The 144,179-nt window shown below is 36.6% G+C and overlaps 11 protein-coding genes, 3 long non-coding RNA genes and 1 pseudogene across 19 annotated transcripts; 8 read left to right on the plus strand and 7 right to left on the minus strand.

Annotated features, from left to right (window-relative positions):
- Nucleotides 1-8,771: 8,771 nt before the first annotated feature.
- LOC147490617 (uncharacterized) lies at nucleotides 8,772-12,288 on the minus strand. The gene is given in 5 exon segments (XM_086566868.1): nucleotides 8,772-10,598; nucleotides 11,117-11,135; nucleotides 11,137-11,326; nucleotides 11,461-11,566; nucleotides 11,668-12,288. Coding segments are annotated over 5 exon segments (1,998 nt in total). The 5' UTR covers nucleotides 11,869-12,288; the 3' UTR covers nucleotides 8,772-9,116.
- Nucleotides 12,289-16,789: 4,501 nt separating this feature from the next.
- LOC147490618 (uncharacterized) lies at nucleotides 16,790-19,311 on the minus strand. Its single transcript, XR_015199281.1, has 2 exons — nucleotides 17,951-19,311; nucleotides 16,790-17,484 (listed from the first exon to the last, which is right to left on the minus strand). It is a non-coding gene; the product is annotated as an uncharacterized LOC147490618 (long non-coding RNA).
- Nucleotides 19,312-24,963: 5,652 nt separating this feature from the next.
- Nucleotides 24,964-25,715, plus strand: LOC147490619 (uncharacterized). Its single transcript, XR_015199282.1, has 3 exons — nucleotides 24,964-25,162; nucleotides 25,241-25,377; nucleotides 25,598-25,715. It is a non-coding gene; the product is annotated as an uncharacterized LOC147490619 (long non-coding RNA).
- A 166-nt stretch (nucleotides 25,716-25,881) lies between these two features.
- Nucleotides 25,882-26,673, plus strand: LOC147490620 (uncharacterized). The gene is made up of 3 exons (XR_015199283.1): nucleotides 25,882-25,947; nucleotides 26,182-26,262; nucleotides 26,576-26,673. It is a non-coding gene; the product is annotated as an uncharacterized LOC147490620 (long non-coding RNA).
- A 5,522-nt stretch (nucleotides 26,674-32,195) lies between these two features.
- Nucleotides 32,196-33,907, minus strand: LOC147490621 (putative serine/threonine-protein kinase SIS8). 2 transcript variants are annotated; one of them, XR_015199279.1, is made up of 2 exons: nucleotides 33,330-33,907; nucleotides 32,196-32,881 (listed from the first exon to the last, which is right to left on the minus strand). XR_015199279.1 is itself a non-coding variant. In XM_086566867.1 (2 exons), the coding sequence occupies exons 1-2, from the start codon at nucleotides 33,519-33,521 to the stop codon at nucleotides 32,588-32,590; spliced, it is 420 nt and encodes a 139-aa protein (XP_086422993.1). In that variant the 5' UTR covers nucleotides 33,522-33,824; the 3' UTR covers nucleotides 32,196-32,587. The 2 variants fall into 2 exon arrangements, 1 of the variants encoding a protein (XP_086422993.1); XM_086566867.1 differs by having other exon boundaries at nucleotides 32,196-32,815; nucleotides 33,330-33,824.
- A 16,185-nt stretch (nucleotides 33,908-50,092) lies between these two features.
- LOC147490622 (rust resistance kinase Lr10-like) lies at nucleotides 50,093-52,886 on the plus strand. The gene is made up of 3 exons (XM_086566862.1): nucleotides 50,093-50,993; nucleotides 51,086-51,166; nucleotides 51,420-52,886. The coding sequence occupies exons 1-3, from the start codon at nucleotides 50,141-50,143 to the stop codon at nucleotides 52,676-52,678; spliced, it is 2,193 nt and encodes a 730-aa protein (XP_086422988.1). The 5' UTR covers nucleotides 50,093-50,140; the 3' UTR covers nucleotides 52,679-52,886.
- A 24,363-nt stretch (nucleotides 52,887-77,249) lies between these two features.
- On the plus strand, nucleotides 77,250-81,335 carry LOC147490623 (rust resistance kinase Lr10-like). The gene is made up of 3 exons (XM_086566863.1): nucleotides 77,250-78,201; nucleotides 78,283-78,366; nucleotides 78,627-81,335. The coding sequence occupies exons 1-3, from the start codon at nucleotides 77,799-77,801 to the stop codon at nucleotides 79,799-79,801; spliced, it is 1,662 nt and encodes a 553-aa protein (XP_086422989.1). The 5' UTR covers nucleotides 77,250-77,798; the 3' UTR covers nucleotides 79,802-81,335.
- LOC147490624 (putative wall-associated receptor kinase-like 16) lies at nucleotides 80,051-81,146 on the plus strand. The gene is made up of 2 exons (XM_086565403.1): nucleotides 80,051-80,072; nucleotides 80,752-81,146. The coding sequence occupies exons 1-2, from the start codon at nucleotides 80,051-80,053 to the stop codon at nucleotides 81,144-81,146; spliced, it is 417 nt and encodes a 138-aa protein (XP_086421529.1).
- A 2,227-nt stretch (nucleotides 81,336-83,562) lies between the features above and the next one.
- Nucleotides 83,563-85,600, minus strand: ATRZ-1A (RNA-binding (RRM/RBD/RNP motifs) family protein with retrovirus zinc finger-like domain-containing protein). The gene is made up of 4 exons (XM_086566866.1): nucleotides 85,440-85,600; nucleotides 84,802-84,919; nucleotides 83,911-84,454; nucleotides 83,563-83,824 (listed from the first exon to the last, which is right to left on the minus strand). The coding sequence occupies exons 2-3, from the start codon at nucleotides 84,910-84,912 to the stop codon at nucleotides 83,930-83,932; spliced, it is 636 nt and encodes a 211-aa protein (XP_086422992.1). The 5' UTR covers nucleotides 84,913-84,919; nucleotides 85,440-85,600; the 3' UTR covers nucleotides 83,563-83,824; nucleotides 83,911-83,929.
- Nucleotides 85,601-97,626: 12,026 nt separating this feature from the next.
- Nucleotides 97,627-105,009, minus strand: LOC147490626 (protein BCCIP homolog). The gene is made up of 10 exons (XM_086565751.1): nucleotides 104,956-105,009; nucleotides 102,731-102,812; nucleotides 101,090-101,237; nucleotides 100,926-101,011; nucleotides 100,627-100,848; nucleotides 100,351-100,557; nucleotides 100,158-100,223; nucleotides 99,953-100,042; nucleotides 99,819-99,875; nucleotides 97,627-98,056 (listed from the first exon to the last, which is right to left on the minus strand). Exons 2-10 carry the CDS (start codon nucleotides 102,752-102,754, stop codon nucleotides 97,958-97,960), a joined length of 999 nt encoding a protein of 332 aa, XP_086421877.1. The 5' UTR covers nucleotides 102,755-102,812; nucleotides 104,956-105,009; the 3' UTR covers nucleotides 97,627-97,957.
- LOC147490627 (protein SENSITIVITY TO RED LIGHT REDUCED 1 pseudogene) lies at nucleotides 102,656-103,942 on the minus strand (annotated as a pseudogene). 2 transcript variants are annotated; one of them, XR_015198483.1, is made up of 2 exons: nucleotides 102,967-103,942; nucleotides 102,656-102,886 (listed from the first exon to the last, which is right to left on the minus strand). The product of XR_015198483.1 is annotated as a protein SENSITIVITY TO RED LIGHT REDUCED 1 pseudogene, transcript variant X2 (transcript). The 2 variants fall into 2 exon arrangements; XR_015198482.1 differs by having other exon boundaries at nucleotides 102,656-102,918; nucleotides 102,961-103,942.
- An 11,968-nt stretch (nucleotides 105,010-116,977) lies between the features above and the next one.
- LOC147490628 (uncharacterized) lies at nucleotides 116,978-121,525 on the plus strand. Of its 3 annotated transcripts, none has more exons than XM_086566113.1 (8): nucleotides 116,978-117,287; nucleotides 117,446-118,563; nucleotides 118,652-118,742; nucleotides 118,863-119,020; nucleotides 119,126-119,180; nucleotides 119,660-119,739; nucleotides 119,823-119,916; nucleotides 120,479-121,525. In XM_086566113.1, exons 2-8 carry the CDS (start codon nucleotides 117,607-117,609, stop codon nucleotides 121,081-121,083), a joined length of 2,040 nt encoding a protein of 679 aa, XP_086422239.1. In that variant the 5' UTR covers nucleotides 116,978-117,287; nucleotides 117,446-117,606; the 3' UTR covers nucleotides 121,084-121,525. The 3 variants fall into 3 exon arrangements, with proteins under 3 accessions (XP_086422239.1, XP_086422240.1, XP_086422238.1); XM_086566114.1 differs by having other exon boundaries at nucleotides 119,129-119,180; XM_086566112.1 differs by having other exon boundaries at nucleotides 116,984-118,563.
- Nucleotides 121,526-123,129: 1,604 nt separating this feature from the next.
- On the minus strand, nucleotides 123,130-126,125 carry LOC147490629 (alcohol dehydrogenase 1-like). The gene is given in 11 exon segments (XM_086565697.1): nucleotides 123,130-123,381; nucleotides 123,510-123,671; nucleotides 123,795-123,890; nucleotides 124,008-124,069; nucleotides 124,173-124,248; nucleotides 124,343-124,391; nucleotides 124,393-124,423; nucleotides 124,540-124,865; nucleotides 124,972-125,018; nucleotides 125,394-125,530; nucleotides 125,962-126,125. Coding segments are annotated over 11 exon segments (1,140 nt in total). The 5' UTR covers nucleotides 125,999-126,125; the 3' UTR covers nucleotides 123,130-123,264.
- A 9,475-nt stretch (nucleotides 126,126-135,600) lies between these two features.
- LOC147490630 (alcohol dehydrogenase-like) lies at nucleotides 135,601-139,956 on the plus strand. The gene is made up of 10 exons (XM_086565957.1): nucleotides 135,601-135,956; nucleotides 137,411-137,547; nucleotides 137,685-137,731; nucleotides 137,877-138,202; nucleotides 138,276-138,358; nucleotides 138,448-138,523; nucleotides 138,687-138,748; nucleotides 138,876-138,971; nucleotides 139,072-139,233; nucleotides 139,661-139,956. The coding sequence occupies exons 1-10, from the start codon at nucleotides 135,674-135,676 to the stop codon at nucleotides 139,781-139,783; spliced, it is 1,395 nt and encodes a 464-aa protein (XP_086422083.1). The 5' UTR covers nucleotides 135,601-135,673; the 3' UTR covers nucleotides 139,784-139,956.
- A 1,060-nt stretch (nucleotides 139,957-141,016) lies between these two features.
- Nucleotides 141,017-141,559, plus strand: C/VIF2 (cell wall / vacuolar inhibitor of fructosidase 2). Its single transcript, XM_086565433.1, has one exon. It carries the CDS (start codon nucleotides 141,017-141,019, stop codon nucleotides 141,557-141,559), a length of 543 nt encoding a protein of 180 aa, XP_086421559.1.
- Nucleotides 141,560-144,179: the final 2,620 nt, after the last annotated feature.

Here is a 144,179-nt window from a genome sequence, read left to right on the forward strand (position 1 = left end):
ATATATATATATATATATATATATATATATATATATATATATATATATATATATACGGTTTGTCTAGGGTGCCACTCTTATAGTGACACTCTTATCTCACTCTTCTCCTCAGCCGTCCGATCTCGCCCTCAAGATCTGAAGATCTAATTCACTATAAAAAACGAAATTTCGGAATTGAACCCATAAAATACGAAATTTCAGTTCTCACAAAATACGAAATTTTGAAATTTCCCACCATCAGACAAAAAAACTCACGATCACGAGGGTTTTGAATTCTCCAAATTCATACAAACTCAACAAAGGTGGGTTTCCTGTTCATTTTGTGATTATGCTTGGGTTTGTTGTTTTCATTTACTTGCCCTAGATAATCTTCAAATGTTGTTTGTACTTCTATCTTAATTCAATGAAGATTTTTTAAAAAAAAATTGTTAGCTTCCCTGACTACCTACAAATTAGTTTCTTTGTGGTGAATGGTGCAAAGTTTGCTGATGAATTACATTAAGTAACATACTGCCCCTAGAATTTTTTCTATGGCCAACTCATTCTTGCAACTAATGTATCTCAGTTTTTTTTATCTGTATTAGTAAGAGACTTTGGCTGGTTAGGAAACATGTTGTGTTTGGGGAAGTTGTTTATAATATGGATGTTGTTATGGCAATTAAAAAGGTTGGTTCTCCATCCGGTAGATATGCTAAGCCTGTTGGTTGGTTTTTTCTTGATTGTGGAACTTTCTTAAAGTGGTTTTTAGCAAAAAAAAAAAAAAAAGGTTTCATGAGATATATGTTCATTGAATGAATTTGGTTGATCTGGTTTTTAGTGATCTAGGTTATCGTTGTCTCCTGTGGTTTTAGTCCTTAACTTTGTGGATTTGGTGGTGTTGTCTTGGTTCTGGTGTGATAAACATGAGATTCTACTACTAAATAAGGTAGGATTGGCAACTGGTGCTATTTTGGGCTTCAAATTCCATCTTGGCTTGGAGGTTAGCGAAACAGACTGATAACTATTTTTTTTTAAAAGTCGGGTGTTTTGAACTCTGTCGTATTCTTCATGCCGTATTCTGTCAGAGTTTTGAACTCTGTCAGAGTTTTAACTAGCATATTCGGTGAACTCGCCGAGTTTTGAATTCTGTCGAGTTATTGAACTCTATCGAGTTCGTTGAACTAGCATATTCGGTGAACTCTGTCGAGTTTAGAACTTCATTAAAGTTTTGAACTAGCATATTCTGTTTAACTTTTGTTTGTTCATTTGTTTTTTAATGTTATTGGTTTAGGGTTCCATAGTTATTACATATTCAGGTGATTTTACATTTGCATATTTTGATATTTTTTAATTTTTTAATTTTTTCCTTCTACAGTGAAATTCGATCTATAAATGAGGTGCCCTTATTGTGGAAGCTCAGTTCTTAATAGAGTCTCGAATACCCAAATGAATCCTGGACGATCTTTCTGTGTTTGCGAAAAAAAAATGACAAACGTTTGCCTAAGGATAAGAAATGTAGGTATTTTAAGTGGGTGGATGAAGAAAATAATTGTGGAAGCTTCGTCGTCGTTGAATATAAATGAGTCGAGCTCCCACATTTTTCCCTAACCGAGAGTCGAGCTTTATTTGCACAAGGAGGATAACGACCGATTCGGAAATTCACTCAATCGAATGTTAATATTTAAGTTGTTGTTGGTGCATCTTCTCTTAGCGGTTTTGTGTATTATCAAGTGGCTGGTTAAGGTGTTATTGGCTTAAGTTGCTTTGGATGTCGTGTGGCGTTGTCAATGATGAGTTATCCTAAGTTGCTTTGGATGTAGCTTCACAATAATTGCTTTGGATTACAGTTATGTGCAAAAATTTACAGTTATGTTTCGTAGGAAGGTCTTCTTGCATTGGTACAATGGCGAAGGAATGAATGAGATGGAATTTACTGAGGCTAAAGTATCAACAATATCAAGATGCGATTGTTGAAGAAGAAGTAGATTATGAAGACGATGCGCTAAAGTTTTTCATGAAAAAATTGTGCTCAAATTCCAATTGTGCTTGATTATAAATAAGGTTGATGAGCTGAAGTTTTTCATGTATTTGTCTTGTGGCTGTACTTATTTATACTCAGGAGTGAGAAATAGAAATTTCATATATTATGAATTTCATGTATCAACTGTGCCTTTCAGTATAAAACTATAAGCGGTACCGAACTATAAGTGGCTTATTTAGTTATTTTCACTCTTTTGGCTTGTCTTCAGGTATTTGTGAGGCAACTCAATTTTCTGGGCAAAGTTGTGAGGCAAAAGGAATCAAAGAGTGTATAAATTGGTTCTAGCTATTGCTATCGCACCTTGAATCCTACCCTCGCTATTAATTACACTCCCTTCCACAAGACTTGGCATCCCCTGGGAATAAATCGTTCAACATGATCAGAAAACAAAGTTCTCTTAACTATTTTAACTAACAAAATGCAAATAACAATCACAACTAAGTCAAATATTTTGCAAAATGGAAGAAACCGAAAAACTAATCGACCTTGGGGATAACTTATTTTCCCCTTGGAATGGATTCCAATAATTTGATTGCTCAATGTATGTTACAAAACTATCAAACACCTAACAATCAAATGTGTCTGTTTGGACTTTGTCCCAAACGGTGTGGCCATGCCGTTTGGCCTTAGTACCAAACGGTGTGGCCATGCAGTTTGGGACTAAGTCCAAACGGTGTGGCCATGCCGTTTGGCCTTAGTACCAAACGGTGTGGCCATGCAGTTTGGGACTAAGTCCAAACGGTGTGGCCATGCCGTTTGGGACAAAGTCCAAACAGACACGCCATTTTTTTTGCAAGTTCAAAGTCCAAACGGCATGGCCACACCGTTTGGACTTAGTTCCAACGGCATGGCCACACGTTTTGCGACTAAAGGCCAAACGGTGTGGCCATGCCGCTTTGGACTTTGAACTTGCAAAAATATGGCGGGGTCTGTTTGGACTTTGTCCCAAACGGCATGGCCACACCGTTTGACTTAGTCCCAAACGGCATGGCCATACCGTTTTATACTAAGGCCAAACGGTGTGGCCATATCGCTTGGATTTGAACTTGCAAAAAAAAAAAAATGCGGCGTGTTTGAATTTGTCCCAAACGGCATGGCCACACCGTTTGGACTTAGTCCCAAACTGCATGGCCACACCGTTTGGTACTAAGGCCAAACGGCATGGCCACACCGCTTGGACTTAGTCCCAAACTGCATGGCCACACCGTTTGGTACTAAGGCCAAACGGTATGGCCACACCGTTTGGGACAAAGTCCAAACGCACATTTGATTGTTAGGTGTTTGATAGTTTTGTAACATACATTGAGCAATCAAATTATTGAATCCATTCCAAGGGAAAATAAATTATCCCAAAGGTCGATTAGTTTTTCGGTTTCTTCCATTTTGCAAAATATTTGACTTAGCTGCGGATTGTTATTTGCATTTTGTTAGTTAAAATAGTTAAGAGAACTTTGTTTTCTCGATCATGTTGAACGATTTATTCCCGTGGGATGCCAAGTCTTGTGGAAGGGAGTGTAATTAATAGCGAGGGTAGGATTCAAGGTGCGATAGCAATAGCTAGAACCAATTTATACACTCTTTGATTCCTTTTGCCTCACAACTTTGCCAGAAAATTGAGTTGCCTCACAAATACCAAGACAAGCCAAAAGAGTGAAAATAACTAAATAAGCCACTTATAGTTCGGGTACCGCTTTATAGTTTTATAATGAAAAGGCACGATTGATACATGAAATTCATAATATATGAAATTTCTATTTCTCACTCCCGAAAGTATAAATAAGTACGACCACAAGACAAATACATGAAAAACTTCACTCATCAACCTTATTTATAATCAAGCACAATTGAATTTGAGCACAATTTTTCATGAAAAACTTTAGCGATCGCCTTCATAATCTACTTCTTCTTCAACAATCGTGATCTTGATATTGTTGATACTTCAGCCTCGAGAAATTCCATCTCATTCATTCCTTCGCCATTGTACCAATGCAAGAAGACCTTCCTACTTAAACATGAATTTTGCACATAATGTAATCCAAAGCAATTATTGTGAAGCTACATCCAAAGCAACTTAGGATAACTCATCATCGACAACGCCACACGACATCCAAAGCAACTTAAGCCAATAACACCTTAACCAGCCACTTGATAATACACAAAACCGCTTAAGAGAAGATGACCAACAACAACTTAAATATTAACATTCCGATTGAGTGAATTTCGAATCGTCGTTATCCTCCTTGTGCAAATAGAAGCTCGACTCTCGGTTGGGAAAATGTGGAGCTCGACTCTCATTTATATTCAACGACGACGAGCTTCCACAATTATTTTCTTCATCCACCCACTTAAAATACCTACATTTCTTATCCTTAGGCAAACGTTTGTCATTTTTTTTCGCAAACACAGAAAGATCGTCCAGGATTCATTTGGGTATTCGAGACTCTATTAAGAACTGAGCTTCCACAATAAGGGCACCTCATTTATAGATCGAATTTCACTGTAGAAGGAAAAAATTAAAAAATTAAAAAATATCAAAATATGCAAATGTAAAATCACCTGAATATGTAATAACTATGGAACCCTAAACCAATAACATTAAAAAACAAATGAACAAACAAAAGTTAAACAGAATATGCTAGTTCAAAACTTTAACAGAGTTCTAAACTCTGACAGAGTTCACCGAATATGCTAGTTCAACGAACTCTGACAGAGTTCACCGAATATGCTAGTTAAAACTCTGACAGAGTTCAAAACTCGATGTATCACGCATGAAGAATACGGCGAGTTCAAAACACCCACTTTTAAAAAAATAGTTATCGATGCTTTTCGCTAACCTCCAAGCCAAGATGGAATTTGAAGCCCAAAATAGCACCAGTTGCCAATCCCACGAGGTAATAGCACCCAATATTTACGCCAATCCTACCTTATTTAGTAGTAGAATCTCATGTTTATCACACCAGAACCAAGACAACACCACCAAATCCACAAAGTTAAGGACTAAAACCACAGGAGACAACGATAACCTAGATCACTAAAAACCAGATCAACCAAATTCATTCAATGAACATATATCTCATGAAACCTTTTTTTTTTTCTTTTGCTTGAAAAACCACTTTAAGAAAGTCGGCCACAATCAAGAAAAACCAACAAAGCTTAGCATATCTACCGGATGGAGAACCAACCTTTTAATTGCCATAACAACATCCATATTATAAACAACTTCCCCAAACACAACATGTTTCCTAACCACCAAAGTCTCTTACTAATACGATAAAAAACTCGAGATACATTAGTTGCAAGAAACGAGAGTTGGCCATAGAAAAAATTCTAGGGCAAGATGTTACTTAATGTAATTCATCGACAAACTTTGCACCATTCACCACAAAGAAACTAATTTGTAGGTAGTCAGGAAGCTAACAATTTTTTTAAAAAAATCTTCATTGAATTAAGATAGAAGTACAAACAACATTTGAAGATTATCTAAGGCAAGTAAATGAAAACAACAAACCCAAGCATAATCACAAAATGAACAGAAACCCACCTTTGTTGAGTTTGTATGAATTTGGAGAATTCAAAACCCCTGATCGTGAGTTTTTTGTCCGATGGTGGGGAAATTTCAAAATTTCAGATTTTAGAGAACTGAAATTTCGTGATTTTATGGGTTCAATTCGAAATTTCGCTTTTTTATAGTGAATTAGATCTTTCAGATCTTGAGGGCTTAGATCGGACGGCCGAGGAGAAGAGTGAGATAAGAGTGTCACTATAAGAGTGGCACCCTAGACAAATATATATATATATATATATATATATATATATATATATATATATATATATATATATATATATATATATATATATCGGATATATCGGATATTTTGGATATATCTATTTTTTTTGGTAATCACCCAAACTATTTAAAATATCAGAAATATCGGATATATCGGAAATATTGGATATATATTAGAAATATATTAAAAAATGGTCAAAAAGTCAATCGATATATATCATAAATATCGGATATATCAATTATATCGGCGATATAAAGTTTTATATCAGAAATTGCGATATATATCTGGAAAAAAAGGATTCTATATTCGGTGGATATATGTCGGAAATATCGATGTCGGTGTACCAAAATACTGATATATATCAGATATATCGGCGATATTTTGGTCCTTGAGATTAACTACCTCTTCTTAATGATTGTGTAAATCAAGAGTCCATTTTAGAGGAGTTGTATCCTTCAAAAATGACACTTCTCATAAATAGACAACATCTTTATAGGTTAATGAATCTTCCTTAAAAAAATATGTAAACGTCATCACCATAAACGGTGGATGTACTCACTGATAGTCTTTCAAATTTCTTGTTCATAAATTATGGGATTTTTTTTTGTAGTTCATTATGAACATTCAACCACTCGATGCCAATTTCACAGAAAAACACAATCTCAATTAAATTAGCATATAATATATTCAATAATAGTGTGGTATCTGCAAGATCACTATTATGAGTTTAACCAATGAACATCTACTAGCTGATAGTTCTAGGTCTCAAAAATATTTCTTTTAGATTCATTTACAATAGCCTTGGCAAGGCACCCCCCACATTTTGAAGCATTTTTGGATAGGCCCAAGACTTTTCCATACTTTGTAGGTCAGTGTCTTTTTAGTTATTTTGTGAGGTAAACTATGGTAAAACAATGTCATGCATATAGGTCACAACCCCCCACAGTTTAATGGTTACTCAACTTAATCAAACTTACATGCAAAATACATTATACCGTAAACACTAAAAGAAACTACAACAATAATATACATTCTTATGACAAGAATATACATTACTCAAGTCTATAATTATGGATCATATTAAACATAATCATATTATGTTCATGCTATCTATATGAAAGGAAATTCACAAATGATTCTAATGAATTTTAAGGAATAGAAGAATTAGATGAAAATGTTTTCTCCAAGATAATACTATTATCAATTTTCTTTTCATCGTTCAGCATTCCAATTTTCATAGTGAGACAATCCACGCACTTGTACATCACTTTGACTATTTATCTATAGTCAAAGGAGGATAATGCCTAATAAGAAAATCCACAAACGTTACATCTCATTGCCTAAAATAGTTACTTTACATCTCCTTGACTAAATTAGGTTTATGAGGATATTGATTGTTCCACATATTGTTTCCTCTTGTAGACAACGATGTTCATTACTTATAAATTATATGACATGGTTAAGCTTCATGCCAAAAGTAAAGAATGAATTCATGCCAAATATACTTAATATCATACAATTGGTCCAGGAAAAATAAACTTTAACTCAGATGGAGTAAAGGCTTCACAGACGTTTCTACGACTAAGGCTTGAATGAAAGTGAATATCTCTTATCTCGTCTCTACGACTAAGGCTCGAATGAAAGAGATGGGTTTCTGTAATTGAATATCTCTTATCTCTGGTTGGTGACTACAAGCTTTTATATAGAGGTTCAAATCACTCACAAAGAGTTAACTAACCAATGTAAGACTAAAACAATAATATAGACTACAAAATTAGTTTCCAAGAGTTTACCAACCAATGTGGGACTATCACACAAAATACAAGGAGAGAAAGAACACTTGTTTATCTTCTCAACCAAGCTCACATAAGTAATTTGAAATACCAAAAGGAAAATTCCAACAATAGCCGACACCTGACAAAATTGTTTTGAGCTCCACAAGGGAAAGTTTTGCAATACAAGGACACGTTTAAGGACCAATTATCCACAGGAGAAACTTTTTTCCACGATTGAACCGAACAGGATGACAGAACCAGAAACCACGTGCACGTAATGGAACAAAACAATCCGACCATCTCCACAACAAAGAACAACAGAGGACAAGGAACCAGGTCAGAAACAAGGAACGACATCTACATTTCATGCAAACTGCAACTAGTCACGAAAAATGGGAGCTTATTCCAGCAAAATGGCAATGCAAGGGATCAATGTGACTTATATCATAAGTTATATGTTGTTCATATTGCAGATATCTTGTTGCTACTGCTTAAAGGGCTCACAATTTCAATGTGTAAAAACCAGGTCTCAGGTGCATGATTAGCGCAAAAGAAACCCAAACATGCATCCAAAAAGACCAAAGAAGGTCAAATTGTAGCCTGCCAAAAAGTTAACATCATTAAAAATGTTTCAAATAATAAGAAACTGGGTACAACATTCTAGCAGTAGAGGATAAAAAAATACCATGCTTCCTTTGTTAAAACCCAAATTTCCAAGAACAGAAACACAAAAATGGGCACTAAATAAAATGTAGGGTTAACTAGTATTACCCCCACTAGATGAGCCAATTAGGATTTCCCCCCACTAGATGGCCAATTAGGGTCTCCCCCCTAAACACACTGTCAAATTGGATTGACTGTTTAATTTCAAGTCAAGCAACTGGAAATGACAAAAATGTCTTCATTGTTTTTTAAAAAAAAATGTTCAATTTTAATTAGGTGGGGGCAATTGTGTCATTTTCAGCTATTTGACTTAAAAGTTAACAGTCAAACCAAGTGTGTTTGGAGGAGACCCTAATTTCCCATCTAAGAGGAAATCCTAATTGGCTCATCTAGTGGGGGGTAATACTACTTAACCCTAAAATGTACTACTGTTTCTATTTCCCAAGAGACAAGCACAGCTCACAATGAACACCCTCAAAATCACTTCGTAGAAACAAGCATGGGTACAAGTACAAGTGTACAACAGAGCTGTAAACACCCTAAATCCTCCAAGTATCCAAATAAATACCAGGACCGAGAACCCACAAATGTAAAAAAGTATGCAAGCAAATCGTCCAGAAACCAATAGCAACATTACATTCAAAGAGTATAAGTCCAAATTTGAGCACGCAAAAGACAGATTAACTACAATGATCACTGCTGATATGTTGAGAAGAAAATGCCCTGCAAACTCCCCAAGAAGATTACTAAAAGCTCCACCAGGACCAGAAATAGACACAAAAGTCAAATCCAAAACTTCCCAGTTAATCTCGGTGACTTCAAACAAGATACTAAACAATACAACAACATTCCTCAAAAGTGATCAAGCTATCAAGACCTATAACCACGACGTTCATATGGACCAACACGATCACGGTTGTTTCGGTCACTTCCCGACGCCCCACGACTGCCAGAATCCTTACTGCGTCCACGACTATAAGGATCTCCATTACGATAAGGTCCACCACTATAGCGACCTCTACCGCCCCCACCACTACCATCATCCCTTCCTCCATACCTCCCCCCTCTTCCACCATCATCACCAGAGGGACACTCCCGAGCAAAATGGCCAGGTTTTCCACATTTAAAACACTCACCCCCTCCACCTCCACGAGAGCTTCCATAGTCACGGTCACGACCATGATCGCGGTCATCATCACGGTCACGACTACCAAAATCCTTTCTGCGTCCACCATTATAACGATCTCCATTACGGTCAGGTCCACCACTATAGCGACCTCCACCATCCCCACCACCACCATACTTATCATCCTTTCTTCCATACCTCCCCCCTCTTCCACCATCATCACCAGAGGGGCACTCCCGAGCAAAATGGCCAGGTTTTCCACATTTAAAACACTCGCCCCCTCCACCTCCACGAGAGCTTCCATAGTCACGATCACGACCATGATCGCGGTCATCATCACGGTCACGACTGCCAAAATCCTTTCTGCGTCCACCATTATAACGATCTCCATTACGGTCAGGTCCACCACTATAGCGACCTCCACCATCCCCACCACCACCATACTTATCATCCTTTCTTCCATACCTCCCCCCTCTTCCACCATCATTGCCAGGACACTCCCCGGCAAAATGCCCAGGTTTTCTACATTCAAAACACTCTCCTCCTCCGCCTCCACCTCTACCTCCACGAGAGCTTCCATAGTCACGGTCACGACCATGATTGCGGTCATCATCACGATCTCGACCAGAGCCTTGATGAGGCTGAGCTTTATCAACAGTAATAGCTTGACCATCTGAACTCACTTGACTGTTGAGACAATGCTTCTTAACATAATTAAGCTCCATAGCCGAACAGCTAGGAGTTGTTGAAACAACCTTCTTCGGCTGCAGAAGTTGTAAAGCCCGCTCCAATTCTTCCCGAGATGAGTGTGAGGAGTAACATATGTGCCAAACGCCAAAAGAATCCTTCTTTGCCCCAGTGGGCATCTCTTTTCTTTGTGAACCAGTTTCCGGGTCCTCTTCAAATACATACCACTGTACTGAGGGGCGGATAAAAAGAGGTTCAGGCTGAAAGTTAAGCCTTGCTGCTTCCAGTTTTGCTCTTGCTTTTTCATAAAACTTATAAAAAACTTCAAATATTTGGAAGCGGGAAGATTCATCTTCAGTCAAGACTTCAGGAGCTGTGATTGTTAAAGCTTGAAAACATTCTGCATTGTTAATCCTATCAACGTATACTTTTGACCCAAATGTTCTGGATACTTCTACCAGAAGCTTATCTTGCGCAAGAAGATTGCATGTGAGATACACCACAGGGGCATTAGGATGCTCCCATATGCAATTGATCACCTGCTCCATCACAAAACGTTTTAGAATTTTTGTGCGAATACTTTACACTTATTCAGAAGGATACGCCAAAATGAAAACTGTCAGATGAATGTTAGAGAGATTTTGGTACTACTGTACATTTACTGAAAAAAATATTTAAAGTCTCTATGAATAAAATATAAAATCCAAAAATATTTTTTGTTTTTGATAAAAAACTTTTTTTTAAGAAAAAAGGTTAAACATGTTTATACAAAAACTGTTTTTAGAATAAATATTTGAGTATTGTTAAAAAAATGATTTTTTAAAAAAAAATGAAAAAAACCATGCTCAAGTCCTTGAAATTTTAAGCCAATAATCTATTTTTTAAAATAAAGTAAAGTGAATAAACTTCTAAATCTTTGAAATTGTTGGACAAAACTTAACATCCATTGAATTCCATTTACTGTCTTCATGTATGTGTGAAATGAAATAGTCTTTCTCAATCGATTATCCAAATAAAATCCATAACAAGCCATGGTTTAAGCAAAAGCATATCATACCTGTATGATTGCAGAATATGCTCGGAAACTTAATAAAAGTATTCCCGAAAGTACAATCTAGGAACAAGTTATCAAGGCAACACTTGGGCTCTCTTTCCTTTTCCCCAACATATTTCTCCGGTAAATTTTGCAAACACTCTGGGGTCAATCTACAATCTCCAGTGTGCAAAATATTACCAAAATTTCCTTCAAATAAAAACATAATTGCTCCTGAATACACACCAAAAAAAATACAGCTAAAAATCGCATGATACAATCACATAAAACATAAATTGTCAATACCAAACAAGCCTTAAAAGCATAAAAACAGAGAAGCCAAATATCAAAATTAAATTAACAATTACCAGGGCAATGATTCGCATCAAAAGCCGAAACAGAGAAAGTCCCGTCAGGATCTTCAATAACAACTTTTCCCCCAATCTCAATTTCAACAAATAATGATGCATCAAGCTGAAAAACAATCAAATTAGACTTAAATTCAAGTTGGGCATCTCTCCAAACTGAGAAAAACACCAAAACTTAACCAAAAAAAAAACAAAAAGGGGCCAGACCTGGGGATATTGTTGGAGGACTATGGTTTTGGTGACATGAGTAGAGTAGATTGGGTAAGAAGCGTGTGCAGTTATTCCAGAAGAGTGATCTTTGTGGGCATGAGTCAGGAAATGGTGTCGTTTTCTGTCTGAAGAAGGTGACCATGTATCTACCGAAAAGGGCAGTTCTATAGGCATCTCTATTGGCAAATTTTTTTTCATTTTTTTGCTGTTTGCAGAGAGAGAGGGAGAGATGAAATGTGGGGAAGGTTTTTTATAGTGGTTTGTTACTTTGTTTGAAGCTTCTAAGAGAAGAAATGGAGGGAAGACGTCCCCACCTCCCACTAAACCTCACTGCTTTTTCAAAACCCAATTGTAATGACGAAAATGACCCTGGATGTATCTTTTCCTCTTTTCAGAAATGAAACACTTTCCCTCCTTATTTCCCTCTTTCCAATATTAACAAAACACAAAAAAAATGAAGAAACAAATTCAAGAATGAGCTCAATTTGGATGTGACGACGTTGAATAGATGAAGATGAAAAAAGAAACTCGAAAAAGTGGGGAAATGAACCAATATTCAAGTTCTACAAAATAAGGAAGAAGAAGATGAGGGTCGATAGTGAGAAATCAGAAGCAAGTAATAATTGTTTCTAATCCCAATTATGTTTTTCTACCATGTATCTACCGAAAAGGGTAGTCCTTTTGGAATTTCTATTGCCATTATAAAAAAATTCTTTTGCAAATTTTTCAGTTGTTTGCCAGAGAGAGAGAGATGAACTGTGGGGAAGTTTTTTTTTTTTTGGCGGTTTGTTTGAAGCGTCTAAGAGAAGAATTGGAGGGAAAACGGTTTGTAGAACCGGGTTTTTGGACAAACCCGGATCGGTTCATCTGATATTTTAGTTTCGGGCAACCTCTGAAAATTAAAAAGATTGGTAAAAGGCGAAAATTACAAATGACGTCAGTGTGCATAAATTTGGGTGGAAATTTTCTTAGAATGGCTCAATTATGATGTGAATAACAGAGACTAGATTATAATGATACAGATTTACAGAACATATGTGACATTGTAATTATACAACTGTTCATACAGATGTAAATACAGTAAAATCAGCAAGTGTCGATTGAAAAAATCACCAACACCACCAGAGCACCTTCTTTCTATTAGGAGCCATGAAGAAGATAGGGTATGTAAAGGTGCGTTTTAGTTCACCTTTACATATAATACTAGAAAGAGAATGGAATTGAATGTGGGAAAAACCAAATTCGTTGATGGCTTGTCCGCCTTGATCTTATTCTCGATTCGGGGAAGAAAAAAGAATCGGTGCCCGTGAAGTTTATATGGAAGGTATTTATAGGTGGTGACAGTAAATCTTTACCTAACACATGTAAAAATCAACACAAGTATAAGGTAGAGATTGTGAAAAGAACGTGTTTGTAGGTCCTTGTAATGATGAAGATTAGTAGCGACGAGTTAGTAGCTTGCGGTAGTGATTAGTAGTTTGCCGTAGTGATTTGTGTAAGTGCAGCTTTAGTAATGATTGTTTCTAGAAGGAGGGCTGAGCCATGGTATAGAACGATTTGCGTGGTGATGCGTGAGTCGATCTGTCTTAGAGCGATATCGCAGCTCGTGAACTTGAGCTAATGATGTAGGTCGTTCTGAAGGTAGTTCGGATAACTAAATCAGAGGTTGGTGCGGTATTTCCATCATGCTGAGCACGTGTTTGATATTCCTGAAAGAGAATATCACTCCCTCACAGGGCATTACCAACTGATGCATGAACTCAGGTTTCAGAGCCACCACAAATTGGCGGGGGGCCTGAATTACGGCTCACCAAAATTTCTCAAAAAAAAAACAAAAATATAATTAACATGACAAAACAAAACCGACCGGACGTACAAAAAAAAAAGAAACCCAAAAATCCCTCACGTTCTCTCTACTCTCAACCTTCTTGACTTCTCCTTCCTCCCTTGCCTATTTGAAAAAAATTGTATCTAAAATTTAAATGTTGCATTACCTTTCTCATGTAGTTGTTTTAGTAGTCATGGAAGTAGGTATAACTCACTCACGTGGGTTGGTTTAATAGTGTGTATTAGGAATTTAGGATCATAGGATGCACTCTTCCTCATTATGAAGAGTATATCACCTCTAATTTAGTATATATGTGTTTAGTATAAAATAATATCTTGTTTTGATTGGAGAAAGTTTGCACCTAGCCCTAAGATCCGTTAGAAGTTACGGGAAGCTTTGTGTGCAAACAAAAATGTCGATCAATACTTTTAGGCAGTTCTTCAAGACATATAGGGTTTAATAACGAAAACTGTACAAAGAACCCATGAATTTTGACTTATTGGATACTGTGATTGCCAAATTTGTGCCTCAATCGACAAATTCCATTGTAGCTTTTTGTATATAGCAAAGCTTGATAAGTTGTTTCCTCTCAAAGGTTTATACTTCTTTTTTGGTGTTTTAATTTCTAGGGTAATTTTGACTTAACCCCCCTACGGAAGTAAGCGGTTTGACTAAACCCCCATTTTTAAAATCATTTGAGTTTGCCCCCAAGGTCAATTTTGTGTGTAACAGGACGTTGGTATTTTAGCTATTGACCATTTTACCCTTATGAAATATTAAATTACATTAACACGTTAAACCTAGCTTTGCTAAAACCCCCAAACGTTGCCATTATTTAATTCTTGCACTCTCTCTCATAATTATTTTACATAATGGTCATTTTGCCTTTATGTTGGGTTTCCGCCACATTAAAACGTAATACCCATTTGGGAAAACCACCCAAATATTGCCCTAATATATATATATATATCTCTCTCTCTCTCTCTCTCTCGTATGTGGAGATTGTTGGTAAGTCTCGTTCTCGTTTATATACATTTAATTTAGTTTTGTTTAAACAGATTACATTTATTCCTTCATTGATCGGACGGACCAACCGCATGAAAAGATGATGGAATGTTCCTATCTATTGACTTGATGTCTAAACTCTAGTCCTCTTATGCCTCCATAGACCATGATAAACAGATCAATTTGTGATTTATTCTTTGTTTTAATTAGGTTAAGCCAAATCAACTTAGTGAGTAAAAAACTAACGAAAAGGGGACAAATAAAAAAAATAATAATACTGGGGACAAAATATTATATTGTCTAAATGCAAGTTAAAATGATGGAAAATCAGAGAGCTCAAGATTGGCATTATACTGGTTTTGGTGAACGAAGTGTGCCCAACTATCTTTTTTCCACGACCGCCAAATGGTGCACATATATGGTTTTCTGCATGTATGAGTTGATCTATCCTAAAATGTATGTGATGGTTAACTTGCAAGTTCAGGCCACTTCCATCTACCCTTTGGTCCGTGTTTCCAATCGTGCAATTAGGCATCTTCAGTCACATTGCACACACACATGAATCTTATCAAATCGCATGCATGTATTGCCAAAGCTAGCATGTTAACAATTTAAATATCTTCTCTAGAAATAGCAAATAATATGAATAATTATGAAACAAGAGTAAACCAATCCATTCCTGAATGAGGATATATATCTTTAATGACTTAGTACGTACTGACACTCAATTAATCTTTTGTACAATGAATTAATGAAATGGCTATAGATGTTCAACAATAATGACAAACGAAGGCAACGATATACCAAATTGCCTTACCACCACCCCGTCAACTTAGATCACCACCACCCCTCCTCTCTTTCTTAGACCACCACCGCCACCCCTGGGTGCTTCAACTATACCGATATTCACGATCTACAAACTGGCTTTGGAATGGCCAATGTCCGTTGTTCTGACAGAAAGTAAACTTGTGACTAATATCACTATGCTCCCTCTAAAATTTACCATACATGGCCTTTGGCCTAATACAAATCTTACAAATGATAAGGCAGAAGAATTCGATGTAACTAAGGTAACTCGTGTTTTTCTGCATGATATCCTAACCGTTTAAAACAGGAAAGAGTAGCTAGATCCTAGATCAAACGTTTAGATTGAAAGACACGTGGGAACTAAGAGTATGGGGACAACGAGTACCATTGACCAATTTCCTTTAGTTGACTTTTGCAATAATATTCTTTTCCCCACGATTAAATTTATCTAACAGAGGACAAGTTCAGTTCTCTCCTAAGTAATTCTAGTTTTGGGTTGGCAGAGTCATCCACCCCAAACAACGCAACAGTTGCCGATGATGTTTGCCTTCTAGGGCTAATGAGGTTTTGCGTGCTGGGGCTATCAAAACTTTTCCTTCTAAAGTTATCGCGTGAAGGGGACTCAAGACCAAAGCGAGAGTTCCCAAGTACAGGTGGCAGCTTTTCAAAAACTGAAGTTATCGTCTCATTCACCCATAACCTTGGCGAACCAAGTATAAGTGGTATGTGACTTGAGTGGCTTCTCAATGCAAATAAAAATCGCCCAATGAACAGAGATCTTTCAACAATTGTTACCAGGTATGTAGAGTTCATGTCCTCTTTACCGTTGCCAAGGGAAGTAGAAAGGTGTCCAAGCTCCTCTTCAAGTTCCCCCAATATGGCTGATACGCTTTCATAGCATTTTTCTTGCAGATACGGCGCTAGCTCTTTTAACCTTGAAGCAGATTTCTGAGACTCTAGAAAACACAAAAGATCCTCTAGAGTAAACTTGTATCTACTGTCCACAACATCTCTAATTCGAGCAACTTCTGGCCCAAAATAAGCATTAAGGCAAGTATGAAAATCCTTTTCGTCTGGTGTGGCTTTCAGTCCATTATGAAAAATACGAGAGAGAGAGAGTGCAAGAATTAAATAATGGCAACGTTTGGGGGGTTTTATGGAAAAATTTAGGTTTAACGATGTTAATGTGGGGGTCAATATTTTATAAGGGTAAAATGGTCAATAGCTAAAATACCAACGTCTGTTACACACAAAATTGTAGGGTGGGGGGCAAACTCAAATGATTTTAAAATGGGGTTTTAGTCAAACCGGTACTCATTGTGGTAGTTAAGTCAAAATTACCCTAATTTCTAAGTTGGATCAATTTATATTATATTCATAAAAAACCACGTAAACTCATAGTAGCTCCTTTCCCTATGGACCAACCATCTAAATATTGAGGAAATATCTTCTGTACGCATTGAGTCCATCCATCAAAACTGTTACAACATATCTTTTGTAAGAATTGAAATCGATATCTCTTTGGTGACATATAATTGGAGCAAAAATAGAACTAGATCAAACTAAAACATTAGTGTCTTAACATACACCAAAATAATTGTATGCAATGCAATCTCTTAGTTTTGTACCAGACAAAGCCTCAAATGTTTCCCTTTTTGCGGCTCACCCTCACTCAAAATCCTGGCTCCACCACTGCCACCACTTTACATTCTCTCGTAATCAAGCTTATCTGACTGCAAATTAGCACATGAAAGGCAAAGTTCAACTTAGTGCTTCAACCCATCCGTATACTGTAGAACAAAAAATTACGTCTCGAACCCGAACTTAAGTACATAGGAGAAAATAAGATGGAAGCATTCTCCAGTCTTGTTAAGTGCACCACCTCATATCTACAGTATTTGAATCCGTTCACCCTTCATATTTGCTGTTATACTTTGGCTAGTATCTGATCATGCATTGTGTTTATACAATTATCTATAACACTATACGTACAATCTCCCAGATACATTGCATCAAAAGGTACTTGCTGTTATACCAACGTTTTCTTTTATTGGCTAGTATCTTGAGCTCAACATACAGCTTCAAATTGTCAAAAAGTTTAAGCAGTGGAGCACCTTTATAAGCATTTCTGTTGGAAGCCAAGCTGGTGAAGTTGGTATTCCAACCCAAGCAATCTGTAAACCATGTAACAGCAGATCAAACGGATATCCCAAACTCACTGAAAGACTATTTGTGCAATTCATCTGTTCATAAATACATAACTAAATTAAATAAAACTATAGGTGATGCTACTGCCAGACAACTACTCACAAGGTCTTATATCATATTTGCAGACCTAGACAAATTATTCACACGACGATGTGATTGGGTGTAGTGATAGTTCTAATATGAAATATTCTAGTATTCAAAAATACTAACCAACTTATTTACACATATTTCTGATTGTTATAAACCATAATAAAGTCATGTTCTAAGTTTCAAATACAAATTCAAATACTTCAGAAAAAATACAACAAGTGAAACCAAACAAAGAAAACTTGCAAAAACTGACAGATTAATATCCACAAAGCAAGGAGATAATCTAGTAATCTACTATTTTAAGATTGGGAAATTGATGAATATTGAGGGAAGAGAACTTACTGTTTTGTAGCTTTGAGAATTTGTCAGTTTACAATCAATTTTGGTCTCCAACTCTCCCTTTAACTCAAGTTCCACTCTCTATTACTCATTTTAAATAAATTTAATAATTATATCCACTTTTTTTATTTTTTCATTATCTACCACCACCCTGACCACCGCCACTATTTAATATTATCAAACCTAGCCCAAGTCTCAACCCTGTAAAGAGATTGGGTTATTGGGTTGTTCGTTATAGATATAAATTTAATAAACTGATCTATGTATAATTATTAGACAATAGTCCACGTCAGCTAGTTTCTAGAAGAAAGTTTGTTAGTGAAGAAACTGTATTCTGTTAGTTAGTTAGTTTTCTGTTTTGAATTCAGTTAGACAATGAATGTAATACTATATAAAGTGTAATTGTAGTTCATAAACATTTCAATGAGAATACTATTGTTCAACATGGTATCAGAGCAGAGAAACCAAATGGTGATCTCGATCCCTTTTTCAATAAATTTCCTCATCCTCAAAAATCAATTTCTCTAATTAAGTTTTTTGATCGAATCAAACCTTTGATTCAATCAATCTTTACTCAATCAACCACGAAATCAAGCTTTTGATTTCATTTTTCAAATTTAAGATCTATCCTCAATCAACCACGAAATCAAGTTCTTGATTTCATTTTTCAGGTTTCTTTCACATCAATCATCGATTTCACTAAACATCATGAATACCTCAACCAACATTGCTAATTTTGTTCCAATCAAGCTAAGCAAAGACAATTATCTGCTATGGAAGTCTTTATTTCTTCCAATTCTAAGAAGCAATGGTTTAACAAGCTTCATTGATGGAACAGGAGTGTGTCCACGAGAAATTTTAGTCACTGGTTCTGGAGAATCAAGAGTTGATACTGTGAATCCAGAGTTTACTGAATGGAATAAGAAGGATCAAAACTTACTTATCTGGTTAAATGCTACTATCTCCGAATCACTACTTCCTTATGTTGTTGGAGCTCCAACAGCAAGAATTCTATGGAGCACTCTAGAAAAACGTTTCTCATCAATTTCTCGCTCGCACAAGCTTCAACTCAAATCAAAGCTTCAAAACTTGAAGAAAGGTAACTCAACTATCTCTGAATTTTTACAGAAAGTAAAAGAAATTTCTGATAATCTTGCTGCTGTTGAGAGTGCTGTTGAAGAAGAAGATTTGATAATGTATGTTTTGAATGGATTATCTTCTGATTATGATACGTTTGGTACATCTCTGAGAATGAGAACTGAACAAGTAAGTTTGGATGAATTACATGGGTTGTTGCTAACAGAAGAATTGAATATTGAATTGAGGAATCTCAATTTAATGCAAAATAATACTGTGAATCAAGCTTTTTCTATTTTGTTAATCATAATCAATATTCAAGAGGGGGTTATAACAATAACAGAGGTGGTTATAACAATAATAGAGGTGGTTATAGCGGCAATACTGGTGGGTTCAGAGGAGGTAACAATGGATATTATAGAGGCAGAGGAAGAATTAATAGAGGAGGACATAATAACACTGCTTATAATGGTGGAAATGGTTATACTGGTGGTCACAATGGTGGTGGTTTTCCACAGCAGTCTAATAGCCAAATCAACACTACAAACAAGTGTTTTCAGTCTGGACCTGCTGGTACAAGACCAGTTTGCCAAATTTGTGGAAAGCTAGGTCATTATGCTATTGATTGTTATGACCGTATGAATTTTGCCTTTCAAGGTAAGATTCCACCAAAAACTTTAAAGGCTATGGTAGCCCACAGGAGCAATGAAACATCAACATCGGGTTATGGAAACACTCAATACAGTTTCTCAACATGATGGACAATATGATCCTACCGCAAATTCAAACCGGTATATGGATAGTGGTGCAACCAACCACATGACTTCGATGTTGGAAATCTGAATTATCATCAACCTTCTTGTGGTGGAGATCAAGTTCAGGGTTGGAGATGGTCTCAATCTTAACATTGCAAACTTTGGTAAAGCACTTCTAAAACTCCTACTCAATCTACTTTCCGGTTAAACAACATCTTACATATTCCTAAGATTTCACAAAACCTTCTCTCAGTACACAAATTTACTAGTGACAATGACTGCACTATTATATTTACATCATCTCATTTCTTTGTCAAGGACAACAAAACACGAAGATCCGTTTTTCGGGGACAAACTAAGCATGGCCTCTATCCCATTTCATTATCATCCACTGGTCAAGACTCACATTTGCATACAAAGCATTCATTGGTGAAAGATCAAGTTCCAGTACTTGGCACCAAAGATTAGGACATCCAGCTAGTTCTATTCTGCAAGATAAAGTTGTTCATCGGTATGACTTGCCCTTGAACACGACTAGCAAGCATACTTTACGCACTTCATGTCAATTTGGCAAAAGTTCTCGGCTTCCTTTTGTTTTGTCTACTTCCAAGTGTAATAAACCTTTACAGCTTTTACATGTAGACCTATGGGGTCCTTCACCTATACTCTCTCTCGTAAAAGGATTCAAATACTATGCATCAATAATAGATGATTTCTCAAATTATTGTTGGATTTTTCCACTATGTGTCAAATCTGATTTCGTAAAGTATTTCAAATTTTCAAACTTCAAGTTGAAAATCTCTTAAACACCAAAATCAAAAATTTTAGATCGGACAATGGTGGTGAGTTTACAAGCAATGTTTTTGAAGATTTTCGTCAAATCGGGGAATCAAACATCAATTCAGGTTGTCCTCACACTCCACAACAAAATGGTGTTGTGGAGAGAAAACTGAACATATCTACGAAGTTAGGAAGAACCTTATTTGCTCAAAGTACTATTCCTTGGGTAGAAGTATTTGAAACGTCCATTTTTCTTATAAACAGACTTCCAGTAAAGAGGTTTAACTTCATCTCACCTTATGAAAAACTTTTTCATAAAACACCAAAATATCTTTTCTTCAAAAGTTATGGGTGTGCATGCTATCCTTGGCTACGCCCATATACATCAAATAAGTTTCAAGCAAGAAGTAAAGAGTGTGTTTTTCTTGGTTATAGTTTAAATCATCAAGGTTACAAGTGTCTTGACGTTTCAACTGGAAAAGTTTTTACTTCAAGAAATGTTGTCTTCAATGAAAATCATTTTCCATTCAAAAGTCTTCCTTCCAACCACAATGCATCTGAAACTTTCACAATACCTTTGATCATTCCCTTTTCTCAATTTTTACCTTCTTCCAACAATATACCTCAAACACCAAATTTCACTCACAGTCCTCCAGTTTCACATATTCCTACAAATTCAACTTCAACACCTATCATATCTCAACCTTCTACCTCTGTTCAACCTCAATCATCTCAACCTTCTACCTCACAACCTACACAACTCGTAAAATCAAAAACAATTCGAAGAAGACCAGTCCCCTCTGTTGTGAATACTCATACAATGAACACAAGGTTAAAGGATGGTATTGTAAGGAAAAAGGCACTTCACTCTACTAAGCATCCTTTACCATTATTTATTATAGTGCTTCAACTTTTTTACCTTCACTTCCAACATGTTTTAGTCAAGCTTTCAAGCAAAAAGAGTGGAGAGAAGCCATGGCTGAAGAATACAATGCATTACTCAAGACAAATACTTGGACCTTGGTTCCTTATAAGAATCAAAATGTAGTGCAGAACAAGTGGGTATTTCGAATCAAGGAAACTGCTGAAGGTAAACTAGACAAGTTGAAAGCTAGATTGGTGGCTAAAGGGTTTCAACAAAAGGCTGGAGTTGATTTCAGTGAAATATACAGTCCTGTAGCAAAGCCTGCTACAATAAGATTGGTTCTTACCATTGCGGTTCAAAATGATTGGGTCATCAAACAATTGGATGTTAGCAATGCCTTCCTTCATGGTCACTTAAGAGAAGAGGTTTACATGGCACAACCTGCTGGTTTTATCAACAAGGACAAGCCATCATTTGTTTGTAAGTTAAACAAATCTTTGTATAGCCTAAAACAGGCTCCTCGTGCCTGGTACTCTGAACTTATGGGAGCTTTACTTGCATTGGGTTTTCAGACGTCTGAAGCAGATCACTCACTCTTTGTACAAATTCATCAAGACCTAGTTACTTACATTTTGGTGTATGTTGATGACATCTTACTTACAGGAAATTCATTGTCGCATTGTGAAACAATAATTCAGAGGTTGAGCATACAGTTTGCAATGAAAGACTTGGGGAATATAAGTTACTTTCTAGGTTTGCAGATTACAAGGACTAAAAACTATATGTTTTTATGTCAGACTAAATATATTTTAGATATTCTTCAAAAGCATGATATGTCAGAAGCAAAGCCTGTCTCCACCCCAGCTGCTACTAATTCAAGACTTGATAATATCACTGGAGATTTATTAGAAGACTCTACAAAATACAGACAAATAGTTGGAGCCTTGCAATATCTTACATGGAGCAGACCAGATATTTCTTTTCTCAAGAATCGGGTTTGTCAAGACTGCAATTTCCAAGAACTACTCATTTAGTCTGCAGAAAAAGGATTTTAAGATATCTCAAAGGTACTTTTAGATTATGGAATAATGATAAGAAAAGGAAGTTCACAAATTCAAGCTTTTTTCGATTGAAGTTTTGGATCGATGTCGGTCGATTTAAGATCTACAAGTGGTTATCTAGTATTCTATGGAAATACTCCAATTTCTTGGTCGAAAGAAGCAACCTCATTGTCTCAAGATCAAGTCTGAGTCCGAGTACCGGTCATTAGCTCACACTAGGGGTGGGCAATGGGCGGTCGGGCTAGCCCGCCCTAAACATTTAAAGCCCCGGATATTAGGGTCGGGTTGGCCCGCCCCCTAAAGTCGGCATAGGGTCGGGTCGGGCCGGTCACAAGTCTAAATCTCAAGCCTCGACCACGACCCTAGCCCTCTTTAAGGGCTTTAGGGTCGGGCTTTTAGGGCTTTAGGGGACCTATATATTTTCTTTTTTTTTTTACTACATCGGTTTTAAAACTCATTTATATTACAAAAATGTACAATAATCTACAAACTCAAAGTCCAACCAATCTAGTAATAATCTCAGTATAAGTCAAAAATTTAAAATGCACATCCACAATCTAATGAACTGAAAGTACATGAGAGTTCGAATTTGTTCTTCCTTGTACTCAAACCTCACTAAAATTACATTTAACATTGAAATACATAGACAAATAATTATATTATCATTTTAAAGGAAGAAGTAATAGATATAAAGAAGAAACATAATAGTTTTGGTTAAGGGTCATGGAAGTTGTTAAACTATTTGTAATATCATAAATTATTTTTATAATAGATTCAAACAAATATAATATTACCTTTCTTCTAATTTAAAAGTGATTCAAGCTTTGTATATGGAAATGAAAATATTGGCTTTTGAACAAGTGATGGAGAAAGGTTTGAGATTACAAATGTCATTTTTCCGACAAAAGGGTGTTTTTGGTTTCTATGTTACAAATGTCCGCTCGTATTTTGCTTTAATGGTGTGGAAGGAAACCTTTAGTTTTAGACTTGGCTTGGATGTGAATAAAAATATAATTTATAAGAAATAAGTGAGAAAAGAAATTGAGAATAATAAGTTATGGACTTTGACTTGATGATCAAAGGAATAAAGTCTTATTTTTATTAGGCTAGTGCTCATTGTTCTTCATGGCTGCTAAGTTGACAAGTTTTTGTTATATAAAACAAGTTATTGGAAGTACCCTTGGGTGTAAGTGATAAATTACAAAGGACAATGTTATTTTAATTGAAAATATTTAACAAAGAGTTGGACAATTATGGTATGTGTATTTATAGTGAAAGTATGAAACAGGGCCGGTTAGGGCTTGGTTAGGGCTTGGTTAGGGTCGGGCCTATGTTTTAGAATCTTATCCCTAGCCCTGCCCTAGAAGGCATTAGGGCGGGCGGCCCGCCCTAAACTCTGTGAGGGCTTTATTGTGAGGGCTTTATAGGGCTTAGGGTCGGGTCGGTCAGGGCCGGGTTAGGATCGTTAGGGCCAAATTCCCACCCCTAGCTCACACTGTAGCAGAACTTTCGTGGCTTAAAAACTTATTCAGAGATCTACACATTCCTATTTACACTCAACCACTCTTGTGGTGTGATAACATCAGTGCCATCTCATTAGCCTCAAATCCAGTGTTTCATGCACGCACTAAACATATTGAAGTGGATTACCATTTTGTAAAAGAATTTGTCACAAGCAAAGCAATTCAAATAAAATATGTCTGCAGCCAAGATCAACTAGCGACATTCCGACAAAAGGCTTATCAAAGCAACGCGTCATCTCTATCTCCAATCCAAGCTATCAAGAGTTTCTAAACCTACTTGCTTGAGGGGGTATATTAGACAATAGTCCACGTCGCCTAGTTTCGAAGAAAGTTTGTTAGTGAAGAAACCGATTACATTAGTTAGTTAGTTTTCTGTTTTGAATTCAGTTAGACAATGAATGTAATACTATATAAAGTGTAATTGTAGTTCATAAACATTTCAATGAGAATACTATTGTTCAACAATAATAAGGTTGTTAATTCTCCAATGGTTAGTGGGCATATCATTTTCCCTGTAAAATTTAGGTTCAATCACACACTTAGCTGTTATTAAAAACTCTATTTGTAAGGGAAATTTTTTTTTATTAATATCCACATGCTATCTCTATTAGTAAAATACACCATAATTAACCTGGCCTTTTAAATTAGACCAGCCTTTTTTCTACCACCTAATACCCCTAATTAAATACAAAAAAATATTATTCAATGTCTTAAAAAGGACTATTTCGTCATTTAATTTTTATTTTATTTATACCCTTCAATTTACAACACGGACAAAGGAGTTTTATGTAAATTAGGGACAAAACCCAAATCCACTATCTTATATTGACATGTATGCGTGGTGTTATTTTGCCATTAATACCCACTTAAATACCATTAATACCCACTTAACTACTACTTCGAAGTTCTTTCAACTTCCCTCTTTTCTCCATGAACTCTTTCCAGTACTGGTTTTTGCTTTATGCTTCCAATTCCGGTTAGATCGAACAGAACTAAAGAAGGACTTCAGAAAAATTTCACTGTTATGCGTGGTTACTGATATACAAAACTTTATTACCTTTGTTCAATGCCTTCACCCGAAGATCTTTTCTCTACCCTCAATCGACATATCCATAGATCTGATTTCGAACAAGCGGTTAAAGTTTCAGATCAAGGTATTTTTATATTAATTAATCTTTTTACAATTTTATATTTTTCTTCAGACTATTAATTTATTTTATTTTATTTTATAGTTCTTGGTATTATTCCTGGTGACGTTGACGCTTTGCGTTGTAAAATTGTGGGGTTGATTAAGGTGGATGATTATGATAAGGCTCTTTCCACCATTCAAAATCTACCCTCTACTCTCAACGACTTCAATTTCTATAAGGTAATAACAATAATCTATAAGGATTAACTGTATGGATTTTTTGGTCTATAGTTACATGAGTTTCAGATTTAACTGTATTTTTGTGAATATGAATCATCCATGGAGAAAACTGGATTGTTTGGTGTTTTTAATTGTGAAATGTGTCCTTGATAATGACTTGGCCTATATATATCTATTAGAGCTGAACAATTTTTTTTTTTTTTTTTTTTTATCTAAGTAGGCATACTGCCTGTACCGACAAAACAAGTTGGATGAAGCTCGAGTGTATGCATTATCGAGCAAACATCCGCTACTATGTTGTTAGAGACTCGGGTTCTATATCGTTTAGGAAGAATGGATCGTGTATGGATGTCTATCAAAGACTTGAAGTTTTAAGATCGTGTCTTTAGAAGTCAACATTGTTGCATGTTTGGTATCATTTGGAAGAGCATCCGAAGTTCAAGGAATGATGGATTCGCTTTTAAGGTCAAAGCAGATAGAAGCTTTGAGTGGGATACAACATCTTGCTTGCTCTTTGGTTCAACAGATGAAATACACGGAGGCAAAAACATTGTTGCTTACTTCTCAAAGGTAACAACGGATAACATTGATGGACCAATGAAGGTTCTCTTATGTGTGTATCGTGTTGTTTTGTGTGTGTGGGTGTGGGTATAGTATTATCTATTAAGTTTCATTTTGGTTGAATTTTAACAAGCTTGTGATGCAGGTAATGACTTTGTCAATCCAAATCTTTTTCATATTGAAGAAATTTCATTATTCTTGTGAGTTTCTAAGTTCTGACTTTGACTTGGTCTTCAATTTCAGGAGTTCATGATCCTTCCAGTGGGAGCCTCCTCTTTCAAAGAGGCAATGAAGATGGGGGTGGAAGTATATCACAATTTGAAGGTACTCATTCTACATTTAATTTCTTTGTACTCATTCTACATTTAATTTCTTTGTGTCGTCATTTTTTCATAACTCAAAAATTGGTACTAAAGTAAATTATTCGCATAGTTCAGTGAACTCATGAGGGGTAGTATCATACGAATATCACAAGTTGAAATAGTTGGGACTAACTAGCTGATATTATTAGAAATATATGTATAAAGAAAAAGAGCAGAATTCAAGAAGGCTATTTACTTTGAACTGAGGATATTTATTATTTGGAGATTCATTTTGCCGTGTTCAAGTGAAAAATGCAAGTAGCATATTGTTGCAGGTATGCTTGGACAATCGCCATTTGTGCAACTTGTGAGTCACAGTTGGGTGGTTGTTTACAGCCATCAACAAGAAGTTGAAGCCGCGGTATTTTTGGGGATTCGAGTTCTCAAGTTGTCGATGTTTAAAACCCAAGAATTTACCTGGGTTCTCAACCCCTTCATCGCGAAGGAAGCACTCTTTATCCAACTTAATCATTGGCAATATACATACCATCATCACCACTTTGGTAAACTCATTATTGGAAATCCTTTAGCTAATTCCACCGAAATAAGTTCAATGAATTTAAGCTACATTTAATAAAATTATCCTTATATTGCCATATTATTATCTGTTAACAATATCTAGTTTGTGCACTTAATAGTTCTTATGTATTGATGTGAACTCATCAAATGCATTACACAGTTATGCATTACGTAATCTGGTTAAAAGTATGTTTAAAAGTCTTAACCGCTAATGTTAGACATGTATAGCTAACTGTTAGTGCTATCATTATCATAGGCATTATACACAAGATTCGGTACCATCTATCTCTATAGTTTGTAAGATATCTGAGAATAGCGGTATTCGTAGATAGTGTAAGATAGTCACATGATAATGCTAACTGTTAAGAATGCAGGTAATTGTAGACATTTTAAGCTATCTGTAGACATGTAGCAAGATGCATATGCACTATACACGCAGTTATGCCGAATTCTTCTATGAATGAAGTAAAGATATCTGAGAATGGTTAGAAGTACTTCAATCTATAAGAATAGGGTACTAATTGGGTCGGACATATGCGCGATTTGATCTATTGTCACAAATAACCGATAATCATGATTTATACCCTATATAATACTTTGGAAACCAATTAACTGAAATATGCATACCCGTTTCATTCTCTCGGTTTATTGATGATATATTCCCATTCGAGAAAGGTGGGAATATATCATCAATATTCCCACCTTCTTCCATAGCTTATCCCTTAATAGGGCTTCTAATAATATTAGTTTTGAAGCGGGGGTTGTCGAGTTGTTCATAATTGGAAAGAAGTTATATATTTTTGGTGTGAAATCACGCACTAGGCCAAGACGGGAGAAAATATTATTTTGCCAACTAGCTGGGAAATTTGTATAAAAAATGAACCCACGGTCTAAATGGATGTGGAAGCTATGGTGTTTAATTAGTTGTTTAAGTATGTGATTGGCAGCAACTTCCAATCTTTTTAGTGGCTTCCAAGAATTTTAGAGTGCTTTGGATACTTAAAGTTCAAAGCATTTTATAGCTATTTTTCCACCAAATTGTTTCTCATTTGGTTTACTTTAAATTATGCACTTGCATTTGGGGGTTAGTTATTAGGCTATTAGTGAGAGAGAAGTCAAATAACGATGGGGTTAATAACGCGTTTGGGCTTTAAAAACAGTAATTAAATCCCCTAAAAAATATAAACATAATGGTCTTATTTTAAATTTTTTCGATTTCATTTCATTAATAAAACCCTGCGAACTTCCATATAAGACTCTTTCTCTTATTTCACCTCACTTCCTTTTCACCTTCTAGAACCCACAGAACACCAAACACTCTCACTCTCACTCCCCAAATAAGATCTGAAAAGGAAAAAGGAATTTCTAGAAGTTGTGATGTTCTTTTGTATTTCCTTTTGAAATGCAATATGTGTTGTTTGCATCCGTAGAATTGATGTTTTGTTCTTTTTTTCTTTTATTTTTTGGTCCTTTAGCTGTAGAAGAGAGGCTTTGAGAGTTGGTCTCTTTGTTTTGTTTGTTAACCATGATGTTTGGTTTAATATTTGTAAAAGAATAGCTTGCAAAATGGCTTAACAGATAACATTTGAATAGTCAAGTCATAACTCATAATTTGTAATTTTGTACTTGATATAAATAATTATAGTTGCACATGAATTTACTTCAACAATGCCTGATATTACCGATTAGCACGTTAAGATTTAAATATCATGATGATGAATGTATGTATGAAGTAACAACAAGATAGCGATGAATAAGCATATACAGGATAAGTAAGACGTTCTAACACGTTTACATGTAACAAATGGATTCTATTAATTGAAAAGAAGTTACATTCAAGTTTCACATTCATCGATTGAAGTGGTGGCCCAAAGATATATCCTGAATGTATTTGACTTGGGCTTAAATAATTAAAGTTACAAAGTCCGAAAAGAAATTAAGTCTTTGGGATTTTTTAAATTGATATTTGATTGCTACAATTTTGAGCGGAGGAGATGGCGTTGTTTAGTTTAGCCGTCTGCTTACCAACTATTTTGATTTTGGATGCAGGTACATAATCAAACAATAGGAAAAGTAAGTAATGAAGCTCATCCCGGACGAAGAAGTGATGAAAAAGTAAGAGAGATGAAAGATCATGTGATCGGGGCCAAGGCGCATTTGAATTTTGCCTCTAGGCAAAGCAATTCTCACTTAGTAAAAAGAGTTAAGATTGTGGATAAAAGAGATAGAACGAAAGCAGTTGGTGAAGCATCCAAGGATTTAGATTTGTCAAGAAGGTATGCTAATGCTTAGTCTAATTGAAAAGATGTTTTCAATTGTAAGTAAGTAACCGGAAATGATTCTTTGCTTTGTTTTGATTGTGCCCTCAACCTCGTGACATATAATACCCGAAATGATATCGGTATCACCGATCGCCACACATACAATCTTCCAATTGTTGGCGTGCGGTACACGCATTGAACGCTTTGGTGTTCTCAGAATAATTGGGTTATGAACCTGAAATGCCAAAATCCAAGGTGGCAACTTTGTTTTCAGCCCCATGGCCTAATGGTTATAGATTTGTCAAACACCTAATTTTGTATTAATTTGGTTCAACAAAAACTACGTAAGAGTGTGCCTACATGGTCAAGATGGAGGTTCAATGTGTATTGACATGGCCTGATTTGGGTGGTGGTTGCCCGTTGAAATTGTACCTTAAAACAAGAATGTAAGTGGAAGTCCAAACTGGCCGTTTTCTTTGATTGAAACTCCATTATTTGCGGGAAGTGGTAGATTTTCTTGTGGATGTTTGGGAGCAGGATGGAATGTATGATTAAACCATTGAATCTGCGGCAAATGTAATTGAACCCGAAAATTTGAAAGTTCTAGGAGTGACCATTATGCTCTTTAACTTCTGAAACGCTTGAGAGAGAGAGGGTTTTATATCAACCGACGTTCGGAGATATTACATTCACCTCTTCTTTTTCTTTTGATGGCTTTTAGATAGTTGAACTGCATTCAAGCGATAATTTTATAATGAAGCCGGTGCGGCTTTGTAATTGAACACCAATATGAACTTTTTCTCTCTTTCCACAAGATTTTTTTGTAGTTCACCATCATCAGTCCTCACTTATATCATTCCTACCTATGGAAACCCTCAAATATTGAGGCAAAGCGGAACATTACAAATAATACATTGTGTTTTTATTGAGTTGGCAAGTGCATTCTTTAGAGAAGTTCAGAACTTTAGACTACAATTAATCCTTTCGGTTCGCTCATAAAATTCAAAACCAAATCGGAGGGTTTCACTTCAGCGTGTAAAAGAAAAAGTGGAAACCGAGAATTCATGTGGCTTCCCGCTTATGCAGGTTGGTGTAAGTTGGCTTAACACTTAATAGGCATGGTATACAATGTACTATGTCTATTTTTGCACTTTAGGTACTATACTATTTCGTGCGGTTCCTAAAATGTACTATCGGTTTTGTTTCAAATTGACGACCCATGACTCAAATTCCGTTTAACAAAAGCTAAGGTGGCCTACACGTGTCAATTTTGATCTTATCTCGAGAACAAACTTAAGATATAATCTGAACCGTAGAACGAAAAAATCATATTATGATCTAATGGCCATACTTTAATTATAGCTCCCTCTTCTTCCTAATCATATTATGTTTACGCATAATACTAGCAAGATGCATGTGCTATGCACGCGATGTTAAACAAAACTTAAGAAAGAGTGTAAACATAATTTGCGTAAGCACACTTACAATTGACATTATGCCCGAAAGGACACACATTGTACCATTTAAACCGGCAGTCGTTTAAAATTTGAATTGAATGGAACTACATGCCTATTTGATTTCCAGGCATACGTAAGCAATAAACTTCTAAGTATAGCTCCAAATCACATGTACTTTGAGCCTCTTATCCTAGCAAGGGCACGTTGCAAACGACAAAGATAAAAGGTTAGTGCATCAAAAACATCTATGTAACGTTATGCATTGAAACCAATATCTAAACCTTAGGTAAATAGGTAATATGCAACCGTAGGTATTGAATTGGAAGAATGGGACATACCCTCCAAAAGTTGAGTCATTTGGTTTGTTAATCAATCATCCAAAATGGAGTTACAATGGCATAATATTTAATATGGAGTTACTCACGATCTCTTTTTTTGCTCGACTGCATACTAGACATTAAATTGAAAGCCTTTTGACGCACGTTCGTTGAGTTGGCGTGGTGAGGTGGTTTTGAGTAATTGCTTCTATTTGATCGAGGAGGGCGTTGTCTCGGTATTTCGCAACATTTGTTGACATGATGACATGTCTTTGGAGAACGTAGACACAACCAAAAATTTGAATATTTAAAAAATCTTCCTTGTGTATCCCAAATACATGGCAACAAATTAAAGAAAATGGCGATATACATGGTAAGAGAAAAATGACAAAGATATCTTGGCCAAAAAGAGAAGGGAAGAAGCCGCATGAACTATACCGCCTTCAAGCCGGCAAATGCTCCCGTGAAGTAATATGGCACTTGGAGTTGTGTTCGCAAAGTAGAAGCACAAATTTATATATTTGATCACCACGATCCAATATGTTAACTATTTATTTATCACAAAGCAATGACACCAATCCCAAATAGAAAAAGCACTAAGAGTCTTGCAACTGATATACAAATTGTAGTTTTTATTCTAAGTTTACAATCATTTAGCCATTCAGCAAGCATGCCTATAAGAATGATGCACCACTCAAAATTTCTAGACTACATGTGAAGAAGGATAGAGGAGCATCATATCGGAAAAATAGATCCTTTAGTGGTAACAGAGATGCTATAGTTGGGGGTTGAAGGATATGTTGTATAGTCCAAACACATTTTATGCTTGATTCAAACCTTCTGAAAGAGCCCACCAATGTTTTACACTATACCTTTTGTACATGTTAAAAAGACGGTGAGTGCCTATTGGTGTGAAATAACGAAATGAAAGAAATAGAGAAGAATAGGGTCCTTAAAAAGCCCTTATTCCACAAAACACGGATACCACACACGCATTGGTACACCTTAAAATGAGCCATTAGAGCCACCTTCCTTTTCTCCTCTGTTGACAAACCAAAAAACTTCCTTGCTACTAATTCAATGCGTTTCTGTAAATCAGAATGTACACCGTGGTTGATCACTTGAAAAAATCCCCAGTCCTTGCATGCATTCCCTATCTCACTAACCAATAGTTGAATATTGCCGATATTCACACTTGAATATATCTAACAAGATATCGTGATATTTATATACCAATAACTGATTTGTTGATATATGCCGCGATATATAACGAAATATTATACTATGTTTTGGACTATTGATTGGATGTTTCGTCAGCCAACACAGAAGTGCGGACAAAGAAAAATAAAAAAAATCATTCAATATTTAGCATCAAATCTCAGCAGAAGACCTGTGTTTGATCAGTTTATGGGTCCTCAATTCCTCACATGTCATCCTATCAAAAAAAAAAAATTCCTCACATGTCACATCTACAGCGACTTTATTTGTCCAATATTCTAGACCTTGACTTAGGGGTCATTTCTGACCTTGTATTTAAAGATCACTGTTGCGTACTTGCGTTCATAGTCCCAAATCCATATATTTCGATCTATGCATAAAATGCATGTCTTTTGACTATTATATAAAAAAGTTATATCTACCACTAGTTGAAATTAGAATTATTTTCTATAATAATTGAAATTAGGATGTGACAGTCAAAAAGAGTCAACTAACAGTGACCATCAATTGACTAGTCAAAAAATCATAGATTGTTCTAAATATTCTTTTTCTGTGGAAATTATGAAATTTGCCATTGATCCTAATCTTGATTCAACAGTCATCACCCAGGCTTTTTGTTCAAGCTTCATCAAGTTGACATCATCAACCCTATTGACGAGCACTGCTTCCCAGCTGATTGCAGCCGAAACTGGTGTTCCTTGAAGGTCAACAAGAGAAGGCATCTTCTCTGAGGTGGACTCCGCCTAAATGCCATATAGATCATAAAAACCATCCAAGATCTTGTCATCATAGCTAAGCGCATTGTAATTCTGTGAAGCATATGAACTAAGATTACGAAAAACTACGACAAATGGGGTGAAACCATATGAACAAATCCTAGGATAAACATAGAATAAACAATAAGGAAAAAGGTTACTAGACTGACTGTTCAAATTATGTATCGTAGTGCTAAACTAAACTTACTAGGCACACTGAGGGTCTTATACGCAATTCAGACAATCCAATGGGTTGAGCTTCAGTGGGCATAAAACTCAAGATATAGAAATAAACTTTCCAAATTCACGCAAACTCTTTAGTTTCTGTGGGTTTTCATATTCTGCATCCAGAATAGTGTGTGCTTTGAGTTGCAGTTGTGGCGCCATCTTGGCAATTACTTTTAGGAAAGAGAATTAATACGTTGCTTACAGACCATCAAAGGAGGTCGACACGAACAGGTCTTTGTGTGTGCATGTGATAGAGACTTAGAGAAAGACTAACCCAATATCTATATGCAACAACTTCTGCAGGAGTGTTCTGCGGAGGACAAGAGTCCAAACTAATCTGCTTAACTGCTTCAATCTGAACTGCCTCGGGATCTTCTCTTGCACTAATCTCCAACGCCAATTGTATCTGGTATTCTTCTTCCACCTCAGGATCCCTAGAATTGCTCGACTCTGACTCCTGTCTCATTGTGTCCAAAACTGCATCAAGGCCGCTATTACTCAAAGAATCAGAAGGAAGTTCCCACTTATCTCCTCTCCTTACATTCGAAGACGGAGGAGGACTTGGACTGTGTCTATTAGTAACAGAATTCAACCACCCAGACAAATTTGAAAATGTCTTCTGCTCAGAATGGGAAGGCGAAGATGGAGAGGGAGACACCTTCTCAATTGGAACATCACCCGACCTACTACCCCTCACCGAGGTTGACCCACAACTCAAAGCCCAAGTGGGCTTTGAACAGTATCAATGGCAAATTTTGTAATTTCCACAGAAAAAGAGTATTTAAGACAATTCATGATCCTTGACTAGTCAACTGACGGCCACTGTTGGTTGACTACTTTTGACTATCAAGTTTGGGGGAAAATCCTAATTTCAATTATTATGGCGTAGACTGCGACACGCTAATGAATGTCAAGATATATGAAAAGGATGAAAGATGTGGTTTATCATTCAATATTTCGATTTTTTAATGATAAATGTGAGATATGTCTTTGAGACTAAAGCCACGAAAACCCCCGTAGAAGCGCGGTTCAGAGATAAACCTGGATTACTAACTCTTATTCATAATGGATTTGGGTGAATTCATAAGCACTATGTCTCTACAGAGGGGAAGTTTTATTATATTACATTCATAGATGACTTCTACAGGTACACCATGGTATATTTACTTAGACACAAGCATGAGGCGGTGAGATGTTTCTCAAGTACAAAGTCGAAGTTGAAAACCAAATTTTAACCTGTAAGATTAAGAGACTTCGTCCGATAGGGGTGGAGAATATGAGTCTAACCCCTTCCGGGACTTTTGTGACAAGAGTGGCATTATTCATGAGACTACTCCACCATACTCTCTCTCGAAGTCTAATAGAGTATTTAACGGAAAAAGTAACACTAAAAGAGATGATGAATGTTATGCTTGTAAGTTCTCGAGCTTCCCGAAACTTGTGGGGAAGCAATCCTATCCGCTTGCCATATACGAGAATAGGATACCCAACAAGAAAACAGGGAATAAGACACCATATGAGTTATGGAAAGGTCATGTACCTACCCCCGACATACTTGAAAATGTGGGGGTGTCTTGCTAAGGTTCTTGTGAACGAACCTAAAAAAGAGAAAATTGGGACCTAGAACCGTTGATTGTATGTTCATTGGTTATGCTCATAATAGTCTTTGCATATAGATTTTTAAGTAGTAAAATCGATAATAACCTTGTCGATGCTAACACTATTATAGAGAGTAAAAATGCCGATTTCTTTAAGAATTTGTTTCCTTTGAAAATTGGCATTGAGAGGTTGGTAGCTCTAGTGAACAACAATCACCAGATCCCGAATTTTCCGAACAAGAAATTCGGAAGAGTAAAAGAGACAGGAAATCCACCAATTTTGGTGATGACTTTTACACATTTCTTCTTGATGATGATCTGTGACGTATAATGAGGCAATCGTAAAGTCCTCGAATTATTATTAGCGGTATTTTGTAAATTTCCTATTAAATCTAGATTCGTTTTATGTAAGTTGGTCGTCGGGTTTATATTTGATCTACCTAACTTACTAAAACTTAACTCCGACTCATAAGTCACGTTAAGTGGATCTTCAAAAGCTTAAAAATTTGGCAAAAATGTAGGTTAAGCGGTTCGAAAACCGCACGAGAAATACACACGCATAGTGGGTTATTGTCATTCTCGCGGTGAGATAGAATATAGCTTAGATTAAATTTAGCGGGATAGGCGAAAAATAATCAAGACGCTAAGTTTAATTAGTGGGGGTTAAGCGATAATTAGGACCTTAAGCTTAATGTATTGGGCTTGGGCCTAAATATATCGGCCCCAAATAGAAAAAAAAACGAAAATCGCTAAATAAGAAAAAAAAAATCGCCAAAACCAAAAATCGAAACCACTCTCTTCTTCCCCAATTCAAGTTACTAAAACAATGAGAGAGAAACTCCTTTCTTCCCCAATTCAGTGATTCAAACCCAAAAATTTAAACACCCAATCACTAACAACCCTTAATCAAGCGTGGGGATTCGAAAAAATATTGGAATTGGCGTCGTATTTTCGCGAAAGGTAAGTTAAATTCGTTTCAAATTAATGTTTAGATTCAATTCAATAGCTTGAGGTTGTATTTGATGAGAGATATTGAATGGGGTTTTATAATTCGACAAGAGCTATTTGGAGAGGAATGGCTTAACTAAATCAGCGAAAATTATTGGATTGCGTCGTGATCGCCATTGCCGGGTGAGTTTAATTTGCTTCAATCGATAGTTTAAACTCATTGCAATGGAATTGATGGTTACCGAAAATATTGAACGGTGGTGTGGTGTTTGGCAAGATGGCTTCGGTTTGTTTGCGATTTTTGGAGTGGAGCGACAAGCTAGGAGTGATTTTGTGGTCGACTTGGTAAGAATTTGATTATTCAATCCAATTTCGAAAGCAATTCATGTTGATTTATAACTGTTTAAGACTTGAATGAGTAATGAGTGAGGGATAAAGAACATTATTGATATTATTGTTAGAGTTAATATGAATCGGGCGGTGGGATTGGTTGTAGTTGAAATTTGGGAATGGAAAGTAGGATGGAATAGGATTGGCCGATATGAGGGCTGCGAATGGCCGAAATAGCCAAGACCGTCAGAGAGGAACAATTGCTTAAAAAGGTTTAGACAAACTCGTTAACGGTAGTTAGATGGAAAGTTATCCGAAAACCAAATTTCGATTCTCGAGAATTCTTCTCGACTTACACTAGATAAGAATTCCTCGTTGTTCGATCAATTTTAATAATCGACGATTTGTATATGCTATTATAGGAATGAATTCGAAAGTGGATTGGGTTGCGGGATTGATAAAGTTAAATGGGTCGGAGGAGAACTGAGCTTGCTAAGGTAGGAACCTACATACCAATATATAGTCCGCCTTATTTTCATGCATGATTTGAGTTGTTTAAAATGTTAAGAAATAGGCAATGATCAACCATGCATGTATATATGATATTCATGTTTTGCATTGTAGTTTTCCTCGATATGAATTAAGTATATGGATAGCTTTCGGTGAAATGGTTTTCTCAGAAAATCGGGAAGCGAGGGATTGTTTTTCGTTAAAAGTGAAAAACTGGTTTTGGGGAAAGGAGCGTCTCTTGGTCGAGAAGGAGCGAGAGATGGATTTTTTGTGATTGGGGTAAGGATTACCCGGTTGTTTGTAACTAGGTGGTTAAGTTCGATTGGTCGGGATGGTCTTATTTACACGATGATTCGCCGCATTTGGGGAATCATCGGTTGTTATTTACTACGACCGCCCGTTTGGGAGTCATAGGGTTTTCGCTTTCGATTTCGGGAAATCCGTGAACTCACACCTATATAAAAGGATGAGTTTTAAAAAAAAAAAACTAGATATGTAACTAGAGTATTTGAAAATAATCGATTAATAATGATATATATATATATAGATATTACTATGTTTATCACGAGGAGATTTAGGTCGGTTCTTATGAATTCCTATAAAGAAACTGTTGTCGCATTTAGAGCACATTCATTTAACAGGATTCCCTTGTGGTGTACACCTTCGAGGTGGTGGGCCACCTTTAAAGCGGATGCATGAAGGAGGATGTAGTCCGGGAATTCTTTTTCTACTTTTCTAGATAACCATTTTACTAAATCTTATGGTGATTAAGAGTGGGGTTACATGTTACCTCGATGAGGGTTTAGCAGGAGTGAGAGTTTAGTCATTGATTTTTCGATCCCGGCGGTCATTTCGTCGAACGGTTTCTTTATGGGGGTCGGGTTCCAGGGGCCCACCTAAGCCAAAAGCTTTTGGGGATTTTGTGTATTTTGGCATTTCATTAAAAAATCGAAAACACCCGGTGCATGGAATCTTGAACTCAATCGGGCCGTCGTTGTTCACCATTCTAATAGGATGTGCCGCCACAATAGTTGTATGATGATTGTGAAAACTCTATTTTATATATCAATGAAGCATGTCAAGAGGATTTCGCTAGTTAGTGATGTATATATACCTAGTCACAATATTTGAATACTATTATAGAAACCCCGCATGTTTTAAATGTTTTCTATAAGTAAACTATTTATTGGGCTATGCGCGCTTTTGTGGGCATAGTTGTTTGCTCATCCAACTTAACATTTCGCACGAGAGGGCCCAAGGAGGAGGGTTTCCCTAACCCTAGTGATGATGGGTATGGTTGATTTGGGAGGATTTCCCCATGCTGGACGTGGATTATGAGTCAAGTTTATATTTTGGACCAGATAGAGATGACCTAGGTTATTCTTTTGATGTATATAATGAGTCTAGCTCTTTTCCTTTGGTTGTATAGAAAGAGACTAGTTTCATTTTTTGATCATATATATATAAAGCTAGGTCATTTTGATGTAATAATCGTATTGGCAAGCGGTTCTCTCCTTGTTTTGTAGTTATATCGTCATATCCCCGTAGTAGTTAGAGTTTAAGTAGTATATATGGTTATATATGGAGGTTGAATTATAAGATGTATGGTTGGAGGAATGAATTATAAGATGTTAGGTTTGAGAAAACGGTTATCAAACAAAGTTTTAGGGTTCTGACTTACATCAAAGGAAACTTTCTTAACGCCGAATCAAAAAATAGGTGAGAAATTCACACCGGGATAGATTCATTCCGAGATTCATTCCGATCCTCGGGATGTGTGTTGGGTCTCGGTGACCTAATCAGTTCTCGAGATGCACCTTTTCGGAAGGATGCTATACACTCGAGCTAGATTCGATTATAGCTAATCACCATGGGAGATAGTTGATCTACCTCACGGGCTTAAACCTATCACGTTACAAGTGGATCTTCAAAAAGAAATTGAAACTAGATGGTTCCATTGAGAAATACAAGGCTAGACTTGTAGTCAAGGGATTCTCGGAAAAAAGGCATTGACTATTTTGATACTTATGCTCCCCGTGAACTCAGGATTTCTTCTATAAGAGTTCTATGGCTCTAGTCGCTATTCATAATTTATTTATTCATCAAATGGATGTGTCTTGTATTTTTTGAATGGTGATCTTGATGAAGAAAATATATGATGTTGTGTCTAATGAGATAAATACCGGGAATGAGCATAAGGTATGCAAGTTAGTTAAGTCATCTTTATGGTTGAAATATAGCCAAAAACAATGGCATGAAAAGTTTTTACTTTGTCATGATGTCTAATGGATATCACATAAATGATGCCGATAAATGTATTTACTTTAAATCTTTTAATGTGAATACATATGTGATTATATGTCTATATGTGGATGACATGTTAATCATGAGTCCTAGCCTTTGATGTCAGGAGAAACACCAAGATGTTTTTATCCTCCCAATTTGAAATGAAGGATTTGGGAGAAGCCGATGTGATTCTTGGAATCAAAATCATCGAAAATGATGATGGCTATACGCTTTCACAAGAGCATTATGTTGAGAAGTTTTAAAGAAGTTTAACTTTTATGATAGTAAGCCCGTGTCGACACCTTATGAGGCAAATAGTGAACTTGAGGAAAAATGCTCAACATGGTGTGCTTCACCTAGATATGCCCAAATTATTGGTAGTCTCATGTACTTGATGAATTGCACTAGGGCGACATTGCTTATGCAGTTAGCGTGCTAAGCAGATACACTCATTGTCCTAGCGGGGAACATTGGAGTGCCTTAGAGACTAGCCAAGTACTTGAGAGGAACAATGAATTACGGCATAAGGTTTAGACAAACTCCTTGTGATAGAGGGTTATTGTGATGCAAACCGGATATCCGATTCTCATGATATCAAGTCCACTAGTGGTTATATTTTCACCCTAAGGTGGAGGTGCGATTCGCTTGGAAATCTTCTAAGCGGACCTTGATAGCTCGTTCAACCATGGAGTCCGAGCTTATTGCTTTAGATAAAGCAAGTCCGAGGTCGAGTGGCTTAGAAACCTCTTGGTAGATCTTCCTATTGGTACAAAACCGCTCGGTTTGTACATTCTATGCATTGCGGATTTGCGGCCGCAATAGCAAAGGCAAAAGAGCAAATTGTATAATGGAAAAGCGGACATATTCGATGCGAGACTACGCCTATAAAGCATTTCTTTGGAATCCGGAGTTGTGGCTCTAGATTATGTGAAGTCGAGTTAAATTTGGCCGATCCTCCCGACAAAGCCACTTAACGGGGAGACAAGTGGTTGATACGTCGAGGGGATGGGACTTTTGCCTTAGATAGAGGGCTTATTAATCGACGGCAACCCCACCTATGTGATTGGAGATCCCATGAAGTAGGTTCAAAGGAAAAAACAAGTCACCTCGTCCGCCCGTATGCTATTGTCTTTCTTTGAGACGCCCCACCTTATGACTAGATAGCATTTTTGTATACTATGTATAACTTGAATAGCAAATGAGAAAAAAGGATGAGTTATTTTACTCTTAATGGAATCCATAGTCCATTATTTTTTATGAGATAGTGTATTTTAACTGCTATGTACACTTGATGGATATCCACCTACGTGAATGTAGAACTGGGTCGGTTCTTATGAGTATTCAGGCAAATACTCTAGAGCATTCACATAACACAGGAAGCGCAAGGGCCAAAAAGCGCAACACCGCAGAACAGGCATATAATGAAGGAGCAATGTGGGTGCATGTCCTCTATTTTACTAAATCTTATAAGACATGTTACCCTATGACTGGTTCAAGCCTGAAAAGCACCAGTATCTTATGCATTGTTTTTTCGATTCTCTCTGGCATTTCGTTAACCCATTTCTTTTGTAATATCCTATTCCAAAATAGTGGGGGACTATAAGTATTTTGAAATAGTGGGGGATTGTTGGAATCTTCATGTGTATTTCAAATACTTGTGTGTTGTTTAGTCCCACATTGATGAACCACCACTAGCAAGTGAGGTATTTGAGGTGAACCTCTAAACATAAGGTGTGCCCTTAGTGGTACAAAGGCTTTTGTGTTAGGAGGGAGGACTCACCCAAAGCCACACATCGCTTGAACCAGAACCGAACCCGAAGTCGTCGGCCGCTTCGGGCTTGGGCTGGCTTGGCTTTCTAGTGGGTAGTGGATTATCAATTTGCCTAAACTTGTTTTTTGCTTTTGCAGCAAGTTTCGGCTAAGCTAGAGTTCTACTTCGATTTGGTTTTGTGAAATCGAATTAGAGAGGTGTCCTTCTCCATCTATGATTCGATCATACCTCTATATAAACACTGCTGTGTTCATTAGAGAGATCAATCACAGAACAGAGAGAGAGAGAGAGAGAGAGGACGCAGAGAGATAGAACTCGTGGTGTCGCGCCTCTATATCGACTGAGACAGAAGTCGTGCATGCTGCTTCCACTATAGAACCAGTGAATCCAATTCAAGAGAAAACCAGAAATCGTGAATACTCTATCAGCTTACATCCCACTTTTCAGAAACAGAGATTCACACCTATTCTCTTCTCTTCTTCCCCCACCCCGGAGAGTTATATTGTCGTTTCTAGAGGGTAGTCCGTTCTCTAGTGCAAAGTCGATCTTTGTTAACCATTGAATCCTGTGAGGGAAGACGCCATCGTTGTTACCTTTCGCACCATTGGAAGGGGCTTAAATCTTTCCTTAAGCGACTGACCTAATCCGCCTTGGTTATTACCATTATTACGTCCTTGTCTTCTATTGTTTTCTTTTATCTGCATACAACAATCTTAAGGAAAGAACAAGATGTCTACACCGGTTGACACCACGCCGATCAAAGAAACTAACTCGAGTCATGGAAGTAACTTCTATGAGAGATGCCGCACCTCTGAATGCTCGCGAATTTACCTAATGTGTCTAAGATTGAATCCTTCAACGGTTCACACTTCAAGATGATGGAGAAAGGTGTTCACAGCCCTAGATGTACTCAACTATGCAAAGTATCTCATCGATACAAAGACCCATGGAGGGTTCTAATGATTTCGAAAGAAAAGAAATCGCCGCTTTGGCTCAATGGGAATAAGGTATGTCGTCATGCTATTTTGAGTACCTTGTCCAATGAGATTTTTGATATTTATTGTTCAAATAAGAATGCACATGATATATGGGAGAGTTTGAACAAGAAATACATAATAGAGGATGCCCGGTACTTTAAATATGCTATTGGGAATTTTCTTAAGTTCCATATGAGAGAGGAGAGATGTAACGCCTCAAATCCATGATTATCATGTCGATTAATGATTTGAAAACCGAGGGTATTAATTTACCCCGAATCCTTCTTCTTTGGATGTTTGATTGAGAAACTCCCCGAAGTCTTGGAAACACTATAAAAATAGTATGAAGCATAAGCGTGCAAAGCATTGATGACTCTTGAGGATGTGATCATTCACATTCACATGAGGAAAAGAACAAGACTTCGGGATGAGGTGTTGTCTAAGGAATTTCATTCTAAAGCCAATATCATTGAAGGTAATCCCAAGCAAATCTAACAAAACCTCTAAGAAGTGTAAGTCCAACAAAAATAAGAATTTCAAGGTCAAAGGCACTTCTTTTAAAAGGAGTAGTAACCGCAATGGAAATTGTTATGTTTGTGGTAAACCCGACATAGGGCTTTTCAAAGTCGCATACACAAGAAAGACACCGATGATCCTCCCAATGCTAATCTAGTTGGGGAGATGATATTGTTGCCTTTGCCGCGGTCACAAGTGTTCATAGCCATCGGGAAGAGGAACCGGGTACTAGATTCCGTGCCACCGCCATGTCCGTGGTGATGTTGAAGCCTTCTCGGACTACATACTAGTGAAAGATGAAAAGGTCTATATGGGTGACTCTAGGTCTGTTCTCGTTGAGGGAACAGCAAGGTTCTTCTCCGGTTAACTTCGGGGAAAACCCTTTCACTTAGTAATGTTCTTCATGTTCCCGAGATTCGGCCGAATCTGATTTCGTGGTCCCTATCTTGGGGAAAAAGCCGGGCCAAGGTGACTTTTGAGAGTGACAAGTTTGTTCCGACAAAGAATGAGTGGTTTTGTTGGTAAAGGTTATTGTAATAACAAGTGGTCTTTTCATGTTAATGTACTTGACAACATTATTATTAATAAGAATGAATCCGCCTTCGCTTATTTGCTTGACTCTTTTAATATATGGCATGGTAGACTAGGACATGTGAATGTTCAAGATATGAAAAGGATGAAAGCATGTGGTTTATTGTCTAATATTTCTGTTTTTCTAATGATAAATGTGAGATATATGTCGAGAGACTAAAGCCATGAAGAAACCCCGCCCTAACCGTGGTCTAGAGATAAAACTGGATTACTAACTCTTATTCATAGGGATTTGGGTGAATTCAGAAGTACTATGTCTAGAGGGGGGAAGTTTTATTATATTACATTCATAGATGACTTCTCTAGGTACACCATGGTATATTTACTTAGACACAAGCATGAGGCAGGTGAGATGTTTCTCAAGTACAAAAGTGAAGTTGAAAACCAAATTTTAATCAGAAGATTAAGAGACTTCGGGTCCGATAGGGGTGGAGAATATGAGTCTAACCCCTTCTAGGACTTTTGTGACAAGAGTGGCATTATTCATGAGACTACTCCACCATACTCCTCCCCGAGTCTAATGGAGTAGCCGAAAGGAAAAAAGAACACAAAAAAGAGATGATGAATGCTATGCTTGTAAGTTCTCGAGCTTCCACGAACTTGTGGAAGCAACCTATCTATCGCTTGCCATATACGAATAGGATACCCAACAAGAAAACAGGGAATAAGACACCATATGAGTTATGGAAAGGTCATGTACCTACCCCGACATACTTGAAAATGTGGGGTGTCTTGCTAAGGTTCTTGTGAACGAACCTAAAAAAGAAAATGGGACCTAGAACCGTTGATTGTATGTTCATTGGTTATGCTCATAATAGTCTCGCATATAGATTTTTAGTAGTAAAATCCGATAATAACCTTGTCGATGCTAACACTATTATAGAGAGTAAAAATGCTTGATTTCTTTGAGAATTTGTTTCCTTTGAAAATTGGCATTGAGAGGTTGGTAGCTCCTAGTGAACAACAATCAACAGATCTGAATTTTTCTGAACAAGAAATTCGGAAGAGTAAAAGAGATGTGAAATCCACCAATTTTGGTGATGACTTTTACACATTTCTTCTTGATGATGATCCTGTGACGATAATGAGGCAATCGGTTCTCGAGATGCACCTTTCTCGGAAGGATGCTATACACTCGAGCTAGATTCGATTATAGCTAATCACACATGGGAGATAGTTGATCTACCTCCGGGGTAAAACCTAAACGTTATGCAAGTGGATCTTCAAAAAGAAATTGAAACTAGATGGTTCCATTGAGAAATACAAGGCTAGACTTGTAGTCAAGGGATTCCCGGAAAAAGGCATTGACTATTTTGATACTTATGCCCTGTAACTAGGATTTCTTCTATAAGAGTTCTAATGGCTCTAGCTGCTATTCATAATTTATTTATTCATCAAATGGATGTAAAACTGCATTTTGAATGGTGATCTTGATGAAGAAATATATATGATGCACCGAGGGTACGATAGTAGGGAATGAGCATAAGGTATGCAAGTTAGTTAAGTCTTTATATGGGTTGAAACAAGCCCAAAACAATGGCATGAAAAGTTTGACAGTTGTCATGATGTCTAATGGATATCACATAAATGATGCCGATAAATGTATTTACTTTAAATCTTTTAATGTGAATACATATGTGATTATCTGTCTATATGTGGATGACATGTTAATCATGAGTCCTAGCCTTGATGTTGTGGAGAAACACCAAGATGTTTTTATCCTCCCAATTTGAAATGAAGGATTTGGGAGAAGGCGATGTGATTCTTGGAATCAAAATCATCATCTTGATGATGGCTATACGCTTTCACAAGAGCATTATGTTGAGAAGTTTTTAAAGAAGTTTAACTTTTATGATAGTAAGCCCCGTGGTCCATTACACCTTATGAGGCAAATAGTGAACTTCAGAAAAAATGCTCAACATGGTGTACTTCAGTCTAGATATGCCCAAATTATTGGTAGTCTCATGTACTTGATGAATTGCACTAGACCTGACATTGCTTATGCAGTTAGCAGGCTAAGCAGATACACTCATTGTCCTAGCCAGGAACATTGGAGTGCCTTAGAGAGACTAGCCAAGTACTTGAGAGGAACAATGAATTACGGCATAAGGTTTAGACAAACTCCACCTGTGATAGAGGGTTATTGTGGATGCAAACCGGATATCCGATTCTCATGATATCAAGTCCACTAGTGGTTATATTTTCACCCTAGGTGGAGGTGCGCTTTGGAAATCTTCTAAGCAGACCTTGATAGCTCGCTCAACCATGGAGTCCGAGCTTATTGCTTTAGATAAAGCAAGTCGAGCCGAAGTGGCTTAGAAACCTCTTGGCAGATCTTCCTATTGGTACAAAACCGCTTCCAAATTGTATCTATGCATTGGATTTGTCGGCCGCGAATAGCAAAGGCAAAAGAGCAAATTGTATAATGGGAAAAGCGAGGCATATTCGATGCGAGACTACGCCTATAAAGCATTTCTTTGGAATCTGGAGTTGTGGGCTCTAGATTATGTGAGGTCGAGTTAAATTTGGTCGATCCTCCCGACAAAACCACTTAACAGAGACAAGTGGTTGATACGTCGAGGGGATGGGACTTTTGCCTTAGATAGAGGGCTTACATCGACGGCAACCCCACCTATGTGATTGGAGATCCCATGAAGTAGGTTCAAAGGGAAAACAAGTCACCTCGTCCGCCCGGTATGCTATTGTCTTTCTTTGAGGAGGCCCCCCACCCTATGACTAGATAGCATTTTTGTATACTATGTATAACTTGAATAGCAATGAGAAAAAGGATGAGTTATTTTACTCTTAATGGAATCCATAGTCCATTATTTTTATGAGATAGTGTATTTTAACCGCTATGTACACTTGATGGATATCCACCTACGTGAATGTAGAACTGGTCGGTTCTTATGAGTATTCGTGCAAATACTCTAGAGCATTCACATAACGAAAAGCATGCTAAGGGCCAAAAAAAAAGCAACAACCGCAGTAAACGTGCATATAATGAAGGAGCAATGTGGGTGCATGTCCCTATTTTCTAAGAGGAATGTTGGTTCAAAGATTTTTAATCCACCACTTTCACGTATTATAAGACATGTTACCCTATGACCGGTTCAAGCCCGAAAGCACACCAAGATCTTATGCATTGTTTTTTTCGATTCTCTCCGGCATTTCGTTAACCCATTTCTTTTGTAATATCCTATTCCAAAATAGTGGGGACTATAAGTATTTTGAAATAGTGGGAGATTGTTGGAATCTTCATGTGTATTTCAAATACTTGTGTGTTGTTTAGTCCCACATTGATGAACCACCACTAGCAAGTGAGGTATTTGAGGTGAACCTCTAACATAAGGGCGTGCCCTTAGGGTACAAAGGCTTTTGTGTTAGGAGGGAGGACTCACCCAAAGCCACACATCGCGCTTGTAGCTACCCCGAACCGAAGCCGATGAGTCGCCGCTCGGGCTTGGGCTTGGGCTGGGCTTTCTAGTGGGTAGTGGATTATCAATTTGCCTAAACTTGTTTTTTGCTTTTGCAGCAAGTTTCGGCTAAGCTAGAGTTCTACTTCGATTTGGTTTTGTGAAATCGAATTAGAGAGGTGTCCTTCTCCATCTATGATTCGATCATACCTCTATATAAACACTGCTGTGTTCATTAGAGAGATCAATCACAGAACAGAGAGAGAGAGAGGACGCAGAGAGATAGAACTCGTGTGCTGCTGCTGCCTCTATATCGACTGAGACAGAAGTCGTGCATGCTGCTTCCACTATAGAACCAGCGAATCCAATTCAAGAGAAAACCAGAAATCGTGAATACTCTATCAGCTTACATCCCACTTTTCAAAAACAGAGATTCACACCTATTCTCTTCTCTTTCTTCCCGCCCCGAGAGAGAGTTATATTGTCGTTTCTAGAGGGTAGTCCGCTCTAGTGCAAAGTCGATCGGCTTTGTTAACCATTGAATCCTGTGAGGAAGATGCCACCGTTGCCTTTCTCGCACCATTGGAAGGGCTTAAATCTTTCCTTAAGGACACCCTTAATCCGCTTTGGTTATTACCGTTATTCTCGTCCTCGTCTTCTATTATTTTCTTTTTATCCGCATACAACACTTGGATTGTGGTCTATTAGTAATGTAATTCAACCACCCAAACAAATTTGAAAATGTCTTCTCGCCGAATGGGAAGGCGAAGATGGAGAGGGAGACACCTTCTCAATTGGAACATCACCCGACCTACTACCCCTCACCGAGGTTGACCCACAACTCAAAGCCCAAGTGGGCTTTGAACAAAGATCAATGGCAAATTTTGTAATTTCCACAGAAAAAGAGTATTTAAGACAATTCATGATCCTTGACTAGTCAACTGACGGCCACTGTTGGTTGACTACTTTTGACTATCAAGTTTGGGGGAAAATCCTAATTTCAATTATTATGGGGGTAATCTTAATTGCAACTAGTGGTGGGGGTATATCAATATAACCCTATATGAATAAGTTTTTTGTGCGCGTGTACTGAAAATTGAAAGAGTGAACCCAATGCACAATATATTTCAATGAAACATCATGGGGATTGGGGACTATTATCTTCAAACAAAATTAGGCAACATTTATTAATGAAATCTTTTGATTGATTTATTTTAGAAAGTGGATTTTGTGCAAAATTTGACATCCTTTTTTAGGTTGTTTTTTACAATCTGTGTTTCTTACGAGAAGGGTATATATGAATGTAGGACAATCACTCTGAAAGCCATAATTTTACCAATCGTTTGCAATGAAATATGTACATTCCACGCATCGATACTGCTTTCGTTAAGTCATCAAGGCTAAAGGCAGTGTCGGCTCGTCCCTTAGGCAAGATAGGAGGCCGTCTAAGACCTCTCTTTTGAAAAGGCCTCAAAACACCAGAAACACTCTTATGTTTGTTAATCAATTCCTTCAACTATTGTTGTGTGAAAATAAAGAAAAGGAGAAAACAATCAATCAACCTAATCAAATATGTACAAAATATATGCTGCCATTAATTTAGGAGAAAAAAATTGGGCAATGTTATGTAGGGCACTAACTTTAGGATAAAAAGTTGGGGAAAATTAAGTAGAATATTTAGTAGTCCACCACAATGTGTGACATTTAAACATTTATAACAAATCCAATGGCATCTAAAGCAACACCATTTTAATTTTTTGTGAGATTAGCTTTATTGAATCAATTTTTTTGCTTGAAAAAAAGAATGAAATAAATTAGAGAAAATAGTAAAATACTCCCCGTCCTTCTAGTGTTATATTCATCTTCTTATTGTGTTTCGATTTCAATGGTAATCATTTTAGTTTTTGTTTTTTTAGTTACAAATATACTGCTAGATTGATATTTTTTTTTCAATTAATCCTAAAGCCAAAAGATTAGAGAAAGAGCCTATCACATCATTTTTCTGGCTTGACAAAACCTCACATTTGATTTTCGCCAAAGGCCTCAATTTGGGTTGAGCCGGCCTTGGCCTAAAGCGTGTCTTGACGTGGTGCTTTCCTCTGAAGCCTTCATCCTCGACACACACAAGTGCTAGTCTGCTTGTTTTGGTAGCTTAATCATCGACATATTTCCTTTCAAAACAAGCAGTGGAACGAGGCAAGCTTTACTGTAAGTACAGCCTTGTTGGTAGACTAGACTTCAGAAAGCTCAATGTGGAAGAAGTTCGTAGAATTGCATTGGAAACTTGGAAGCCAAAGAGAGACTGGAAGATCATTCCTCTTGGTAAAGGATTTTTCATGATTCGGCTAACTTGCGAGGATGACTGGAGGAAGATATGGTGTGGCGGTCCATGGAAATTCAAAGATCAAACTCTTCGATTAACAAAATGGGCGCTTTGATTTCGACCCGACGCCAGGTAAAATCTAGTGCTTTAGTTTGGATTAAGTTTCCAAAACTTGGACAACAATATTGGGATTATGAAATCTTGATGTCTATGGGTAGAGGACTTGGCTCTCCTGTTGGTGTTGACAAACATACTCTGCAAAGAGACTATGGTTTTTTTGCTTCGGTATTGGTTGAAGTAGATCTTTAAACCGATACCAAACCGTGATACTTATTGAAGAGGATGAGCATACATCTTTCCTTCAAGAAGTCGGTTGAAAAACTCCCAAAGTATTGTGGCCATCAGAATTCTGTTAGGCACTTTGTTGCAGAGTGTAAGGCACCGCAAAAAGGATTTAGACGCCTTGAAGAAACAAAGTATTGGTGAGAAACAAAAGCCGAGGTTGTGCAAAAACGAAGAAGAATAAGAGGAATAGAAACAAGAACAAAAAATGTACCGATCGAACCAACGAACAATGTCTCGGTTGAGACGATGGGTGCAGATTCCGTTGAGGTGCCTACTACAACACCAACCGAGGTGGTTCCAATTGATGTGGGCACCATGGATAGTGTAGTAGTTGAGCGCAAGCAACCGAGGAGGATGCACAAACACAAGAAGATGGGAACCGATCACGTTGATGCAATACCACAAGTTGGGGTAGCGTAACATATAGTTATCGATGTTGTTGCATTGCTTCCACTAGCCGTGGAAATTCAATCAATGCAACCTTTGAATGCACCGCAAGCGGAGGTTACAGCCTACTACTAAGCGCTCTCTAGCCGTTGAAAATTTTGTTTCTCCAACTCGTGTAGTCTTACACACTACATTGCACCTCCACTCAGAGTTACTATGGCTGAAAATACAATTGTGCCGCAAGAGAATAGTCGAGCAGCTGATTCCTATTCTCCCATTGCGAGGACTATGAAGAGTGGAGCAGAGAGCCCGATTCCTCTTCAACGATGATCAATTCTTCTTCCACTACTGGAGAGGGAAACAGGCTCAAATTATTGAATGAGGCAAATTCATTGCTAAGATCGGTTAATTGGGCTGACCTCGCAGATGATGATGAAAATGCCGAGGATGGTAAAGAACCATGGCAGAAGATAGCAAAGAAAAAGTATAAGCCTGCATGGATGTCTCAGGAGCAGATTGATGACGAGGATAACTCCCATGATGGAGATGAACCATGGCAGTTTCAAAAGGAGAAAGGAAGCAAGACAAAGGGGAAAGATGTGGATCTGACTCCTCTTCCACCCAGGGCAAAGAAAATTCCAGCAAGATATAAATGATTTTCTTTTACTGAAAATACACATGGTTTAGACTTTGGAATGAAGGCTTTATCACCTTCATGGAATTTATTTTTTGGTTTCAAAGTGGGAACATAATCCAGCCCGGGTGGTGTTTAACCCCTAGTTTGTAAATTTATTATTATATATAATATATTCACATTTTGCCTGCAAAAAAAAGTGCCAGTCTGCTAGATCATCACATACATCCAGATCTAGACAATTTTCAGTACAATCTAAATACTAATATAGAAGCACCCCTGATCTACTTTAGGAGTAATTCTCTGTGATAGCGATAGCGATAGCGATAGAAACAAGAGTACACTGTGTTTTCAGCATTAAGTGATCAAAATTCACAAACCACTCAATTAAAATATATCACAATCATTATCCTTCCTTTTTAATACTCAACAGTCAACATTGTCACCTCTCCTATGCGAGATGCCCCTCTTCCAAAGGAAAAATATGGAGTAAAGAAAGGGGAAAAAAGCATTTGGAGCATGAAGATTGCATTACACCATATATTGATACTCTTCTGCTTCTCAACTCTCTTCCAAACCATTCACTCGGCCAACTCCACCAACTCAACCTACTACTACAATCAGTGTGCTCCATCAACATGTGGAGGTTCTGTCTTGAAGTTTCCTTTTGGAAAAAACCAACTTTGTAGTCGTGGTTTTTTAGCAGCAACATGTGAAAACAACTCAACAGTTTTCCTAGTAGATCAAAACAACCCATACATAAAACACAAAGTTCTTCAAAACCTCACAAATGAAGTCTACAATAACAGAGCACTAAGGCTTGTTGACAACTCTCTCTTTGGTTGTGGTCCTATTCCTCCTTTTAATGTTTCAGATTATGAAGCACAGAGGGGGGGTATGTTAGGTGTCTTTTACTATAGTTCTACTTTCAAATCAGGCACTTTTTTTAATTGTACAAAAGAACCAGATAAGGATACTCTGCCTAAGATGCTCAGGTCTCCTTGTTTGGAGTGTGGTGAGACTAATAACTTTTGTTATTTTTACGATGGATATTTTGGTCAACTTGATTCCTGTTTACCATTTAGAGTTGCTATCCCAGTTAATATTACTAATAATCTTAGTGCGGTTAGAAATTTGAGAAGAGTGCTTGAAGAAGGAATGGAGGTTCAGTGGGATATGCAAGGAAATTGTGATTCATGTATGGAAAATGACGTTGGAAGATGTGGGTATGTGAGTCAAGAAAAGAAAACTAGTACTGAGGAGTATTGCTTTTGCAGGGATGGGATTCACTCAGACAATTGCAATGGTAAATTATTAAGAAGTGATCGATCAACTATGTTTTCTTTCAATTAAGATCAAAGCTTATCATACTTCTGTTCTGATTTGCTATTTTTCAAGGGCCGGTTCTTGACCTTGAGGCTCCAGCAGGAAAGGATATCACAATCAAACGTCAGAAACACAAAACTGGGCTGATTGTAGGTAAGACAAACTGTTAACTTGAACATACAAATCACTCGGAACTTGTTAATTTACCAATCAATTTGGTCCTTAATTATAATATGTCAGATATGATGGGCGTTATTACTATCTGAAATAAACTCTGAATAAAACTAGGGCGTACCCGTAGATTAAAGAGTCAAGTATGACGTGTTCACGCAGCTAATATGACCGAAATATTGTTTGAGATCACCATCTTAAGGTAACTTTTGAATTTCTTTGTGTGGAATAAAAGGTATTGTGATGGCGGGAGCAGCATTCATATTTCTAGGTGCTTCGTACATTTCCTACAAACGAAGGCATAAGAAGCATATTCGTTTTAGAAGTACAGATGATCAAGTGTTGAAGCGCTACCTTGAGGGGGACAACGGCACAACTCCAGCTTCAATAGAGACTTTCTTGCACAACTACACTTTAGGAAGGCCAACCAGATTTTCGTACAAGCAACTCAAGAAGTACACCAACAATTTCGCTCAAAAGATTGGCCAGGGAGGCTTTGGTTCAGTCTTTAAAGGCCAACTTCCCAATGGCTTCATCATTGCTGTTAAAATCCTCGATGAGACTACTAATCAGATTGAGAGCCAGTTCCTCAATGAGATCTTAACGATCGGTTGCATCCACCACAATCATTTAGTCCGGCTTCTGGGGTATTGCTTTGATCATTCGAGAATAGCTCTTATTTACGAGTACCTGGTGAATGGTTCTCTTGACAAATACATTCTCCAAAAGAAGAAAATGAACAAAGATCAGTCCAAAAACACATCACCACCTCAAGATGTACCAGAAATAGTGACTTTGACATGGAGTCAACTACTCGACATTGCCATTGGAACAGCCAAAGGACTTGCTTATCTCCACGAGGAATGCCGAAATAAAATACTACATTGTGATATTAAGCCTCATAATATCCTTTTAGATGACCAATTTCAGCCAAAGGTGTCAGATTTTGGGTTGGCAATGGCATTGAACAAGGAGAATAGTCACATCTCTTTAACACGTGGAGCAGGTACTCCAGGCTACGCTCCACCAGAAATGTGGTATGTGAAGTTTGGTCCAGTGACAGATAAGTCTGATGTCTATAGCTTTGGAATGGTTGTGCTAGAGATGTCAGGGAAGAGGAGGAATTTTGATGTAGATGCTAGCAAGACAAGTGAGATGTACTTCCCAGAGTGGGTCTTCTCGCACCATGTACAAAATGCATATGGTGATGGAGGAGGTTCCAAATGGCATGAATGCCAAGGGAAAGAGGAGGAAGAGATGGCAATGAGGTTGGAACTGGTAGGATTATGGTGCATCCAGTTTGAACCTTCGAAGCGACCTTCCATGAAGAAAGTGGTTGATATGCTAGAAGGGAATGCAGCCATTGAGATCCCTTCTGCCCCATTTAATACCAACTTGTCAACTTGGGGATATGGAAATGAATGCGATGCGCCAGTACTGAATAGTCTAGCTCCCTTTAAAAAGGCAGAAAGTACTGGGAGTTCGACAAACTGAATGGTCGTGCATTCAGTATGTATGTTAAGGGCGCTTTCTTAATTATTTTGTACCCCCTAAGAATTATAATATGAGGTTTATTGGCTAGACTTCTAACGATACATTCATGTATAAAAGTATTAACGTTCTAGTAAACAATCACTATCTGTAAATAATACTATATTTATGACGAAATTGAAACTCCCAAATTTTCATATTTGATAAGAAAGATTCATTTTCACCATCTTATGTTTGTGCATTTCGGTTGGAAGTGTTGAGATTATTACACCGTATTTATTTATTTTTTATTATTTTTTATTTTTTTAAGCAAAAAGGGAATCACCCTCACAGAAATGGAGGGATTTCTTCAATGGGACTAACACTTACAAAGGTCAATTAGGGATTTTGCTAAAGCTCGATCCCAACAAAAGAACGGCGACCTCCCCTAGATGCTACACTATGAGCTACAATATTTAAGGATCTACTGATATATAAAGTTTTACAGTCATCCAACTTTGAAAAAATAAAATAAATATCCTGAGCAATTGAGGTCGCTCCCCATGATAGCAGTCCTGATCGTTTTTCCATGGCAACAACTAAGTTCATACAATTCATCAAGATCATCGGTTTCTTGACTTTCATTTTCCTAACTCTATTCCTCTGAAAATGGCATGAGCCTTTTTAACTGTAGACATGTCGTGTCATGTCCTGTACCAATGCAAATGCCATTATTAGTCCATAAAGCAAAACCTAGATCGGCATGTGCATTTGCATCCATCCATGATGCATATGTTGAGACATAAAACCAATATTAGCCTATATTAGGCCAAGATTCAATTCCACCGCAATTTAATTTCTAGGTGTGTCCCACCTATTTCTCTCCACGATCTTGATAGGGTTATATACTAAAAGCATTACTTTTGTATTAACTCTAATTCTTTATATTTTGAATAAGAATCATATGGGCAAATGTTATGCATATTATATATGTTATTACTTATATGCATGTGTCTAATACTTTATGTTGTAGATGATATGGTGTGAACAATACGTAAGATCATATCATCGATCTTTATAAAGTATAAGTAATCGTTCACAACCTAAATGGATTTGGACAAACCATTGATATTGTAGTATAATCCGGTATTAGTCTATCTTGACTATAGGATTACACTAGTACACTTTGTGTGTATTGAAGCGGGGACCAAGTGAAGTTGTTTTTCTTTATATCGATTATATAAGAGAACAACGCCTCTGTTATTATAGATGCTTGTCCTCTTAATCCGGATATAATAACGGGCACTTATGTGCATTGTATATTACTTTAAATCATCAATAAGTGAGATTCATTTGTGAATCAACAAACTCGATGAATTGGGTAATGACATTGTATGTAAGGTGTGCTGTTGATTATAGAAGGAATCCGTGGCCCGCAGGAAGCCGGGTTGATGATGTCCCCTTGAGGAGCTCAAAAAGATTGTCATGTAAACCCTACAGGTGGATTTATTCCGACATGACAATGAGGTTGAGTGGTACTACTCAAGGACATAAGAAGTTGATTAATGTAGTTGTCAGTAACTTGACTTAATCAATGGACATTCGATATCTTAAACATGGGGAGATCAACGAGCATGTAATATGGAGCCCATAAACGCTAACACGTAATTTAGGATTAGGGTGGTAGTGCAACAATGGCCTTTAATGGAATAAGTCATTTGTTGACGGACTTGGGCCGTGTGTTCTGGGCGAACATGGGAAGCCCAAGCCCATCAGGAGGCCTAACCCTAATTTCTCCTCATGGTCCCTGTTGTAGCCTATAAATAGAATACTCTCTCTCTAGCCGAAATTCACTATTTACAAAAGTTGATAGGGTTATATACTAAAAGCATTACTTTTATAATAACTCTAATTCTTTATTTTTTGAATGAGAATCATATGGGCAAATGTTATGCGTATTATATATGTTATTAGTTATATGCATGTAGGGCTGTCAATGGGTTTCGATAACCCGATAACCGATCCGAACCAAACCGATAAAAAACGGTTTGGGTTGGATTAATTTGATTTATTTTCTACCGACCCGAAACCAAACCGAACCGATAAGATATTGGTTTGGTTTCGGGTTTGCCCTCCACCGAACCGATATAAACCCGAACCGATAAGATGACATTTTAGTAATATTTATGATTAATTTTGTATATGTTTATCAATTATGTGATTGAAATTAATTGATTTAATTTAAGATTTAATTGATTTTATAGTTTTCGGTTTGGGTCGGTTCGGGTTCAATTTGCAATATTTCTTATCGGTTCGGTTTGGTTTCAGATTTTCAATTTTCTTATTGGTTCGGTTCAGTTTCGGGTTCCTAACTTTCTTATCGGTTCGGGTTCGGATTTTACAGAACCTGACCCAAACCGATCCATTGACAGCCCTATATGTATGTGTCTAATACTTTATGTTGTAGATGATATGGTGTGAACACACAGAAGATCATATCATCAGTACCTTATAAAGTATAAGTAATCATTCACAACCTAAATGGATTTGGACAAACCATTGGTACGGTTATAGTATAATATGGTAATAGTTTATCTTGACTATAAGATTATACTAGTACACTTTGTGTGTATTGAACAGGACCAAGTGAGGTTGTTTCTCTTTATACTGACTATATAAGAGAACAAACACCTCTGTTATTATGGATGTTTGTCCTCTTAATCCGGATATAATAACGGGTACTTATGTGCATTGTACATTGCTTTAAATCATCAATGAGTGAGATTCATTTGTGAATCAACAAACTCGATAAATTGGGTAATGACATTGTATGTAAGGTGTGTTGTTGATTATAGAAGGAATTCGTGGCCCGCAGGAAGTCGGGTTGATGATGTCCCTTTGAGGAGCTCAAAAAGATTATCATGTAAACCCTGCAGGTGGATTTATTTCGACATGACAATGAGGTTGAGTGGTACTACTCAAGGACATAAGAAGTTGATTAATGTAGTTGTCAGTAACTTGACTTAATCAACGAGCATTCGATATCTTAAACACGGGTATATCAACGAGCATATAATATGGAGCCCATAAACGCTGACACGTAATTTGGGATTAGGGCGGTAGTGCAACAATGGCCTTTAGTGGAATAAGCCATTTGTTGACAGACTTGGGGTCGTGTGTTATTAACATGGGAAGCCCAAGCCCGTCAGGAGGCCCAACCCTAATTTCTCCTCATGGTCCCTATTGTAGCCTATAAATAGAATACTCTCTCTCTGGCCGAAATTCACTATTCACTAGATTAGAAAAAGAGGCAAGGAAAGATAGATCCAAAATTGGATCTAGCTTTGTGAGAAAGAAGGGGATTGGTAGACCGTTGTCCACACAACGTCCAATCTATTCTAAAGGAATACAACAGAAGATAAAGGGGTTGATTGTTGATTCGGTTTCATAGCTTGGATTCTCAAAGATTACATCTTAGCCGATTCTAAAAGGTATGTTTTCCAATCACAAATCGTGGACACCCATTAATTTCGCTGCGCGTGGTGTTCGCGGTTTGTAGAAATAGTGATTCTGAAATAACGGTTCCTACAAAGTGGGAGATTGATATGGTTATATACTAAAAGCATTACTTTTGTATTAACTCTAATTCTTTATATTTTGAATGAGAATCATATGGGCAAATGTTATGCATATTATATATGTTATTAGTTATATACATGTGTCTAATACTTTATGTTGTAGATGATATGGTGTTAACACACAGAAGATCATATCATCGGTACCTTATAAAGTATAAGTAATCGTTCACAACCTAAATGGATTTGGACAAACCATTGGTACGGTTGTAGTATAATCTGGTATTATATAGTCTATCTTGATTATAGGATTACACTAGTACACTTTGTGTGTATTGAACAGGACTAAGTGAGGTTGTTTCTCTTTATACTGATTATATAAGAGAACAAACGCCTCTGTTATTATGGATGCTTGTTCTCTTAATCCGGATATAATAACGGGCACTTATGTGCATTGTATATTACTTTAAATCATCAATGAGTGAGATTCATTTGTGAATCAACAAACTCGATGAATTGGGTAATGACATTATATGTAAGGTATGCTGTTGATTATAGAAGGAATCTGTGGCCCGCAGAAAGTCGAGTTGATGATGTCCTCTTGAGGAGCTCAAAAAGATTGTCATGTAAACCCTACAGGTGGATTTATTCCGACATGACAATGAGATTGAGTGGTACTACTTAAGGACATAAGAAGTTGATTAATGTAGTTGTCAATAACTTGACTTAATCAACGGACATTCGATATCTTAAAACGGGGAGATCAACGAGCATATAATATGGAGCCCATAAACGCTGACACGTAATTTGGGATTAGGGCGGTAGTGCAACAATGGCCTTTAATAGAATAAGCCATTTGTTGACGGACTTGGGTCGTGTGTTCTGGGTGAACATAGGAAACCCAAGCCCATCAGGAGGCCCAACCCTAATTTCTCCTCATGGTCCCTGTTGTAGCCTATAAATAGAATACTCTCTCTCTTTGGCCGAAATTCACTATTCACAGTATTAGAAAAAGAGGCATCCAAAGATAGATCCAAAGATAGAAAAATTGGATCTATCTTTGTGAGAAAGAAGAGGATTGGTAGACCGTTGTCCACACAACGTCCATTCTATTCTAAAGGAATACAATAGAAGATCAAGGGGTTGATTTCGGATTTCATAAAGTTTGGATTCTCATAAATTACATCTAAACTGATTTTCAAAGGTATGTTTCCAATCACAAATCGTGGACACTCATTAATTTCGCTGCGCGTGGTGTTCACAGTTTGTAGAAATATTCATTTTGGAATAACGGTTCCTACAGATCCTTCTCTCATATTCATAGAATTTGCCCCTTTACATAAGTTTCGAGAAATTGATAATTTGACAAAAAGGAGGGCCGGAGGGGAAGTAAAAATAAGGGAATGTAATCGGGCAGCTGCAAAAGGTGGATTTCATTCACGTTTTCAGAGAATGTAATCGGGCAGCTGATTACTTGGCAGCTCTTGAGATTTATAATGGCTGCAACTACTTTGTACACCCCCCCCCCCCTGAAGCTAGACTTCAAGACATTGTGGGTGAGGACAAGGCAGGACACTTGTATTTGAGACGTTAATTAATGAACAGGGGGGTCTGTAACCCCAAGCTTGATTCAAAAAAATAATAATAAGGGTTTTTCAGATATTGGTCATAGTCTTACTATAGTAATTAGACTTTGGTCCAGAAATGCTGAAATATTAGGTTTTAGTCCTACTTCTAGTACTTGAGTTGACTGTGGTCATGCTGCTTGCTCTTTTGAAATGGCAAGAATCCCCCTGAGCATGTGTCTCACGCGCTTACTAGTCTAATTACCATAGTATGCGTAGGACCAATGTATTCATGTGAAATGTTGATTTGCCACGTGTTGGTCCGTAATTAGATCAATGCGATCTAACAACAACTCAATTTCGGCCCAATAATAGGTAAAAGCCCAATAACTTAAACAAACCCATTTTACTTTATGCCTTCTCTTCAACCCGTTTCATCACAATTACAATTGTAAATCAAGGCAATCAAACACCGAAAATGACCAAAGTACACTCTTCCAATTCTCCAACTAAAAACAAACAAGAAACCACCAAACCCATTCTCAAAACAAAAAGAATTTCAACTCTCCCATAGCAAAAAAAAATGATGAACTCCCATATCGTAGTTGTTGTTGCTGATACCTCCTTCTGGGTTTTGTGTTCGTGTCAATGTGGTTGTATTTATTGAGTTTTTAGTTAATGGGGTCTGATTTTTTGGGTTTGATATATTGATTTTGAGGTTTTGATGTTATGCGTTTGAGGAGCATGGTCTAATGTTGGTGGGGTGCCGAAGGTGGTGGTGGTGGGAAACAAGGATGAGGATGATTGGGCGTTCTTAATTGTGGCCTTCAAGTGTTTGAGGAATGGTCGCACCTGTTAACTGTAAACCCACATACCACAATTGACACTACAATACCCGAAACCAAATATTTGATACAGTGTGAAAAACAATGCTTGAAAAATATGTTTGGGTCGGGTTTCAGGTTGGGTTTTGGGGGGTACGGGTCGGTTTTTGGTCTGTTTTTTAAGTCGGGTTTCGAGTCGGTTTCAAGTCCAAATGAACACCCCGTATTATCTAGTAAATGTGTGAGAGTCATGCGCAAGGGGTATTATGGACATATCAAAAAACCAAGCAGCATGACCGTAGTCAACTCAACTAATTGACATTCAAGTAGCAGAAGTATGACTAAAACCTAATATTTCAACATTTCTGGACCAAAGTCTAATTACCATAGTAAGACTAGGACCAATGTCTAAAAAACCCTAAAAATAACTAAAGCAAACCGTTAAAGCTATATTTCCTTAGAATGTAATGCAAAGAATTCAGAAGGTGCAACACCAACTCCAACAAGGTATTTTTAGTACTAAATCACATACATAACAATTTTCACCTGACCAACCGCCATAGGCCTTCAATGTTTCGAGCTAATGGAATGGTATATATGTACTTGCTTACAAACATGATCGACGAATTCTCCGAAACGCTTTGGTGGTCTATATTTACCAACATCTTTCATTCGCAAGTTTCACCCTAGGGTCTTCAGTATGAGGGAGTAAGGGGCATAGTACTTCTCCACTATATGCATCCATAGTTATTTCATAGGAACATGTGTGTTAAACCATAATTTGTGTTGCTATATATATATATATATATTAATGAAAATCAATATATTAATATTAAAGCTCTTACAAGGGGTATTTTTCTAACTCTCTTAAAATTCCACATCATCAACTCCTATTAAAACGAGTATTCTTCTCCTATTGAAAAGAGAAAGGGTTAACTAGTATTACCCCCTTACTAGATGAGCCAATTAGGATTTCCCTTAATTGGCTCATCTAGTAAGGGGGTAATACTAGTTAACCCAAAGAGAAATTATAGCATTTCTAATTAAAACGGAAATCCTTCGTCTATTATAATGGGAATTCATCTCCTATTGAAAAAGAAAAATCTAACACTTCTAATTAAAATACGAATATTTCTCCTATTAAAAACGGGAATCACACTTCTAAATTAAAACGGAATCTCCCCTCCCCACACACACACACTACAAAAGAACGACTTTACCCTACTGACAATAACAGTTGACAAAGGTATTACTCGACAAACAAAAACTGTCGCAAGATCGTCGAAAAACGCTCGGTCGGCATAGACTTTTGACTGTTAAAATCAGTCAAAACAGGCCGTCGGCGTTGATAATCTTTGCCGACGGATATTCCTACAGTCTTTGACCATCGGATAGTTGTATCTTTGACCGTCGGGTATACTTGCGACAATTTATGTTAATCGAAAATTAGCTTTAAAAAATATAAATTTATATTTAGGATTTTAATAAAAGATCCCAGCATCACATTCTTTTTCAGGCCAACATCACAATTATTACAAAAGAACTACACTTAGTATCTAGCACAAGTAGAAAGGATATGTAACAAAAATGAATTGATGAAATTATAAATTAAAAGCAACAACCACAAGTTCAACTCAAATACTTAAAAACAGTCTTACATGAATCAAGGACTGGAAGACTAAAATAAATTTTCTTAACCAATTTATCACTTAAAAAACTTAACATCAACAAACTATACAACTCTTAAAGTGAGTGAGAAATCTTAGATTTTGTTGTTGCTGTTTAGGAGAGAAATTAGACAATTGAGTGAGGGAGTGAAGCTGGCAGTGGCTACAACAAGTGAGTGAGAGAGGTTTAGTTTTAGGGTGTTTTTTTTTTGTTATTTTCTTATTTTTCAGAAAATAAATAAATAGGAAGTGAAATTAGTTTGCCACTAGGTATTTGGAAGAGATATGCCGATCGTTAATAGCTCTCGTAGAATCTTCGGTACCTAGGGAGATTAACCGACAGATGGTCAGATTATACCCGGCGGACAAAATGTGTTGAGAGCTTCCTACAAACAAAATCCGTCGGGTATTTTTTATGCATAAAATTGGGGTAAAAACCCTGATTCCAGTCTTTATTAGCTTAAAACCCATTGACTTTTTGAATTACGGCTAAAGCCCACCCCTTTTTTTTAGTTGTGAATTAAAAGTTTCCGCACGTTAAAATTATGGAATAAGGTCATTGATCCAATTAGATCACCTCCTTTAATTTCTTCTAATACCAAATTTACCCTTTTCTTCTCTATTTAGTTCTTATTGTAGCTTGTTTTCGAAAAATCGCTCTTTTATTGAGTTTGAGATCGTGATATGTGATTTCGTCAATTGAAAATGTTTGGGTAACATAAATTTGTTATCCATGTTTGGGTAATGGAGAAAGGAATCACTAGTGGCTTAGCAAGAAAAAGGTTAGATTTTTATGATGTTGGGCTTTTGATTTAATGTGTAAATGAGAATTGGTGTTCTTCATTTTTGAGTTTTAAGTTTGGTTTTGTTAAGGTATAGTGTACATTTGGCTTTGTTAAGCTTCAAATACTTAAAGAAATGAAAATTTTCTTGTTTGTTTTGATGTGAAACAGATCTAAATAGAAATGTCAAAGATGCAAGAGCTCTTATTGCAACACAAGATCAATTAGAGATGGTTACAGTACCTAATCTTATTGATGCAGCACTTGCACTTTCGCCTATATATGAAATAGCATTGGAACTCAATTCTAGAACACTTCTTTCGATTTAAGGAAGTGGCTAATATGCTCCATGAATACGTTATTAGCTTTAAAATGGTGTATGATGAAGAATTTACTTCTTTAGACAATAGTAGTTAACAAGAGATTTCGAGAGAAAGAGTGAAGCTTTTTTCTGAAAATTCTTCGTCAACCAATTCATCTGATAGACAGTCTCCACTCAAATGATTTTTTGTTTCTGATGTGAAAAAAAAGTTATGGTTGGGCTTTGTAAACAATATGATAAATAAGGTCAATGTGGGAAAATTATTCATCTCAATTTCTTTAGTAATTGTGATTTATGTGGATTGATTTGGAGGATTATTGGAATAAATGGTATCTCACTATCCCTATGCAATGCATGTATTTGGTATTGGGTGAAGCTTGTTGCTATCTTGGATTAATAGAAGACACAATGGTTCTCCTACAAACAGTAAGCCGCTACAGTTCAAAGAGAAATCATATGATGTTATGAGGATATCTTTACCTTGTCTAATGCCACTTTGTGCAATGACATGAATAACACCATGCTGCCTCCCTCCGAGGCTGCATCAAGTTTCAAAGGGGTATTATACCGAGACATTGTTTGTATTTGTGATTCTTCTGAGCATTGGACTGTGAGTTGTTGTTGTTCTTTTTTTTTTCCGACAAACCGTAACGTAGTTTTACAAAGGATCTATAAGCTAAAAATAGAAGAGCACTCATTAAATGAGAGAGTGATGGTTCGAGTCCATCTGGATCCAATTCTAACACCTTTGCATACATGCTTTGATATTTCTTTCACTCGTGATGTTATTCATTCAATTGATTTGATGAATAGAACATGTACTTGTAACTATTGGCGTATCGATAATTTCCTTTGCATACATGTTATCGCCTGTATTGGTAGTAAGGGTGATTCCTTTTATGGCTACATTAATGAATGATATACGGTGATCGCGTTCAGGCAATGCTACTCACATTCTATCAAGCCAGTTCCGAATGGTTCTATGCTAAGACGCATGCCTTATTCTCCTGCGGTTTATCCGTGTAGTCCAAAGATTGGTCCTGGTAGACCTAAGAAGAAAAGAATTGAAAGCACAGGTGTGATTCGTTAGTCTATGATTAGTTTTGATGTTCTCGGCAAACCATATGTTTTTAGTTGTCTTAATTGGGATTTTTAAGTTTGGTCTTTTGACATTTATTAATGAGAAATTGATATTCATTGTATACTTTTATGGAATGTTGATACTCATTTGAGATTATTCGCTAGTCGGTTTGTTTTATTTTTCATTTGTTATAATGAAATTTATAGTATGTAAAATTATTCATGTTACAGGCGTAATTGACAGTGCAACATTCATGTTGCAGTCTATTGCAGTCGTAATTGAGAGTGCAACATTCATGTTGCAGACGTAATTGATGAAGGCAACATTCATGTTGCGATCATTGCAGTCAGATTGAGAGTGCAACATTCATGTTGCGTTTGTAATTGATAGTGCAACATTCATGTTGCGATCATAATTAAAGAGTGAAACATTCATGTTGCGGTTGTAATTGAGAGTCAAAGCATTTATGTTGCGATCTTGTTGTAATCGTAATTAAGAGTGCAACATTCATATTGCAGTTGTAATTGAGAGTGAAACATTCATATTGCATGCAGTCGTAATGCGTGAGACTTACTGAACCTATCTCTTTTAAATGAGACTTCTCCATTTTACAGGTGTCATGTTATGTACTACAACTACATAGTTTGATGTTTCCTTTTAAACTTGGTGTTTTTGTCTTTGGAATCATGTACTCATAATGTAGACAAAGCTAAACCCATTTATTAGAAACTTGGAATTTAGGAAGCAATTGGCTAATGAGGTATTCAACGTCTACTGATACAAATTGCAGGGATTATAGGTCATCCTATATAGGGTCTGAACTTTACTACATATTCATAACAACAATCACAATTCACAAGAGTGAACCTAAGCACAAAATGGGATTTATGAAGTACCAAATTCTCAAGAAATGACTTAAACGAAGCCTCGATTGCCCATACCACAACCTTTCATCTCTAAGAACTGAATGAACCCTAAACATTGGCCCAAACTGAATTCCAGAAAATTTAGGCATAAAAAAGTAACCAAACTTTACAATTATGCTAACATTTTCTTAACTGACATCATTCCAATTCAAGATCCATAACCATCATCATTTATAACTATCTCAAATTTGAACTAGGTAAAACGAACGAAGAAATCAACCAAAATAGAGAACACCAGAAACCCTAATTTCATTCACAAAAGATCTAACTCTGATTCATAGGTTCCAAATCAACTATATATTACATCGACACCACTAACATTGAAACATTCTAATACTAAATACTAAAGATAGAAACATTGAAACATTGAAACAAACCCTAAACAAATATCTTCAAGAACTAGTAAATTTGGTAACCGCCTTGGTGCCTTTAGAAACAACATGCTTAGCCAATTCACCAAGAAAAACAAGACGAACGTGATCCCGAATCTCCGAGAATTTTTCATAAAATGTGTAGACAGAGAGGACACTTGACCCACCGAATAATAACTACGATGCTAGCTAGCTAACAACAAGACCAAAATAACTACGAGTTAACAGTGCAACATTCATGTTGTATTAAGGTTTCGGCACCCAACAATATCTTTTCTTTACCTTTCGTTTTTGGGTTTTTGCTCGTTGAGGCGGTAGTTGCATCTTTAGTTTGTTTCGGAAGGTTCAGTTTAGATTTAGCGGTCTTCCCTTGTTGCGTAACCTGAAAGAAAACTAATGAATTAGTAGCTTGTTTCAACCAATTACGACTGCAACATGAATGTTGTTGCAGTGTGCTTTTTTTACTGCAACATAGATGTTTTAGTGAAAAACATGCCTCAAAATTCAAACAAACATCACCAATTTAAACTTCAAACAACACTCATGTTGCATTCGACCCAAAATACTCATGTTAAAGTGGATTCGACAATGCAACATCCATGTTGCAACATCCATGTTGCATTGGGATTTGACAGTGCAACATCCATATTGCAGTGGTCAGTGATAGTGCAAATGAAAATCCAAGTATATTCGATGCAACACTCATGTTGTAGGGAATACATTCAACACACTTTAACCAATTTTTCATAAAATGAAAATCTTAATATATCAAAATTGTGAAACTATCAATGAAATTTGGTATCTAACCTTTTTGCCCTCTTGTTCTCTTTTTTTTGTAGTAGATCTTGTGTTTGCTTGCACATTATCGTTTGAATCTTTTCTTTTTTCTTCATTAGGGTTATTCATTTCGAAATTTGGGGAACTAGGGTTTTGAAATTTGGGTTTAATTTGGAGAACTAGGGTTTCAAAATTTGGGTTTAATTTGGGGAACTAGGGTTAGGGTTTCGAAATTTGGGTTTAATTTGGAGAACTAGGGTTTCAAATTTTGCATATGTTGTTGATTGCAACATGAATGTTGCATAATTGTCTAGTCTTGATTTTTGTTTAAAGGACAATTGTGTAATATTGCCAACAAATGGACCAGATGGGCTTTTGATATAATTAGAAAAAATTGTGTCTTTTTTACGTAATTAAATTGGAACACTGGGCTTCAAGCCCATTCTCTGTTTATTATGATGTCTGTTGGGTAAACTCGTTTTTTTGGTAGTGAGCATGAGGCTGCCGACTTCAGATCATCACAGGACATATAAACCAGCCTATACATCATAATAATTAATTTCCACTAGATTATCGGAAAAAAAAAATTAATTTCCACTTGTTGGGGGCGTTAACGTGTTATTAATGTAAGTGTATATGGTATTGATAGGTACCGTAGAAAACAAAGTTATATGTACGTATTTTTATTATTGACACAGAACTGTGGACAAAGAAAAATGAAAAATGATCACTCGATATTTAGTACCGAATCTCCGTAGAAGACCTGTTAAAAATAAGTGCTTGATCAGTTTATGGTCCTCAGTTCGTCACATCCTTGACTTTCTTTGCCATGGTGCATGGGTATTTAACGATCACTGTCGCGTATGTTCATGGTTCCAAATAAATATTTCAATCGCAGCATAAAATGCACGTCTTTTGACTAACGTAGGAGGATGTGAAGAAAGCTTTGTGCGTGTATGTGTTGAAACTTGAAATTGAAATAGTGAAACCAATGCACAATACATCACTTCGGAGTTTGGACGAATCATCACGGAGAGTCGGAGACTATCATTGTAACAAATTTAATTAGGGCACTTTTTTGTGCATGATTTGATATACTTTTTAGGATGTTAAAAATTGATATAGGACAAATGGACAATCACTGTGAAAGCCAAAATTTTACCAATCTCAAGCAACGACCCACTTGTCCACACGTCAATACTGTCTCCATTAAAACAAGTAATTGAGCTGAGAGTCCAACTTTCAAAAACAATTCGCCTCAAGTCCACTTGAATTTTAATTTTGCCCCAAATCCAAAAATACAGGTTGACGTCAATATTTAAATTTAAAATTTTCATATGTAAAATACTATGTAAATTTAGTTTTGCATATGTAAAAATACTATGTAAATTTAAATTTGCAGGTAAAGACAACTGCGTAAATTTGAATTTACATATGATAACGTCAGTCCTGTTTGTCCTTGAACCAAAATTATTAATGAAAATGTATTATTGAGCTGAAATTATAAGTAAAAAATGATGACGTATGATGACAGCAACCCGGTTTTGGATTTATGGTGAAACTAAAATTGAAGTGGACTTGTGGCAAAATTATTATTGGGCTTTGTCATACCAAACAAAAAAAAAAAAAAAAAAAAAAAAAAAAAAAAAAAAAAAAATTGAAGTGGACTTGTGGCAAAATTATTATTGGGCTTTGTCCTTTGGCCGTAATCTCTATTTCATTATATCATCAAGACCCAATGGGGCTTTCGTCGGAAGCCCTTCATCCTCGACATCGAACACCCACATATATCCAAGAAGTAGTAGACAATTTCCAGTAAAATGCAAAGACCAAGTCTTAGGGAATCACCCCTTCATCTTTCTACGCAATTCTCTTTGATAGGGATAAACATGATTACATTTTACAGTTTCAACAGCAAGTGAATAAAATTCCCTGGATACGCATTTGTTTTTGAATGTCGGAAGCATGGTTTTTATACCAAGCCCCACAACTTCACCCACAAGACGAACTAGAACCTAATTTTTTGTAGAAATGTTCAACAAACCATGAAGATCACCAACCTCTACAAAATTTCATCTCATTTTATGGTGTTTAACAATATCAAAAGATGATAGCAAAATCGAAAAATCTGGGTCGTTAAAACTTGACAATATTTTTAACTAGATTAGAAGTTTCCAAATAAGCCAAAATTTTGTGGAGTAACTATCTATAGTTATTAGATCATATCCACAAAATATTAACTCTTAACTCGTCTTGTAAAGGGGCATGATATAAACCATGGTATAAAAAAACCATAGTAAACGGATCCCTCCCTTTATATATCGAGCTCTATCCCTCCCCTAGATATATATATCGGGCTGGCTACGTCGCCATACAGAAATGACATACATAATCCAAAAGGATTACTTACATTGATGCTATTCAAATATTTCTCCTTGTCCACTCATACAATTTGACCTTTCTTCACTGCAATTGCAAGTAAGAAAAAAAAGAATATTTTTTTTATCATCAAACATTTGCTGAGAATGAAGAAAGAGAAAAGAAAGTAGACGAGCTTACTAGAGTAAGCAGGCCTTGGGGTCTCTTTGCAGTTGAAGTTAAAGTTTGAGTCTTGGGAACTTCTGTATTTGTATTTTGAGTAACTTTCTTCTACTTTTCTGGTTCATCAGTAGTTGCAGCTTTAATACTACAAGGCTTTAGAAGAAGAAATTTTGTCTTTGGGGTTTTAAGAAATGAAGAGAAGAAATGACGAGATAGAGTTGTTGAAGAGAAAGACATTGCCATGAGTGAAGAAGTGTTGAGTGTTGGTTTTCAGTTGTTGTATGGTTTTTGCTTTCTTCTCTGTCATTGATTTTGCAGATAATGAAATGAGATTAGTTATCTGTATGTTAAAAAAAATTCTGATCTGGTGGTACAAGGAATTAGTTAGCCAAATGGCTTCCATATATGCTTTTAGATGCCACCTGTCCACCTATAATCTTGTATTTTAGGCACAGAAGAATTTCCATCCCTGAAATTTGTGCGTCTTCATTATATACACCCACACATAGTGAGTATGACCATCAATGAATGAGACATAATAGAGGATACCTCCTTTAAAAGCCACTCTAGAGGGTCCCCAAATATCTGTATGCAAATAATCAAGGATGCCTATTGTCGTGTGCTTGCTTGAACTGAACTTGACTCTACACTGTTTCCCATAGACACAATGCTCACAGAACCCCATACTTGACTTCTTCAAGTCCTTCAAGAACCCTCGCTTGCACAACTCAGACAAACCCTTTTCACTCATATGCCCTAGACGCATATGATATATCTTAGTGCACTCAGAATCATCACTACATGCACCCACTGCTACATCGCATATCGATCACCGTACTACCCATCAAAGTATACAAGGTTCTATGTCTGTGACCCTTCATAACAACTAAAGAGCCACTAATAATCTTTAGGACTCCACCTTCCCCCACAAACTTGTGGCCTTTGGAATCCAAGGTACCAAGAGAAATAAGATTTTTCTTTAGCTCAGGAACATGCCTCATATTGGTTAAAGTCCTCACTATACCATCATGCATCTTGACCCATATTGTAAGACCCCTATTTATTTTTACATTATTTTTGTAACAATATTAGTATTTCTGTATTTTTATTTATTTCATGGTCAATGTATTACTAAATGTAGGTTGAATTTTTGATAGAAAGATAAAGGGAGGGAAATCCAGATAAAATCTTAAATAGATAATTTTTGAAATGGACTTATCCTAAATTTTGGGTTTTCAGAAAATAAGGTTTTCTTTTTTTTTAAAAAAAAATACTAACTAAAACAAAGAAGAACTGAGAGAGACAGGCGGATTGTGCAAGTTTGGGATTGGTTTTTCTCGCGTAATTCTTCTATATTCTCTTTTCGCGATACGGAAGTGAGTAGTTACATTTTTTTATTTCACGTGTATAAAGAAAAAGCTTTACTGTCCAATGTTTTTCCGCTCAGTATTTGTCTGTAGTTATTCTGCGTCCTTAGTAAAAAAAAGAGTTCACTGTTGCTGTATTGATTTGATGCATTATTGAAACTCTAAATTGTAGAACTGTTGGCACTCTGAAGTGACTGTTATGACGGCGCGAGCCCAAAAATCGTTAGGTCTATTGTTTTAAGTGTAGGTGATTATTTGTTTTGGTTGATGGAGTGTTGTTTTGGTTGTTTTGGGGTGTATCGGTTTTGGTTGACTGAGGGTTAGTTGTAGTGGGTGTGTTGGAGTACCTGAGAGTGTTATTGAAGCTCGAAGGAGCGTTAATGGAGTCAAAACGTGATTTTTGAAGTGTGAGGGAATTGAGTTTTTATTGTATAGAAATATGGGGTTTTTGTAGAGGGTGAAAACCGAACGGTTTGTTGGTGGTGGCAAAGCCGGTGGTGGGATGTGCTGGTGAGGAAGGGGATACACTGGTGAGGAAGAAGAATAACCAGCGGTTTCTGTTCTTTTGTTTGGGCTTGGGTCGGAATCAAGGAGTTGTTCCTTTGGGCCGGTTTCTAATTTTGTTGTGGGCTTGAGTGTTTTATTTAGATTGTGGGCTTAAGTTATTTTGTTGTGGGCTTGAGTGTTTTGTTTAGATTGTGGGCTTAAGTTATTTTAGATTGTTAGGCCAGGTTATAAAGGCTTGGGCCTTGGTTTTGGATTTTGTTTTGGTTAGTTGGATTAGGACCTAATTGGATGAACACCGGTTTGGGACTGGTGACTGTTGAGTTTGGCCCTTTGATTGTTGACTGTTTAGGGTGTTACATTGTTTATATATTAATTTTATGGACTAATCTCATGGTTGAATGTTATGGAAGCATGTATAAACTGGTTTGTCATTATCTAAGAAAGATTTAACGTTAATCTTGTGTAAATATTGTGACACGTGATGAGATGGGAATTTTTTTTTAAAAGACATAGACATCAATTTGAATAAATTACGTAACGAAAATCCTGGAACCTAGCTACCACAACTCATGTGATTTGGCCCTTATGATGGGCGTATGTAATATAATTGGCCCTTGTATAGGGTGTATATATAAGATGTTGATTGACCCATGTGTAGGGCAATCGTAGCCGAATAGTGGCTTAATTTTCTTGTTCGCAAAATTGGAACGAGACGCGCGATATTTTATGCCAAATAGTGACAGTACCCACATACTAGCGTTCGTGTGAGGGTTACCTGGTATGCGATATCCCGCTTAGGGTAACTACGCACGGAGTGTTTCATTATGTGAGGGGAGGCATGTGAATGTACATGTTCGGCATTGGGAAGCGATTGTGGTAACCAGGAAAACTAGGTAAAACATAGATACGACGTGTTGTTAGGGACACTTGATAAATGTTACTAATATGATACTTTCCTCTGGGGTGGGTATTGTTTTAAGACTTACAAGTTAAGTTTCGTTTTATAATATGATTATTACAAATTGTTTTGCAGGAGAGTGGGTTAAACTAATTATTTTTGCAGAGAGGACCCACTCTGCGATAGAGCATGCATACATGTAAGTACTAGGATACCATAAGTTTTATTTACTCTTAGTTAGAAGCTAAGGTGCCTTTATGAAGGAACTAACTACCTTAAGCTAAGGCGCCTCGGTGGAGGAACTACCTGCCATATAAAGAATGAAGTATTATGTATATCTAAATGATTTTTTTCTAAGGCTCTTTATCACACCCGAATTTCGGCTGAATTGAAAACATTATTTGTTCCCCGACTCTTGATCTCCGGGTGTGACGACTTCCACTTCCAAAAGCCCATAAACAGTTTTGATATATGCGGATAATTAAAACCAATAAAAATTTTAACTTTAACAACAGTCATCTTCATTACCAAAAACAATTTACAAATGAAAATGCAAATAATGGATTGAAAATCTATATCACCTCAAGAGGAAAACAAAACTCAACTCGAGATGCAATGCTAACGCAAAACCACAAGAAAGAACCAATCTTCTTCATCACTAAACCTGTCAAGACTTATCAACTATGTTCATTTAATGAACACACCCGATAAGCAAACATGCAAATCGGTGACATTATAAACAATCTTTGGTGTGAGTAGCCCTAAAACAACATATACTTATACAAATATAAACACCATCCATAAGGCAGTTGCTTTAACTTTCAACGACAAATACAACATCCTAAAAAGAATAATAATTAAGGCAGGTAGTTCCTCCAATCGAGGCCTTTAACTTCCCTAACCACACAACAAACTATACACATAATAAATAAGGCATGTAGTTCCTCCATCGGTATTTTAGGTTCAACTAAACAAATAACCAAACAAACGTATTATATATCGCATTCCTCATTTCATGCTCAATCACGAGTGGGTCGTCTCTGCCCAAGTAATTAGTTTGACCCATACGCAAAACCATATATAATCATCTATCTACAGCTACATCATTAACAAATATATGACCATAATTATATTAAATAAGGTTTTCTTTTTGTGTGTCCTTAAAATCACGTCGTATCTATGTCTTACCTAGTTTCCCTGGCTACAATCGCTACCCAACGCCGAACATGTACATCCACATGCCTCCTTACATAATGAACCACTTTAACTACCTCCGAGGGGATTAAATCCTCACACGGAAAGCAATTATGTAAGTACGCCATATTCGAGAAAAATATTAGCGATCATCGTTCTATTTTTGCGGAACGGAATAATCAAGCCACTATTGCCTCGATTGCCCAACACATGGGTCAATCACATCTTATATATACACCCAACACATGGGTCAATCATATCACATAAGCCCACACAAGGCAAATCACATGAGTTGTGGTAGCAGTCGTTCTAGGATTTTTTACGTAATTTAGACAGGTGTCATACATCTATGACTCATAAACATTTCTACTATATCAACTAGTGTCAATTACCTTATTGCACTAAGCCACAATATATAGAAATATCTCGCTTATATCTCATAGTCACTTTCATTCTTTCACGTGCAATATATTATTACACTACACCACACTCCGGGTGTGGCAAATATTCACCAATACTATATTAGCATCTCACATGTAAAATAATGGAGTGTATATATACATTTCTCCAAGATATTGCATTAATACAACTATCTAAAGCATATTATATCATGTCACAATGCTTCAACGTATCACATACATTATAACGTATTAGGAATATAATATCTCCTAACATCTCAATATCGTCACGTGTCAAAAATACACAATATCAATGTCAAATCTTTATTAGATAATGACAACCAAATTATACAAGCTTCCACAGCATTTTATTACTATATGTGTCCATATAATATACACATAAGCGCGAAGACAAATAAACAAATCCACATATCCACAATCAAAGCCCAATATGTATATGCTTTACACACTACTCACGTCAAATCTAAATTAGATAATGACACACAAAGTTATACAATATGGACAATATTTTATTACTATATATATCCATATAAACAAACATATGAAAAACTGGAAAAGTCAACATTCCACAGTCAAAGGTCAAAGTCAACGGTCAACAGTCAAAGGTCAACACCTCATGGTCAAGGTCAAACTCAAGATGTCATGGTCAAAGCCAAACTGTCATCGTCAAAGTCAAAGGTGAAAGTCAATCGTCCATGGTCAAAGGTCAAATGTCAAAGTCAATGGTCGATGGTCAAAGTCAAACCGTCCTAGTCAAGGTCAAACTGCCGTTTTAGGTGTTCGACAAAGTTCATGGTCATAGCCATGGTTCATGGCTAAGGACAAAGGTGCATGGCTCATGGGCTCATGACCACGGTAATAATTCGGACCCAACTGGCCAAGCCCAAACCTTAGAACCCGAAAGTCTAAAAGTCCACTTATTTATTCTCATGCGACCCCTAATTAGATCTATTTTAAGTCCAATGGACTGGTCCATGCAATATTAGAAAACTGGCCCAAAACAGTTAAGTGATCGGGCCCAAAGGAAACTAATAAAACTGGTCCAAAAACACAAATGATACAGCCCATCAATTTAACTGAACTGGTCCACAAATTAAAACAAAACCGGGCCCAAAACTTTGAATTAAACCGCCCAACAACTAAACAAACCGCCCAAACAAAATAATAGAATCAGGGCCCAAACCAACTAAACAAACTAGGCCCAACCAATTTGGCCCAACTTCGTCATCATCTTCTCCAACTTTCTAGCCCCTAATAACGGCCTCCACCACCCACCACCCGGGTTCTCCTCCTCCTCCCACTTCATCACATCGGTTGGGCTCATTAGGATCTAACCCAACACCTTTACTAAAACCAAAAATCGATTACCTCTCCTTGCCAAAATCGGACCGGCCACAACAAGATTCCAATCGCCACCTAATCCAACCTAAGCGGTTTTAACCCTTGACAAACCCTATAACTTTAACCAAACCGAAAACTCTAATTTTAACTTCACATCTCAACCCAAAACTAGATCGAGTTTTTCGCCGCCATTAATGAGCTTCCACCAAGCTCTAATCGACGACCTCACATCCACCAATACCCCAACAACCAATCATCCAACCCACAACCAAAAAACACGGTTCAAACACCGAAAATTTCCATAAGTTATCAAAGGAGAAGGTTCGCCTCCATTAAACGCCCTCCTCGCGTTGGAGTTCTAATAAATATAGCCACCCGCCCATAGTATTATAGTTGACGATTCAAAACGCAAATGATCCAGCAGTTATCCAAAAAGAGAAAACAAAGAAAACGATTTCTATAACTCCGAACGCATCATCCGCTTCGACGGTTGAAATGTCGAAGTTTAGAAGTCTCAACAGAGTTAAATCTACTAATACGACACGCGAAAAACAATATAATGAGCGGTAAAAGAAAACGTAAACATTAAACGGTATGATATACGAAAACTATAACTCCGTTGAAATAGCCAAACAACTACTCACTGACGTAACATCCGACGAATCCTCCTACCCCGATTCGTCGGGCTCCAACGCCTCAAAGAAACCCAAACTTTCTTCCATTTTTAATATTTTTATTATCTTCAACCCTATTTTCTAGAAAAGTGTTTATATACTTGGGTCCTAAAACCCAAGCCCAACACGCACTTCGGGCCAAAAACCAGGCCCACGTATCCCCGAGTCCCGGTCACCTAATTTTGAAAATAAATAATTTAATTAATTAATAAAATGAATTTACGAACATTCATTTACTCATACCAGCATTATTTATAATGCTGCCCCGATTTGCATGTTTGCTAATCGGGCGTGTTCTTATATGAACATAGTCGATCAGCCTGGACAGGGTTAGCTGATATTCGAGAAGGTGGCATGCTGCTCGTGATTGATGTTAGCATTTTTTTTAATAAGATGACGTTTCATTTTTCTCTTAGATGTAGTGGAATTTGTTGGAGACAGATGTTTTAAGTTTTTCAGAATTGTTAAGTGAGGAAGTTTGTAACTTAAATTTGATTTTCAAGTTTTCAGAATGATGAGATAATTGTTTTGAATATTTATTATTTAGTTTTTCCGTATGTGTTATTATACCTTAAGGTTATGCGATAGATTGGGTTTTGAGGTTGTTGTCACATCTCGGATATCGAGAAGTCGGATATTATTTATGTTATCTTAATTATCAAAATTCGGGGTGTGACACGTATAGTTCTAATTCCTACCATCTTACAAGTAACGTCATTACCCATTAAAATGGAACCACCATCAATGCTCTTATAACAAGTAAACCACTTTCTATTCGGGCACATATGGTAGGAACATCCAGAATCAAGAATCCACCTTTCGGCCATATAGTCTTGTGTGGACACACAGAGACTCACATCATCCCCTTCAGAGCCGGAAGCAAAACTTGCCTTAACTTTAGCCTTACCTTTGTTTGGGTGAGGACAATTACTTGCGTAATGTCCCTTTTCATCACAACTATAGCACTTCACATGTTTCAACGGCTTCTTTGACTTGGACCTAGACCTCTCATTGCTTGTAGAGGTCTGTTCATACAACCTTCCTCTTGCCACTAGCCCTTGTCCTGCATCAATGTTATTCTCAACTCGTGTCTTCTTCATCAACCCATAAAAAGAAGTGCACTTTGGACTTCGTCAAGATCAACATCTTCTCTGTTCACAAAGGTAGTCATTAGATGCTTATAGCTTTCGAGCAAAGAGAATATTAAACATGCCGCTTGATCCTCATCATCCATCTTGATGCCAACATTCAAATAATCCGCTAGGCATTGATGGAACTCACTAACGTGCTCTTGCATCGTTGAACCATCCACCATCATGTACCGATAATGACGTTTCTTAAGGTACATCTTGTTCGTCATGCTCTTGGTCATATATATAGATTCTAGTTTGAGCCAAATACTGGCAGCGGTATTTTCTCCCATCACATTATGCATAACCTCATTTGCAAGACTCAACCGGATTTATGAACAAGCCTGTAGATCGAACTCTTCCCAATCATCCTCACTCATACTCACCATCTTAGATTTAATCCCCTTTAAAGCCTTGTGCAAACTTTGTTGGATGATGATGACCTTTAGTTGGACTTGCTAAATCCCAAAGTTATTCTTCCCATTAAACTTTTCTACTTCAAACTTTGCATTTGACATCTTGGGAGCCATTTTTTAAGTCACACACAATAACCAAAAAAAAATCACTTCGGAATTTTATCGAACACCTTGTCTACACAAATTGTGAGAACTATAGTTCTTCACCAAAACTCAAAATCCTAGGTCGTATACCTCGCTCTGATACCAATTATTGTGAATAAATTAATATGGAAACAACGTTATCCACTACAAATAGATTAACCCTACACAAGAATTGATCCTTCTATCTATACAAGACTTCAACACCCTCCAATTCAAGTACTATCCCAACACTTCTCAATGTCAATTAAACAAGCATATAAAGTAAAACAATTAATGTAAAAGAGAACACACCACAAGACAGGGATATATCGTGGTTCGGCAATTTGCATACGTCCACACTACAAGTTCTAAACATTACTAGATGTCCAGAGTAACAGATTACAAGAGCTCTCAATTCACTCACAAAGAATAAACACTCAACTCACAAAGAATTTCTCTCTTACAATCTCTCTCTTTCTTTCTTTTGGTTAGGTTAAGTTTACATATCTTGTATCTCATTGTGGTATGTTTAAGTTTACATTGTTATTGCCTATTTGTAATAGTTAATTCTATAGTTTAGATTTGTAGTGGTTGGTTATAGTGAAAATTTAGATTTTTCGATTGAAGTTTAGAGTGTTCGTATTCAAACTATCTTAGTGGGGATCGATTCATATATTTTTTTTCAACAATAAATAAGTAAAAAACAAAATTATATATATTTTTATTTTATTATTATTATTATTTTTTTTATTATTTTTTTTTTTATTGACACAATTTAGCACCAAATCTCCGTAGAAGATCTGTTAAAAATAAGTGCTTAACCAGTTTATGGGTAAGGGTGGAATTTGAGCCGAGGGCTCGGAGCTCGGCTTGGGCTCGGCTCATTTAAGCTCGGCTCGAGCTCGCTTCGTTTACTATATGAGCCGAGCTCGAGCTCAATAAAAGTTCGTGTAACAAATGAGCTTGATGAAGCTCTACTGCGTTTAGTTCAAATAGCATATTTATAGTGTAAAATAACCGAGGGCTCTGGTTTCGGCTTGGGCTTGGCTCGTTTAAAGCTCGGCTCATTTCGAGCTCATTTCTTTATATGAGCCGAGCTCGAGCTCAATTTAAAACTTGTGTAATTAGCGAGCCGAGCTTGAGCATGGTAAAGCTCGGCTTGTTTAGCTCGAATTCCATCCTTATTTATGGGTACGCATGTCCTCACATCTTATCATCTATGGCGTCTTTGACCAATATTCTAGATCTTGACTTTCTTTGCCGTGGTGGGTATTTAACAATCATTGTCGCTTATGTTCATGGTCCGAAATCAATATTTCAATCTTAGCATAAAATGCATTTATTTTGACTATTGTAGGGCTGTGAATAAAATGCATTTATTTTGACTATTGTAGGGATGTTTAGAAAGAGTCTGGTTCCTCTATAACTGGGTACAGAGATTGATCTCTGTACCACACACACACATCTCGTATCTCGATGCACACACACACATCTCGAAGCACACACACAGGTATCGAGGCACACACACATTTGAATTTCGAATCAACAGTGAGATAACACGGATCTCTGTAACCGGTTGTAGAGATCTCGAACCCGTTTAGAAAACTTTGTGCGTGTACGTGTTGAAAGTTGAAATAGTGAAACCGATGCACAATACATTACTTTGGAGTTAGGATGAAGGAGACTATTATTATGTAACAAATTTAATTAGACCATATTTATCAACGCAATATTTTGATTAATTAATTTCAGAAAGCTCATTTTGTGTCAGATTTGACATTTTGACATACTTTTTTAGGATGTTAAAAATTGATATAGGAGCCAACCTTGAGGGGAAGGTTGGTTCGGCCTTGGATTTGCTCCAGTGGTCAACTAGTTCAATTCTCCTTAAGGCCACTAGCAAGGCGAATTTCTAACCCGGGCATGTGGTTAGTCGAGATACGCATAAGCTGGCCGGACACCAGTTAGCAAAAAAACAATTATAGGAATAGGACAATCACTGTAAAAGCCAGAATTTTACCAATCTAAAGCAACGACCCACTTGTCCACGCGTCAATGCTGTCTCTATTAAATCATCAAGGCTTTTGACAATTTCCAGTACAATGCAAAGTCTTGGGGAATCACCGATTGATCTTTCTGCGCAATTCTCTTTGATAGGGATAAACATGATTACACTGTTTCAGCAGCTACGTGAATAATTTTTGGTAGTCGAAAAAAATATATAGTAAAGAAAGGGTTGGGGAGCACAAGAAAGCATGAAGATTGCATTAAACCACATATTGAAACTCTTCTGCTTCTCAACTCTCTTCCAAGCCATTCACTCAGCCAACACCACCAACTCAACCTACTACTACAACCAGTGTGCTCCATCAATGTGTGGAAGTTCTCTCATGCAGTTTCCTTTTGGAAAAAACCCACTTTGTAGTAGTGGCTACTTAACGACAACGTGTGAAAAGAACTCGTCAGTTTTCCTAATAGATGAAGAGAACCCCTACATCAAATATAAACTTCTTCAAAACCTCACAACTGATGTCTACGCCAGCACTTCAATAAAGCTTGTTGACAACTCTCTCTATGGTTGTGGTACTATTCGTCCTTTTATCGGTTCAACACCAAATTTAGGTTATGAAGCACAAAAGGGGCCATGTTAGGTACCTTACACTATAGTTCGGCTTACAAACCAGGCACTTTTTTTAACTGTACAAAAGAACCAGATAAGAATACTCTGGCTAAGATGATCAGGTCTCCTTGTTTGGAGTGTGTTGAGACTAGTAACTTGTGTTATTTTTATGATGGATTCATTGGTCATGTTGATTTTTGTATACCATTTAGAATTGCAATCCCTGTTAAGATCTTTGGTAATCTTAGGGAGGTTAGGAATTTGAGAAGAGTGCTTCAAGAAGGATTTGAGGTTCAGTGGGATGGAAATTGTAATTCATGTATGGACAAAAATATTGGAAGATGTGGGTATGTGAATCAAGAAAAGAAAACTAGTAGTGAGGAGTATTGCTTTTGCAGGGATGGGATTCACAAAGGCACTTGCAGTGGTAAGTTATTAAAAGGTGATCGAGTATATTTTCTTCAGATCTAAGCTTATTATACTTATGTTCTGATTGGCTATTTTCCAGGGGAGTTTATTGAGCTTCGTCCTACTAATGATGGAAAGGATGTCATAAACAAACCTCACAAACACAAAATTGGGCTGATTGTAGGTAAGACAAACTTTTAAGCTGAACACACAAATCAATCATAACTTCTTCTTAATATATCAATCAATTTACGCATTTCCTTATTATATGACATATATAATAAGCATTATTACTATCTGAAATAAACTCTGAATAAACTAGGGCGCACGCCAGCCGTTGAATAATAAATCAAGTATGAGGTGTTCGACTAGTATGTCTAGGATATTGTTTGATATCATTTTCTCAAGATGTTTAACTATTGAACTTCTTTGTGTGGGAAAAAGGTATTGGGATGGCGGGAGCAACATTCATGTTTCTATCAATTTCGTACATTTCCTACAAACGAAGGCATAAGAAACAGATTCGTTTTAGAAGCACAGATGATCAAGTACTAAGGCGCTATCTCGAGGGGGTTAGTGGCACAGCTCCAGCTTCAGTAGAGACTTTCTTGCACAACTACACTTTAGGAAGGCCAACAAGATTTTCCTACAAGCAGCTCAAGAAGTACACCAACAATTTCACTCAAAAGATTGGCCAAGGAGGCTTTGGTTCAGTCTATAAAGGCGAACTTCCCAATGGCTTCTCCATTGCTGTTAAAATCCTCGATGAAACTACTAATCAGATCGAAACTCAGTTCCTCAATGAGGTCTTGACGATCGGTTGCATCCACCACAATCACTTAGTCCGGCTTCTGGGGTATTGTTTTGACCATTCTAGAATAGCTCTTATTTACGAGTACCTGGTGAATGGTTCTCTTGACAAATACATTCTCCAAAAGAAACATATGAACAAATGTCAGTCCAAAAACACATCATCACCCCAAGATGTACCAAAGATAATGAATTTGACGTGGACTCAACTACTCCACATTGCCATTGGAACAGCAAAAGGACTTGCTTATCTTCACGAGGAATGTCGAAATAGAATACTACATTGTGATATTAAGCCTCATAATATTCTTTTAGATGACAAATTTCAGCCAAAGGTGTCAGATTTTGGGTTGGCAATGGCATTGAACAAGGAGAATAGTCACATCTCAATGACACATGGAACAGGTACTCCTGGCTACGCTCCACCAGAGATGTGGTATGCTAAGTTTGGTCCAGTGACAGATAAGTCCGATGTCTATAGTTTTGGAATGGTTTTGTTAGAGATGGCAGGGAAGAGGAGGAATTTTGAGGTTGGTGTTAGCAAAACAAGTGAGATGTACTTCCCAGAGTGGGTCTTCTCACATCATGTACAAAATGCGTATGGTGATGGAGGTGTTTGGAAATGGCATGAATGCAAGGGGAAAGAGGAGGAAGAAATGGCAATGAGGTTGGAACTGGTCGGATTATGGTGTATCCAGTTCGAACCTTCGAAACGACCTTCTATGAGGAAAGTGGTAGATATGCTAGAAGGGAATGTGGCTATTGAGATCCCTTCAGCCCCATTTGATGCCAACTTCTCACATGGATAAAGTGTTGTCAAAATCGCGCCTGAATTGAATACTCTAATCTCCTTTGAAAAGCCAGGGACTTGTGCAAACTGCTCACTCGGTAGTACAACGTTTGCAGTCCCATTCCTTCTTCATCCGCGATGTATATATCCAGAACGTGAATGAGAATCCATAGTCAATGGAGGTGCGCTAGATTATACTTGTTCTTAACATCCTGCAATGCTTTAAGATTATTTGAGGTCTCCTCACCAATTTCAGCACCAAATCCAAATGGCGTCTTACACCGAACAGTGTAAATTTTCTTTTTATCATCTGCTTCACTTCGAACCACCTTGGTCAACAATCGAATGCAATAATCAAAACTATCGATCCCCCCAAGTGCATAGTCCCAACCAGGAAATTTTAGATAGACAAGCCAATGATCAAAATTCCATTCGGAGTTAAATTTAGACAGGTGATAATAGCTGTAGATATCATTAAATCGGTAATTCCAATTAAGACAGTGTCCTTGTTCCTAGAAGCGTAGCAGCTATCTTCATCGATAAAAAGAACCTCTGGCCAATCCATAAGCCTACGTTGGGCAGCTTTACTAATTTTAGCACCAAACCCAAAGAGGTGCTCGCACAAAACAAGTTAAATTTTCTTTCTTGCTGCCACTTTACATTTGTATAGAACAACACGAGCTAAAGTGTTCACATAATGATCAAACAAGTCTTCCTCTGTAGGGAAGTCTATGCCAATGCTAGAGACAGTCACAAGCCAATGTTTCTTATCGCCTTTAGACTTGGACTTGGATGAGTAAAGACGAGTGGTGATTATTGATGAACAGCAAGGGGTAGATGGAAGAACAAATAATATTTAGCCAAGGCTAATGAGTAAAGAGTACTTCCTCGTGCAAGCAGCCAGTTTTTTGAAGAGATGAAGAGAGAAAATGTTTCAATTTCACGTGTTTGTGTTTTCCTTCCCCACAGGTACTGAATTTGGTGTTAAGGGAATAAACGGATATATTGATCCAGAGTACAATGCAACTTCCCGGTTAAGTGTAAAGTGTGATGTCTACAGCTTTGGGGTAGTTCTAATTGAGCTTCTGTACTGGAAGGTAATCGAAAGTCAATCCTTTTCTGAACTGGAAAGTGTTAAAGATTTCATGCTTTCCATGGAATGTGGGGGTATCCATCAGATATTTGATCACAGTAGTATAGGTGAAGGAGACAGAGCTCAAACTCGAGCAATCGCAACTCTTGCTTTGAAATGTATAAGATTCGAAGGAGTTGAAAGGCCGACTATGACGGAAATGGCAAAGGAGCTAGCTAAGAAGAATAAAAGACTACTTCATGTGAAGAAATTACAGTGGTGTGGCTGTTAGTCTGTTACTGAGCTGTTCTTTTGAGCAGTCATGCTGTAGCATATTTTCTTTGCAGAAGTGGATTTGCCTGTGATTGATTGCATACATTGTCTTAAGAATAGAATAGCAAGAATCATGAGAGTGGAATCACAAAGGAAGAACAATGCCAACATTAACATTTTGAGATAGAAGTAAAAGAAATTGTGATCTCTTCTTTATTCTCACCCACTCTATTATTTTGTTTGTGATAAAATCAATTGAACTAGTAAATTCACGAGAATAGTTAACCTCTACATTCTGCAAAATCAACTTTTTTTGGGTGATCCATATAGGCCTTGAATCAGAGTTCTGCTTAAACTTGAAGAGCTTCATTTGTTAACTAAGATTAAATATGGACTCTGTTATTAAGACCACTTGCTGCAGCCAATTGGCGTTCGTTCAGATTATGGCTCATTTATAAGATCTATCCAAAAGTAATACCATAGAACACCATGAACTAAATTACAAAACTTTACTAAAAACTTTTCTAAGCGAACGGAGGCATAATATTATTAAATTTCCTATGTCGACATCGCATTTGTAAAAGTAATCTTGTGACCTACATGGTTCCATTAGAAAGTTTATCAGAGATTACTTATTTAGTTTGGATTTTGGAAGAAATAGTTGATCATTGAGACCTCCCAGCTGCGACTTGGACAGAATTAGTCGTCCACGCTCAATGTTTAACCTTCCCTATTCTTGCTACTTCCCCACCCACGTTAAGACCATCATTTCCACCCTTTCACAATACTTGCAGACAGATGAAACGAGAAGTAACAAAAAAATAAAAACTCGCTGATCTAAGATCATCAGCACTAGCGTCCTCTATTATTAACAATTTGGTCCTCTATTATTAACAATTTGGTGTACTACTCACTATAGAACCAGATCCATGAAATACAAAACAATTTTAATAATTTTTATGAAATTGCTGCTCTTAGAGAAACAGTCTCACCTAATGAAGCAAAATATACTGCAACTAGGATATATACTGCAGGGCCTACGAATGTAACAGATAACACCAACACCAGTTTGATGCATTATCAAATGAAATGGAGAACAAAGGTAACCCACAGTCCCACACCACCGTTGTCATTATTATTGAAAACTCGTCAGATCCAAAATGATTTTTTTGGTCAATCAAACACAATGTATACAAATTTCATGTAGATTGAACATAGTCCGTACAAAATTACTCGTTGTTCAAGCAAGCGTACCAAGGAGCATTTTACAAAATCTGAGCAACACTTAATGTGCCAGGACAAGGAAAAAGAACCCACATACCGTGGAATACAATAAGTAAATCAACACCAAACACGCAACACACAACACAACAAAACAAAACAAAACAAACAAAAAAAAAAGCACACCTAACAAAGGGAAATTAAATCAAAAAAATTTAATAAAATATTAAAAAGTAAAAATAAAGAAAATGCAGTTATGCACCTATATTACTTTGTGGACTGATTTGAGATAGGCGAATAGCAGAATAGGAGAGGAGGGTCTCTGCCATTAAAAAGGGAAAGAAAGGTTCCTCGAACAATGGTCAATCAAGAACCCTTGAAGCATTACGACTCAGAGCCCTGTGACTCAAGATCATAGCCCGCACCTGACAAAATTGTTTTGAGCTCCACAAGGGAAAGGTTTGCAATACAAGGACACGTTTAAGGACCAATTATCCACAGGAGAAACTTTTTTCCACGATTGAACCGAACAGGATGACAGAACCAGGAAACCACGTGCACGTAATGGAACAGAACAATCCGACCATCTCCACAACAAAGAACAACAAAGGACAAGGAACCAGGTCTGAAACAAGGAACGACATCTGCATTTCAAGCAAACTGCAACAAGTCACGGAAAACAGGAGCTTCTTCCAGCAAAATGGCAATGCAAGGGATCAATGTGTGACTTAAATGTTGTGTTCATATTGCAGATATCTTGTTGCTGCTGCCTAAAGGGCTCACAATTTCAATGTGTAAAAACCAGGTCTCAGGGTGCATGATTAGCGAGAAAGAAACCCAAGCATGCATCCAAAAAGACCAAAGAAGGTCAAATTGTAGCCTGCCAAAAGGTTAACATCATTAAAAATGTTTCAAACAATAAGAAACTGGATACAACATTCTAGCAGTAGAGGGTCAAAAAATACCATGTGTCCTTTGTTAAAACCCAAGTTTCCAAGAACGGAAAAGCCAAAATATGCACTGAATAAAATGTACTACTGCTTCTATTTCCCAAGTGACAAGCACAGCTCACAATGAACACCCTCAAAATCACTTGGTAGAAAGAAGCATGGGTACAAGTACAACAGAGCTGTAAACACCCTGAATCCTCCACATATCCAAATAAAGACCAGGACCGAGAACCCACAAATGTTAAAAAGTATGCAAGCAAATCGTCCAGAAACCAGCAGCAATATTGCATTCAAAGAGTATAAGACCAAATTTGAGATGCATGTCAAACTTAAGATGCCTCTGAACAAAACATAGTACTGAATATCTGATAGAACACAAAATAGTTGAACCACATTTTCCGGCCAAAGTTCCACACTTTGCAAAAGAAAGATTAACTACAATGATCACTGCTGGTACGTTGAGAAGAAGATGCCCTGCAAACTCCCCGAGAAATGTGTATCAATAGAAGCTCCACAGGTACCAAACCTGCAATAGACACAAAAGTCAAATCCAAAACTTCCCAGTTAATCTCAGTGACTACAAACAATATACTAAAGAATACAGCAACATACCTCAAAAGTGGTCAAATTATCAAGACCTATAACCACTTCCTGAGCCACGACGTTCATAAGGACCAGAACGATCACGACTGTAGCGGTCACTTCCCGACCCCCCACGACTGCCAGAATCCTTGCTGCGTCCACCATTATAACGATCTCCATTACGGTCAGGTCCACCACTATAGCGACCTCCACCACCCCCACCACCACCATACTTATCATCCCTTCCTCCATACCTCCCCCCTCTTCCACCATCATCACCAGAGGGACACTCCCGAGCAAAATGGCCAGGTTTTCCACATTTAAAACACTCACCCCCTCCACCTCCACCTCCACCTCCACGAGAGCTTCCATAGTCACGGTCACGACCACGATCGCGGTCATCATCACGGTCTCGACCAGAGCCTTGATGAGGCTGAGCTTTATCAACAGTAATAGCTCGACCATCTAGATCTACGCCATTCATTTCATGAATAGCTTCTTCCATAGATTTCTTCTCATCAAAAGTGACAAATCCAAAACCTCGAGAGCGACCGGAGAACCTATCAACAACGACCTGAAATTGGGACAAAACAAAAAGTCTTTCAGGAGATTTCCATAATTAAACTTAACAACCTAAGAGGCTAAAGATCAAAGTCAACTGCCAGTAAGTCAAAAACACTGTATCAACATACGACCACCACCCAACTAAAGGACAAAAGCACAACTTGTCAAGATATAGCAGTGAAACAACGAAAAGAAAGAAGAATACACCTTATAATGTTCTCTTTTTCACGGCACTGTAGGTATAGCTAAATGCATTATACTGTTTAAGAACCTTAACAGAAATGACACCCAAAACACATGCTCAATTTACACAAGCAAAATAAATCAACAGGTGCAAATTTTAGCTAAAATGAATACCTTTGCCTCAACAAGATGGCCAAACTTTTCAAAAGCATGCTTCAGACCTCTATCAGAAGTAGACCATGAAAGTCCCCCAATAAAACAGCGGTACTCCACTGGTTCTGACATGTCTCAACTAATCAAAACAAACATAAAAGTCAAGTATAAATATTGACAATATTGAAGGAAACAAAAGTAAGATCCTCTAAACCAAACACCTCATGAGTCATAAACAAACAAAGTTTTCATCTTTTTTAATCAAGATCCCTACGTGACCATATAATTTGGAGAGCTTGTTACATTGTACTCCATAATAACAAATATATATTTCTATGTCATTTAAATATAGTTCCAATTCTAAACCAATTGCTTAACCTACAATCCTAATATTGCATCACGCTTCTAAATTCAATTTCCAAGTAGGCCAACACTATAATATAGTCAACAATCTTATCACCAACTTAAATTCCACTTTCACACAGTTAATAATACCCATCTCAAAACAAGAACAACTACGTCATAATCTAACTAACTAATAAACAAAACCCAATCTTTACCTCAAAACAACAACAATATAAAAAAAAAAATACGAAAACAGATCAAACAATAAATAAATATCAATCATAAATTAAAAGATGGATGTAAAGTGGCCATACCAGAAAAACTAGACAGAAAGATTTTGGTGTTTTTTTTAGGCTGTCTAAGAAGAAGAAGAAGAAACCCTAGCAGTAGCAAATAAAAAATGGATTTGATTCCTTTCGTTAGCTTCTTAGCTGCTTCAGTATTATATCTAGACCGTTAGATGTTAAATTGTTTATCGTTATGTAATTGTGCGGTTGAGATCTGTTTTTTATTTATTAGGACGACCGACCATAGGTGGTATCGCACGTGTTTGAAGTACATAGGTTACTAGATTTGGAGTTTCGACTTTACAATTTTACCCATGTGTGAGATTCTACGGTTTCTGGACATTGAGCTTCGGGCTAGAATTTGTCTAACCATGTTCAGAAATACTTAGGGTGTGTTTGTTAATTGGCAAACTTCTAGTGGGAAAATATAAGATTTGCCAGTGTTTTCCCACTATAGATTTGCCAGACAAATCTATAATTGGGAAAAATTTTTTCTTAGGTGTTTGTTTGCAAAAATTTATAGTGGGAAAATATAAAATTTGTCAGTTTTGCCAGTGTTTGTTTACATGATTTTTCTCCAGTGGCAAATGATATTTCAATTTTTTGGAGATATTTTTTTTGGTTTTCAAACTCAATGAAATATAACAAAAAATTAAATAAAATACAAATTAAATAAAATTAAATACAATACAACTCAACTTTAATAGTATCCATATGATGTCTTCTCAAACAACCATAAAATAAAGTGAAAGTGCAATGAACCATAACAACTATTGTTATCCAAACACATATAAAATGTCATTGTGCTTTGGAAAAATTCTATTTTTGTACTTTCCCATACTTGGATTCCAAACCGTGAATAAGTCATTGCGTCTTGAATTCCCCACTCTCATTTTCGCATATAGCTCCTGCAAAGACACCTCGTTTTTTTTTTTTTGGTGTTTTTGTGACACGAAAAGCAAACATCATGGAATATCTAAAACCGGATACTATTACACTTGAAGAACTAGTATTGGAGATAATAGATTGACCAATAATGTCGAGCCTCGGAGGTCCTGTCATAAGCTTGGGCATTGCTCTGCCAAACTGTACCAAGCATTGTTCCATATTACAATAGTGGACACTTTATTACCTTGTATTATCACTTTATTTCTACCTAACCATTTTTCATGTAAGAGAACGAGGACATACAAATCCCTATTGATCAGCATTAGCATACCAACTAATGAATTTTGCAATCCTTATCCTGCAAGTACTGTTGTTCATGGTTTCCACCCTTATGGCTGCTGGAGAGGCAAAACCACAGACTCGAATAACGAAATCAGACTTTTCCTAAAGGAAGGGTGTAGAGATCAAATGACAAATGGTCCAATGCGTCTATTTAGTGTGGGTGGTAGTGGAATATTTCATTTATTTTCCTCCTTTTCTTTTCTAAACGATAATTTTCAACTTGACACTAGATCATGCTAATCTCATTTCTTACACTCTGCACTGGGCTTATACATTACTTACTACCCATGTTGATCTCATTTTTCTTAGTGGGAACTGAGAAATGAATGCAGGAAAAAAGTGATTGCTATATATACTCGTGAACTCCGTGCACACACACTAAATCGACCACAAACACCAAAGACACCACCAAAGACAAAGGCATAGCGGTAGTAGCCTTCAACAAAGATCGCAAAGCATAGCATTAGCAGCAACACACCACCACCACTCCACCACACCCACTACACCACACCCACCACACCACCTAACACACACACTCACACTACCACACACACACCCACATTGCCACTACACACACAAAGACTCAACAAGAACACACAATAAAATATCCAAAAGTAACATCAATGTCACTTAGCTTTCCCATTATATGGTAAGGTGGATATGTATTTGCTAAATTAACTTAGGTTGGATATGTGGTTATAATTAATTATCTCTCGTTAATTGATATGGAATTTCTTTGAGTATTTTCGCCTGCACTATCACTTCTCATTCGGTGATATGTCATGGTTCTCCGGAGATTGTTCTACTTGCATCAATCTTTAAAGCGGCTCTAGTTAAGTGGAAAAGGTCCGCTTCTCTCGGACCAAAGTTCAAAATGACTAAACGAAATGACTCGACTCCATATACATTGAAGAAATGACTAAACGAAGGGATTCTAACACAATTTAAAATTACAAGGAGATAGCATAATCAAGGAGATTAAAGATAGCATAATCAAGCTTAAGTAAGATCCACTCTTGACTTCCCATGATCCAAAATGAAAGGCACAACCCTCTAATCGGAAGAAGCATAACAACACGTCCTCGTCCGTAAGGAGGAGGCGACGAGAGGCCTTGTAGTAAATAATATCCACGGAGGAAGATTAATTCCAACTCTTGTAAAAGGGTTAAACAAATATATCCGAGATAATCGATCTTGTTTGGGGCGTTAATCAACCAATCGTGTAGAGAACCCCACAAGTAATATCCTCTAACCTCGGGCATATCTAGCTCCCATACTGTTTCTCTAGAACATCAAACCCTCTTGTATTGGTATCGTAATTGGCACAAAACATAAGCCATGGAACTCCATACTTGTTGTCGAAGTTGCCTCACCGTGTCTGAAAATAGTGTCTCCACCACTTACAAACCCAACCAAAGCAAAATTTGGTCAGAAATCGCACACGTTCTAAAATCTCTTCAAGCGGTGCCGGTGGAAGTGTACTCCAATCAATTAACACCATCGTCTCTCCTTTTCGTTTTACACTGTGCCATCCAAGCGTCTGCTTTCTTCTTCTTTGATACACCGTAAGTGAAGTTGCTTCATTCCACTCTTTCGTGTAAGAGGTGGCAAAAGAATAAGGAGATTGAAGCGAGGGGTTCACCATTTGTGATTTTTATATTCACCAACTCACACAACCAGGGCAAGCTATATACCAAATCCTCCACCTCAATCTACAAAACAAAACAATACAAGTAAGTAAGTAGGGTTTCGTGATCGAAGCAATAAAAACAAAATTGAACTCACTTGGTTGTTATAGTTACACCACTTGCGTCATGTTATATTTTCATAGTAATTATGTTTATCTTATCACCGTGATTTGGAAAGTGGAAACAAATAAAAGTTAAAATTGCCAAAAGAAAATGCAAATGTAGAAATTAGATGACTCGTAAATTTGTCCTCTGAATCAAAATATGAACACTTAACTTGAAATCGTTTCTACTTTGAATTTAGAGAGCTTTTAATTTATATAGAAACCCAAACACAATTTAAAATTACAAGTTATTTAACAAAAGTACGCGACCTTCACCGATTGAATGAGAACAATCGATGGAATTGTTTACTTACAAATTGGTGCGAAGAGATTGAATGTATATGGAGTCGAAGTCATTTCAATCTCAACCTATATACCAGTGAAAAAAAGAGATTGAGAGAAGAGAGAAGAGAGAGAAGGAGATAAAGAGCGAGAGAGTATACTTGAAAAGAGAACGAGTTGATGAGAGAGGTGAGAGAGAAGAGAGATCGAGAGGGAGAGTTGTTTCTATTTTCCTACCATAGTGGGAAAATACCATGTGACTAATTCAACTTTGGAGGGAGGTGTTTTCTATTTTCCCACTTCTAGTGGGATAATTTGATTTGTCGGCTAATTCTAAATAGTGTTTGTCAGGGCCCTTAAATACACCCAAACACTGGCAAATGGTACTTCTAGTGGGATAATACAATTAGCCACCCTCATTTGCCAGTTAACAAACACACCCTTAATGTTCAGCGAAAAAGGCTTTTATTTACTCAAAGCCGGTCAGCCTAAAACATGCCGAATAGTGACAACTTCAATTTTTTTTTTTAATGGTCTCGATTTTTTGATTTTGCAATCATCTTTTGATATTGTTAAACATAATCAAATGAGTTGAAATTTTGTGGAGGTGATCTTCAAAGTTTGTTGGACATATCCACAAAAAATTAGGTTCTAGTTCATCTTGTGGGTAAAATTGTGGGCCATGGTATAAACCATGGTATATTGATCCCTCCCTATATGTGTGTGTGTAGTCGTTGACATTATTATTAATAATTCATAGAATATATATAATGTATTAATTAATTCATAGTACGCGTACATGTAGTCGTTGACATTATTATTAATATTTATAATACATATGTTCAATGTAATGTTACAAAATATGTATTTAATAACATATATTCACTATTATACTACCCCAATATATTTAGTTGACTTTTACACATAAAACAAAAAAAAAAAAAACAAAACTATATATTATAGTGTTTGGGTTTGCATTTATTTAGTGTAATATAATACTAAATTTTATATATCAAAATCATAATAATCGGTTTCAGTTTCGGTTCGAGCACCCACCGGGCCACCGGTTTTTTACGGTTTGGTTCTAACAAGTTTGGTTCTTGAAGACCCACTTTTAATGGGTCTAACATTTTAAGACACATAACCACTATAAACAGTTCCAATTCCGGTTCGGTTTCGAGTAATCGGTGTTGGAGTTATCCCTCACATGAGAAAGAGGAGAGAAAGCAGTATTGTTCGTGTGAAGAAGTCTGAGCGCACACGCGCTCAGATTGGTCATGACCAAGGCGCGCCCACACCCTTGCCGTGAAAAAGAAGATAATTTTTTTTCAGCCTTTCACAAAACAAAGTTACTGGACTTTTGACTTTGAGGAAAACAAGAGAGCGCGCACGCGCTCATGTCTAAACTCGTCAATTTCTATTTTCTACAGTAACCGCGAGATTGCAGTTTACTATAAAAACATAAACAAGGTTTTGGAAAACCTAAGTCTTGAATAGAAACCCAATTTTGAGAGCAATCAAAATTGAGAGAAAACCCTTGCAAAGAGAAAAGCTTGTTAGGAAAGATGACTGATCTAGTAAAGTGGAGAGACTTGAGAGGAGTGATTGTAATCTTCCTTCCCGTACTTATAAAAGGATTAGCTCTTGTGGAAGTAGGCATCATTGCCCGAACCACGTTACATCTTTGTGTTGTGGTATGTTTTATTTACTTTATATTTTTATTGCCTGTCTGTGATAGTTATATCCATAGATTAGGATTGTGGTTGTTGGTTGTAGTGAAAGATTAGATTTTTTATTGGAGTAGTAGATTGTCCAAGTACAAGTTATCTTAGTGGGGATCGATTGGTATCGTTGTCCCCAACAAGTGGTATCAGAGCCAGGTTAGATTAATCTAGGTTGTTATCTAATTTTTGCTCAGAAGGTGTTTGACAAAATTCCTGAGAGAAGGTTTGAGTTAAAATAGTTTGCAGAGATGGATCATTCTGTAAACACTCGCATGACTAGTCTGAATTGAGCTAACTACACTATTTGGAAAGCCAAGATGAAAGACTTGCTCTATTGTAAGGACTTGACACAACCCATTGAAAATAGATGAGTAAAACCATACGCAATAGTGGCAGCTGAGTGGTGCAAGCTTGATAGAAAAGCAATTGGGTACATTCGATAGTGAATAGACAACAGTGTCTTCTACCATGTATCCTAAGAGACTACAGCTTTTGGCTTGTGGAAGAAACTCAAAGACCACTATTATAACACCCCGTCTTTTTATTGCATTTCCTATAATAATATTAATAGTAATAATAATAATAATAATAATGTAAATAGAAAACAGAAATAGGATATCCAGTTGTTAGGATAAAAGCCCGTCAGTAAGTAGATAGGTTTAAAACCCTTGTTTTTCGGAGAGGTTTGAAAAACTAGAAAATAGGGGTTTCTCACGCAGAGTTTTTTTTTGGAGAAAAACAAAACGAGAGTTTTAGAAAAAAAAAAAAAAAGTGAGAGTTTTACTGAGAGAAAAAAAAAGGGTTTTGAACGAGGAAGATTATCGTTTCGCGTGACAGTAGACGACGGGGTTTCGATTTTGGGGAGTTGTTCGGGCTATTCGATTTTAACAGTGAGTAGTAGTTTTTTTTTCTATTTCACCTCACCTTGAGATTTAGAGTTTTATGGGTACGAGGAAAAACCTAGGTTTCCCCTCAGTATTTTTGTTCTGCATATTCTTCGATTGTTGTTTTTCTGTCAAATTGATAAACATGTTAACTTATTGATTTGCGAGACTATGGAATTTTATTGGTAAAGCTTTATGGGTCATTAATGGCAGATGCCCAACAAATGAAAATTGTCTAGGATTTCGTTTGAATTTTTCTGTTGTGGTATTGAATTTATATGGTGGCGGTTTTGGGTTGGATTAGGATTCGTGGGTTGCCGGGGAAGGATGGTTAGTGAATGATTGTTGTTTGAGTGTTGTGAAGCTCTGACAGAGCATTACTGGCCATAAAAAAAACGCGATGGTGAGGAGTGGGGGAAAAAGCAAGTTTGATTACATACTATTGTTGAGGTTGAATAGGGTGCTGTTGGGATGAGGATTGGGTGTTGGAAATTGGACAATTGAAGCTTGAAAAAAAAACCTTTAATGGCGCAGACGCCGGTCGAATTTTGGCAAAGATAACGTAATCAAGTATTGTTGATATGGGTAGCTAGGGTTTTCTCCCCGAACCAAAACCATTTGGGTTTGTTTTAATTAGGGGTGGCGGTGGTGGCTGTGTGGTGGTCGGTGGTGGTTGGTTGAAATTGGAGAGGAAGGAGATGAGCAGAGAGCCAAAACGATTTTGGGCTTGGGCCAAAATCGTGGGGCTAATATCTTTTATTTTGGATTTTTAAAATTTGACTTTTAGATTAGACTATGGGCCTTAGGATTTGGGCTTTTGGGTTTTGGAGTTTAGGCGGGTTGACCAGAGTTATTTGTTGACTTTGACCGAGTTATTTGTTGACTTTGACCGACTTTGACCCGAAAATTTGACTTTTTCATAAAATTATGATTCGGTATATTAGGATAAGTCTAGGACTATTAGCATGTTTGACCTTAGGCTAGGACCTTTATAAATATACTTGTGTACATGTTTTTACTGCTTTGTGATTTTTCAGTCTTTTGCGATACACAACGTTATGACACTTATACATTCATGAAATTAATAACGCGTAAACCAAAAATAATTGAATCAAGATATTCCTACGTTCTCTGAAATAATATATACAATAAATTTCAATAATGCGTAAACAAAACTTACCGCACCCTTTTAGAACTCTCCACGCCTCAAGTTTTGGAATTGAGTTTTATGACTGATGATGTCATATGTTAGGTGGGCATTTATTGAATGTGCCATAAATGGCCCGTTAGTGTTATATAAGGGTATTCATTGAATGTGCCATGAATGACCCGGGTATTCATTGAATGTGCCATGAATGACCAGATTGTAGTGGACTGCCCTAAAGAGGAACTAAGGTATTTGCCTTGCGTGTTAGTTGTATTCCTTGAGTGTACGGGAATGTAGGATTGGGTATTCCTTGAATGTGGCAGGAATGACCCAGGGCATTCATTGAATGTGCCATGAATGGCCCGTTAGTGATATGATAGGTATTCCTTGAATGTGGCGGGAATGACCTAAGGTATTCATTGAATGTGTCATGAATGACCTGAGTTTTGTGCCCAAAGAGGATGTGAAATATGTGTATGAAAGCCCAGAGATGGCTATGATATTGTGGTATTCGGTGGGAGAGAGGCACACAGGAATGTGTGATTTGGCAAATGTGTGGAGTGCAAATCGTGGAGTAGGTACTAAAGGGTAGGTGTATAAGATAAAGTAATTGATTAATTGATAAGAGAAATGGATTTGTTTTATCTGGCGTGCTTAGGTTTACCTTTGAATACATATAGAATATCTACATCCATTATATATATACAAGTTCTAACTTTCTTTTCAGGGGAGGGTAGTACTTAATAATATTTTGTCTTGAGGGACGCGCGGTCCTACCCTTATTATGCCGCGGATCGATAAGTGTAATTCAATTATTTAGATATTAAAAGGAGTTATTAGAATGAGTTAATAAAATGGAAGTTAATAAAATGGAAGTTTTGCTTTGGGAAGAAACTATGCCGGGTTGAGATGACGGAACCACATGCCTTCCAAGCCGAGAATGATTAGGTTATGATAGATATAAAGTGTTAGTTGGATAAGTAAAGTTTGAAATGTTTATATGTATTTAGTTCTACTCATACCAGCAAATTCAATTTGCTGACCCATGTTTGCTTTGTTTTGGCAACGTGGGTGTGTTCTTGGGAACATAGGTGGAAGGCAGTGGAACCGCGGCGTGTGATTGGGATTCGTGCCTGGAGCAGTCCATTAGTTTTTAGGTCTGATTCTTTATTGGAAGAATGTAATAACGTAGTTTATCTTTTTCATGGAATGAGAACATGGTAGTGAGGAATTTATTTGGAGAGTTTGTTTGATGTTTTATTTGGAAGGATGTTATCTTAATAAAGAAATTGCGGATAATTGTTGGAATTTTTATGTAAGTTGTTTCTTTTATGACATGGCTATTAGGGTTTGTATGTGTAGTATCCTCCGTCATAGTCTGGGTTTTTAAACAAGTGAACCTAGTGATGTTTGAGATATTTATATTTCAAATATTCACTTTGTTATTGTTTAGAAATTCGGGCTGTGACAACTATGAGAGGAAGTCGGCCGAAAACAAGATACTATGCTCATTAAGAAGTTTGCTAACACAAAGTACAAAGAAAGTTCTTCAATGTATGAGCATCTTAATGAAGTACAAAATACCATCAATCAGTTGTACTTGATGAAGATTAATATGGGTGACGAAGTTGAGGCTTTGTTCATATTAAACTTTATACCCAACAATTGGGAGACATTAGCAGTTTCTCTTAACGGAGCCGCTAAGGATAGAATCATTTACATGCAGATGGCTACCGGGGCATTGTTGAATGAGGAGACAAGAGGGGTTCACAAAGCAACTCCTCTCACTCAGAGATCCTTGTCACAGAGAAGCGGGAGAGCGGTAAGAGCAGAAAACCATCTCATTCTAGAGGTGATGACAGGAGCAAATCTAGGGGTAAAGCTAGAACTCCTAAGGCAGATAGACAATGTTACTATTATGTTACCAAAGGTCACTTCAGGTATGAGTGTAGAACACTGAAGAGGGATGAGAAGAATAACTGTGTATATGAAGACATGGTAAAGATGAACGGAAATACAGGCTGAGATACTACCACACTAGTAGACGATGATCTAGTGGGAATTGTGTGTCAGATTGTGGCGAGTGTCGTGTTAGTACCTCATACCAAGATATAGAGTGGGTGATAGATACAGGATCATCCTATCACGTCACACAGTAAAGGGGATTCTTCACTACCTACAGCTGTGGTGAATTTGGTGAGGTAAAGATGGGTAACAGTGGAGTCTCAAAGATTGAAGGGATTGGGGATGTTCATGTAGAAACCAATGTCGGTTACGCCTTGACACTCAATGATGTAAGACATGTCTCTGACATTCGGCTAAGCCTAATTTCGGTTGGGAAGTTAGATGATATGATGGCTTTCTAAACTCGTTTGGTAACGGGGTATAGAAACTGAGCAGAGGTTCCATTATATTAGCCAAAAGGAAGAAAATTTGCTCGCTTTAAAAGACACGGGCTAGTTTGTGTAAAACTGAGTTGAATGTGGCACAAGAAGAAACTTCCTCCGAACTATAACATAAAAGACTGTGTCATATGGGAGAAAAATATATGGAAGTTCTTGCCAAACAAAAGGCCTTGCCAAACATCAAAGGTACGCAATTAAATAGATGTACTCATTGTTTAGTAAGAAAGCAACACAGGGTGTCTTTCCAAAGATTCCCCTCTCACAGAAAGGACAATGTCCCTGAGCTTGTACACACAGACTTATGTGGTCCTATGAAAGTAAAGTCCCACGGGGGAGCTTTGTACTTCTTGACTTTCATTGATGATGCGTTAAGAAAGATATGAGCATATAGTCTGAAGACCAAGGATGAAATACTTGGTGTGTTTAAAACTATCCATAGCATGGTGGAGAGGGAAGCATTTGAAGTGTATTCGCTTAGATAATGGGGGTGAGTACACTGGGCCGTTTGAAGATTATTGCAAGAGTCATGGAATTTGTCATGAGCAAACCATTCCCAAGACTCCGCAACACAATAGTATAGCCGAGATGATGAACCGGACCACTGTAGAGAGGATGAGATGCATGTTGTGTCACTCCAAGTTACCGAGAAGTTATTGGGTAGAAGCAATACGCACAGCCGTACATGTGATCAACCTATCGCCTTTGAAGCCTTTGAATAATTATTATCCAAAAAGAGTATGGTCAGACAGAGATGTTGATTATGGGTACTTGAGGGTATTTGGGTGCAGAGCATTTGTTCATATTCCCAAGGATAAGAGATCCAAGCTTGATGACAAAGCTAAGCATTGCATTTTTCTAGGTTATGGGGATGAGAAATTTGGCTACAAACTTTATGATCCGATTAACAAGAAGGTAATATGAAGTCGAGATGTTGTGTTCTTGGAAGACCAAACCATAGTAGACTTTGAGGATGGTGAGAAGCTAGAAGCTTTCACTAATGATCTTGTTGATTCATAACCAAAAATTCCTAACCCGTTACAACACACAATAAAAAGCTCACCTAGCTGATAAGTTAAGAACTGGATGAATATCAGAAAAATAAAAGAAGACCTTGTACAAAAACATAATAGTTATTTGCTTCAAAAAGAAAAAGAATGGAAATAGAAGAGAAGAAAGACCCATCCAAAACCAAAACTCCAAAAAATTCAAAGGAATAAAAAATCGAATCTCCCAAAAGTTAAAAATCAAAAGGAGATGATATCAAAAACAAAAAGAAACAAAAGCAAAGTTAGAACTCCCAAAATTCAAAATCATATGGAGTCACAAAGCCAAAGGGTTAAAAGAATGTGTCACAATTCGAAGCAAAAGAACAAAACTTCTTCTCTAGTAACAAGTATCATGAAGACCCAGTTTCTCAACTTATCAAATTTTATTTTTCTCTTCCTTTTTCTTTCTAAACCATCACCTTAGCCACGTAACTCCTAATAAAAGACCTCTAGCTCGATTAGGAATAGGATGATGTGATAGTAAGTGACAAGCGTAATCAATCGACTCCGATTTCTTTGGTCGTCATTTGAGTATGTGAGGAATATAAGTGTCTGCTGCACTTGAGAGAAAGAAACTTGAGTGAATATATCAGAGAGTTGTGATTGTAACACACCCCTGTGAGAACCTACCTTAAAAACGCTCTCCAAAAGACTCAGAAACAACTATGTTTTTGTATTTCACTGCTCATGTTTTGTACATTTATCTTTAGATGATTAAATTATTATACATATGTTATTTTAAGTTCAAATGAGTTGTCTTTATTCACCGCTAATGAGATGTATGAACTTCTGAGAATAAATAAGGAAACAAGACACTTTATACTAAATAGAAGAAGTTTGTACAAGGGTGAGAACGTTAGTTGACTAAGAGTACAATGTGTTTTAAGCTGTTAAATTTGTACAAAGGGAAAAATATTAGTTGACCAAGAGTACAACGTGTTTTAAGCCGTTAAATTTGTACAAGAAGGAGAATGTTAGTTGACCAAGAGTACAAGAGTTAAAACATTAGTTTATCCTAAAAACAATGGCAATGCAAAAGGAATACACTTGTTGCTGTAATTGAGCAAAGAAACAGCCAATCCATTTTATCATCTTTACTACCCGAATTACGAAGTTTAAGAATGGGCTATTTCCCATAATCACAGTGAGCAACCCAAGGCCACATTACAGTAAAGCCCAAATATCATAATGGCCTGGAATTGGTCGGCATAATTCCAGGCCGTAACAAACTCTATTCTATCCAAATTAGAAACGAATTTCAAATCCAACGCGTTTTTGGCACAGGTGTCAACTTAAATCCGTTTTCTATCCAATTTAGAAGGTTTAACGAGTATGCGAACCAACGCGTTTTTGGCACAGGTGTCAACTTAAATCCGTTTTCTATCCAATTTAGAAGGTTTAACGAGTATGCGAACCGTGCTACGCATCGGTGTTTTTTCAAAATTTTAAACCTGTCGCTATAACATCTCTCTGATAGTATGATTTTTTGAATTCTAGTTATAATCTAAAAAATAATATAAAAACATTAGGAGGGGTTGAATATAATTTGAGTGACGTGAATGAAGTCACCATTTTGATCCATTATAAAGCTACTTTCCATGATTGCGGATTTGCAAGAGGACCATCTGCAGTTGATGACATGGACAAAAATACATCGGTATGATTTATCAAATTGTTAAGTTCAAAAACTTAATATGCATAATCTGCTTCCAACAAAATCTAAATATAAGCAAAGAACAGAGAATACACTTCGAACAAAATCAAATTATGTCTGTCTACAACAATATATCACTAATAAGGCAGGACAAAAGACCAAATTCAGCCTGCAACTATAGACGAGGGTGACTAACAAAAAAACAAAGTACAGAAAAACAAGAGAACCTCTCTGTACTTGGCAACTGACCGATGCAGAGGAAAATTCATTTGCCATATTCCAGAACAATATGAAGATGAACTAAAGCATGCACAAGCTGTATGAGCATATGGCTAGAATGAAGCTGAGGATTGGGAAATTATCGATGAAAACTGGAAGGTCTCAAGATCCATTTATTAGAGAATGCAATTCTTTCCGGAAGATTTGAACTTTGTCTGCTTGGACAGCCATGACTAGTCCCATTAGCCTGTAATTCCTCAGCTGCAAGAACAAGTAGCAATTAATAAGCAGAATGGTAACACCGCCGTTTAAAGGTATACATAAATAAAAGAAATTCCGAAGGTCTGATTTCTTCTTAAGAGGATACATTTCATGAAAGGAGCACAGATCTAAAGATCAATTAACTTTAGAGGTTCAGTTAGCAACCTCTTTATGCTACTCAACTTATCCATATGTATCAGCCAGGTAGTTAACACAATCGTCACTACTTGGATGATCTTGGAAAGCGTAATTTATAATATTATACACACATAAACACACAAAAGAGCGGTGCCATTTTCTCCTATTTACGGATACAAGAAATGGATATATCACAAATTGTCACAGCTCCAAAAGAGTTACCAAGTACCGATGTCATTAAATGCCCTCAGGCATACTCATTACTCAATAAGACACGAGCAACAAGAATTCAGTGATAGTTTTATCCCTTGCAAACCAGCTCTCAACCCATTATTAGGTAAAACTCTCTCGAACAAAATCTTCAGAATTTTTTCCAGGTAAATGAAAATCCAGCCATTCTACTCATCTTTATGATTTTCTGGAAAATAATACAACAAACATTTGGCTTATGGCCCCACTTGAGATCATTGACACAAATCTCGTTGCAAAGATAACACACTTTCAGTTTTATGGATTACCAAAATGCACATTAAGTACAAAAAATTCCTTAAAAGAGTCGATTTCAGTAAGAAGGTCGGTCTATCCATTTGTCGGAGTTTCGAGCATTCCGAAATTCTTGTGTATGTTTAGTGTGTTGCACGAGTACGGCTGAGACACGGCAGGGACACTCCAAAATATGGAATGTCCAACACAGGTACGGCTTCCATTTTGAAGTACCCGCGCAACACAGTAAATTGGACTACTTTAACAGATTGCAGCCATAAATCTGTGTTGGTTAGATAATTATAATTCAAAGGACTTATAGAACATGGTCAGGAAATATTTGCAATAACTTCTGCAGCATCCTAACTAGCTACAACAGGATATAAAGATTTAGGGTGTAAGCGTGTTTGATTTGTGGGAATAAATCCCACAAATATAGAGGTTAAGATCCTACTGGCTAGTTGATTTTATTGGGAACGTTTTGCACTCCGCTCTACTTTTAAAAAACTTTTACACACAATCACCACTTTTGAGTTGTGAAAAGTTTCTAGAAAATCATGAGTTTGATCCAAAATTACCTATTAAAATGGAAGTTTTCAATGAGAACTAATCAAACACACCCTTCGGAGTTTTGTAGGAGATTCAGAAAGAATAAATGAATAAGAGAGGAATGAGAAGGAGATGATAGATAAGAACTGAGAGTGATGCTTAACTCCTGAAGTTTGCACCTTTTATATCTACATATTAACAGTGTGGTACTGGTTACGTCCCGCTACTAACTATAACCACATACACAAGATAAATAGATGCTAACGATAATAACGATAATAATAGTTGTTGAATCAGAATGCAATGAGGGTACTCTCAGTAAAATTCATGCGGTTGCACCTTTTAATTTAGGATTAGATCTACAGTTTGAAATGTGTCCTCGACGTGTATGTTGATGCAAAGCGAATTTATAAATGATGCAACCTCACAGTTTCGTGAGGGTACCCTCTCTGAATCCTAAACCCATAGTTACTTTATGATTAAAATAATAACAATGACAGCAGCAACAACAAAAAAAGATAATGTACTGAGTTTCATTTCTCCTAGAAAAGACATGTAAGGAATTTTGATACCTAAACAAAATTCAACATACCTCCTGAGCGACAAGCTGTCCAGTGCGAAGAGCAAAACTACAAGACCATGAGCTGAGCTGAAATCAGATTTAAAAGAGTTATAAGCAACGAGGAAAAAAAAAACATACAGTTTGTGAGAATTAGGGACATGCACCTTATGAAAAATTTCATCCTCAGGCTTAATATATATTATTGGATCATCAATAGAACCTTTTGATGTTCCCTTTTGATCTGTGTTTTTATGCTACAATTTACACCATAAAAAGAACCCAAAAGGCAAAGAGAAAAATTAGAACATAAGATGTTACGACCACAGCTATTATCAAATATAGAATGCAAAATGTGCTAAGACTATATACCTTGTATACTTTGGTAGCTAATATATAATACCTAAAGCAAAAAGACTCCTGGAGCTCCTTTGTCGGCTGAGAAATTAAACAACGAGAAAAACATGTGTTACTAAAGATGGCAACCCCATGACTCGCACAGGAATAGAGTAACATCACAAGAGCACGAAGACAAAGAGGGGCCAAGAGGGAATTCTCGTCTAACCTCGTCTTCTGTTGCCCAGGAGACTTCATCAAAGAGGCCATCAAAGAGTGGAGGCAGAAGTTGAGGAGGAAGATTCACCACGTGTTGCGAGACCAAGAGCCCTACATTGTGTGCTTGTTTTTCCAAAAGCACTCTCAGATCACGAGTAACATCTTTCCGACATACTTCGAGCAAAAACTCCTTAATTTCCATTATACATCTATGATCCTACTAAAAACAAAAACTCAGTACCCACACATTATACATGAACTAAAACTATAAAGCAATAATGCTTGCCTTGTATCGTCCCAAATTAAGCACAGAAACAATAGAGTATGGAGTATTGTCTTCATCACCCTCTATTTTAATCACGGTACCAACTGTCGGCTGTCCAAGTATCAAGTCCACAAAACCACTCAAATCCCACTCTTTATCGTCAAGGTAATTCTTCAACAACATCTTTACTCCATTGAAATCATCACATTTCGGGTCAAAAAACGCAAAATCTGTTTGGACTTCCTTTCAAAACATAAAACAATAATGGATATAATAAACTCGTAAATTACCAAGAAACACGCAAAATAAGTTGTTCTTACTTCATCATTGTCCTCATCTTCTTCGCTTGAAGACTGAATCCTTTTCCTTTTCTCTTTATTTGAACTTTTATCTACTACTCCATTATCTGCAAGTAAACATTTGAATTTTAACAAAGGAAATATATATAAATGTAGCATTATTATAATGACATGATAAATTATACCTGGGGATTCGGAAAGGTATATTAAATCCGAAGTGGAAGAGGTAGATTGAGGTTTAGTGGAGAAAGCTAGTGCCACAGAGCGGCAAAAAGAGGAGAAACCTAATAATAGTTGAGATTTTGTACGCCGACGGGTCATAGTAGTAAAAACCTGTTACCGTGGTAAAAAAGTGTTTAGAATTTTTATTACTTGATAAACAAGAACAGTTTTAAAATTTTTGAACAATCATTTTATCAAATAGTTGTGACAAAATTTACAACAATGAACAAACTTCATCAGAGCGAGAGTGTGTTTTACCGGTTCAGCTATGTAGGTTAAGAGTGTGCCGGAAATGTAATTTAGTGACTCGTGTCGTTTTCTTTACAGGTAAACAAGGCAATAAGGAAATTTTAGTTGTGCAGAAATGAGTCGGGCGAAAAAGGATTCAACCCGTTTCTAAACCCAGAAGCCTGGCCTTAAACCCTTTGGGTAAGAGATGTATCTCAAATCCATACATGATTCTCAAAACCTCCTATTATAGTATATTCTATACTAATGCAGTAATAAAGCAATAACAGTTCATAAAACCAAATGCATTGAAGATCCACAAGCTACATCTGAAAACAGAACGTTTATAATGTCAAATATATGCATGTGAACTTCTATTACAAATGTGCAGGTATTTTGAATTTGAAGTCATGTTACATGGTACATCATGACAAGCCATAATGTGAATTGTGCAGTCGAAAAGATAAAGTGTCTGAGACTCTGAGTGTGTTTCCATGAAGTTTTAAAGTTTAGAAACGCGTCCTTGTCCTTGCCTAGCATAAACAGAGAAAAGGGGCTCAAGCCTTGAACCCGTTTCTAAGAGTGTGTGTTTTACCAGTTCAGCTATGTAGGTTAAGAGTGCCAAAAAGATGATTTAGTGACTCGTGTCGTTTGCTTTGCAGGTAAACAAGGCAGTGAGAAATTTTTAGTTGTGTAGAAATGAGTCAGGCAAAGAAGGATTCAACCCGTTTCTAAACCCATAAGCCTGGCCTTAAACCCGTTTCTAAACTTCAAAACTTCATGAAAACACACTCAGAGTCTCAGACACTTCATCTTTTCTACTGCACAATCCGCATCATGGCTTGTCATGATGTACCATGTAACACGACTTCAATTTCAAAATACTTGCACGTTTTTAATAGAAGTTCGCATGCATAAATTTGACATTATACCACTGTAACAGGTTTTTACGACTATGCTCCATCGGCGTACAAAACCCCAACTATTATTAGGCTAATCCTCTTTTTGCCGCTTGGCACTAACTTCCTCCACTAAACCTCAATCTACCTCTTCCACTTCGGATTCAATACACCTTTCCGAATCCCCAGTTCGCTACTGAACACCAATACTTCGCATGAGCCCCCATCTTGATTAAGAAATGAAACAAGCTACACAAACTCCTATATGAAAGGAACTCAATTCCTTTCAGGCCGAAGACTCGTTAGGCAGAGTTTCTACTAGCTATACTAAGCTACCATATTTGTTGTTCTACTAATGTAATAAAAGTTACAATCAGCCAAATAAGCCAAAATACTGAAATAGCGTGCCAGTCTCTCCCATGAAAGTACGGTCTCTTACACTTCAAAATTGCAGCTAAATTTTGACAATATTGCCACCTTTATGTGCAGTCGTCTCACCATCTCTAGTCCTCTCTGGATGGCTCGGGCGTCTGCCTCGTCTGAATTCGCAGCTCCAGCTCTGCCGTGTCCAAATATTTATGATCATTTTCAAATATTTGATACACCAATGAATGTTGTCCCAGTAAACTTAAACTGAAAAATCTTATAAAAAAGATCAGATATACCTTTACTGAATCACAAAAATCTTACAAAAAGGTCAGATATACCTTTACCGAATCACAGTCAACAAAACTCGAGAAATCCCAGTTCAGAATTCCTTGTGTGCTACTATAAACTAGTTAGTGATTTCACATTTCTTTAGTACTACAATTTATGGTTTTCAAATTTTCGAACTCCAACTCCATCTGGGGATCCAATTTGAAAAAATGCCAGCTTGAATCATGGAAAGCTCTAAAAAATTCATCAGAAACAACATCAACAATTTCAACTGAAAACCTTCTAACACCCAAAACAAATCTCGCAGAATCAACTATGACAGAGTTTTTAAACTCTGACACATACTGCTCATACTTTTCGAAACTGTTTCCAAACAATACCATCTGATTCAAATTTTCTGAACGCCAATTTGCATGCAATAGATTGTCATACAATACTGCCTCACAATGTGGCATGAAGAACATTGTTGGCTTCACAGCTTGTCTACGTCCTTGCTCGTTTACCTTCAGCACAGTACAACCCAAAGCTTCCAATGCATTGGTTTCTGTTGTCGAAAGAACTGGGTCAAACACCTCAATGTCTCCAATCCAATCAAACTTTCTCTTGATCAAGATTGCAAAAGACAACTGCAACCTAGGACAATCATATGACTCAACGCTGCCAATACCATAAATCACCATCTGCATTTTTGTTTCAGAACCCAATATCCTTAAAAAGTAGGTAAGCACTTCAACTGTTTCCATTTGATCAAGAAAAGTTGTGTAGAAATCAGAGTTTTCTAGTTTTCTTATACACATGTGCATTTTCTGCATCAGTTTCGATTCTCTTTCAACGTCAATCTCCAAATCAGTCGGGGTCCATGGTTGTTGTTCAATACCTTCTTTTCTGTCTGCCATGACAAGTCTAACTAATTAAGTAGTCAAATGTCTTGATTTAGATCATGTATCAAAATTGAACTCAGTTTTAATGAGGTACACAATCCTAAAACAAATGGTTATATATGTTTATATTAAACTTGGTAATTTGTTACAATGTGAGAAACCCTAATAAGAGAGAGACATGGAGAGAAAAGAGTACCTTACTAATGTTGGGCAGCGGACAAAACTCAAAGAGAGTGATTTTTTTGCTCCAACCGATATTTCAACCACACATGTCCACTATTTTCCTGCTAATTAAATAGGACGCAATGATTTTAGGATTTGGTGATTTGATTTTTTTAAGATTAGCAACAATACTTTTATTATTATGGATACCTATGTTAAATTTTTAGTTTGTTGAAGTATAAAACTTGCTATTCCAATTTGTCTTTGTTATCCGTGAGCTTAGCGAACATTTTGGGAGAAGGGGGGTTATGTTGGAAACGGAAGTTTCCAAGTTTCTGTCTGTCCTCATCTCTTCCCTTTCTTTTTTTCTTTCGTCTCTCTCTCTCTCCCTTTTCTCTCTCCTCTCCAGACACTCATCTCCACTCCTCCTTCTCCATCTCCACTCTCCATCTTCCTCTTCCCACTGCTTTCAGCAGATATACTAAATATATTTGCTTTTGAAACTCTACTATCAAGTATCAATGTTAAGTGCTAGATTCTAAAAACACTCAGATATGATTAAATACGATATTGAGAGCAATAAAAAAAACACGAGTACCAAACATTTATTTATTTTTCTCTGGTTTTGTTTTTGTTTTTCCGTTAGAGAAAAGATGAATTGAACATTTTTAAGATTTTTATGTCCTAGTGTTTCATTCCAATTTAAATCCCACTTTCACACATTTAATAATAGCTCTTTATATTCCTACAAACCTAATTAAACCCCAAAATTTTATTTTTAACATATACTGTATATCTATAATGACAACAAACAATTTTACTAGATAAACAAATACCCATCTCAAAACAAGAATAACTACGTCATAATCTAACTAACTAATAAACAAAACTCAATCTTTACCTCAAAACAACAACAATATAAAAAATATATATATACGAAAACAGATCAAACAATAAATAAATATCAATCATAAATACAAGATGGATGTAAAGTGGTCATACAGAAAACTAGACAGAAAGATTTTGGTGTATTTTTTAGGCTGTCTAAGAAGAAGAAAGTAGTAGCAAATAAAGGACAAGGCTTTTATTTACTCAGGCCCGTCAGCCTAAACCATGCCGAATGGTGTGGACTTTTTACAATCAAGATTAGACCAACTGAAAAGCAAGTAATCTGGCTGAGAGCCCAATTTTACAAAAAAAATTCTCCCTAAGTCCATTCTGAATTTTAATTACGGATTTGAGAAAAAAATATATGTAAATTTAAATTTATAGAAGACAACTATGTAAATATAATTTTACAGACTTTTTCAATTGTAAAAAATATTGTATAAATTTAAATTTCCACATATAAATGTAAATTGTCATATATAAATACAAATGTACATATGTAAAATACTGTGTAAATTTACATTACATTTTCATATGAAAATTTTAAATTTACATAAGGTAAAGAAAATTGTGTAATTTTATATTATCATATGTAATACAAATTTACATATGATGATGTCAGTTCGGTTTGTCTTTGAGCAGAAATTATTAATGAAGATTGATAACGTCAGTCCTGATTTTAATTTAGGATGCATTTGGGGCAAAATTATTATTGGGCTTTGTCCATGGCCATAATCCCTGTCTCAAAAGTTGGTGCTAGATATAGACTGAAATTTGACAATATCCTAAGAGAGCTACGTTAATCACAGACTTGTTTGGTCTCTAACAGCAGCTGTACTGCAGATTATACGGCGATTTGTATTTTGTATTTTTGTATGTAGGTCCAATCATAGATTTTCAAGTGGTAGAGTTTCTTTTAAGTGTAAGGGATAGGCATCAAGTTATCAAGTTATCAACTATCAAGTATAGTTGTTTGTATTTTTGCATGTAGGTCCATTTTTGTTAGCATCAATCATCACCTAACATGAAAATGAAAAAAAAACAAGACCTTGATGAATTCAAATCTCCCCCAGTTATTGCAATTTTATCTGTGGGACCTTTTTGTTTCAACATTTATGTAATGCTTAATGGGACTTATGGAGGATTTATGCACTTCACTGTTTATTTTAACTATTTTGTCTTTTGAGTTTGCCCAATTTGTTGTGTATGATGGAGTCAAAGCTTTCCTTATGAACATGTCGTAGATCATGATCTCTTGGTGGTGTCGTGGTGGAGATATCAAGTGTAATATTTGAAGTTAGATTATGCAAATAATGACTAACTCTAGGTGATAGGCAAATTTAGTAGGACTACTTTTTTAATAGTTAACAATTAAAAAAATGTTAAATCTATGGTGCGCAGGTCGTATGGTATGCTATCAAATCTGGGCCACTCATACCAAAGGGTGCGTGTGTATTGCATGGCAAAAGTACTGATCCAAAGGCCCACATTACCTGTGCACCATACATCTCGCGCACTGAAGACATGCTCTTAAAAAAAAAGTATTTTAGTTAAGTGGGTCTCATTTTAGATTTTTTGGCATTAAAATATTTATTTTCCCATAAAAAATTGTGAGAGTAAACCCGACAAAAACCCTCACGACACTTTTGGAGTGTCGCATGGAATATTGAAAAAGTCAAAACAAAAACCCACGTGACACTCACACTATCGCGCGATATTGAGAGTGTCGTGCCGCATGCATCTGCAAACGAAATTGCAAATTTGCGTACACGGATGCAGCTAGACACTTGATGCCTTCATATTTGAGTCCACCTAGAGTTGAAATTCCGAATGGTGGATGCAAATTGACGCTTGATAGCTCCACCTAGAGATGCTCTTATATATCAATCCTTTTAGCTAGCTAGGGACAATGATCGTGGAAGTAGCATATCTAGCATGGTGTCAAGAAAATAATGCATATACGTTGGTCGCAAGTCACAACGTAACAGTATTCAACATATGATTATATAAATATTCAAATTCTCGTTAAGGGTATTTTCATAAATTACATAGCAAACCTAGGGACATTTATATAATTGGTCGGTCGGGTTACATTTCAAACGTACATAAATTAATGAAACTTACCTCAGATTCCTAAGCCACGTTAGATAAGCAAATCTTATGAGAAAAATTTGACAAAATGTCGGTTAGCGACTTTTCTGCGTCAAAGCTGGCACGAGTTAACAGCTTACACGCATGAGTGGGTTATTGTTATAGCCTGTGGTGGGATAGAATGTAGGAAATTAATTAAGTGGGTTGGGCCGGAAAAATAATTAAGACGCTAAGTCGAATTAGTGGGTGGTTAGAAATTAATTAGGACCTTAAGCCTAATTTGGTCATATTGGGCTTGGGCCTTAACAACTTAAACAAAAAAAAAAAACGTATCGCACCCAAAATAGAACGAAATCGCGAAAACAGAAAAAAATCACCCAAATCAAATCGCACCAATTTCTTTTCTTCTCCAATTTCGCCCAACCACTAAAACCTAGGAGAGAGAAACCCAATTCGCTCAATTTCAATCGATTACAACCTCAATTCTTCACACCCAAACTTTAGAAACCTTAAACCCAAGTGTGAGGATTTGAAATTTCTTGAAATCGCGTCGTACCAAGGTAAAAGGTGAGTTTAATTTCTTCCTAAATAAATATTTAAACTAAATTTCGATGGATTAGGGGTGTATGGATGAAATTAATTGAATGGGGGTGTTGGTAATGTCGGCAGTAGCTATTTGGTGAAGATAGAGTGGAGTGAATTGGTGGAGAAGCAAGCTAAGGAGCTATTCTTGTTGACTCGATAAGAATTATAAATATTCAATCTATTTTAGAGCATTGATGCTAGTTCACACTTGTTTAAGATCATGTTGAGTATCGAGTGAGTGAGAAACAACACCCACTTAGTATTATTAACGTCGAGAAAGAATTACTATGCTATCTACAATATTCAACGTTAGCATTATTATTCAAAGTTAGTAATATTCAACGTTAGTATTATCAACGTTAGCATTATTAGTAACGTTAGTATTATTAACGTTAGTAATATTCAACGTTTGTATTATTAACGTTAGTATTATCAACGTTAGCATCATTATTAACGTTAGTATTATTAACGTTAGTATTATTCAACCCACTTAGTAATATTCAACGTTAGTATTATTAACGTTGAGAAAGAATTTGGTTTTGATGCTATCTACAAAACCAATTTCTTAACGTCGAGATTCTTCTCGACTTTCGTAGATAAGAATTTCCTCGTTAGTTTGATAAACTCTAAGGACCGACGTATACATCTGATGTTATAGGAGTGAATTCGAGTGGATTTGGTTAAGTGGACTTGATTCGGTTAAGTGGGCTTGAGGATAACGGAGCTTGCTAAGGTAGGAACCTACATACCAATATATAACATGCTTATTTTCATGCATGATTTGATTTGTTTTAATTGTTAAGAGATAGTTTGCGTATCAACCATGCATGTATATATGGTATTCATGTTTTGCATTTGTATTTTTCCGCGATATAAACTAAATATACTGATAGCTTTTGTGTGAAAAATGAGTTTGCGAAATCGGGGTAGCGGAGATTTATTTTCTTTGTTAAAAGAGCAAAACTGGTTTTGGGAAGGATTTTCGTCTCTTATCTCAGTAAGGAGACAGAGAGATTGATTTTGTAATTCGGGTAAGGATTACCCGGTTGTGTGTAACTAGGTGTGAGGTTCTGGATTGTTCCCGGAATGGTTGTTGTTATTTACGATGATTCGCCGTTTGGGAATCATCGGTTGTTATTTACTATGGCTGGCCCGTTTGGGAGTCATAGGTTGCTTTTACTTGATGGTGGGAAATCCAGGAACTCACACCTACAGAATCAACAGTTTAAAAGGAAAACTAAATATGTAATTATAGTATTTTGAAATAACCCGTTATACGAGTATATATATATATATATATATATATATATATATATATATATATATATATATATATATATATATATATATATATATATATATATACTATGCTTATCACGGGGATTTGGAAAAGAATTGGTGAATTTCTATAAAGAAGGAACTGTTGTCGCATTCAGGAGGCGGTGATTCGCTATAGGATTCCAACTATGGTGTACACCTTTCGGGGTGGTGGGCCACCTTTAAAGGGATGCATCACAGGATGTAGTCCGAGAATTCCTTTTCTACTTTATAGATAACCATATTTGTAATGTCATTTGTATGGTGATTAGCTTTGTGTGAGGTTACATGCTACCTTGATGAGGTTTAGGCCGAGAGTGAGAGTTTAGTCCACTCCCTGGATGTGTGTCGAGGATCTGGCGATCTGCGATCGTCGAACGGTTGACCACCGTAAGTTAGGTGACACCAGGTATGGGGGTCGTGGTCACAGGCCCACCGAGCCCTAAAAGCTTTGGGATTTTGTGTGTATGAACACAACAACGACATTTCGGCTCCTTGCCGGTAAAATCATGAAAACAGCGGTGGTTCATGGTTCCGCTTTGGAAAGTATTGAACCGAGATTTTGCTCGCGGATTTGGAAAGTACCGATCGATCCCTCACTATTCTAATAGGATGCAGCGACCACAATAGTTGTATGATGATTGTGAAAACTATATTTTGAATATTAACGAAGCATGTCGAAATAATTTCTACTAGTTAGTGATGTATGTATATAGTCACGATATTTGAATACTTTTATGGAAACCCTGCATGTTTTAAATGATTTCTATAAGTAGACTATTTATTGGTTATGTGTGTTTCTACTGGGCATAGTTGTTGCTCATCCTACTTAACATTTCAGACGAGTTAGTTGTGGAGGAGGCTTTTTCTAACCCTAGCGATGATGGTTATGGGGATTTGGGAGGATTCACCCATGTTTGACGAGAGACAGAGTCAAGTTCATATTTTGGGTTGTATAGAGATAGTCTAGTTTATTATCTTTTGTTGTATATAGAGAGCATAACTCTTTTCTTTTGGTTGTATATATAGAGAGACTAGTTCTTTGTTGTATATATAGAGAGCTAAGTCATTTTGATGTAATAATCGATGCATCTGGCAACGGTTCTCCTTGTTTTGTAGATATACCGTCATATCCCTGTAGTATCTAAAATTAAGAGTAATATATATGGTTGTTGGATATATATATGGTTGGAAGGATGAATTATGTGATGTCCAGGAGTTATGACAGGTTTTTGTATATGAAATATCGATTAAACAAAGGAAACTCTGTCGAAATTTCGATAGAATCGGGATAGCGACCGTCTCGAGATTCATTCCACGTCCTCGGGATGTGTGTTGGGTCTCGGAGTGACATATTATTATTGAACATAGTTTTGCTTTGTTATTTTGTTTTCTAGGTCTTCAAGGAAATCCATGTTTGACATAACGCCTAGGAATCAATAGAGATTGTGGATGAGAGATCATGTTATCGCTACATTGCTCGTGGTAATATGTGTCAAATATGCTTTTATTTGGATCACATAATTAGTATGTGAGAAATTGCAGTATACAATTATACATAATGCAAATAGTATATTATAAATTAATTGATAATTAATCTCTACTAAAACATTTGATAAACTTTTGTCGAGTACTAGAAAAAGAGAGTGGATTTTGGGTGGGTATATCGCCCAATGTAAGGAAAGAGGAAACATCGTACTGTTCATGATTCATCACGTACATTATGAGCTTAGTTATTGTGGCCATAGTACAAAATATCAAGATATGGCAAAATATCAACCCTAATTTATGGATATATATCGTAGATATATCTCCCTCTTTAAGGATATTTGACATTGTTTCATACTTTCATATGCAAATATCATAGATATATCTAAAATATTGATAAATATTGTAGATATTGTGGATATTTATTGATATATCATGATATATAATTTATATTTATTTTAAATATATTGGTAAATATTAAATAAAATTATTATCTACACAAAATATCGCTAAATATCTCCAAATATCACTAAATATCTCCAAATATAAATAATATCATAAATATCATCGAAATATAACTGATATTTGAAATTTTATATATCTCTAAATATATTGTGATATTTATATATCTTTTATTGAAATATAAATATTTATCGTGATATATCGCGATATTTTGTACTATGATTGTGGCTGCAATTTTACAAAAGAGCAGGGCTGGTAAGGCAAAGTAACAAAGGAAGTCATGTACCACTATTGATTTATTGAATACATATGGCAGCAGAAAGTGATATGAAAAAAGCAACTATTATGAGTTCTTAACATTAATATCTTATCTGATAGTCTCCATAGCCTTGTGTTTACAGAGTGGCGTCCTTGAATTTGACCTTGGGCAAAGCTCCCCACGGCAACATAAATGGTCAACCACCACTACCACCAGTCCACCACCCTAGAAGTAAAAGTAGCGTACCTAAAAATTAAAGGTGTTGCAAAAGTCTCAAAATACTTGGTTGGCCACATTTCTTCCAGAGACAATCATTCCTTGGAACAATGAAATATGTAAGCACCTGTATCACCACATAAAACGTACAATTGGTCAATGGGCAACCACCAGGAGAAACACGTACGAAAAATGTTAAGAGGTTAAGGTTTGATTACTGATTATATATGAAAATCACGCTATTATTAGTTTAGTTTTAGGGAACAAGAAATTTTATAATCTCTAATTTATACGGTAGACTGGTAGAGTAGGGGTGTTCAGGGGTCGGTTCCGGTTCAGTTTTTACCGGTTTCGAGTTCGGTTATATTTTTAACGGTTTTTACTGGTTTGGTATATTTTATTTTTTATTATAGAGAAAATCTATAACTATATCCATTAATTAAGTCGGTTTCAGTTCGGATTTCGGTTTTTTTTGGGTTATACATTATTATTACTAAAATCACGTAACCGGTATAAAAGTTGGTTTTTAGTGTGACAATAATATTTGTAATGGTCATAAATTCAATAATTTTTAAAATTGTCTAAAAACTTTAAATACATCTCATAAATAGTACATACGCGTGTATTAATTTGCATTTCAAATTGAACACGAGTACATTATACTATACGTACATACATACATATATATGTTCTATATAAATATATATCACACACTAAATTTTAGCATATAGAATAAATTAATCTATGTACTACAATAATATATATATAAATATAGTAGACTTTTACACATAAAAATTTAAAAATAAATAAATAAATAAATTTTATATTATAATGTTTGGGTTTGTATTTATTTAGTATAATATAATACAAAACTTTATATATCAAAATCATAATAATCGGTTCCAATTTCGGTTTGAGTACCCACCGATTTTTTACTATTTAGTTCTAACGGGTTTGGTTCTTGAAGACCCACTTTTAATGGGTCTAACATTTTAAGACCCATAACCACTATAAAAAGTTCCACTTCCAATTCGATTTCGGATAATCGGATACCCATGCACACCCATAATGTAGAGTGTAGACTAGCTAAGTGTAGCATAATAATAGTTTTAATTAAACATTGTCGAATTAGGAGTCAATTAATCTGATTAAAATTTCTAAACCTAACTTGATTTTAATCAAATGCTCAATTGCCAAATTTATCTAGTAATCAAACAATTCAAGTGTGCACCATAACCCTCTAATGATCATATTCTCGGGGACTAGGGAGGAATGTAAATTTCTAGTTTTGGTTTAATATACAGGTGGGGTATGCTTAACCCAGCTTATTTTAAAAAAAAAAAAACATAGTGTGCACCATACATCCCAGATAAACAGTTCAGCTGATTAGGTAAATCACTACCTTAATATCATATAATTTTTTAAAACCATAACCCAGTTATTAGGAAACATTCACCTACTGCATTTTTCGGATATATAACTCCTACGAATCTTAATAATGAGAACGATCTTCAACTTTTCGCACACGGTTGGTAGATAAAATAAAAATGATCTGCAGGAGTTGCAGATATGGGGATCACATGCTCTTCTCGATCTGATCCTCCAAATATTCTTTTTATTATTGCTAAAAGAATACAATTAAATGATCAATATTTTGATAATTAGGACCATTTATGTGAAATATCCTCACCAACAGATTGTCTAAAGTATAGCCTCTAAGCCTTCAAAGATTAAATAAAGCGTGAATGAGGTTGTCAAGAGGGCCACATCTATGCATAAGATAGAGCAATATGAACAAGTGAATGGCTGGAATTTTGTGCTTAAGAACAAGAAGTCAAAGGAAGAAGGAAAGGCGTATATAGTATTAGCCTCTAAGAAAGAGATGTGAACATGCATGTGAGTGGGTGTAAATGTCTAATGTTCTATGAAAAAACAAAACAAACTTTGCGAAGTCTTATAAAATTTAGGCACAGATTTTGTGGATGAGAGAATTGATGAAAAGTGCTACTCATAACAGTGTTGAAAAGAACTTTAGAAAATTGAAAGATATTGCTAGTATGGTGGCCGGCTCTAGGACTATTCAATCCAGCCAGTACATTCATCAAAAAAATGCCATGAAATATTCTCCCCACCTCCAATTTATTAATGGATATTCCATTTAAGTGAGGATGGGAGTCGCCCATTGTATTGGTCTTCTTGTTTAGGTCGCTCATCAAGACTTACATGAACACAGCCTGGAATTGTTTAGTTTGGAGTTAAGAAGAAAAAATTGAAGTAATCAAAATCGATACCTTTCCTATAGCATACTCAGATCGAAATGACCAAAATGACAAGAAGTTCAATATATATATATATAAGAGCCACTTCCATTAGAGTCACTCCTTAACCACTCTCAAAACGTATAAAGTAATATCTAATATTAATAGTTGAGTTAAGGGCCCATCGATATTTTGTAAATAATATGTCCACCAAATTTTGGTTCATTTAAATATGTATAGCCTAATAAAATGTTATTATGAAATTGGAAAATTCTGAACCGTTAAAATTGAACACTAATTTTCGTAAAGTTAGATATATCCAAATATGATAAAATTTTGTGGGCATGTTATACATTGTGAGAATATCATATCCATAAAAAATAAAATCTTAATTCAATTTGTAAGTCGATAGAGTAGTTTGGAAGACTTTATCCCTCCCCGTCCCCGTCCCCTCCCCTGAGAAAAATGTCATTTGCCAAACATTTTTTGCTAAATAGAACACAATACAGAGGAAGTCATTTTCGATACTTGGATCCTACAATTTCTTGTACAGGGCAGATGACCTACCCTTGTGAAATCACCGCAAGCAATGTACCTAAGCTGGGCTGGTTTGATGGTTTCTCTATTACTTACTAACCTTGAATATATAAAAATGTGATCATGGTATAATCATATAAGGATTTCAACTATCTTTGTGGAGCAGAGCATTAAGATTCAAATCCTTAATTAAAAGATCCAAATCCACTAATAGCTGTCTAAAAAAGGCCAAAGTTGGATTAGCTTACAGAAAAATACAGAAGAATGTGCCAAAAGTGTTAGATTATGGTCTTCGCAACATCTCATTAGGCCAATAATTTTTAGATTTGGTTACCAATGCATATCACTAATATAAAACAAAATTACTGAAGAAAATAATCAAGCAAGATAGCTCCATTCTACAAAACAAGCTATAAAGGCAATGTTGGCATGTTGCTGAGATGGAAAGAGGAATTGAGGATTTGAGGGAATGTGGGATTCGGAATCTTCTTTTTGTTTTATTATTTAGTTGGACTTGCAAGTCGAATAGTTTAGTTCATTTTGTTTTAGAGGGTCCTTTGTAGTTGGTAATGCATTTCTGTCATCTGTAGTCGTGACATGACCACAAATTCTCAAGTGTCCTAGCTATTCATGCATGGAACATTTTATCTACTTGGAAAGGTTGTATTGGATCAGCTAACGTGGTCGGTTATTGGTCATTAGAAAGCATGTCAATGAACGTAGACATCCACCCTTTGAAATCGCTTAGCAACCAAACCAAAGAGCAACACAATTGAATGAGTGCGGCCGAAGGAACAGGGGGAAACCAAGCTAGTTTGATGGCCTCTAATAGGCAAATGAAAGCGGGCATGCACTATAGGTCTATAGCAAATTCAATAAAAGATGGGTGCTGTACTGCTGTCCAAGATTCCAGGTAATAAGAATATATGAAGGAATAGTGTCGGTAACAACTAACAAATGAGATGTGATGTTGTCGGCAAAGCATTTGTTACGTTTGACACTTGCGACTTGATCTGAGACTTGCGAGTTCTTTACTTCTTTGACAATCTGCAAACTTTTGCGCAATCTCCTTAGAAGTCAACTACAATTAATTTTGACAATAATCTGCAATCTTTCGAACAGTATCTTCAGAAGTGTATATGTTTTCCTTTTGAAATGTTCACACTGATATATTGAGCTTAATTGATCGAGAATGGTACATGCATCAAATTTCCAGATGACATGCACGTGTAACTGTGTAATTCTGCACATTAACAGTTTCACCAGTGATTACCACGAGGTCCATTACAATTTACAATAGAAAATGCTCAACCCCGGGATGGTGCACTTCTCATCACTCCTGATAGTATAGCCATGAATCCCATCCAAGATGTGGAGTTTTAGAAAACTCGATCAACAACAACGAAGTCATGTGTCTAACTTTTAGTGTACTGTAAATATTTCGACGGCATTCATTTGGAGTTTCTTATGAAATGTAAAACTACACATCAAGGGCATCTTGTTCTATATATATGTATAACCACGCAGTCAGGGTTGTGAGCTGAGTACTGCCTAATAAATGTACGGTTTTGTTGAATCTACTTAGCAAAGGCTATAAAAGGTGAATCATTATTTTGACAAGGGTTTCAGATAAAATGAAATGAAGATCTTCTGATCCACAAAAACCAGTGGTGGATAAAAACGTTAAATCATGGTAAATGCATCTTATCTCGTCTTATTATTCCAAAATCCAGACACATCAAAATCAAAACCGTTTCTTTCAGCAATTCCGACAGCTCATATGTTATATCCGTACAAACTTTACCAAATCCCTTGACACCACCAGTCCACCATAGGGACGGGTTTGCCTTTTACTAGAAAACGCCACACACCTCACTATCTCCCCACTCACACTTGTTCTCCTTTCTTTCTCCAGATATTAATTTTTAACCAACCAAAAAATAAGAAACATTTAATCCAACAGGGCACACTGGTATTAAAAATAAATCCCCATTTAAACTTTAATGCCAACACACTCTCCAACTAACTACATGTCAATCCATTGAAATATCCTATATTTCGATGTTCTAAAAAAAAGAAAATTATTAGGCCTTGGCTATCCAAAGATATTCTCATAGAAATGAAAATTTGGAAAAATTTGGAAACCGTTGGATGTGTGATCTAACGGTCCATTGAGAATATCCTCGGGATAGCCGACCTCAAACTATTATAGCCGGAAATAATGAACTAGTAACTCCGCACACCAATAAGCAGTAATTCTACTACGGACAATCTCTGCAAAACTCCGTCTTTGTAGCCGAATTTCGAAACAACAACAACAAACTAGTACCAAAATCTTCTTTAATATACGCAGTAGAACAACAAAACATCGCAGCACCCAATGTAACCTCGTCGTCTCTCTACAGTACAAATGCTGTAAACAAAAAGCACAACACCAACACACAGAAAAGATGAGAGAGAAAGATAAAAATCCCTAGCCTAGCAAATAGCCAAATATTAGGAACAAATATAAATATAAATATTAATATTAAAAGCTAGTAGTGTTGGTTCCCGAGCCGTACATAACAGTAAAAGAGAAAGAGAAATCACTTTCACTACCTACAAGCCTACAACTCTATATACTCTATACACTCTATACACCTATATACCTATCTCTATTTCACAGCCTGTATTTTCTTCCCTTCATTTTCTCTCTATCTGTATTGTTAATATCGACCATTTAATGCACATTTTATGTTGTGTTTTTATTATCTGAGGCTCGTTTGTTCACTTGTTAGTTATTACAGTAAAAGAAGTAAGGTGTTGTTTTCTTTCTTGTTACACGAGCCCACACTCTTCATCAGTCATCACTCGTGTTTGTCGCTCGTGCATTACTGGCTGCTGGGCTAGGCCTATAAATCTGCTAAATCTTTTAATAAATTTTGAGGCCATCTTTATATAGGATTCCGTTATAATTTATATATGTCTGTTTATTTTTTTCACTGTGTGTACTTTGTTGTTGTGTCCATAGTCCATACACACCTTTCCTTTCTCCGCCATTTTCTCTCTTCTCTAATAAGCCCCCTGACTTACCTTCACATTTTACAGCCCCTTGTTTTCTGTTTCTGGTTCAAACCATCAAAGTTTGGAAAATTTTGATTATTTGTATAGGAAGCAATTATATACATACATGTGGTAAAGGTAGGCACGGAGGTCGGTGTAATTGTTGAATGTGGGGTTACATTTATATCGAGGTATTGTTTTCATTTGATTATTGTTTATCCCTTTGTATTGAGACTTCATTTCAGCTTTGGAATATTAAAAAAATGATCTTTACGGGTTTTAGGGGCTTCATACCTCGTACCCAACCATATTTTTGATGAACCTCATTCATTCATGTAATTTGTTACAGTTGAATTAGTCTGGATGTGGAATTGGGCCACGTCATGAGTGAGCGTTGCGTGATTGAGGGATTGAGGGGGGGTCTTTATATTATAAAAAAGGGTGGTAAAGGGAAGTCAATGAGAGTGAATTTTTGATGTGGAATTTTGATATTGAATTGAAGAACAAAATATGCGGAAATATGATGATGATGATGATGGAGAAGATGTATTCTATGATTCTGTTGACAGTTTCAGAAAGTTTGATGCTGAGGTGTCTGTGAGTGGAGGAGTGGAATTGGAGTACAAAATTTGGACAGACGAGCCGGGGAGTGTTTTAGAACGTCGTCAAAGGTTTTTACGAGGAATGGGTTTTAGTGATTGCGCTAGGGAGATTGATGAAGACAGGTATTCCTATGGTTGTTCGCCGAAGAACCTTGGAATGGAAAGAGTTGCAGAATGCAGTGGCGCTGTGACGAGTTCTTCTTGTTTATTTAGTACCAGGGGAGAGGGGAACACAAGTTGTAGTGGCAGGGACATAGACGGGGACACTAAGTTTCTGGGTTGTGAACTTGGGGTTTTGCACAGTGCTGAGCAACTCACACAGAGAGAAGCTATGGCTCATGGAGAACTGCATGTTGGGGAACATAATGTAAGTAAGAAGAAAATTAGGAGGTGGTGGAACCATTTTGTACAAAAGAGAATGAAGGAAGATGTGCAAAAGTCAGGTGGCTCTACTAGGGAGCAAACAGCACCCAAGGCAAATAGAATGAAGGTGCGACACAATAGGAAGAAGTGTATGGAGTTCACAGCAGTTTATATGGGACAACAGATTGAAGCACACAAGGGCTTCATCTTGACCATGAAGTTCAGTCCAGATCGTCAGTATCTTGCAAGTGGAGGTGAAGATGGGGTTGTTCGCATTTGGCGTGTTACATCGACAGATGTTTCTGGCAGTTATTTCAATTCAAAAGATACTTCAAAGCTAGTTCATAAAGTGAGAGGGAGAAAGCTCATTCCAGGAAGAAAATGTTCAAAGCCTGCGCCTGTTGTCATTCCTCAGAAGATCTTCCAGATCGACGAGTCACCACTTCATGAATTTTACGGCCATACTGATGATGTCTTAGACCTGTGTTGGTCTAATTCTAATGTGAGTTAATATCACGATTTGGTAGTCAGCTTAATTTACGTCCTTTTTGTGTCTGAAGTTTACCTGTTTGCGTATTTTGGCTTCTCAGTGTCTTCTATCAGCATCCAAGGATGAAACTGTTCGTTTGTGGCAAGTGGGTTCCAATGAGTGTCTTCAAGTTTTCAAGCACAATAATTATGGTAAAAACACAATCCCAGTTGTCTTCTTTTGGACTAACTCTTTTCTCACCCTTGTTATTTGACATTCAGCTGTCTTCTCCTGTTAGGACTTGCTTCTAATGTAGGTGCTTTTGTTTACAGTGACGTGCATTCAATTCAACCCTGTTAATGATGGCTACTTTATCAGTGGCTCTATCGATGGGAAAGTTCGAATTTGGGGAGTTTCAGAAAGCCGAGTCGTAGATTGGGCAGATGTTCGAGATATAATAACTGCCATATGTTACCAACCAGATGGACAGGTTTTACTCTATTGAATATTTTTAAGTCCTATCTTTAATTAGTTTTTGATCACCAGAAGTTCATTTTGTTCACCATGGTACTTATTTTGTATTCTGTTCTCCCAGCAGGGATTCATTGTCGGTTCCATTTCTGGTCATTGCCGCTTCTATGATGCATCAGGTATATCTCTTTAGCTCATTGCCACATAGATAATGTTTGGCTCATAGAATATCTAGATGGGAAATGTCAAATTTATTTAGCTATCGAAATTCAATAAAACAATTGTAGAAAAGTTGAAGGGGAAAATTTATCAGTGTTCTAGCTATAATTTTTCTCAATAATATGTGAATGGTAAATTAAACTGTTCTTGAAAGACCATACTTAAGTTGATTTACAAAGATGGCTTTATATATTCTTCACCATAGTTCTACTTGTTCTCACACTTCTCTTTTTTCCCCTGTGAAAATTGGGATTTTACTTATTTAAAGTTTTTGAATTTTCCAATATTCATTGATTTTAAAAAACGTGTTTTCTTTTATGTGTTGACATATCTTACATTCTTTCTTAAACTTGCTTAAGTTGCATTTTATTCTTGTTATTTATGGGTTAAGTAATTTTTTGGTGTCAGAAACTCATGATTTTATTTCTATAATGACCAGATAACCATCTCCAGCTGGATGCACAAGTATATGTTCAGGGTAGGAAAAAGTCTTCTAGTAACAGAATTACTGGCTTGCAGGTTCTATTTTTACTTGTATACACACTTCTATATTTCCTGTCACTCCTGTTTGTTTCTTATCCTAAATTGTTCTCATTTTACAGTTTTCTCCAGAGGATGCTCAAAAGGTTATGATAACATCAGCAGATTCTAAAGTTCGAATTTTTGATGGGCTTGGTGTTGTCCACAAATACAGAGGTATGCAGTGTTTGACATTCATGTTCTCTTTGTACATTTCTTGCATTTTTTTTCTAGTTTCTCATTGAAATCCAAAAAATTTAGAACAACTCAAAGTAAAAGTTAATAATATCAACTATGATAAGCAAATGTGCTGCTTAATACAACTGTGTTTTCATTGTCCATGTTTTATTGTTGAGTTAGAAAGACGTTAACAGTTGGGTTGAGAGATACTGAGTGCTATAGAGTTTTGACCTCCCAACTGGGATGGTTGTGCAATACTGATATATGGTTTTTCAAGGCCAAATGCTCCCGCTTAAATTACCGCCTGTCGGTCTCCCCCTTTTGCTGAAAACCGTCACTGTTTTTATATTAATAATGATGAGACTATTGATGGTCTGAATCATATCTAAGGTACTGATACCGCATTAGGTCAAGTCATATTAAACTTATCAAAACATTTATAAGCCAATGCTGCCACTAGATACCACTGTTTGTCAGAGCAGTAGTATACTGGTCGATCAATATATTTAGTGTATCATCTCGAGCCGCCCCACTTACTTTGGAAATATAATATGAACAGGCCTTAGGAAATCAGGGAGTCAGATGTCTGCTTCTTTCACCTCCAATGGTAGGCATATCATCTCTGTAGGGGAAGACTCCCGTGTTTATGTGTGGAATTATGATGGCAGCATGTGTGCATCTTCCAAGCAAGCAAAATCTATACGTTCTTGTGAACATTTCTTCTTCGAAGGAGTGTCTGTTGCTGTGCCGTGGTTTGGCATGGAACAAGAGCGGATGGATCCAAATATCAAGAGCTCCTCACAAATATTAGATCACTTAGAGACTTTTCCTTTGCTAAGAGATACAGAACGGTTCTCCCTTGGTGGTTGGTTCTCCATGGATGGTCGATTGAGAGGTCTTGCAACATGGCCAGAAGAGAAGCTTCCTTTATGGTCTGTGCCAGTAGAAGAGGACCATAGTTCTCATCATCATGATCGGCTCCATCATGACTTTCGTGATGAGCAGCACCAGGAGCACCAATTCCATCAGACGTCCCAAAAGAAACATCATTCCCATGACAATCACACAGCTTTCTCAGCCACATGGGGTCTAGTGATTGTTACTGGTGGCTGGGATGGAGTAATCAGGACTTTCCACAATTATGGATTGCCTGTTAGACTGTAAAGAGGACATGGATCACCCTGCACCATTTCAAAAGCAGCAAGCTTATGGAAAACCGTGTCAATGAGACCTCAGAGGGTTGTGCCTCACATTTCTAACTTAATTGGAATTTGGCATTTTCCTGAATCCTGTGATGCTCTCGAGTACATGCGTACATGGTCCCTATATTTGCCAGAGGTTTCAGCAGAAATTGAAGTTACTTTGCCATGCGAGTTTTCAGCAGTGAAGTTACTCGGCCATGTCCTGGACATATTCAGCGTACTTCTTTGGTCCGTAACTCCGTATCACCAACGGACAGTCAGCAATGTTGCATATATGTATTTTTTCATTTTTCTTTGCAATTTTGTAGGTAATATCTGTTTTATTCACATGTTCGGAAAAAAAAAAAAAAAAAAAAAATTAAAAAATTAAAAGAATACACAAGTTATACAAGTCTTTTTCTAAAGAGAAGTCTTTGCCACCAACTGTCTATTAATCTGATCCCGACAATTTCATTATTAAGATCCCCACAACTTCTGGGCCTTAGATACCGAAAAGAAAAAGGTTTTCTCAGTGTTACCAAGGTTAACTGAGTTACGAACAGGCCTGGAAGAACTAGTGGAATTGATTGATTTGTCTCCACTCTGGGTTTGTTTTTACGTGGTAATTTAGTAGGACGGCTTGATCAATTGCCATTGGAACCTACACATCCAAAGTACTACTTTCATTTAAGAGAACGGATTTTCACAGGTTAAGGGACCATAACTTTTAGTCCATGGGACGAAACATTAAGTTCCTGTCTATATAAGTAGATACAATAGCCCTAATATCTCAGGGATCAGGACACAATTTTTATTTTCGTAACTTTTGGTTAATGTAACAATTGTGAAGTGACCTTTTACTGCACCGGTAAGATTATACAAGCTGATATGTATGTTCAACTCCACATCTCATTCAAGATCCCAATCTTAAAATTTGAACTTGTTATAAATGTAGATAATGCTGTAAGGTCTTATGTGATACAACATGTTAACATTGATGTAAGGTGGCGATGCTTTTGTGATACATGGAAGACAATCTTGTGTTGAAGCGAGAAAAGCTCTCATATGCGCTGTGAAGGTCGTCATTTTTTCCCCAGAATTTGAAGGTACTCATGCCATCCCTAAGAGCAAGTCCAATGAGAGATGCTAAAATGGGATACTAAAAAGGTGCCACAAAGGATTTTTAGACTTTTTAGCTTGCCAGCCAAATTTGGCATGACAAAACATGAAAAACCAGTCCAATGAGCCTGTTTTTAGCATTTTGTGGAATTGGTGGACATACGACAGACTGGGGCAGAAAGTCTGCTGTTTGCTGAACAGTAAAAAGCAAACAGTATTTATGCCGTCCGCTGAACAGTAAAATGAACAGTACTCTTGCCGTTCATTTAACAAGTTTAACTAAGGTTTTCAAAAAAGGGCAGAAAATTGAAATATCTTCGTTTGAAATCATCCCATAACTTGAAATTTTAAAGGTTTTGAATTTATTGGACAAGACTAACTAAATTTTGAAATTGTCTGTCTGTATATCACAGTTGCTAGACAAAACCACAAATTTGGCTGAGTATATCACACCAGCCAAATTTTAGACCCTTCTAAAAACCCATTGGAATAATTATTTGGTGTTTGGGGTGCTATATATAGCACTCCTATTGGACTTGCTCTAACCTTGTTATTGATACACTGAGGTCGAGCTGAAAAGTGTCTGAAGGTTGGAGTATTGACACGAGGCGGAGACTGGCAATAAAGGCCAAGGTATGTTTCATGGTCTTACATTAATATTGCCATGCATGCTTGACTATCTCCAGATCGATTGTGCAAGATCACCATTTCACCAGTATATGTGTTTATGCAGTCATGAAAAACATCTGTGTGCTAATGTTGTTCGCTTACCTACCAAAAAAAATGGTTGATAGTTGCTAATGTTTATTGCCTGACAGTTAATGGTCTGTGACAGAAGCTACCTGATATAAGCATTCTATACTTCGGATTATGCATTATGATACTTGGATATAATTGCATCAACTTCATATTCTCAAGAAAAATATATTTATTAGAATTTGAAATTGTTCGACACAATACACAATGAAAAATCACACAACTGTTTATTTCTGACTTGCTTTACAACTGATTAAGAGCCACTCATCCAAACCTCTATGCCATCCAACTACTCATCCATGCTGATGATGCAGCGAAGACCATCACCTTCTAACATGTACTCGAAAGCCTTGTTGATCTCTGACAATGGGACTTGATGAGTTATGAACTTCTCTACTTCAAGTTCCTGCATAATGTACAAAGATCAATGCAATGCAATGCAATATTGAATCCGTTGCTATGGCTGTCACCTACTTGATGTAAATAGGTTCCGATACTTAGAAATATAATACCTAAGAACTTAGGCAAGTTTACCTTGTTCATGTACATTTCTACGACAGAGGGAAGATCAGATCGAGGCTTGTAGTTCCCAAAAAAGGTACCCTTAAGGGTCCTTTCATTCAACAAATTCATGGGATGGGTCTTGAACTCAGCGTCTTTATGTGGTACACCCACAAGAACAGCAACACCCCAACCCTAAAAAGGTCATTGAAATTTTGTTAAATGGTCTAATCAGTATACATTGAGCTAACATACTACTTAAAGCAAGACAAACTAAACAAAGTACTGAAAAAGAGTATGTGGTTGCTAGGAAATTACATCACGAACACACTCAAAAGCTGAGATCATGGCATTAACGTTTCCTGTACATTCGATGCTTCTGTCTACTCCTCCAGAAGTCATCTCAATTATCACCTATATCCAATGAACAATGAGAGTTACAAATTAGTGTAGTTATTCTACTTTAGGCTGGTCATTTTCTAGCTTTGCAGCAATCTGAAATCACAAAAATGTTTAATAGTTTTTTCAGACCTCTTGAACAGGTTTGTCATGGTCTTTTGGATTCACAAATTCAGTAATGCCGAATTTTTTGGCTGTTGACAAGCAGGAAACATGAGTATTAGCAAGAATTACATGGAACATCTAGCCAAGCTAGTTTTTTTTTATGCATTTATGTTGTAGAAATGAGCCGCTGACCTTCATTAAAACGTTTGGGGTTCAAGTCAACTCCGATAATTCTGGAAGCCCCTGCAATCCTGGCACCTTCTGCAGCCTATTTATGCGGAAATAGAATAAGTGAATGCTCATTTAGCGGATACAAAGTTGGAAGTGAACACTCTGATGCCTCTAAAGAAAGAGAAACTCACAGCAAGGCCAACTGCTCCCAATCCGAATACTGCCACCGTTGAACCTTTTTGGTTTTGCAACATTCAAGGTTGCACCTAGACCTACAAATGCAGTATGGACAGATCAAAATAAGATAACAATCAAGAAATTTAAAAAAAAAAAAAATAGCCGAAGGCTCAAATATTCAACATTCGTTTATTACTGCCTTTCTCCTCACCTGTTGAGATTCCACAGCTAAGAATGCAAACTTTGTCAAGTGGTGCCAAAGGGTTGATCTTTGCAACAGAACCAACGTGGGAAACAGTGTACTCACTGAAGGTAGAGGTTCCAACAAAGTGATATATTGGTTTGCCGTTAATAGAGAACCTTGATTGTCCATCGCCTATCATCACACCCCTGTCTGTATTGATCCTAAGGAGGTCGCACATGTTGCTCTCCTCTGACTTGCAATGAGCACATTCCTTGCATTCCCCTGTAAAAACTGGAAGGACATGGTCACCGGGTTTGAGTTCTGTCACGCCTTCTCCAACACTCTCCACAATGCTGAGTACACAAACAGAAAAGTTAAATAAATTTAGTATTGCCTTTTGGATGTATTTCATGATACATTGAAACCGTTTAAACTGTCCCAATCTACAAGTGTACATACCCGCCAGCTTCATGGCCAAAGATGCGAGGAAACATAGGGGTTTGTCCCTGCAAAATTCGTTAACCATTCTAACGTTATTTACTGAATCATCAAACTTTATCAAATTATGGATATATATATCAAAAAATAACTCATTCCTCCTCTCCGAACGATTTTCTTACTGGAGATTCTAACTCAAACTTTTTAATAATGCAGGAGACCCCCATCAGAACTTCACAGCCAAACTAGTGTATGAACTAGTGTATGAAATTTTTGGAGTTTGTCCTCTAATCAATTCATCATTTATGCTGGGATCATATTAATAGACACAAAGAAAACTCCTTCAAAACACTAACATAATTCTGACGCGCATTGGTATATCATTATAGTGTTTTATACTCAAATGTGCGTAATTTACAATGCTTAACAAAATAATAGCATACCTTGGCCTCCCAGAAATAGACATCAGTGTGACACAGAGAGGTGTATAATATCTTCAAACGAACCTCCATCGCCTGTGGGGGAGCTACCTCCACTTCTTCTATCACCAGTGGCTTCCCTGCTTCCCATGCCACCGCAGCTGCACATAATAAGCACATTCATACATAGTCAATAACGATATCAATCCTACCTATATTAATATAAGCATAACATTCAAGCATAGTTTTTAAAATACATAGTCAATAACGATATCAATGTGTTATGTTAAAACAAAAACAAAACTACGCATTATTTATTGTCTAAAAACAATAATAATGGATATGGATATATATTCAAATATGGATTAGTTAATGGAATGATATGTATTAGTTATTGGATATGGATATGTTAAAACAAAAACAAAGCTACCCATTATTTCATTATTTCAAATGAATTGTGATATAAATCAATGGATAATAGTAAGCCTGGCCATAGGACAGGCAGATTAGCTAGTATATGTATAATAATGCAAAAGTTAAAATTGGAAAGTATGCTGGTAGTGAATTGGATAGATCGGTGAGAGCTCTATACCTCTGCAACGAATAACCTGACCAGCAGTGCTTGGCATTTTTGTTCTGCTTTACTAACTGAATAGTTTCTCTGTTGAAAAACTATGATCATCAACTTTATAAAGTTGGTTGTGGTATATGACTATATGTGAGCTTCAGGAGGGTATTAATAGGTTGGAATGTGTCTACAGTGAAACCAGCACAAGGTTTCCATATTTAAGTCCTGGGTTTTATGTTTTTTTCTCACTTTGTTTTGTTAGAAGTCATATTGATATTGAAAGGTTGAATTGATACCCACTAAACCAGATACAATGAAGGTTATCAAGGAAATCAAGAAATAGTTTAGGAACAATAGTTTAATTCCAATTGTTCCTGATAGATTCTGCCACCCTATCCTGGGACATAAACAATTTTCTCTTCATTTGTTTGGAACCAAAACCATATGAAGACCAAGGCTACAGTCATGCTATTGATTAGAAGAGTCAAATCTTTTAAAATAAGCGAGAACTTATTAATTTACTGTTAGTCAGGTTAATACAAGTAAACCAACTTGCCAATACCATCAGCCTGCCTTAGGCGTCTAGTTTTTTTGAGCCCCTGAATTTCTGAATGCTAAATGGTCCATCCACGCTCTTAATGCTGATTGTTGAAATCTGAATGTTTGTTTTATGACAGAATGACCTGGTTCTGAATGCTGAATATAAATTATTTAGACAATTTTACCCCTATTATCAATTTTGGACAATATACATCTTATTTATTTAAAAATTAAATAAACAAAATTTTCTTTTCATATACTATGAAAGTATGAAGTACAACTTAATTTTTATTTTGAACAATCACTTTTTATTTATTTTACAATCAATTTTTATTTATTTTTTGGGAGTAAAAGGTTATTATTTATTTAATGAGGTCTTGTTGTCTTGCAAAACTAATGGGCCTTGGCTGTAAAAAAAAAAAATACCCAACCCACTAGATCAAACCCATTATTATTTCCATCGTCTTCAACCTTGGTAAGTTTCGTTTTTCATTTTTTATTATCGGTTTCGACTTTCGACGACAACTCTTTCTCGATTTTTCTCTTTCTGGCTATTAGAGAACTCCTCTACCTCTCCTCCTCTCTGATTTCTCTCAATTGATTTGAAAAACAAAATAGATCCAGTTTGGGCAGATGAAGGGCACGTTGGTCATACGTTTCAACCAAGAAACAGATTTAGCATTCAGGAAAAGGAGGTATTTTATCACGGAATACTGAAGACAAGTTTTTCCACAGAACGCTGAAGAGGTTGGAAAAACAAACAACTCTCGTTATCACTGAACGCTGAAAACTTATGTTTGAGCGACTCTGAATGCTAAAAAACTAAAAAACAAACAACCCCTTAGTATAATAGAGAATGAATTTGTAGACATACCCTTAAAACTTGTCCACAAGACAACAAAACCTGGTTGGTCCACATAAGAAACTTAAATTAAGTGGACCAACAACCAAAACCACTACATCAATAAATTAAAAAAATGAAAAGGGCATAAATAAATGAAATAAAACAACAAAAGGAAAACCAAACAACTAGTCATCTCCTCCAATTCTTCGACCAATAATGCCCGACAATCCTAATCACCAAGTTAACCGTCGAAGAGATGACATCGAAGAAACTTCAATTGACATAATCAAGAGACATAAACATACTCACTTGTTCTTTCTTCAAGAAATTGTACTTTAGGATTTAATGGGTACTGACTTTTTAGTGGAACTGAAATAATGGGTGTGGGGTTTGACGCTCGGCCAAAAAGAAAATTAAGCTTGTGCGAACTGGATTGAAAAACTATTGAACTTTTTCTGGCTTGAGTTTCGATCCAACGAGTTATGTTGTAGATATGAAGAAGATGAACAATGTAGTCTTACCCTTTTGATCCTGTTATATTCTTTTATTTAGTTTGTAGAAAATAATAAAAGAAATTAAAAGAAGTGATGTTGTGGTTTGGTTTGTTGATGTATGAACAATGATTGTTTATAATCCACTAGGTGTTCTTACTGATCATACATTATGTTGAGGTATGAATATATATTAATTGTTCGTACTCCAAATAGGTATGAACAATGATTGTTCATAGCTCATATTGATGTATAAACAATGACTATTCATACCCCAAATAGGTATAAACAATCATACTCCAATAAATAAGTGTTTTTATTGATCATACATTATGTTGAGGTATGAACATTGATTGCTCATACCCCAAATAGGTATGAATAATGATTGTTCATATATATAGCTCATGTTGATGTATGAACAGTGATTGTTCATACCCCAAATAGGTATGAACAATCATATATGAACAATGATTGTTCATACTTCAATAAGTGTTCTTATTAATCATACATTATGTTGAGATATAAACAATGATTGTTCATACTCCAAATAGGTATGATAATTATTGTTCATAACTCATGTTGATGTATATGAACATTGATTGTTCATACCCCAAATATGTAAGAACAATGATTGTTCATACTCCAATAAGTGTTCTTATTGATCATATATTATGTTGAGGTCTGAACATTGAACAATAGGTTGTTCATATGAACACTGAACAATTATGTTGATTGTTCATACGTCAAATATGTATAAATAATAATTGTTCATATGAACAGTGATTGTTCATAGCTCATGTTGAGGTATAAACAGTGATTGTTCATACTCCAATATATGTTTTTACTGATCATACATTATGTTGAGGTATGAATAATGATTGTTTAAATAACAATCAACAATGATTGTACGAACAATGAGTGTTCATAGCTCATATTAAAACATAAACCTTGTCATGTAGACTTTAGAGAGGTTTGTTGTTGGCTATACAAGATTAGTTATAGACTCTATAACAAAATATTCCTTTTGATCTAGATTTATTCATGACATGGAAATTCGCGTACATACATAAACCTTGTCATTTAGACTTTATAGGGGTTTGCTTTCTGTGCTGGCTCTTGAGCATTTATGGTTTTATGAAACAAATTCTAGGAAGATTGATATTTTATTTTAAGCAATTTGTTATATTATTAAGGAATGTGTAGATGAAAAAAGTGTGTATTTTTTTTTGGTAACTAAATAAACTTTGTACTCGAATGCCCTCTAGAGCTACTCCAATTATTTAAGAAACATATTATATATTACACTAGTAAACGGGATAGGCCTTTTTATTAAAGTTTGAATGGATAAATATGAGATTTGTTTTTTGTCTTTACCTTTTGATTAAAAATGAATTGTATTATTAATTTCCTAAAATATCCCACTATTCATTTTCAACTTGTTCTTAGTTGTTCTACACTTCTACTTTCAAAAATATTCATGGTACAAAGCTTTGCTATATGCTAAATCTGGTAAAGAACTTCCTAAGAACACCATCAAGTAACATGTTTGGAAAATAAGAAGAAAAAAAATTAAGATAAATAAAGAAATATATTATACACAACAAATACAACAAATTACAAATAAATAATTTTCAATTTTGATGCCTTGTCGTTTTCTCTATCACGAGCAACCGAGTAGGTAACACGATTTTGTGAACTCTAAAACAAAGGTAAAGTCCAAAACTACTCGGCTAGTTCCATGAGAATGTATGTCCTACCAAATGGCTCGACTCCTCCAAGAAGCATTTTCCTCAACAACTCTGTAGCAATAGTTTTGGCCTTGACATGAGCTCTATCAAGGTCTTATATGCATATTTGGCATACCCACGCTTGCTACAACTCATAAACATTTTCTTCACAGCCTCCACATCACTCCTAAGTTGCAAAAGCTACTATGGATATGGGCGGCGATTATTGTTGTGTATGTTAACATGTTAACAATGGTTGTAATTTTATGATCCATCCCCACCTCCCATGTCATCGAGACTTCATCCATTCAACTAGCTTTCTTGAATAACTTAGAGGATGTATATCCATTAGTCCATGCTTGCAAAACACATAAATAATTGCAATTGAGATGCTCTGCCTAATTTAACTATTTTGTCGACTTCAATTCCACCAAAGCTCTTCAGCTCAATATAATCTTCCTAGGCACAAAGATGTAGTGCTTGACATGTAGGAGCTTTTATACTACAAACATATAAGAGATGCCAAAATAATTCATTTGTTATATAAAATATGCCAAAATGCTAATTGATTACCCATAACACCAAAAAACAATCAAAATTCAACGTATGGTGATTCCTACATGCATGGATGAGTGCTCCATTGATTTATTAATGAGGCGTGATTCACTTAAGAGATCATGGACTTAGGGAGCTATGAAAATGCTCTAGCAGAGATATCTTACTCTATTTGGGAGTAGTGCATGGAAACAATACAATCGAAAAGACCATGTGAACTTTTGTGGAATCTTGATAAGGAAAAGGAAAACGTGTGATATTGCTGAAGTACTAATCAAAATCTAATTCATACCACCTTCCAAGTACCGCTTAAGGAAAATGTGTTTCCTGTAGACTTATTGACACAAACACTTAACATCGTAATTAATGTGATAAGAATATGGTTAAAATGTGCATGCATTTTCTTACGTAAGCCTTTAAACCAGGCATAACACATGAGCAATACCCATATCTGATTTATTTTTTTCCAGTCCTCCTAAAGATATAATGAATGAAGGACAACCAGATAAATCTATCTCTAAATAGATTCCTTTAGCCTATACATAATTCAAAGAACTATGGACATAAGTAAATAATAATACAAAGGAAAACAATTATTAAAAAAAAATCTCTCATTAAGATGTTTTCTAAATCTTTTTGTATCGGTGTATTAAAATTAACATAACCTAAAACTAGTGTGATAGTATGCAACCTAATTCCCTATGAAGAAAGAGTCAGTATGCACTTCTATTACAAAAACCATTTGAAATGGTTGTACAACCATAACCATAGTCAAATTACGCATATATAAACCAACATAGCAAAACAGAATGGATGATAACCACTATAAAATGAAGAACAAAAGCAACAATAACACGAACTTCCAATAGTAATAAAAAACAACAAAAGTATTAGCATCCACAAAAAGTAAGAACTTGTTACCATGCTCTGTTTGGTTCGATGTATTTACATGCAATTGCACCTATTTCCATATAATCCGCCCACAAAACAGTGTTTGGTAGCAAAATGCAAATAGCGGTTGCTGCAACAAGTTGCAATTATGTGCACTATATAAGTAGTTTCTATGACATCCATTTGTAACCAAAAAAGTTGTGCAAATAGATGCAAACACAAGAGAGGTGGTTTCTCTTATATAAGATGTGAAAAAAAGAAGTGGGATAATATAACCAACTTTACATCCTTTTGCCTTGGGTTTACCAAGCACAAGTAAGTTGGATGCAATACAATCACATGCCATTTGCAGCCATTTGTCATTTGCAACTCGGTGCACCGAACCAAACAAAGCAATAAAGTCTATACAATTGTGAAACACATCTAGAACTCACTTGTTTGTGTTTATAGTTTGTCATTGTAAGTTGGTAAGCCGCAGGCATACCTTTATTAGCAGAATGACAGATTTAGTGTTAATTGATTGGCCTTTGATAGTACTAAATATATATGCATACAATAAAGACGAAGGACGAAGGATATCAATGGGTAAAATGTTGAAACAACTAATTAGTGCTCGCACTAAACGGGTTGCTAATATGATATTTTTGGCCAATGCAGTAAAACCAATGATCTGTTTACAATTTTTGTGAAAAATATAAATGAATTAAAGGACTAAAAGAGCTCGAGAGAACTGCTACAACACACCAATTTGTAAACCATAAACAAAAAATAAGAATTGAGCAATAACATTTCAAGAGAAATAACCCAATAAAAGTCACGCCTGTATTTCCACAATCGCTTTAAAGGTTTTTAATAGGAACCATCTCTAGCAAGCGCATCTTTAAAGAGTATGTATCACCAACTCATTATAGTTTTTCCCATAGACTTCTATAATTCAAGTGCGATACACGCAAAAGTCCTTGGCATGCTCTATTACAAATGGGATGGGATGGCTTTTGTTGTAGTGTGCACAATCATAACGTTAGAAATAGGAACAAATTTATGTTGGATGAACATGGATGATTTTCAACCGTGAAGATCTAATAGGGGTTATGGGACTTAAGTCATATATTTTTTCTAGAGCATAAAATAAAATGAGACCATCCTTTAAACTCGGGCCCAATCGGCCAATCCTCAGAAGTCCAAATTATATAAACATTTTCATTATATTCATTTGAAGTTGTAGAAAGAAAAGCCTTTGAAAAGTAAAATTTGCCAAACAGAAAATCAGATAGGTTATCAGGAAATAAAACATGGCTTAAGGAACCAAGGACACAAAAAGAACATAATACCTTTATATCATCAGTAACACAATGAAGTCCTTCATTCTAAAGAATCGTTGATGCATGCCCAGAAATTTTCTCGCAACATTACAACAAAAACATTCGTAATTCTTCTTCGACTTCCATATGGTAGCCTATACAATTCCACAGGCTAACACAAAATGTGTGTCATCTAATTCATACGTATCCAAGCAAGACAACAACGATGAAATTTTAAAAACTCCAAGGGAAAAAGAAACAAACTCCTTCAATCCAGCCACCCCAGAGATCTATTTCCACTCAGAATGTGCGTCGATGCTTACAGAAAGTTGTTGATGGGCATTTTACTACAGCGGTAAAAGTGTTGTCATCATCAGGGGTTGCCCCTAACTCGGCGGAGACTATTCAAGCATTAGAGGAGAAACACCCAATGCAACAATCACCTGTGAGACCAACTATTCCTTTTGCCAAGCCCCCTTTATTGGTAGAGAGAGACACCCTATTGTCATGCATTAGATCGTTTATGAAAGGTACTTCTTATGGTCGTGGTGGTCTCCAAGCTCAGCACTTGTTGGATGCCATGAGTGGTGTTGTAGCAGCTATATCATTTGATCTGCTAGATGCATTAACCTGTGGTTAATCTTTGGTTACAGGGACGATGTCCTAGTGGAATTCATAGCGAGTGCTCTGCTTACTCCACTTCTTAAGCCGGATAATAGTATTCGTCCTATAGCTGTGGGCATAGTTTGGCGTCGTCTGGTCTCCAAGATTGCAATGAAAGGAGTTTCCAGAGAGGTAGTTTGGTACTTACAGGATTTCCAGTATGGGGTGGGTGTTTCTAGTAGAGCAAAGATGATTTTGCACACTGTCAACCGTATGGTGTATGCTAATAGTGACAATACCTCTCTTTCTATGCTGCTGGTAGATTTTCATAATGCTTTAAACATGGTTGATCGGACCACCATGTTGAGAGATGTTCGTATCCGATGCCCAGTTATTGCCCCTTGGGTTGAGTACTTGTATTGTCAACCTGCGAGGTTATACGTAGGGGATGGCTACATATAGTCTACTACTGGGGTCTAGCAAGGCGACCCTTTGTGTTCCATTCTATTTGCACTGGTGTTGCATCCCCTGATTTTACGGATCCAGTCCAATTGTCAGTTATTGCTACAAGCTTGGTACCTAGATGATGGGACTTTGATCGGAGATACAGAACAAGTGGAGACAGCTTTGGGTATGATTTAGGAAGAAGGACCTTCTTACGGGCTGGTTCTTAATGTGGCTAAAATTGAGATATTTTGGCCATCACTGGATCCACATCGCTCCACTCCTAGTCTCTTTCCTTCAGATTTGTCCCGTCCTCAGCAAGGGGTCAGGTTGCTTGGAGGTGTGGTCAGCACTGATTCATCCTTTGTCATGGGCCTTGCTCGTAAGCGTGTTGAAAAGGTTGTGACTTTGATGGATCGTTTAGCTGTATTAGAAGATCCACAGTGTGAATTAGCTCTTTTACGTGCTTTTCTGGGTTCTCTAAGTTGGTCTTTGCGATTTGTACTTATCCACCATCCCTTTTTAGAGAAGTAGCTAAGACTTTTGATCGGTATCTCCGCAGTGTTCTCTAGGGTATTGTGGTTTCTGATGGTCCTGACTTTGGTGATTTGCAGTGGCGTTTATCGACACTCCCATTATATCTTGGTGGGTTAGGTATTTATTGTGCCATTGATGTCTCTACTTTTGCTTTTGTGGCCTCCCGTTGTCAGACTTCTGAGCTTTAGAACCATATTCTTAGGAGTTGTGGCATAGTGCCTTTGGATGAGATTCTTGATGTTGCTAGCAGTGCATTGAGTCTCTGTCTACCTAATTTTGACCTCAGTTTTATGGCTGTGAATGCTACCGTCCCCTCAAAACCACAAAAAGTTTTGGCGGAAGCATTATATGATCAGATTGTTGCTGGTCTTCAGAGGGAGTTTGTGTTATCTCGCTTCATCGAAAAAAAAGCCATCGATTGGATGCTTGCGGTCGAGAACGCAAAATGATTTTCTACTTGCTATTCCGATGGAGGGACTTGGACAGCGTATGTCGCCGATGGAGTATCGTTCTATTATCCGGTACCGTCTCATGATTCCTTTGTACTATGATAGTGGTCTATGTCCTGTTTGCAAAAGAGTAGACTAGATGCTTTCGGGGACCATGCAACACATTGTAGACATTTTTCAAGTTTCAAATTTCGACATGATCATGTCAGAGATATTTTATGTGATACATTTTGGAGTGCTGGGGTACAAGTGAAGAAGGAGGCTCCTGTGAATTTTCTCACTGATCCGAATGAGGGAAAATCGACACTTCGGCCAACATATGTATTGATCTATAGTTGGTTTGAGAGGAGGCATGCATGTGTTGATGTAACTGGAGCCTCTTCGTTGGTAGTGTTTGGGAATGAAGTCTTTAAGATGGGAGAATCAGCTAATATAGCAACGACAGATAAAATTGAGGAACACGAGGAAGCTTGTAGAGCTAACCAACATTGTTTTATTCCGTTCAGTTTTGATACTTTTGGTTTATTGGCACAACAGTTTGTTGAGCTCCTTAAGAGATTGCAGAGAGTTATGAACTGTAACGTAATAGTTGGTTCTAACGAGTTTGTATTTAGGATGATATGATTTGTCATTCAGAAAAGTAGGTTGTTGCACGGTTGTCCTAATTATTTATAAAACTCGTTATCATTATCAATAAAATTTCCATTTGAAAAATAAGAAAATAAAAAAATAAAAAATTTATATTAATAGATGATTACTGCTGAAATTAAACTCCTCCGATAAACCTAGATATTATCATCAATTTGCAAAAACTAGATATTAACGAATATAATGGACGTGTTGAAAACGATAAAAAAAAACAGGGTGAACTAGTGCTACCTCTCTACGCCAATTAGGATTTTCCCCCACTAGATGGGAAATTAAAAAATAAAAATAAAAAAATTTGGTCAATGAACTTTGACTTTTTTGTGTGTATTTTACTGCTGAAATTAAACTCCTCCGATTTAATAGGAGGAAACCTAGTAATATTGGTTAATCCAAAAAAAAAAAACCTTGTAGATGGTGGGAGCTCTAAAATAGAGTTACTTTGAAACCTACAGCGATTATGGAACGAAAAATACAAAAACGGTCAGGTACAAATGTCTACCGACCTATTTTTTGGATTTCATGCCACGTTGACCCAATAATCAAAGTTTAGTATTCTTAACTCAAATTAAAAAAGCAAAACCAGTAGCTAATTCCCAAGGTATAGTCCCCTGGTTTCTACAGTTACTCCTAATAAATTCGTCAATGACTTTCTATAAATATATTTCTTTCACCACAAGTTGGCAAAGAAATATAATAAAATCTTACTATGTCGATTGCTTTTTCTACAAGTTCTTGCCAGGTGTACTTTCAGTCGGTGAACGTGGCAATTCCTTATGAAGCAAACCGCTTAAAAATCCAACCATGGTTTCTTGAAACCCATAGATTATTTGGTACTACAAATACTTCAGTTCATTCACAAAGTATCTCACTACATCAAAACAAGACTAGTAAATTGTTGTGTAAGGTTAAGGAAGAAGCATCAAAAGTAGTTGAGAAGGAAAGTAAAATGGCAAGCATTACTACTACTGGTCAGATCATTCGTTGCAAAGGTAACCCATTTTTAAACTGTTTATTTTGGTTTTTTAGCGGTTTGTTGTGTCATTTCATTGCCAACAAAAATGTGATCAGTTTGATCTAGGGAAACAAAACAAACAAGTGAGAATGAGACTGTTTCTATTTTTATTTTCAATAACTAATTTTAATATACAAAAATTTAAAACAATGTTTTATTTATAAATCATGAATTAGTAGTAAGATATTTGAATAAAAGGAGTCATAACTAACACAAATATTGAATTGGATTTCGCAACCATATCAGATGACAAGTGGATACAAATAAATATCTTCTTTGGTTACCTCCACTATCTCATCAAGTTTAGTTTTACATAATCAAACTCTCATTGTAATTTGTTTTGCTTTGTTTCAGATAATATGCTAACCTTTAAGTAGCAAGTAGAACTTTGCACAAAAGCACACACAAAAGGAATGCATCTATCATACATACAATTTTTGATTGGTTGTAGATTGGCAATGACACACAATTTTGTATATTTTTGTGCAAAGCAATGACTAAACTACATTTTTTGATGATCAACTTAATTTGGAACGAAAAGGGGAGGGGAAAAGTTCACAAAGTCATAAATAACACATTTTAGACGTAGATTTATGACATGGCGGTTAAACCTTGTCATTTAGACTTTAGAGGCGGTTGCTCCGTGCTAGCTCTTGAGCATTTCTCGTTTTACGAAACAAATTCTAGGAAGATTGATATTTTAGTCCAAGGATATTATATTATTAAGGAATTTGTAGATGAAATAAAGTTTGAATGCCCTCTAGAGCTGTTTCAATAATTTAAGGAACTTGTTATATTATTCAAGGAATATGTCGATGAAATATAGTTTGTTCTTGTATGCCCTCTAGAGCTGCTCCAATTAGTGGGCGTGCTTCCCTCCCATGCCAATAAGGGTGTGAAGAAGACAGATGACTATGAGAGTAGAGGAGGTAGAGATTTTAGAATGCGAGCAGGTTTAAAGGCTAAGGCTACTATGCGTCAATCTATCTGTTTTTGCAAGAGTTAGCATATAATTTTGCAGTGTGTTCTATTTTCAAGTTATTTAGAGAAAGGTTTACAAGTTGGGAAATCATGCTTTTGTGTATGGGGTGTCAATGGTTAGTACTGTGATCCATGAATGGTGTTCATATTTACTCGTAAAGATTTCTTAATGGAGATAGTGGATTATATTCATCTTGCAGAATAGGCAATATTCTTCAACCACTTTTCACCTATGACAAATATTCTTTTGGTTTTTTCTTGTGGCGCGATATGTAATGATTGTGGTTCTTGTTGGAATGTCCTGGCTGCTGAAATGTGAACATAACTTTTAATTAGTAACAATTATACCTGCATGGCGGTTTCATGTTTGCCAGATTTAGGTTTAAGCTTTAATACATTATGACTTCTTGAGGGTACCTTTTGCTGAAGTGGTTTCTTTGCTCACTGTAGCTGCGGTAGCATGGGAAGCAGGAAAACCACTGGTTATAGAAGAAGTGGATGTGGCACCTCCACAGGCGATGGAAGTGCGAGTGAAGATCCTTTTCACCTCTCTATGCCACACTGATGTCTACTTTTGGGAAGCCAAGGTAATTATATGTGGAAAAAGTATGTATATATTCAGTTAGTTGGCATTGTAATTTAAAGGCCATCTGCACATTCCCTCATTTAATGGGGAGCATTGTTAGATCTGTATTTAACCTGTAATGGGCATTTGCTACTGCAGGGACAAACGCCATTGTTTCCTAGAATCTTTGGCCATGAAGCAGGAGGGTATGTGCATATTGAAGTTTGTCCAAATTTGATGTTATGGCTTGTTACTGTTTTATGGCTTTAGATTGTGTTATTTCATGCATAATTGCTTAATTAGCAATCTTGACTTACAATTTCGATAATTTTTTTTTTTTTTGGTATTTAGGATTGTTGAGAGTGTTGGGCAAGGGGTGACAGATCTCGAACCAGGGGACCATGTCCTTCCTGTGTTCACTGGAGAGTGTAAGGAATGTGCCCACTGTAAATCAGAAGAGAGCAACATGTGTGACCTCCTCAGAATTAATACTGACCGAGGTGTGATGTTAAATGATGGAAAGACTAGATTCTCCATTGATGGAAAACCAATTTACCACTTTGTTGGCACTTCCACCTTCAGTGAGTACACTGTTATCCATGTTGGTTGCCTTGCCAAGATTAACCCTGCTGCACCACTGGACAAAGTTTGCCTTCTCAGTTGTGGAATATCAACAGGTCCGTAAAACTTAGAATTTCATATTCAATTGTTGGTTTTTCGCTTTGCTCATCAATGTTTTTTTGGATGCAGGTCTTGGTGCTGCCTTAAATGTTGCAAAACCAAAACCGGGTTCAACAGTAGCCATTTTTGGACTAGGAGCTGTAGGCCTGGCCGTAAGTCCCTCTCTCTTTTATTAGAGAGGAAAGTGTTCTCAGTTTGTTACTTCAATTTAAAAATTTTGTTATTGTTTTGATTTGATTAGGCTGCTGAAGGAGCTCGAATTGCTGGGGCTTCAAGGATTATTGGTGTTGACTTGAATTCAAACAGATATGATCAAGGTGAGGGGATTGGGTACTTTCAATCAGTATTTAAGTAAGATTCATTGATTGGCAGAATGCTTGTTGCTAATCACAAAAATGTTTTATCCCCAATATATTTTTTAATACTTTTAATCGGTGCATTCCTATACTGACTATTGAATTACCTCATGCTTCATAACAGCTAAGAAGTTTGGAGTCACCGAGTTTGTCAACCCCAAAGACCACAAAAAACCAGTTCAAGAGGTTGGTTTGTGATTAGTTCATGGATCTTAATATTAGCATTTCTGTGAGCAGGCTAGTAGTCGGTGCAACTAAGGGAGTTTCTCTTCTTTTGTCCAACCAAGACTGATATTTGTTATACAATTCTCAGGTGCTTGCAGAAATGACTGGGGGAGGAGTTGACCGAAGTATAGAATGTACAGGAAGCGTCTCTGCTATGATCTCTGCATTCGAATGTGTGCATGATGTAAGGTTCTATAATAATTTTAAATGTTTCTGTTGATATAGCCAATAATCTGTTGTAAAAACATTGGGCCTAATGCAAATCCTGTAATATTGCTTCTTAGGGTTGGGGTGTGGCTGTACTTGTTGGTGTCCCAAACAAAGACGATGCATTCAAGACTCACCCAATGAATCTGTTGAACGAAAGAACTCTCAAGGGTACTTTCTTTGGCAACTACAAACCGCGTTCTGATCTTCCATCAGTTGTAGAGAAGTATATGAACAAGGTAAGACCATCTCCTAATGCATATTGAGATTCCCACAAATACAGGTATATGTCGTATTGTTAGTATTATTATAGCATAGCTGATAGTTATAAGTTTACTGGAAAATGTTCTAGATCTACTCCTAATATGGTAACAATTCAGTAAAAATGAAAGCAGAAAAAAGAAAAAAATAAAGAAAAAAAAAATGGGAACAAAAGCAAGAAGTTTGTCTGCGCATATTGTCATAGCTTCACGTATTAAAATGAGTTTTGTCCTCTTAATACAAGAGGAAAAACTATTAGGGTGCAAGTTTCTTATTGCTTGTACTTTGTTACTAAATAATCAAATTACCACCTAAAACTTTGGGGGGCGATATGACACAATACCAGACAAAATTAGAAACAGAGAAGAGACTAATCTTACCACCATTTACTTGATTGTGTTGTAGGAGATTGAGCTGGAGAAGTTCATCACTCATGAAGTCCCATTCAGCGAGATCAACAAAGCATTTGACTACATGCTCGAAGGGCATAGCCTCCGGTGCATCATTCGCATGGATGCAAGCCCTTAAACGTTGAAATCTCGTCAGTAACTGTTGGTTTTGGTTTCTGTGCGTCCAGTTACACCTTACCAGTTACGTCTTGCAATTTTGGATTTAAGTATTTGCACCCGCTGTTTGTTTTGCCTTACCAAGTTACCAGTGTATATATACAATTGAATAATTGTTACATGGTTTCTAGTCCACTCTTACATGGTCTCTGCTCCCCACTATAATGCAACTGTATCTATGCGACTGCACTTTTTTTTTTTTTTTTTTTTGCATTTTTTATTTTTTTGCATTGTTATTTTTTTGAAGGTGTCCAACTTGTGATGAAGAAGATATAATGTGAGACCATTTTGCTTGGCCAGCACATACTGACATACCCAAAATGTGTAACATTTCCCCCCAGCAAGTTGTACACTAATTTTCCAACAAATACAATAACGGGTTCAAAAACAGCATCAGCCGTTGCTCACGGATGGATATCTTTCACATAAGCTTTCATGCTATTGGACACTGTTAGTAACTGCCTAAGTTGTTTATTAAAGGACCAGTATAGACAAACATTCCATGACGTTCCAGCTTGAGATACACTGTATTGGCCCGAGAGTCCATACCGATGTTTACCACAAAATAAAAAAGTCCATACCAATGTAACCCGTGACATATTAGACAAATTTATCAACCAAGTAGCAGACAGAAAATTTCAAGACTGATGGAAACTATAGACAGAAGACACCAATTACATTATTGCAGTTTGTCTGGAGTAGCTGGAGACCCAAGGAACAAAGATTTGAATGTGAATTCGGCATCCAATTTTCTATTAGAACAATATAAAGCAATGGTTAGCATAGGGAGTTAGGGTCGTGTGGGGTTTATTTGAATAGAATGATTAGTTGATTGGATTGCCTGTCTACAGTGCAAAACTTTATCACAAGTCATAACTCAATATTTATGGAGCAGTTACATGTTCCACATCAGATTACTAAGAATCTTCCCAAGTTAACACATGCACTAAGAACACCAACAACTAAAAGTTCGACGTTCTGTCACAAGTCTGAACTTAGAATTAGGATAAAAGGCATTCCAAGTTTACGGTATATTATACTCATATTTTGTTATCTAAACACAAGAACCCAAATCTCAATGTCTTGCTGTCCTTTTCTTTTCCATTGACCACAACTCCACTTCTTTTGTATAAGAATCATTGTCAGTGAAGCAAATCTTCTCGAGCTAGGTGTAGAGTTTCATCACTTTGATGCTATGGATTCATTCACTTTCTTTATTCTACTTCTTTCAATTGCACACTTTTCTTCACATCCTACTCTCTATGTATCTGGAGACGCTACTTCGATCCGCAACATCTGTAAGCAGACAAACTACAATGACCTTTGTATATCATCTCTCAAATCCAATTCTTCAAGTTTGAAAGCTGACACCAAAGGCTTGGCAGTTATTATCATTGGCATTGCTATAGCTAATGCAACTGATACGTCCTCATTTTTATCATCTCAACTTCTTAGTAGCACAAGTGATTCTGTTGTCAAGAAGGTTGTTAAAGATTGTGCTGATAAATATTCTTATGCTACTATTGCTCTTCAAGCATCACTTCAAGAGTTGGATTTGAAGTCGTTTGAGTATGCGTATGTGCAAGTAACTGCCGCTAAAGACTACCCCAATGCTTGTCACAATGGCTATAAAAAGTTTCCTGGACTAGCTTATCCTATTGAGCTAGCACGTAGAGAAGAGCAATTGGAGCATATGTGTGATGTAGCTCTAGGAATTATTAATCTTCTTAGTTGGTAACATGTATTTATGGATTGTAATATCACTCTTTTCATTGTTTAACGTTGTATCCTTGTTTATGTTCATCAGTTCATGACATTGTTCACTTTCGTAGTTGAATTTCATTTCTTTAGTTTTAATGAGGAAGCTCTGTAAGACTGCAAGTCTGCAACAGTGGTGATGGTTACTTGGTTACCAGTTTTCATTGCTTTCACAGTTTCACTTTTCAATAATCCAAACAGACTCATGTTAAATTATTGTTAATTAATGGTTTAAAGCTGGGTTCAAGTGTCAAACTTCTTACTGATTGAGGTCGTAAATCCAAACTAGCTGTCATTAAGGCTGAGTCCAATGGTTATTGACTCTGAATCCATAAAACTGTTAAAAACAGTGTTTTGAGGATAGGGATCGGAGTACAATGTTTGGGTCCACACCTCACGCCACTTGAAAATCCTTAGTACAGTGTATCCATGCATTTGAACAGGCGCCAAATAAACAGACCACTTCGGGCGTAATTTTGGGATTTTACACATTGCGACATACCAAGTGGCGTACTATATATTCTACATTTCTCTAAATTACTTTGTATATATACAGAGAAAATTAAGGATATAGAGTAATATTGGCGGCTTTGGCTCCACTTTTCAGGGGATAGGGAGCTATTGGACTCAGCCTAAATGGGATTCACACAATGGAATAGTGCTAAGCCGTTGAATGGAATAGTGCTAAGCCGTTAACAGAGCCAAACTCTTACGTTTTGGGAGGGGGGTGTTAGAATAGTTGTATGTAAACAACAACTAGAGTAGAACATAAGGAGCAGATGAGACAATGGAGGTGAATGCGAGGGAGCCACCAAGGCGCATATTATTAGATGGGAAAGTAAAGAAAGATTTCGGCCCTTTAGTGGTGCAGAAAGGCAGTAGTGGTGTCTTCCTCACAGGATTCAATGGTGTACAGCAGTTTGATTTTGCACTAGAACAAACTACTCTCTAGAACAACAATATAACTCTCTCTGGAGGCTACAGGAAGAAGATAAGAAGAATAGGGCATGTGCGAGTTTCTATTTCTCTGAGATGAGTTTTTATTGAAGTCCATTCCCTCTATGGACTCACAGTGCTATTTAAAGAGCTAGGTTAGGTCGGTCTCCTAAATAGATAAGGAAGAGAGACCAACTCCTAATAGAACACCGAAACTTGTTGCTCAAGAAAAAAGCAAAACAAGTTTAGATAATTGGTCAAACCACTACCCACAACAGTAAGCCCAAGCCCAAGCCCAAACCCGACCCGATATGGTGGATAACCAATGTGGAACTATCTACTATATACTAAAGTGGAGAGAACACCCTTTGTTCATCTCCTCCACTTTGCACACATACACTAGTATTTAAAAATACACAAGAGATTCCAACAGGGGGGGAGGGGGGAAAATGTAGTTTGGTCATATTCTGTCAGTGTTTCTGTTAGGCTTTCTCCCTCTTTCCTCTCATTCTCCTCACAATTTATGTCTCACACTATCTCCCTTTTCTTTCTTCTTAGTCTCTATGCTCACACCTCATTGCTATGGGCAGTTGATATACTTTTTTTTTTTTTTGGTATGTCGAAAGCCTTCAAAGCAACAATATGACTGACGTGTCCGGAAGAACAAATGTTCTTTTTTGTTGGTACATATTGCAGTTACATCTCTGAAAAGTTAAACATTTATACAATATGGTGGTGTAGAAAACCATAAGGAAAGTTCCCTCATATCTAAATTGGATAGATTTGCATGCAGATTAGAACGAACAACTTCTGGATTACCCCACCAAGTTGAATCACTTGCTTGTTGTGATGCAAGTTTAGCCATAACGTCTACAACAAAATTACACTCCCTATACATCCATTTCAAGATATAAGTTGGGTTCAAATTGAACAACTCTTTGATATCACCAATGACAGGATGGAGTTCCCATAGAACTTCGGAGCATTGAGAAGTAATGCATTGGTATATATACTTGGAATCAGTCTCAAAGATCACATTTGTAAGTCCCAGTCTTTGCGACAGTTGCATACTAGTGCGAAGTGCAAGAATTTCAGCTTACAAAGTTGATCCTTTGCGCATAGGAAAAGCAAATCCTAGCAAGAAGTTACCATTGCCATCACGCAAAACTCCTCCAAACCGGCAGAATCTGGATTACCCAGAGACAAACCATCCACATTGAACTTTAAGTAGTCAAAATGTGGGGACATCCAATAAAGAGGAATTGTTCTTTTATCAGCCCGAATGGAGTTGGAAGCTACATTAAGATGGAGTAGATGTAGTTCCTAAGCAAACTTTTGACTCAGTCGAATGACAGTAAGAGGATTAGGTGTCACACCCCAAATTTCCATAATATTTAAAAAGGGAATTATCCAAGATATAATTATCTCAATCGTCACCCTATTCAATCATCTGAAAACCCAAGATAAAATGAAACCCTAATAACATATTATCAACCACGATATTAAAATCTGAGATTAAATTTAAAACCAAAATGAACAATCCTTCAATCACATTATTAAACTACAAATAAACTAACCAACTCTATTACATCTGTCTCAAAAACAAAACCGTACACTTCAGAAAAACTTAAACCAGAAGACTCCAAGAGCAAATCCAAATCACG

Source organism: Coptis chinensis, chromosome 6, assembly GCF_015680905.1.
Source record: "Coptis chinensis isolate HL-2020 chromosome 6, ASM1568090v1, whole genome shotgun sequence".
NCBI lineage: Eukaryota > Viridiplantae > Streptophyta > Magnoliopsida > Ranunculales > Ranunculaceae > Coptis > Coptis chinensis.

Coding starts and splice junctions, on each gene's coding strand:
- LOC147490621 (XM_086566867.1), bottom strand. CDS start 33,521: ATGAGACAGGAGTCAGAGTCGAGCAATTCTAGGGATCCTGAGGTGGAA. Junction 32,816..33,329: donor TTGTTGCATATAGATATTGG/GTTAGTCTTTCT, acceptor TATGGCATTTAG/GCGGAGTCCACCTCAGAGAA.
- LOC147490622 (XM_086566862.1), top strand. CDS start 50,141: ATGCGAGATGCCCCTCTTCCAAAGGAAAAATATGGAGTAAAGAAAGGG. Junction 50,994..51,085: donor TCACTCAGACAATTGCAATG/GTAAATTATTAA, acceptor CTATTTTTCAAG/GGCCGGTTCTTGACCTTGAG. Junction 51,167..51,419: donor CAAAACTGGGCTGATTGTAG/GTAAGACAAACT, acceptor GTGGAATAAAAG/GTATTGTGATGGCGGGAGCA.
- LOC147490623 (XM_086566863.1), top strand. CDS start 77,799: ATGTTAGGTACCTTACACTATAGTTCGGCTTACAAACCAGGCACTTTT. Junction 78,202..78,282: donor TCACAAAGGCACTTGCAGTG/GTAAGTTATTAA, acceptor GCTATTTTCCAG/GGGAGTTTATTGAGCTTCGT. Junction 78,367..78,626: donor CAAAATTGGGCTGATTGTAG/GTAAGACAAACT, acceptor TGTGGGAAAAAG/GTATTGGGATGGCGGGAGCA.
- LOC147490624 (XM_086565403.1), top strand. CDS start 80,051: ATGGCGTCTTACACCGAACAGT. Junction 80,073..80,751: donor GGCGTCTTACACCGAACAGT/GTAAATTTTCTT, acceptor CCTTCCCCACAG/GTACTGAATTTGGTGTTAAG.
- ATRZ-1A (XM_086566866.1), bottom strand. CDS start 84,912: ATGTCAGAACCAGTGGAGTACCGCTGTTTTATTGGGGGACTTTCATGG. Junction 84,455..84,801: donor GCCATCTTGTTGAGGCAAAG/GTATTCATTTTA, acceptor TCCCAATTTCAG/GTCGTTGTTGATAGGTTCTC.
- LOC147490626 (XM_086565751.1), bottom strand. CDS start 102,754: ATGGTGAGACGACTGCACATAAAG. Junction 100,224..100,350: donor CCTGGGCAACAGAAGACGAG/GTTAGACGAGAA, acceptor TTAATTTCTCAG/CCGACAAAGGAGCTCCAGGA. Junction 100,043..100,157: donor TAGCTACCAAAGTATACAAG/GTATATAGTCTT, acceptor TGTAAATTGTAG/CATAAAAACACAGATCAAAA.
- LOC147490628 (XM_086566113.1), top strand. CDS start 117,607: ATGCGGAAATATGATGATGATGATGATGGAGAAGATGTATTCTATGAT. Junction 119,021..119,125: donor GTTACCAACCAGATGGACAG/GTTTTACTCTAT, acceptor CTGTTCTCCCAG/CAGGGATTCATTGTCGGTTC. Junction 119,740..119,822: donor ACAGAATTACTGGCTTGCAG/GTTCTATTTTTA, acceptor CTCATTTTACAG/TTTTCTCCAGAGGATGCTCA.
- LOC147490630 (XM_086565957.1), top strand. CDS start 135,674: ATGTCGATTGCTTTTTCTACAAGTTCTTGCCAGGTGTACTTTCAGTCG. Junction 138,524..138,686: donor TTCAAACAGATATGATCAAG/GTGAGGGGATTG, acceptor GCTTCATAACAG/CTAAGAAGTTTGGAGTCACC. Junction 138,972..139,071: donor CATTCGAATGTGTGCATGAT/GTAAGGTTCTAT, acceptor ATTGCTTCTTAG/GGTTGGGGTGTGGCTGTACT.
- C/VIF2 (XM_086565433.1), top strand. CDS start 141,017: ATGGATTCATTCACTTTCTTTATTCTACTTCTTTCAATTGCACACTTT.